We start from the raw sequence: 144,179 nt of genomic DNA, 5'->3' as shown, positions 1-144,179 counted from the left end.
AAGTGCGCAGTGTACTTCTCCTTATAAGATTATCATCATTCATCATCATAATTTCAGCCTATCGCAGTCCACTGCTGGAGATACGCCTCCATAAGTTCGTGCCAAAAATGGCGATAACTCATGTGTTTTGCCCATAGTCACCACGCCACCAAGATATCTATCTTTTAATGGACAGTAGTGTGACTTACATATTAATATATAACTGGTGGTCGAAATTCGACCATAATTAATTTAAATTATAAGTTTTAACATTATTAAGATTCTGTTGTCAGACTGTACTTCTATAAAGAAATATATACTTCTATAGAGAAAAAGAGTATACATGTGTGTGTGTCAAATACATAGTAGTGTGTGTATTTTTAATTGACTTAATGTATTTTCATGCATAATTAAAAAAAATATTAGCATTCTGCACTCGTTCTCTATATAAACTATAAGTGTACGAAATTTCATTCTTCTCCGTCCGCGCAATTTTTTTAAAAAGGCGTACAAAGTCTTTGCTTCGCATATTAATATATAGATAATGAATAAATAATGAAGAAAACATTGAATTGAAACTCGTATTTCAAAATTTGTAAAATATTTTTGCTTTCGTGTCAAACGCAGCGATATCCGGCTCCAACGAACTAGAAAGACATTATTATGATTGAAAGAATTCGAATCTGCTTTATGACATGCGAATGAACATACAATTTATTGATACATTTTGTATATTTCTGTACTTTTATTGAATATATTAATATCCTTCAATTAAATGCTTGTTATGATCAACACTTCTGAGCATTTTAAGCTGATTAAAGCGAACATGAACAAAATATCTACGATTTTATTTTTGTGTTACCCACACATTAGGAATTCTAAACATTTTTGAATATCATATCAAAAATTGACCGCTCCAGCGGGGTTCGGGTCGTCTCTTGTCAAAGATTTTCATTGTAATATGAAACTTTGAATAGTTACGGGTTTCTGTAAAGAGCTCACTATAGACGGCGCCACGGTTCGCTTAAACCGAGTATAAAAATCATCATATCAAAAATTTCGATCTAGCGGATACATCGTTCCATAGCTTAATTGGCTAGAGCGCCGACACGGTCAGTCGGAGACGCGGCTTCGAACCCCGCTGGAACGGTCAATTTTTGATATGATATTAAAATATGTTTATGAATAAAATAATTTTGTGATTTAAAGACAATTAATTAATAGTAAAAAACGAACTTTTATTTGTAATGTGGTAAAAAAATAAACTTTCCCTTAAATATTTTTTACTATCAACATAACAATTTACACAATTTATATGATATAAAAGCTTTGAAATAAAAAATTGTAGATATATCATATTGTAGGAGTGCATTAAAAGCAACCACTCCGCCATCTTGGGTGTTTCGCCATGTTAGATTTAGAATGACGTCACAAAATTAATACGCATTGTCATCCAAACTACATCATAAACATGTGTAAATAATTTCAGCTCCATCGGTTGAAGATATTGGCGTTAAAATTGATTTGCAAGATTCCACCCTACATACATATATACATACATATATGCATATTTTGCATGTTTGTTAGCTTACATACATTCATACATACTTACATAAATACGAACATTTCAAGTTAAATAATAGTTTCTATAATTACGTTTGCTCGTAAACGAAAAAAACCGACTTTCATTACAATGACAAGTAATACCTACAGCATATGTAGATGAAAAATTGTCCAGTAATACGTTATAAAACATTACTCAAAAAGTGGTCATTAGACCTAAATTAATTTAAATGGGATAACAACACGTTTCGATTCACCTTTCGATCAAAAAATATTACGATACACAAAAAAAATACAATCGAACTAAGAACCTTCCTTTTTTTGGAAATCGGGTAAAGAAAGCGAAGTTTTATCGTTATTGATATAAAGAAATCTCTGATATTATTCTCTGTTACTCTGGTAACTGCTCATAGAATATACAACAAGAGATGCAGACGAAATCGCGGGTGTTAGCTAGTTAAAATATTGCCTCAAATACAAGAGTGATCTTTGCCCACACGTTTGTCCCTATATCGGAATATAACCGATAACTATCACTGACGATAAATGAATTGAATGCGCTAATGGTTGATTTGCGTTAATCCGAGGATCGACGCGACACGCGATGTAATTGATTGATTGTCTGAACGATTTCTATTGCTATTTAGTTTCAAATCATGTATTAATATAGTCATAGAATTTCGTTTCAATGCCTAGAATCTTGAACCGGACCAGTTCAAAGATTTATATAAAATTAATGTTAAAAATAAATACCAAAGATACATAATTACTATGGGGCAAGAACATCTCGATATCTGGTTCCTAATGTATTTAATAAAATAGATTTTTTAAGACAAGATTTGGGAACTAGTATTGGCTCACTTAAGAAAAAACTTAAACAATATATTTTGGGAAGTTAAAAAACAATGTTAAAAAACCTGTTATGGTATAAAAAATTCTATTTCGTTTTTCAAATATTTTTTTTCGTTTTTTTATGTTTTAAGCATAGTTTGTAGTTGGATTAAGTTAAGAGAATGCCATATTTTGCCTATTTATAATGTCGTTATGTTATAAGAGCGTATCTCGCCATCAAACAGCAAAGTTTGAGGACAATCAAGCTGTAAGACCATTGTAATTATTTTTGAAATAAAATAATTTAAAAAAAAAGATTTCTATGTGAACAAAGACGTTTCTTTGAGAGGTCTTATCGGGATAACATATTGATTATGTACATCTGTATGTTTGGGTGGATGAATGTGTTAGTGTATCTATTTGGTTGTGTATGTGTGCGTTATGATTGTGTATGTATTAATTTATATATATGTATCTATTTATGAATGATGAAACAAGTTTGGGTAGATGTCCTCGACTAGAATTAACAATTACATAAAGAAATTTCTGAAGATATAAATCAGAATATTCTTTCTAATTAGTACTGTAAATTATCCGATATAATAAATTGATATCCGATATATACATTTCATTACTAAGAAATGGTATGCTCCCTTGAAAAAAAATAGGTTGGCACTTAATCTTTAAACAAGCGTACGGCTCATCTGATGGTAAGCGATTACCGTAGCTTATAGACATCTGCAACATCAGTACATCGCAAGCGATTTGCCGGCCCTACCGCTAAATCCCCCTCATGTGCTTTGGTTACCTTATTCACCACAAGAACAACACAGCTTGAAAGCAGTATTATTTAGCTGTGATCTTCTGTAAGATCGAGATACTTACTACCTCAGTCAGGCTGCTCCAGTTCTTGAGCAGGATATTTCTTTCTGTGCCCTACCTCAGCTGAAGTTAATTTACAATACAAATAAAATTTAATTATATGTGTCTATATTCAGAGGTATTCTGTTGTAGTTAATGATTTAATAAACGCGATATAGAGTATTGATTGGGCATGCATTGCGGTCACGGGTTGAGTTCGACCGATTCAATTAGAGGAAACCGCATTGAGATTTAATCAAACAGAATTGAACACATACGTTTATGTGACTAGATGTCTTTTGTGGTTTACTTTCTGTGGATTTAATATTATTGCCCTAAAACATATGTATGACACAATTCGAACTATCATTGAGCGGGTTACGATCTCGCTACCGCTAGCACAAGAGTCAGTTAATTTCATTTATATTATTTGCTATTTTTTCATTTATATAAGTATAAAATAAACGCCTTACACTCAACGACCTCCACTAGGATTTAATCCTGTGTCGGGGTCCGAAAACACACACAATGCACAAACACAAACGCCAAGACCACAAACATATGTATGCAAACGCCAGCGCAACAGCTATAAGTCAATACGGTCACACCGTTGCCGAAATATGTCTTCAAAATTTTACTATAATTTAACTTTTACTATATTGCGAATTGGCATTTATTATCAAAAGCACAATCATACCACATTCAACCCGTTAAGTGCACGACTCGGTTCAAATTAATAGTTTTACTCGAAACGAAGCGATTTCACAACGAGGGATGAAGTATAATTTCGTAAATTGAGAACGACGCCAAGTGGCGGAGTAGCGTTGAACGTACGCTGATACCGGCGACTATCATTCTCTGTAACTTTACAGTTTATCTTGGTTGTTTTCATCGAAATTTTGGCATGTTTTACGATTGTAAAAATGTCAAAATAATGAAATCTTTAACTTTTATTCGAAAAGTATGTAAATATTTTACGTTATAATACATATCAGATTTTTAAATTTTTGTAAATAAAATAATCTGTTATTACTTTTTCTATCTTTTGTGTTATAACACAACTTAGTTTTTCACATAAAATTTATATAAATGTAGATTAAATATAAATTCACTAAAGAAAATCGTGTTGAAATATAATTGTGTTTGCTCGCAAACGAAAAAAAAACCGACTTCAATTACATCGAAGAGTAATACAACGTAGATCGACGAAAAAATAGTAATACTTTGTTCGTATTCCATATAACGCGACATTATAAAATTGTAGGATTATATAATGTTCTACTGTTATTTCTAACATTTTGTTAGCGATTGTAGGCAGAAATTTCATAAAAGGCCCGTCGTCGATTCGCGCGAAGCGCTGACATCGCTAATTACGGCGGGTTATTTAGTTGAAGCGGATTTATATTGAATTACGGTTTATGTCTTTTTTATTAAAAATATGTAATGTTCATGTTTTCACACAGCTCCGATGCACGACTGGAGTTTACCCCTTCAGATCAACTGTCTAAATAGGCACAAAAGGCTTACTAGTCTAAGAAATATATTATTACTATATCAAATTGTAAATAAATGAATTAATCAAGCAATAACGCCATCTATCGGAACCTAATTGCGTTATTAGAAAACGTCTGAACGCCATCTCTAACAAGGTCATTCGTTCAGTAGATTTTACTGTTCAATTTTTTCATTCCGGGGCCTTAAATGAAAATCGATTCTTAAGGAGAAAACTCCAAAAACAGTCAAGTAAATACGCCATATCAGATATAGCTCAAAAAGTTCGAGTCAAATCTCAATTATATTTAAATGGGACCACATGACAAGCACCACCTATCGATTAAAAAAAGAATCATCGATATCGGTCCACCCAGTAAAATAGTAATGAGGTTAATATAACGTTGGTCGACGTAAAATAGCCAAGTAAATACCCAGTATTAGCGATAACTCAAAAATTAAAAGCTCAAATATATTTATAACGAATAAACTGCTACTCTCTACTCTAGTGGAATATTGTAATTTGATCGATAGTGAACTAAGTAATTTCATTACATTTTGATAGATGGCGTTGTGGCAAAGTATTGAACATGACCACAGTCGTCTTAACATCGTCATGTAAATACGTGTCATCAAAGATTACTCAAAAATTGCTCATTATATCTCAATCATATTTAAAACGGACGACATGACAAGTATTAGCTTTTGATTTATACAAAAAAGATCAAAATCAGTGCACCCAGTAAAAAGATATAACGTATAACACAACGTAGGGTGACGAAAAAACCGTCAAGTAAATACGCAATATTAGCTATAACTCACAAATTACGAATCAAATCTCAATTAAATTTGAATGGGACCACTTGACGAATAGTAGCTTTTAATTTATATAAGAAACGTCAAAATCGGTGCACCCAGTAAAAAGTTATGAGGTATAATACAACGCAAGGTGACGAAAATAATGTCAAGTAAATACGCGTTATCAAAGATTAATCAAAAAGTAGTTATCAGATCTCGATAAAATTTATATGTGACCACATGATAAACATCAGCTTTCGATTAAAGTAAAAATTATTAAAATCGATACACCCAGTAAAAAGTTATTGCGGATTTTCAAGAGTTTCTCTCGATTTCTCTGGGATTCCATCATCAGATCCTGGTTTCCTTATCATGGTACCAAACTAGGGATATCTCCTTTTCAACAAAAAAAGAATTATCAAAATCGGTACACCCAGTAGAAAGTTATGTGGTATAATACAACGTAGGTCGACGAAAAAAGCGTCAAGTAAAAACGCATTATTAGATATAATTCGAAAAGTAGTTGTTAGATCTCAAATAAATTTAAATGGGACCAATCGGCACACACCACCTTTCGATTAAAACAAAATTTGTCGAAATCGGTCTACCTGGTTAAAAGTTCTGATGTAACATACATAAAAAAAAAAAAAAAAAAAAAAAATACAGTCGAATTGAGAACCTCCTCCTTTTTTGGAAGTCGGTTAAAAATTTAAAACTTTTCTTTTATTAATTTAACATTTACACAACTTGATACATTACATTTTTTTTGCTTCAGCCTGTAGTATCCCACTGCTGGATATAGGCCTCTTTCACCATGTAGAAGATCAGAACTTAATCCACCACGCTGCTCCAATGCGGGTTGGCGGATTTATTCATTACTATAAGTAACGATCACTATCAGGTGTGTATGATAACAACCGGGACCGACGGCTTAACGTGCTCTCCGAGGCACGGTGGTTACACCCACAAGGACTGAACAAACATCCAGACCACGGTAAACATCTGTATTGCCAATACAAATGTTTGTCATCTGCTGGGATCGAACCCGCAACCGCAACTACATTCTATCACATAATATCGAGATATTTCAATGCCTTTAAATTATTTAATTTATGACGCCTATATTATTAATAAAAACTCGTCTGAACCAATTGAACGTCTCGCAGACAATTAATGATCCTCTAACACAAATGTCTGTGTGACTAATACAGTTATAATCATAATCGAGAAACATAACGCAATTGCTGGCACTCTGGTCAGTCGTTACATTATTCTAGTATCAAATCTCTATACACTTCGCCGTAGCAATGCGCGTAGCAGCGTAGACCATGAGTAATTCAGTATTTACTTAACAACAATATTGTTTTGTTGTCGCTAACTAAATGCATTTATAATGTATTCTGAATTTAATTAATGAAAATTTAATTGTATAATAATATTATGTGGTCTATTTAAATTATTAAATGTATAATATTATTAAATGGTTTCATTGGTAGATTTCCGATAATTATTGAGTAAAATTAGATTTATTTTAATATTTTTTTTTTGATATATTTTTACTTAATATTTCCATTAATTAAATCTATACGAATATTATAAGGCTGAAAAAATTGTTGGCTTAATATCGCTAATCTTAGGAACTACTACGAGTTTGAATTGACAAATTATTATTTATGTGTTGGGTAGACCATTTGTTTTTAAAACACACGGTCGTCTGTTCCTATGGTAAGCAACTTAATGCTTGTGTACAGTAACAGCAGACTGTTATAACTATTTTTTCTTGATAAATATACATATAAACAATACATAATATATAAATACAAATATTACACCCAGACTCAGGCGGGAATCGAACCGGCACACCGCGAAACTGAAAGCAGAGCCACTATAAACTGCACCAACAGGCTAGTCATTTACAGAGAATTTAATGCGTGTGTAGCCGAGGGGCAAATATTCTACAGTCTTAAATACGTTGACACAGCTGTCACAGAAACTGACTTAGTTGTTAGTAGTTATTGCTTTGATCCCCGTTAATGGCAAACATTTGTTAGTCAGCCGTGGTTTGAGCATTGCGTGGAGATGGTGATGTTGATAAATTGTGTATTTCTGGACCCTCAACTAGAAGTCAATTCTAGTCGGAAACTTTCATTGAACTTAGAGGTCACTGGTAAATGTATATTGATGTAATTGAGCCCCCATTGACTTATTATTGTGGCACTATTTTTATAAAACAATCACACATCTGGCAGTAACATCTCTCTTAAATAATCTTGTCAATTTATAATTCAAGTATCCCCCATAAAAGCCTATTCGAATTTTTTCATTCGATTTAATACCGTATGGATGGTTCGAGAGTGGCCATAACTTCACTCGTAATTTAGATAATACACCTATGTAAAATGTATTTTCATAATTTGTTCAATATGAAATGGCGTATGTATCGCTCCAGGCGTCCGTAATTTTTACGAGTAGGTCACGTGACATTTATGACGTCATTCATTACATTTACATTTACTGTTATTAAGTGCTTTACATTTACAGTTTTCGTTTTATATAAAATATAGGTTATTCACAGGCGAATTTCTTTGATATAATATGGTAATGAAATAGTGAGAATAACAAGAACAACCTTTTGTAATATATTTGGCTAATCCAAAAGTGCACGCCTCTGTAAAAACTTCTGTTTTTGGCGCATTATTATAAAAGATACAGGCACTTATTGAACTGTAGATGTCCCACTGTTCAATAAGTGCCTTTTTTATCTATACTAATATTAAAAAGCTGAAAAGTTTGTTTGTTTAAGCGCGCTAATCTCAGGAACTACTGGTTCGCGTCGAAAAAATATTTTTGTGATAGTAAGCCATATACTACCTTAATCCTCAAATTAACGCGAGCAAAACCGCAAAGAACAGCTAGTACACATATAATGCACCACATTAGGCTCCTAATTTCTTTACTTATTTATTTATTTATTTATTTATTTATTTACAGAAGAAAAAAAGATACAATTTATGTGATAAACAGTGCAGCAAAAACAATGAATAGTTTAACAGTGCACTGTGTTTCTAAAGTAATAATACTAAAGTACATACGATATTATATACTAACATAAAAATATGATATAAAGCTAAAAATATAGATTATTATACATGTGAATATAATTGGAAAGAAAAAAAATAACATTAAGTGGTTAAAAAAAAAAAGTAATCTATAATATATATAAACGCGAAAGGTCATTCATCACGAAATCTCCGAAACTATAACACCTACAAACTTGAAATTTGGCAGGAAGGCTCCTTATAGGGCGTAGAGATCCGCTAAGAACGGATTTTGCGAAACTCGACCCCTAAGGGGGTAAAACGGGTGGTTGGAGGTTTGTATGAAAGTCCTATGTTTTAGAAGTAAAAGACTTGAAATTTAAAATGTATGCTCTATAGATGATGAGAAGGCGTCCAAATAATGTATCTTTAGAAATCAACCCCTTTTTGGGGTTAAAACGGGGGATGGTAGGTTGACTCACTGATCACGAAATCTCCGAAACTATAACACCTACAAACTTGAAATTTGGCAGGAAGGCTCCTTATAGGGCGTAGAGATCCGCTAAGAACGGATTTTGCGAAACTCGACCCCGAAGGGGGTAAAACGGGGGGTTGGAAGTTTGTATGAAAGTCCTATGTTTTAGAAGTAAAAGACTTGAAATTTAAAATGTATGCTCTATAGATAGCGAGAAGGTGTCCAAATAATGCACCGTAATCTATATATATAAAAGAGAAAGGTCACTCATCACGAGAACTTAATAACCGCTGGATGGTCCATCCATCCAGGATGGACAAAGATGAGGCAGGGAGGTAGATTATAGTTAGTTGACGTCCACTAAGAACGGATTTTGCGATATTCCACCGCTAAGAGGGTTTAATTAGGGTTGATAGTTTGTATGAAACATATACAGCCTGAAAATAATAATAATAATAATAATAATAATAATAATAACTTTATTTGCAAAACACACTGCTCCTAACATACACAATATATGCATATACATATAACATCAGAGGCAGGCATTACAATCAAAGTCTTAGGTCTAATACATTATGTGAGTAATAAAAAAACAAAAAAAAAATAGAATAAAATAAAAAATAGACGATAAAAGAAGATAGTAGCGCGGCAACAGTGTGTCTCACAAAAAGGTGGGACCTCAGCTATTCTCAGGACTAAAAGCCCTGACACTGGTTTTCAGGACCACCATTCGTTTTCCCATTTTGGCGGCAATAGTAAAAAGGATTATTAAATAATAATAATGCGAAATTAAATTTAAACAAATATTAATTATTAATAATTATACTAATATATAATAAATACACTAAGGAAAAAATAAATTATAATATGTGACATATTAAAGACAAAATATGACCTACATGACAATACACATATACATGAACACATACACACGCACATACAATTATATAATACGATGACACACAATAGTACTGAGCACTTGTGACCAAATCAACGAATGCTGCTAAGTTGATAATGAATATATATAATTTATCACGTTTGCCATGATCAGACTATAATTTTAAATATTTTGTTGCCCTAGAAGTAAGATTCTTTTATAGACTTTTTTAAAACTTGATTTGGTTGTTAAATTACGTAGCGGTGGTGGCAAGTTATTCCAACACTTAGTTGCAGCATATTTAAAGCTACCGCGAAAAGCGGCTGTACGGTGCATGGGCAAGCTCAGGGCATACTGAGATGACCTTGTGCAGTGCGCGGTGTTAACGTTGCGTCTCCACTCAAGTTTGTCAACCAGATACGTAGGTACGCCATGCTTAATGACTCCAAATAACATTGTGGCTAAGTGTAATCGCCTACGGTTCTCCATTTTCAAAATTGACGCCTGATTCAGGTAAGAAGTGACATGATCTCGCCGCGGTATGTAGAAGCAGTAGCGTGCACAGGCGTTTTGAACCCTTTATAAATAAATACATTTTTAAAGAAAATAAAACTAAAAATGTGGTGTATAGAGAGGTTTTATAAAAATAACTATTAAATTATACTAAATTGTGCCTTTTAAAAAGTTACTCAGTTTGATAAGCATTTCAAGTGACTGAAATAAAAAAATTATTTGCGTTAAACATCTTAATAGTAATGCATATCTTCATAACCACGCGGACGTAGTCGCAGGCGACAGTTAGTGTATTATAAAACAAAGTCCCCAAAAGTATATGTGATGGATTCCTTCAAAATCTACTGAACGGATTTTCATGCGATTTCACTAATGGAGAGAGGGTTTGGAGAGAAAGGTTTACGGAACGGCTAAGCCGATTTCGATAATAGTTTCACTGGAAGTTTGCCGGGAAAACTTTGTGACGCACTGATTTCTACGCGGGCGAAGCCGCGGGCACAGCTAGTAATCATATAAAGTAATAATCATACTTCTACTGCTTCGCTACAAGTTCGCAGATGATTTCAGTGTCATGAGTAATGATCACTATCAAGTGTCTTTGATACGTCTGATGGCTATCTTTGTTCCCCAAGACATGCAAAATAGTAAGGGGTCATCCATAAATAACGTCACACAACACACGGTATGTAATAATAAATATTTTTCATAAAAAAAAATTTTTTTCACGGTAACAATAATATATTTTATATTTTGAAAGTGATGTCACAAAATTTTGGAACCCTTTGTCACATAATGTCACACTTCGTAGACCACCTACTCTAAATAAGGTGTAACATAATTTATGGATGAACTAACAACTAACAACGTGAACCATATCCCGTTTACTTAGGTCGTGTGTTGATCGATAGTCAATCGACAGAAATTTATCAACTTGATGAATGCGAGCGTAAACTCCTATTTTCTTTGTGCCACCATATAATATACAAGATCGTATCATTTATAGATCGTCACAAAAGCGATTCACGATAAGCACAATACAGCGGACAGTGTTATCAGAACATTTAACGGACCATCTCCGCTCCGAACGAGGTATCAACGATTTCGGTTTGAGTTATGATCCACGTCCTTTTTGACCGCGATAACATGTATGAAAAAACATTATATATTTCGTTATTTAACAGACTATTTTAATGGCTGTTCATTTCATTTTATTTTATTTAATATTAGAATGAAATGGCATCATTTGACTACGTGAATAAAGCTGTAGATGTCATGACTCTTCAGCAATGCTCAACTCCTGTGTACTTATCTTACTGTTGTATGAATTCTGTGCCGTGTGGCTACGGCATCAAAGAATATAGCCGCCCCCTCTCTTCCCGTGAGTGTCGCAAGAGGCAACTAAGGGATAACACAGTTCCACTACCACCTTGGAACTTAAAAAGCCGACCGATGTCGAGATAACCATCCAACTGCTGACTTTGAAATACACAGGTCAAAGACGGGCAGCATCGTCTTAAGGTGCGACAAAGCCAGCCCTGCGGTCACCAATCCGCCTGCCCAGTGTGGTAACTATGGGCAACACACATGAATTCGCGCCGTTTTTGACGCGAACTTGTGGAGGCCTATGTCCAGCAGTAGACTGCAATAGGCTGAAATGATGATGATGACGATGTATGAATCCTACTAATATTATAAAACCGAAAGTATGAGAGGATGTATGAATATATATATGTGTGTAGTTTGTTACTCTTTCACGCAAAAACTACTTGACCGATTGTAATGAAACTTGGTACGTAGATAGCTGAAGATCTAGAATAACAGATTAGCTACTTTTTATTCCGATATTCTCACGGGATCGGAATTGCGCGGGCAAAACTGCGTGGCGCAGCTAGTATTTCATATAAAAGATCCCTTCGTAAATATTATTTATAAAATTACAAACCATAAAAAGTATGTTGTGGAGTTAACGACTAAAATATAATAGCTTTAATATTTAATCACTGTTGAGGAAAAAATAAATAATGGGCTCTGTGAAAGCAACATACAAAGTCATATACAACAAATAATCCAATAAACTGAAGAAGTCAAGTAGGATCAAAGGATAAATGAATTTTTATTCCCTTAAAATACTTTGTAAGGATAATTTAATTTCGAGCGGGCACGCACTCTCTGACTTCCTGGTATTTTATGTATTACATTGAGGCTTTATTCTTTATTTTTTACCGACTTTAAAAAAGGAGGTTTCTCAATTCGATCGTATATATATTTTTATGTGTTCGCGGATAACATCGTCGTTTGTGAACCGATTTTGATGATTCTTTTTTTATTGGAAAGGAGATATCCCAACGGTACTACCATGATAACGAAACCAGGATCTGATTATTGCATCACAGAGACATCGAGGGAAGTGCTCGAAAATCGTAAGGGCGACTAGTGCGTTGGTTAATTTTGTTCGTCTACGTTGTATTACTTGTCGATGTAATAGAAGTTTTTTCGTTTGCTAGCAAACACAATTATCTCAGTATAATTTTACTTAATATCTTATTCTTGAATCTTAGAATATCATAGTTTAATTTAAGCAGTTCAGCTAAATATTAAAATAATTATTTATAATATGCATTCAATATTATATTTGGTATTCAATATTATACTTGTGCGTTAGGTAACAGCCGGCTTATATAGTCACGTTTTACGTACGTATAAAAAATTCACATATAAATAAATACGATTAAACATATTTCACCCAGAATGAAGGTGAAAATAGAATCCAAAATCCACGGGAAAACCAGGGTCACTGCATACTACGCTAGCAGGGTGTCATCGTAAGCTAGAATTCGTGACTATTGAAATAACTAATTGTGACCTCATAGTTTCTTTTATTTCTTACATAACAATAGGAAAAATTTGGCTTTATAATAATCCGTATGACTTATTTTTGTGTTACCCAGACATGAGGAAATTCTAAACAATTTTTAATATCATATCAAAAATCGACACTTCTAGCGGGGATCGAACCTACATCCGCCACGCGCCGGCCTCACGGTCGCTTAGACCGAATATAAAATCATCATATCAAAAATTTCGATCTAGCGGTTACATCGTTCCATAATAAGTTCCTTAATTGGCTAAAGCACCGACACGGTAAGTCAGAGATGCGGGTTCGATCCCCGCTGGAACAGTCGATTTTTGATATGATATTAAAAATTGTTTATAATAATCCGTTTCATTAATTTTTTTTTAAATTATTTGCTTTCAATCGTGCGAAGACAACACGAGCGACTTTATAACAATTTTAAAACGTCAAAATGGTGTTATTGTGAATTATCGAATCAAAGTTTTCTTTTCTAAAGAAAAGATCCAAAATAACAGATTAGCTACTTAAATTTTCCGTTAAATTTTCCGTATTTTATTTATTCAGAGTTTTTACCCGAACTGTAGTCGAAGTAACGTAAAAACAACATCTTAAACAGTCATTAGCAGTATTTAAGTTAGTTTAAAAGTATGATTAACTGAAAACTTCATTTAGAATATTCCAGAAGAGATTTATGGTAAGATTTTCGGTAGCAAATCATGCCCGCGGCATCATTGAACCCTTCATAATATGACGCTTATTATGTGCTAACCCATGAGTTATACGATTTATTTCCCTTAGCAAACCCTATTTATATTTAAAGTACAACGTATTGGCATATCTATTGGCTCGTCCACACTTTATTATCTGTATATTATTATTTGTATGGAAAATGTTGCTTGATCCTCAATAAAAGAAATCTGAACTCAATTTAGTTGTAGTAAGGAGTATTCAAAATAAATGATGACTAATTATTCTGCTGGCTTTGAAATACACAGGCCGGAGATGGGCAGCAGCGTCTTCGGTGCGACAAAGTCAGCCCTGCAGTCACCAACCCGCCTGCCCAGCGTAGTGACTATGGGCAACACACACGAGTTCGCGCCATTTTTGGTGATGATGATGATGATGAATTATTCTGACGAATCGTTAGCGTAGTTACTAGAACTGGCTGATGCATTAGTGTTAGCGAGTTCGAACTTTCCTTGTGACAATTATGTGAATAGGATATACATATCTGTGGTCTGGGCGTTTGTAACTTTCTTGCGTGTCATGTGTATGTCCAACACATAATTCACGTCTTACTGCGGGTTTTTGAGTGTAAACCAGTATAATGTGGATTTCTTTATTTTCATTAACCGACTTCCAAAAAAAAGAGAAGGTTTTCATGTCGATTGTATATTTTTATGTATTGTTACCTAATGTTTAGTGGGTGAACCGATTTCAATAATTCTCATTTAAATTTGTTTGAGATCTAACGAGTACTTATTGAGTTATATCTAATAACGCGTATTTACTTGACTATTTTTTCGTCTACTTAAATTGTATTACTTGTCGATGTAATTGAAGTCGGTTTCTTTTTTCGTTTACGATCAAACACACATATGTATTTACTTTTCATCGTATAGCTATAACAATTTGAACCGAATTCATGATTCGACCAAAATATATTCAAGATATCAGCTTTCATACAATCAATTATAACAATGATGAGGTTATTATTATAATTTATACGATACATATTAAAACAAAACCATACGTAGGTACAGTTAGTGTAAGATTTACGATAATCAATCAATTAGACGCAAGGAGATTAATGGCTGCGAATTAGCAACGCCCCGATCCTAATTCGTTTTGGAAGCGAAGGTCGAAGACCATTGCAAATAAATGTTCGATATATTTGCTTATTTGAAACCAAAATCAAAAATAAATTTATTCAAATATGTTTTAAAAGCACTTTCGTAACTTCATTTTAAAAATTAAAATTTTAAAAGTGATGGTTATTTTTAAAAGTAAAGCTACCACCATTTCGGAATGTAGGTTCTGCAGAGAAGAATCGGCGAAAAACTCCGCAGTAGAATCTCCGCAGTTACTCCTTTAACTGTGTTTTTTTCCCCCATTTCTTAGACATAGTGAGAATTAGGGTATGGTGGGGCTGGCATGTCTGTGTAGACAAGAGTCCCTAAAAAAATTAAAGAATTAAAAAAAAACACTGTGTTTTTGTACAAAATTGGTAATATCTTGCATGTAATATAGTGCTTTAATATTCACTTTTAAAGAGTAGCTAGCAAAATGTACACTAATAATATATGCTATTGACTTCCTGCGTGTCATATTTTGTATAGGCATAATGATAGCATATTTGTTCATTTGTAACAAAAGCATACATAATTAGTTTCTTTTTGTAGCACTGTATGGTGTTCTTCTCTCTTTCTATTTTTCATTATCTTTCGTATGCAAATCGTAGAACATCTGTCTCTGCTACTTAGACCTAATTAATAATAATATCTGCTATCATTTACTGAAATCCTTCAAAAAGTCACAAAATATTTTTGAGTAAAAAAATGAAGTATTTTTAGATAAAATTGTTCTGAAACATTTTTTTTCAGAAACTTTGTTTAATAACATCAAAATAAAATAAAATAATTAAAAATTATTGTAATAATATATGATGCCATTATGTAACAATTCACTTATTAGTAATGATAATAAAATTATTAATTGTGACCAGGGTCTTTTATAAGTTAATGGGATCAAGGGGTACTACAGAATATTGGGGGCATAGAGCACTTTAGGATAATGGGGTCTACATGACCATTATAGTAAATACTTTTCATCATTATTTTGCAAAAAGATGATTTATAAGGCCTAAGATGTTCATTGATCTTTTTATGGGCACACATTCAGTTTTTTTTTTTTGTTCATCATTTTGTAATCATCATCATCATGATGAAAAAAACCGACTTCAATTACATTGACATGTAATACAACGTAAGTGGATTAAAAAAACTAACCGAACTAATCGCCATTACGACTTTCGAAGATTCCTCTCGACTTCTCTGGGATACTATCATCAGATCCTTTGGAATATCTCCTTTCCAACAAATAAAGATTCAGCAAAATCGGATCATAAACGACGAAGTTATCTGCAAACACACGAAAAAAATTTTACGGTCGAATTGAGAAACCCCCTCCTTTTTTGAAGACGATTAAAAAGAACGTCACTTTGTGTAATTTTTTGTTTGAATCCCCTTTTGATAATACTGATGGATACTGCGGTCTTTATTTCCTAGTCTAGATTGGCTCTTTTCACAATTGGTGCAGAAATAAATAAAGATAACTGAGGTAGGACACAGCAGGAATTTCCTGCTCAAAATATGGAGCAGCCCGACTGGGGTAGTACCTCGACCTTACAGAAGACCACAGCAAAATAATACTGTTTTCAAGCAGTATTGTGTTCCTGTTGGTGAGTATGGTCACCAGAGCCCCTGGGGGGATTGGGGATTGGGTCGGCAACGCGCTTGCGATGCTTCTGGTGTTGCAGGTGTCTATAAGCTACGGTAATCGCTTACCATCAGGTGAGCCGTACGCTTGTTTGCCGACCTAGTGACATAAAAAAAAATAACGATATTACCGTGGGAAGCATCCTACGCGATAAAATTTGAACGACTCCATCGGAAGTAGAGTTGTCACTGCGTTAGAGGTGCTTCTGATATTTCAGATATTGATGAACTGTTTGCTATTCGGTGGAACGTACATTATATCCTAATGGAATAAAACAATCTAGAGATTTAATTAACTTGATTAAAATCCGTCAAACCCAACATTTTTAAACAGTTTTATTTAGCTCACCCCGTTTGTTTTATTTTTTATTTATTATTCTTGGGTAAAATTTAGTAATTCAAATTTCACCTTCTTCCTGTCAACCGATTAATCTGAAATTTTGTATACACTTTGGATTTTGGTGACAATACAATTATGTTTATTCATTATCATTATAAATTCAAGATGGCCGCCGCTACAAAATGGCGGATAATTTATGTTTTATTAATCCCATCAATATGGGTATCAAATGAAAGGGCTCAACAAGCAGAATACAATATACTATAAAAAATTGAAATCCAAGATGGCGGCCGCTACAAAATGGCGGATAACGTAGGTTTTATCAATCCCATCAATATGGGTATCAAATGAAAGGGCTCAACAAGCAGAATACAATATACTATAAAAAATTGAAATACAAGATGGTGGCCGCTACAAAATGGCGGATAACGTAGGTTTTATCAATCCCATCAATATGGGTATCAAATGAAAGTGCTCAACCAGTATAATCAATGTACTATATAAAATTAAAATCCAAGATGGCGGCCTCTACAAAATGGCGGATAACTTAGGTTTTATCAATCCCATCAACATGGGTATCAAATGAAAGGTCTCAACAAGTAGAATACAATTTACTATGCAAAATTGAAATCTAAGCTGGCCGCCGCTACCAAATGTCTGATAACAATTTTTTATCAATCCCACCAATATGGGTATCAAATAAAAGGGCTTGACAAGAAGAATACAGTGCACTATACAACCTCAATATTTAAGATGGGTCTTGCATTAATGAAGCACTAAATGAATTAAACAGAATGCGAAATAAAAACTAAAAACTAGAAAATAAAAATAGGTAAAAAAACTTTTTAAGTTAAACGGTTTTATGTTAAACATACATTGCAATGTTTAAGATAAATGTACTAAAAACCAAAAAATAATAAAATAGATACAGTCGTGGGAATTATAAACATATGCATAGACTAGACTAAAATAAAACCGTGGGGCACGTCAATTGTCTACAAATTATCGACTTAATGTGCGATAGAAGAATCGTTTAATTCGTCGTTAAAATAGGCAGTTGGCCCGCAGACGGTGAGGAAATTACTTACTATTTTCTTACTCATGGAAATTCCAATAGTTATACACTCCATGTAAATAAAAGAGATGTTTCAACTAGTTTATCGTTGGACATTCACACTGCTGGCTGGCGAGGAATCGTTTCACTGCTCGTAGTTTGTCTTTAATCGACAAAACATAATTATGATAAAAGTACTACTCGCTCACCACTATGAAACCCTAAAACTCGCTTATAATCGAGCTTGCTAGCTTGTTTCCACATTCTAGCCCTACTTATCACACGTCCATCGTTGTCGGTTGAACAACTGCCTAATTATAGTGTAACATTACAAAACAAACATTTTAATCAACGATTGTAGACAATTGACGTGCCCCACGGTTTTATTTTAGTCTAGTCTATGCATATGTTTATAATTCCCACGACTGTATCTATTTTATTATTTTTTGGTTTTTAGTACATTTATCTTAAACATTGCAATGTATGTTTAACATAAAACCGTTTAACTTAAAAAGTTTTTTTACCTATTTTTATATAATGATATATTCTTATGATAACAACCGGGACCGACAGCTTAACTTGCTCTCTGAGGCACGTTGAGGAGACCCACAAGGACTGCACAAACACTCAGACCATGGCAAACACCTGTATGGAAAATACAAATGTTTGTCATGTGCGGGGATCGAACCCGCAACCGCCAGCGCAACAGGCACAATCCATGGCACGACACCATGAGGCACGTTGGGGAGACGCATGAGGACAGACATCCAAACCAGAAAGCAATATTTCTACAAATACAAATATCCACCCCGAACGGGAAAATAACCCGCAAACCGCGTATATACCGGCGCTGACACGACACATCCATCACTACCCAGAGCGATTGTTTAACCAACTGACAACAGGCAATAACAGAGAGTTAACAAATATATTATAATACTTTATTATAATAATTTACGCGAAATTGCTTTTCGATGGCTGTCATTTAGTTACAATTTATGTTGTGGTTTTCATTTGAAATGATTTCATTGAAAATTTTGAATCGAAATTTAATAAACAGCGGTTTAAGTTTTAGAATTACTGTATCATGTGGCTTTATTAATATTTAAACATAAATATATTAAGGTTTTTTATGTGGAATGAAAAGTATATAAGTAAGTAAAGCAAAAATAAATAATTATTTTAGAAATATTATTAAATTAAAAAAAAGTATTCTATTAAACATACAACAAACAAACACAATAATTGTGTTCGCTCACAAACGAAAAAACAAACCGACTTCAGTTACATCGACAAGTAATACAAAGTAGGTGGACGAAAAAATAGTCAAATACGTATTATTAAAGATAACTCAAAAGGTACTCGCCAGATCTCGAATAATCTATATATTATTACGTGAAGCAAAAACTTTATACCCCTTTTTACGAAAATAGCGCAGACGGAGGAGTATGAAATTTTGCACACTTATAGTTTATATAGAGGAGTGCAGAATGCTAATATTTTTTTTAAATTATGCATAAAAATATATTAAATCAATAAAAAAAAACATTACACAGCTGCCTATGTGACATACACACGTATATTATACTCTTTTTTAAACCGACTTCCAAAAAAGGAGGAGGTTCTCAATTCGACTGTATTTTTTATGTATGTGACTTCAGAACTTTTGACTGGGTGGACCGATTTCGACAAAAAAATTTTTAAATCGAAAGGTGGTGTGTGTCATTTGGTCTCATTTAAATTTATTTGAGATCTAACGACTACTTTTCGAGTTATATCTAATAATGCGTTTTTACTTGATGCTTTTTTCGTCGACCTACGTTGTATTATACCGCATAACTTTCTACTGGATGTACCGATTTTGATAATTCTTTTTTTGTTAGAAAGGAGATATCCCTAGTTTGGTACCATGATAAGAAAACCAGAATTTGATGATAGGATCCTAGAACAATCGAGTGAAAAAATCTCAAAAATCCGCATAACTTTTTATTGGGTGACCCGATTTTGATAATTTTTAATTTAATCGAAAGCTGATGTTTATCATGTGATCTGATAACTACTTTTTGAGTAATCTTTGATAACGCGTAGTTACTTGAATATTTTTTCCTCGATCTACGTTGTATTACTTATCGATGTAATTTCGGTCGTGTAAGTCGGTTTTTTTTCGTTTGTCAGCAAATACAATTATTGATTGTACTAGATCGTTCAATAAGTCCCGAGACTAACCTGGAAATGGCGCCTATAGTAAAAACTCTTTTGATTTTTAAAAAGTACTGGCTATCAATACAAGAATATGTGTCAAATTTTTAAAAATGGAACAATAAAATTATTGATTTTGAAACATTTAAGTGACGCTATGGTTGTAATTTCGATACAATGGAAAAAAACGAGTTTTGCGTGTTGATAAAACATTGTTTTTTAATGGGAAAAAATACCGTTGAAGCACAGCAATGGCTTATAAAATGTTATGCAGGATCAGCTCCCTCTAAGGCAACCATTTGTCGGTGGTATGCCGACTTCAAACGCGGTCGCATGGACACCAATGATGGGGAACGCTCAGGTCGTCCAAATGAAGCAGTGACTCAACAAAATATTAACCAAGTCCTCAAAATCGTATTGGAAGATCGGAAGGTAAAAGTGCGAGAGATAGCCGAGATAGTGAAGATTTCAGCTGGTAGTGTTTTCACTATTTTACATAAAAATTTGGCCATGAAAAAGTTTTTTCTAAGTGGTAATCAAAAGGAACAACGTATCAATGATTCAGAGCGATGTTTGGCGCTGATGAATCATAATAATAATTGTGGGTAACACAAAAATAAAAATCGTACACATTAAAAATAGCATGGTGTCGTCTCCTGTCAAAGATTTTCATTGTAATATGAAACTTTGAATAGTTACGAGTCTCTGTAAAGAACTCACTATAGACGGCGCCACGGTTCGCTTAAACCGAAAGTAAAAATCATCATATCAAAAGTTTCGCTCTGGCGAGTATATCGTTCCATAGCTTAATTGGCTAGAGCGTCGACACGGTATGTCGAAGACGCGGGTTCGAATCCCGCTGGAGCGGTCAATTTTTGATATGATATTCAAAAATGTTTAGAATTCCTAATTGTGGGTAACACAAAAATAAAAATCGTACATATTAAAAATAGCATGGTGTCGTCTCCTGTCAAAGATTTTCATTGTAATATGAAACTTTGAATAGTTACGAGTCTCTGTAAAGAACTCACTATAGACGGCGCCACGGTTCGCTTAAACCGAAAGTAAAAATCATCATATCAAAAGTTTCGCTCTGGCGAGTATATCGTTCCATAGCTTAATTGGCTAGAGCGTCGACACGGTATGTCGAAGACGCGGGTTCGAATCCCGCTGGAGCGGTCAATTTTTGATATGATATTCAAAAATGTTCATAATAAAAAGGATTTTTTACGTCGGTATGTAACAATGGATGAAACCTGGATATACCATTTCACTCCGGAATCCAATCGGCAGGCAGCGGAGTGGAGAGCGGCTGGTGAAAGCCGTCCGAAGCGTCCAAAGACTCAGAAATCGGCCGGTTGTGGATAAACGGCCTCACATGAACAAAAAGAAAGTGGTGTTTCACCAGGACAACGCACCTTGTCACAATTCCGTGAGAACGATGGCCAAAATTAACGAATTGGGCTTCGAATTGCTTCCTCATCCCCCTTATTCGCCAGACTTGGCCCCCAGCGATTACTGGCTGTTTGCAGACCTCAAAAAAATGCTTCAGGGTAAGAAATTTGACTCAAATAGTGAAGTTATCGCAGCAACGGAGGCTTATTTTGAAGCCAAAGACAAATCGTTCTTCACACATGGGATAGAAAAGTTAGAAAAGCGTTGGAGGGACTGTATCGCTCTTGGAGGAGACTATGTTGATGAATAAAAATTAATTTTATAAAAAATACCTTTTTTTAGTACTTAGTCTCGGGACTTATTGAACCACGTGTTAGGTTCTCTGTTTTCATTATTCTTTGGTTTTCAAAATAATGAATAATTTTATTATTCACTTTGTGTCTTATTGTAGAAACGAGTTTATTTTATATTTTAACTACCTGCCCGGACAGCCTTCGTTCTGTCGAAAGTTAATAGTATTTTTTTTTAATTTTTCTTTTACATTTTTTTTACTATTAATACCTTCCGTGAGCTTTAAGAAACATACAAAAAAATTGCCGAATAGGTTGAGCCATTATCGAGTTATGCGCTTAGCAACATTCATTTTTATTCATATAGATTGATACCTATACATCTCCTCACCGCTTTCTTTCCTTTCACGTCCCTATTTAAAGATTGTCTAAAGATCGTTCCTTCAGCGATAAGACCGACTTTTGTTAAATTCTTACTTTGTGTTTCTTTCGTTATTTTTTTATTATAAAGAATGATTTGTTATATAACAAAAAGTACCTTACGGTCGGATTCTCACGAAGAGTGTCTAAAACTTTATCTATTTTAGCATTGTATGACTAAAAATGTGAGTTCTTATATATTTTCTAACGTATTTTTCTCTTTAGATATACAAATAAATTATTTCTTCATTATAGTATTTATTTTAGATGACGTGTTAGCGCAACGGTCACAGAAATGGCTTTAGCGCTGACTGTACGCGTTCCATCCCCGCGGTGATCTTGGCGTTTGTGGTTTTGTATTGTCTGTGTTTCTTGACACCCGATATGAGACACCGGAGAGCGTTGAGTGTGAATTGATTTATTATTTATTTTCTAGTAGTCAATTAGTAGATAGAGGGGGGAAATACCCCCAAACTTAGAAAAGTCAAACAACGAATTTGTTGAAATAATAATATTCGTTCCACCGCACTAGTCTATGGTTTTCTCTGTAGTCTCTGGAATATATCGCATAAAATTACACAATATAAATTTCTTTTGATCTGGCATTACAAATTACACCTCCTGGGGGGGGGGATTGGGAGTAACGTCAGCAATGCACTTTGACGCTTCTGGTGTTGCAGTCGTCTATAAAGTACGGTAATCGCTAACCATCAGGTTAGCCAGCAGGTGAGTACACTAACTTGTTTGTCGACCTAGTTGCATAAAAACCACAAATGAGTAATTATTAACAGAAACTAGTACATATAAACGCAACTTGAAATGTATATGTATGCAACATAAACTGAGTTTAGTTGCAAATTGCCAACTATACACCGAGCTGGCAGCTCGCCACTTCCTAACGACTTCACACTTATATACCACTTCCATATTTAAAATTAGTTGATATTTAGATAGCTGTGATTTACATCTTTTGTATACATTTTTGACGATTACATCGGAAGTGTAAATAACAATAAACCTTTTTTTGGAAATATGTTCCATTTTCAGTTTTTGAATTGCCAATCAAAATAGATGGTTCGAAATAAACTTGTATTTCTGGCTACACGAGAGTATGTATCGTACAGCCATCGGACATCGGACGTGGGGAGAAGCTTGGTGGATTATGATTTAATCCTTCTCGTACTTGGAGGGGAACAATTTGTCTAGTAGTACGTTTACACATGTTACAGTTCAGTGAAACTCGATACATATTTAAAAAATTGCTTTTATATTTAAAAGAAATTTTTAGGCGACTTCAGTTGAAATAATTTCTCAAAGCATTAGGAAAGATTATTTTGTGTCACCAAATAGATCAAAACAAATGAATAAAGCATACCATACGAGCAACATACCAGACATCAAAGAATTTGTTAAACTCCGGAAATGTGTGTTTCACAAAACATGATAATTGACAAACAATGATAATTGTGTTTGCTGGCAAACGAAAAAAACCGACTTCAGTTACATCGATAAGTATAACAACGTAAGTAGACGAAAAAATTAACAAACGCTAGCCGCTACTACGACTTTTGAAGGTTCCTCTCGATTGCTCTGGGATGCCATCATGAGATCATAGTTTCCTAATCATGTACCACCCTTGGGATATCTCCTTTCCAACAAAAAATGAATCAGCAAAATCGATTCATAAACGACGAAGTTATACGCGAAGACACATAAAAAAATTGTACGGAAGGCTCCTCCTTTTCTGAAGTCGGTTAAAAATAAGATGTTATTTAAAAAACGTGTCCAATTTCCCGCGAAGCAATCAGAGATAGCAGAGGTACGGAACTCGGTAATTGTGTCGAAACCAACAAACGCGATAAGGGACCGATGTAGCTCTTTGTGAGAAAACATCTTGAATTTTAAATTAGTATCGATTCCATTTCGATTTTAACTTCATTAAATTGAAAATATCGTTCTGGTTTTAACTAGAATTAATTTTACCAATTTTTACAATTCATAACTTAAGAACTAATTATTATGTACAGATAATTGTGGTATGAATCTTGTCCAACTCGTATTGTGCCAAGAATGCTGGCGGTATTTCTCCGTTCAATCGTAATACTGATTCTCTGGACAAAATTTCGCAATGCCTCTTGTAATAGAGACATCAGAATAGACGTCTAGACTTTGAGGGACATATTTCGAAATAGTTATGTTATAATTCAGAACATTTCATAGATTTTTTTCACATTTTAGCGGGTGAGTGGAAGCACTATCTGCTGACTATTTCTATAAAAAAAATCAGAATATATTGTCTTTATTTCAGAATTTTAACAAACCCAAAGAAACTAATAATTACTTTATAGTTTGAGACTGAATTTTTGTCTTCCACTTTTTTATTTAATATTGAATATTATGTTTATATTGTTAAGGACACACAAAGAAACTAGTGCCATCTAGCGGCAACCATTGAAACCACGCAAAGACAGAGACCGTATGAAACTCTCTACTCTATACTAGATGGCGTTAGAGGAACAACTGTGGAACTCTATAGAAGTATAGTCTCGAAAACCGGGTATATGCGCGAACTTTCCAGAATGGTCTGGGCCTCGTCTCGGCCGATATAAATAGCCGCAGCGAGGCGAGCGAGTACAGTTCAGTTTGAGCGATCTTCGAGGCGACTTCAAGAGTGAAAACTAGTGATCAAGAGTGGTACCAGCGAAACCTACGACATTGGCTACGACTGAGGACATCGTGAGTGCTTAGTGTTTGAACTTAGTGCTTAGTGTTTGAACCTAGTGCTTTGTGTTGGACCTAGTGCTAGTGAATAAAGTCTTGAAAAGAGTCAGCAGGTCTTTCTCTCCAAATCCTTCGAACCCTAACACGTAACAATATAATATTGTTATTTATTTTTAATAGTTGTGTTCCATTGCTATAATTTTTAGTCACGACTAAACAGCTAAGCATATAAGATAATAAGGAACACTACGGGAGGTTAGATTTAAAAAATGATCTTCGTACATAATCCATTTAACAATAAAATTATTCATAAATTATCATTATGTGCGCCATTCTAAATTGAATAACCCTGTAATGACAGTACGAAACCGAAGGAGCTTGAATTTAATGAATGTGATATCCCAAGTGCTCTCAAGATGAAACTGCCAGCAATATGTTGTAAGAAGACACGCCTCGAAACCCGGAGACTTTACAGTCACAGTCATAGCTCCATGAGCACAGCCATCCACTTACATTCTTATATTTTTTAAATATATTGATTTTATTTAAGAAACAAACATTACAATAATTAATAAATTCATACGGAAATATTATTGTAAACAATAAGATCTTGTTAGAAAACCTTAATAAATTAACAAAATAAGACAAACAAAAACAGTCTTGAACTGTAGTACAGATCACCAGTTCGTCATTATTATTATTAGTTTGCAAACATTTATTTATGTGTGCATGTCACAATGTGTTCGCAAGTAAATTATTTCTGCCCGCGTTAAGTTAACATAATGTTTAGAATTATCTTTCTAAACCGACTAAGTACTTAAGTGCTTTAAAGTCGAGAGGCCTCGCGATAAATTTGTGAATATGCCTAAGTTACATACTTAATGCGCTGGAATTTATATGCTGTTAAATTAGCGCTAAAGTGAACAGCGACGGTGAGCGGTGAATATGCGTTTATAAAGCGCTGTAGCGCTGCAATGGCAGGTTTTAGTATGACAGCAGCTTTAAAGCGATGACCTTTTCAGAACGATAAAATACCAGGATTGGCTCAATTGTCGCTTGTTGGAATCGGAAACGGTTTATCGTTGTTAAAATTATATTATCGGGGAGAAATTTCCTGCTGAGAGTTTTATTACTTTTATAAAACGATTTAATCGGATCGAGAAATTGTAACGGGAAATAAAGGCTTTTACGAGATGTAATATGAAACCATAGATTCTAATCAACAAGCAGAGTAGAACGGTAATAGAACATTACTTAATGAAAAGTATGGACGGAATCGATTATTCAAAAACAAAAATATGCTTCACTTCGAAATGCTGGAGAGAGTTAAATATTTTTAACTCTTCCACTAACTCGAAGTATTCGTAGACAAAATCTGACCTTGTGCTTTCAAGGACTTATCTTAATTGATCAATACTGAATTTTTTTAGAAATCAGACACTTTTTTTGAAAAATGGTATAAAAAATAAAAGTAATATCGCTCTACCAGCAACTATAAGAATTAAATTTACAAAAACGTAATTATGCTACACATTTCTCTGTAGAAATTTCTCGAACAAGACAAATATTTCATGCAATTAGCCGGAATGAGTTGAAGGCGGACTAAAATATTGCTATTTTATTCAAATACTGTTTCCGCGTTACTTTAAACACCACTTTGAGAGGAGAGCAGATTTATGTAAATCTTTGCAATTATTTACATATTACTAACATACAGGTAAAAAAACTGTTTCGTTATGGAAGAACATTATAAAAATTATCGTAAATTAACATGAAAATAAAAAAATGAAACAAATAGAGCTTATAAATTAGTAAATATTATAGAAATACATGAATTCTCTAACAAAGACACATCCGTAGTTATTAATTTAATTCGGTGACACCAGGCAGAGAGATTGAACCAGATTTATTGGTCTCCTTGCATATTCATTAATCCATTCATAGCCACTGAGGAACGCATGATACATCAGGTAACAACTGAAGTTTTTTTGTGATAAGCGTTGTGCTTTTTTGGGGTTCAGTTCACAAAAAAGTCAGTGGAAGGTCATTAGCAATACCCTGGTAGTTGTTCATCTTTCCTACGGCATGTCAAATGACTTGATCAATGAATTGTTGTATTGTGCATCTGTTCTGCTTGATATTCCATTAATATTTGCACTTTTACCTCGCACCACTATTACACTCCACAGCGGGTAGTACTCGACTGCAACAGAATATATCCACCGCTTGCGTCCAGATTATGGTACAGTCCTGACGACGCGTTGGCGCAACGGTCACAGCACTGGTTTGTGGCTGTTGCGCTGGCGGTTGCGGGTTCTATCCCCGCAAATACTAAACATTTGTACCGGCCATACCTCATGGATCTCCTCATCGTGCCTCGGAGAGCACGTTAAGACGTCTGTCCCGGTTGTTATCTTCAGCCAACTGGTTAGCTACACATATTTTTTTCGATCAACACACACATACATACAACATATATAAATAGATTATATAAGACATATATTACACCCAGACTCGGGGTGAGAATCCAACCCACAACCCCTGGAGCAGAAAACAGGGTCACTACAAACTGTGTCAACTGGATAGACAAAAAACATATAGTCAATACACTATATAAAAGTCCTAAGAGTCCTAAAAGTCCTACACTTCCATTTAGTTCAGGAAAACATGAAATGAAGGCCTTGAAACCTAAAGATAAAAGGAACAAGCACTATCTGAAAATCGTACAAAAATCACCAATCACTTTTTGCAATGTAATACAATTCCGCTTAAGTTCGTTCACGTATAGAGCGGAAAACATTGAATGAATGTTAATAAAACTCGACGCGATAATAATTCCCGCGAACAATTCTCTGAGGGCAGTGAAAAAACTATTCGCACGTCGAAAGTTGAATTTATTACAGCAATATCGGAAGCACAGCTGGCGCATTAACATGATATGACTTAATATTCACGAGGTACTCCGATTTGGGTTAAATGAATATTTTATATCCAGATGATTTAGAGTTTTGGACGCTCTTCGTCATTAACGGGCGAAGGAAATCTTTCGAATCAGGTAACTTTATACTGCAGCTAAAAGTATACGAACAAATGTTATAATTTGACGATGAATGTTTTATATATATGATTTTTTTTTTATTGACTTTTGCGCTGGCGGTCGCCGGTTCAATCCTCGCTCACGATAAACATTTGTATTGACCATATACCTAGATATTTGTCGTGGTCTGGGCGTTTGTGCGTGTGTATTATGTATGTTTCCGGACCTCCAATACAGGAGAAAATCCTACTGAGGGCCGTTGAGTGTCAGACGTTTGTTTATTTATTTTAATTTTTATTTCTTTACTGAACATAATAAATTTGGTACATATACGTAATTTTAAAGCACGTCATAAGTTTATAACAATTGTTTTTGCTCGCAAATGAAAAAAAAAAAAACCGACTTTAACTACATAGACCAGTAATACAATTTAAGTATTTAGTTTAAAAAAATAAGTAGACGAAAAAATAGTCAAACAAATACGCGATATTGGAGATAACTCAAAAAGTACTCGTCAGATTTCAATCAAATTTAACATGAACCATGTGACAAGCACTAGCTTTCGATTAACTTCAAGTTATCGTAATCGATTCATCCTATAAAAATATGAAGTATAATACAACATTGGTCGACGAAAAACTAGTCAAGCAAAGACGCATTTTTAAATATTACTCAAAAAATATTTGTCAGATCTCAATTGATGACTGGTAGTCGGTAAAAAATGTGGTAAAAAAAATTAATAGATAAAGCTTATTACTCGGTGCAGGATTACATAGTTGATAAAGATGTGTGGATTTAGTGACGCTGTTTTTCATGCAACATGTTTCTAATTTTGTTCTAAAACACAGTTTATATATTATTTTCAAAAGAGTAACTGCGGAGTTTCTTGCCGATTCTTCTCTGCAGAATCTACATTCCGAATCGGTGGTAGCTTCACTTTTACAAAAATAATAATTAATTTTTAAAGTTTTAATTTTTAAAATGACGATTCGAAAGTGCTCTTGGAGCCTATTTGAATAAAGCTATTTTTGATTTTAATTTTGGTTCTTCGGTTGTATTTTTTGTATGTATGTGTTACCTCAGAACTTTTTACTGAGTGGACCGATTTCAATAATTATTTTATTAATTTGGTGCTTGTCATGTGTATTGTTTCATTTAAACTTGATTGATATCTGATGAGGGTTTTTTGAATAAACTTATTTACCTGACTAATTTTTAATCTACCTCATCATCACCATCATCATTTCAGCCTATCGCAGTCCACTGCTAGACATAGGCCTCCACAAGCTCGCGCCAAAAATGGGCTAAACTCGCTGGGCAGGCCGATTGGCGACCGCAGGGCTGACCTTGTCGCACCGAAGAAGCTGCTGCTCAACCTCGGCCTGTGTATTTCAAAGCCAGCAGTTGGATGGTTATCCCGCCATCGGTTGGCTTTTCAAGTTCCAAAGTGGTAGTGGGACTGTGTTTTCCTATTTTTTTTTAATCCTAAATATCGATTTATCACTAATAGAGTAGAGATAAAACTAATAGAGTTATTCAGACCTAAATAATAATAATAATAATAACTTTATTTGCAAAACACACTGCTCCTAACATACACAATATATGCATATACATATAACATCAGAGGCAGGCATTACAATCAAAGTCTTAGGTCTAATACATTATGTGAGTAATAAAAAAACAAAAAAAAAATAGAATAAAATAAAAACATTATTACGATGTTTACATTATTATATTATGTTTACATTATTACGATGATAAATACGATTTTTCGAGGCGTATTAAGTTGTAATGTATGTATAATTACGCATGAACAATACACACAACTACACAACGTATATTCATGCTTGACCAAAACTTACTGTCCATCCCTTCACCCATGTGCACGGCTATTTATAAAGCTAATACATGGCCCTTGTTTGTTCTCCTTGTGTCTTTTACCCTCGTAAACATGTAAATAAACTAAATAAATTGTTATCTGTTACGACTTTAAATCTATGCCAAACATTCACGTTTGTTTAACTCAGCGTATAGAGAACGGGTTTATATTTTAAGGGAATGTTCCGTGTTTATTTTCTGTACCAAATTTCGAAATCATTATTTTTATTTGAATTATGTTATCTAAAAATAAACAAAGGTTTCACATATTAATTAATATTTACAGTAGAGGTTTTTGATAATTATTTAGTTGTCACTTAATTTTTTTTTATAAATAGGCTTTGATTATATATCATGATTTATGAAGTTAACCTGGACATATACAGAGTAGATACAACCGAAATACTTCAAAGGAGAGACGTAAATAAAATGCCTGATTGACATTTAAAATTGTGTCACACTACCAATAACCAATCTTGTGTCTAAACTCTAAATTACCGTATCTATTTCCCGTAGACCTATATAATAGTTAACATAATTATGTGGTTTAATGTTATGCCCCATCTTAAACAAATTCATAAGCTCTATTATATTAATATACATGATTCCCATTAGATTCCTTGTCCCTTTAACCTTCCTTTTGAATATTATTTTCTTGTCCCTTATCCAAGTAACAAATGACATAGATTACTCCCTAACCATCGCAAATTATACGGGCGATTTGATTTGAATAATCATCAACCGAGATCGCGGTTGGTCGAATAATTTAATCAGCATAACTTAAGCATCGAGATGGTATAGTATAAATGTATAAGAACACATGAGGTTGTAATGCAAATTTATAAATTAAAATCTAGACTAGCTCTAGTGAATTTTTAAATGTCTGTTTTTAAAGTTAGACTAGCCCAAAGTGCTAAAAGTGTGTTTTGGAAATTATAGATGGTGTTCAATGTCCCTTGAAATTTTACGACGTATGTATCTGCTACTCAAAATTAAAGTAACGGATTAAGCCTCTTTTGATGTCTTAATAGACAAGCATTAAGTCCAATAATAAAAAAATAAACATTTTTTTTAATCAACTTGGTCGGCAAACAAGCGTACGGCTCATCAGATGGTAAGTGATTAGCCTGCAACACCAGAAACATCGCAACCACGTTGCTGACCGTACTCCTACGACCATAACCCTGACCTCTCTAGGAGCTCTGGATATCTTAATCACCACCGGAACACAACGGTGCATGAGCAGTGTTATTTAGCAGTGATCTTTTGTAAGGTCGAAGTACTTCACCAGTCGGGCTACTCCAGGTTTTGGGCCAAATCTTACCTGCTGTATCCTAATCTCAGTTGTCTTTTGGCTTTGTCATAGTCGGGTAACGGGCTTGGTGGACTGCTATCTACTACCAGTGACAATCATTTTGGGTAGTTATAAAATGGACTATTAGCAACTTTACATGCTCTCCTAGATATGGTGGTAAAGACATTTACAATAGCCAGATCAAAATCAAATAGGCAGAGAGAGGAATTGAACTCGTTTACTGTTGGCGTTTACTAACTGTAACTAACCTTTGCACTACTACACAAAAATGGTCGTCGCATCTATATTGCTATGAAACATTATCTACACAAAAACGTATCAAATTAAATGTTTCTATAGTTATATTTAAAATATGTCCTAATATTTTATACTCAGTATCTGAACAATATATTTTCATATTTCTTAACGCTATCGCTGCTGTGTTTTCTATTTTAAATCTTCCATCTTAAATGCTTTGCATAACTATATTTATATCCGTCACATTTTCCTGTTATTCGCTGTCTTTTTATCTGATTCAGGATGTAAAATAACGTCGTTCTATTTTTAAATGTATTCAAGAGAATTTTCCGATATTAATTCTTAAACGGAGTGAAGTGGAATGTTGTTGCGAGTAATCTGCTACTATTGTATAAAAATAATAAAAAAAGTGTCTGTGTTGTTGGAAAATTCACCCTTGATTTGGTTAAATATGGGGTGCAAGATTTTATGAGGGTAAGTTTTTAATCCTTCATAATGATAGGAGGATGATGATACAACAATAATGGAAAAGATAGCTTCGACGTTTTACTATTTTACAGGTAAACGTGCTTTTGATTAGAATTAAAGAAACACATTTTTTACTCGAGCGTATGTGAGACATGACGAGGTCTCTTTTAGTTATTAAGTCCTAACACTAGTTATTAAGCTTGTATCTTTTATTTTTTATTTTTTTACTAACAATTGTGAATCCTTTGTCGTCCGAGTAATAAACATTTTTATTTTTTATTTTTATTTATTTATTTAAGTTTGTTGTGAACTGTTTTGTAGTGTGTTTTTGAACATTATCTACATATATACGCGTATTACGTGAGTACAGTTGGTTTTGATAATTTGTTTTGAAAAATAAAAAACATTTAAGCTTTTGAATAAAGCAACACAAATGTACATTTCAACCTTTATTTTAATTTGACATCTCAGGGGATGAAACAAAAACTCGTTTCTAACCATCAACCAAGATAGAATGTAGCATCATTGACGTATTCTAACAGTTAGAAGTAAATTAATGGTTAAACCTTAGTAACATCCGATCCCACGATAATTCCCGGATAAGTTACGAGTTAATCTGAATTTTCAGATACCTACGTAACATATCCATCGTTAACTGAACCGGTAGTAAGCATTCGATGGTATTTTAATTGTTTGTTGTAGACGAATTAAAATTTATGTGTGCACTGTTCTTGTGTGTTTGTAACGAAGGATTTAGAAAAAGTTTCACTTACATAAACAAGAACTTTTCACTAGGTGGACCAATTTCAATTTTTTTTTTTTTTTTTTGTAATGAAAAGATAATGCATGTCATGTGGTCCCGTTTAAATTTAATGGAGACTTGACAAGTACTTTTTTTTCATCGACTTGACGATAAAATTAAATTCGATTTTTTTTTCGTTTGCAAGGAAACAATAAAGTATCGATATAAATTATTCTAAAAACTATTTCTCGAGTTCTTGTAAATAAGTCACTAGATTCACTCGCTATGGCTGTTTGAAACTAGTTTGTAGAACGTCAAAAAGAATATGCATGGATACTGCAGCAAGCACTCTGTTTTCTTTGACAACATTATACATGGCGAATAGCTGTCTACTGTGTCACAGAGACTTATTTTTTATAAACATTAAAAAGCTAATAAATTTTCAAGTTAATTACGTCCGCAGCAGTCAGGAGGCCGAAAAAAAACCGAATAATTTATAATTATTTATTAATACTAAATTAATACAATTATTCTTAAGACTAACGACTACTTTATTCGGAGTGGGAATAAAAAATGATCGAAATAATTGTACAGTTAATAAAGTTAAAAATTAGAACAATGGGGCATTGAAAGGCTAATACGGAGAACTCGGCCAATATGGGAAACTCGTGAGATGATCGCATGGGAACATTCCATTTGTTTGGTACGTCAGCATATTCGTGGGATCGTGGTTCCGTAACTGGTTAGAATTCTGTTTGGTTGATGTTGTTTGTGAATTTCTTCGTTTTATTTTCGGCTTGTACTCGTATAGAAAAAAGTTATTATATTTCAACACGTTAACATTTCACTAATATTATATTATTGGTATGAAGTGAAAAGTATTACGAAAACAACTATATCAATAATTTAGAAAATATCTATATTATGTCTGCAGATAATTGACGACGCGTTAGCGCAGCGGTCACAGCACTGGCTGTTGCGTTGGCGGTCGCGGGTTCGATCCCCGCTCACGACAGACATTTGTATTGGCCATATAGATGTTCGTAGTGATCTGGGCGTTTATCATTTGTGTATTGAGTGTGTTTCCGGACCCCCGACACAGGAGAAAATCCTACTGGGGCCGTCGAGTGTGAAGCGTTTATTTGTAAAAAAAAAATCATCATGTCTAACACGTAATGTTTAAGTTAGCTTTTTTTTAATAATAACCTCCTTCAAATCACTAATTAATGACACCTACTTAAACTCGTTCTCAATAGGGATTCATTTCTCTACATTACTGATTGATTATATCAGTGTTTCCCAAAGTGAACGATAATGCCCCCTTGTGGGCGCTGCAGGACTAAAGATAAAAGGTAAGAGACCTAGAAAAAAAATGGTACCGTTGTGTAGAAGCTTGGGTGGCGATTTGTTGTGAACATAAACTAATATTCATTAAAATATTGCTCAAAGGGGGCACTATAAAATAATTTATTCTCTTAGTGGGCAGTAAACAAAATAAGTTTGGGAACCCTTGAAGTATATTATGTACAATTTTGCGTTTTTACTTTAAATATTTTACTAAAATAGAAGATATTTTGAACGATAAATGAATCGACTTCAGTGCAAGGCGCGTAGGCTTAATGTTATATTCACAAAGTACAATCACCTCAGGAAATCCTACCTGAATTATAGACTAAAACGTCTCATTAGGCTGATTTACTGCATGTAAGATTGCTGCGCTAGAATTGTTGCCCACCTCGCCTATTTACATTTAAATTACACGGTAGCTCTGCAAGTCTATTACGACGAGAGTGTTTCTAGTAAGACCGGCGTTTAGTGCTACATATATATGGTATTTTTGTTTAAGTTTTTTGTGCGTGTTGCGATTATTTTGTAAAAGTTATAATGGGGCTGGCGTGTCCTTGTAGGACAAAAGTCCCTAAAATAAATAAAAGAAAAAAATATACACTTTATGAAAGAAATAGGATGTATAAAATCTAGCAAACGACAAAATTACTAAAAATTATTAGTACAATCTGTGTTAAGGTCGATAAGGTAGCCTTCACCGTGATAAAATATATCATTTTGGCACAAGATTTACATGGAGGGGTAGACATTTTAACAACAAAAGAAAAACCGTATGAGATGCTGTATATGAATTTGATTGTATGTGAGTTTGTATGTGAGTTTGTTTGTGTGTGTGTAAGTCTATAGAAGTATGTGCAAGTGTGTATGTAGGTGTGAATGACTACGCGTAAAAGTTTAAGCTTGTAAGTGTATATGAAACAAATGAAGTTAATTAATAAATAAAAACACTGAGATATTGTTAAGCTTGATCTAAATAATGAAAAATAATAATGTATGTTGATAAAATTTGGATTCAAACCTTTCGTAATTACGTCTTTAGAGGATAATATGATTTCTCTCGGTTGGCTATTCGATTAATTAAGAATCCGTATAATTGTAGACAGAGACACATTATTAAATAAATATATTTATTTATACACTTTACAAATTAATATTCATCAGTAGATGTGAGTACATCAAAGATACTGTAGGTAATACAACTATAAGTCAAATTTTCATGAAAGCAATAGAAGACAACCCACCTTTTTCATACAACTAGATCTGCAAACAAGCATATGGCTCACTTGGTGGTAAGCGATTACCGTAGCGTATAGACGCCTGCAAGACCAGAAGCAACAAATACGTTGATGACCCTACCTTCGTTCCTCCCCAGGAGTTCTGATCACCTTACTCGCCACAGGAATACAACACTGCTTGAAAGCAGTATTATTTAGTCGTGATCTTCTGTAAGGTTGAAGAAGTATTATTTAACTGTAATCTTCTGTAAGGTCGAGGTACCCCAGTCGGCTGCTCTAGATTTTGAGCAAAATGTTTCTTGCTGTGCCTTACATCAGTTCCTTTATTTTTGAAACTTTGTATATAGATATCGTTTTGTATTCTAAATATTGTTTTGATACAAATCATCCAACAAAGGGTTTGAAACGTACTAAATAGTATATAAAGTAAATTTGAATTCGTCGTTCTCGTGGTCTAATTTACAATCAGTCAAATATTTCATCTTACACGTCGTCGACAACTGATAATATTAACATAATTGTTTTGAAATCATAATGAAATAGTGTGAGTCAGATATGTTAATAACTCAAAAGATGATTATCAAATAGAGTAAACTTTTTTGGTTTGAGATCATTTTTTCCCTGACGCAAATAAATAAAAACAAAGATACCCTAGTTCAAAATTACAAATTTCCAGCTTCAATAATTGTGGATATCCAACAATTTGACAAGTCATAATTAGGTGTGTCTGTTCGAAGTGAGTCAGTAGCTATTCTGTTGATGGAATTACATAATTTTCGATTCAGTGAATCAGGGAAGTACAATTTGAAACATTCAATTTATAACAGCGACACACGGTCCGATTTACTAGTTTGGAGTCGTTACAAACTCGCTGGCGAAATTGCAAGCGAGGACCAGGAGTTCGAACTTAACATCTGTGATGGAATTTGGTGCCAGTTTAAAGGGAGTACAAATATATATATCAAACTCTGCCTCGTGGTTTCAATTACGTAAATCCCAATTCCGCGAGAATGTAGGGATGAAAAGTAGCTTATGTGTGACTTTGTGTCTCCGTTTATTTACGAACCAAGTTTTATTAAAAGTGCGTGAAAAAGTACTAAGCCTTTTGACTAGCCCGTTGGCGCAGTTTGTAGTGACCCTGCTTTCTGTTCCGAGGGTTGTGGGTTCGATTCCCACCCCGAGTCTGGGTGTAATATAAATATTTATTTATATATGTATTATGTATAAGTATGTTTATCGAAAAAAAAAATATATAGCTATACCAGTCGGCTGTTACCTATAACACAAGCATTAAGTTGTTTACTTTAGGAACAGACGACCGTGTGTGTATTGTGTAGATGTTTATTTATTTATTTAAGCCTCCATCCATCTTTACTTTCGTATTCAAAACATTTGTAGAATCTATTGTAGATGTATTTATAAATGTAATAGCTATTAATCTGTTGACGTATTTATCCGCGTCATATATTTTCTCAAGATTGAATGAAGCATAAATATATTTAGACTTTTTTTGCAAAATGCAGATGAAACTGTATGAAAGTAGGTACTTATAAATTTGTATTCCTGTTAATATTACCCATTAATCCTTCTAGTTAAAACATTGTGTAATATTTTAGGGATAGAGGCGTTTCCTGCTTAAATTTCTTGCCATGTTTCAGGATACAATAATAGAATATTGTTATTATACTCGTATGTACAGCTTTGTCAGAAACACCTTAGAATCTTAAAATTTACAAATCAAAAATGGTCTTACCAATCATTAAATTTTCTCTGTAAACCCAAATTTACTTATACAATTCTCGAAAATATAAAAACTTTCCGTAAAAAATTCTTTACATTACAAAAGCAATACCCATCACCTCGTATAACGGCAACTTGGAGAGGGGAACGAGCAAATGTAATGCTTACAATAACATCAGATCTAGTTACACATTCAAGTTATTTTCATTTCTTTAGGATACACAATAATTTTCTGATACAAATAAAATACATTTGAATTCTCTTTCTATTCAATATTTGTAAGTAATACGAAATAGCAATAAATCGCAGACAAAGGAAAAACAAATAAAATGAATTTAATGTGTTATTCAAAAACCGTTGTTTTTTTTATCTTCAATCCTAACCGTTAAAAACTACTTTGAGCGAATAACTATTATTATAACTATTTAATATATTATATTGATATTGACAACTCTGCGTTTTCCTGAAGAGTGACCTAGGTGACACAGTGTCTTTCTGCCACTGTCTAAATCGTCTGCAATAGACGAACTAAGGCCAATGAGCCGATGATTGATATTGATTAAGATAATGTTAAGAATATGAGCTGAAAAATAGACTTTATAGTTAAACTATCCAAACTGATGTTTTAAATATTTCAAAACACATTTTTCATATCTTCAGCGATTATACCTTGCGAAGATTTTTATACAGAAAAATTGTATATTTTATATACAACGAAGTGTTCATTTGCGTATTTACAGACAATATAACACACATTATCTTTCAGCCGTAGTTACAGCCATAGCGCACGAGGTGCGCGAGTACAATGGGTCTGATTGCTCAGCGCTCAGTGTTGATTGCTCAGCGTTGATTGCTGAGTCTTCATTGCTCGTTACTGATATCGCGTCCTATCTCTATTATTATATGCTTTACATTCTAACAATAACACGCGTACATGAATTGTAGCTTGTTGGGAATTATGTTTTATGTATGTGTAGGTGAATCTCCATATATTAATATGTGATAGTATAAGTCTTTCGTATGATTTATTGTTTGTATTCCCATTTATAATGATGTTATTTATTTTTGTAACATTTTTAATTTATATTTTATTTACGTAGACGTTGTGGTTTTAGTACTGCTTCCATCTTCTACTAAGAGAAACCATTATAACCTAGTTTGACTAACTGCCTTAGGGATTACACATAGAAATGTCTTTATAATTGTCCGATATTTTTTTACCGCTGGGTACAATTAAATTTAAATTTAATAAATATTGATTTAATCATACCCAGTGGTAAATAAATTAATTAAAATAAGCAATAAAGTAAGTAAATTAATTTCTACTATTTAGCCAATGAAGTTATCTTTTAACCGACTTCCAAAAAATGAGGAGGTTCTCAATTCGATTGTATACCTATACATATTTTTAGTGTATGTTACTTCTGAGCTTTTGACTTTGTGGACCGATTTCGATAAAAACATTTTTAATCGAAAGGTGATGGATGCTATTTGGTGTTATTTGGTCCCATTTCAATTTATTTGGGATCTAACAACTACGTTTCGAGTTATATTCGACCTACGTTGTATTATACAGCATTACTTTTTACGGGGTGTACCGATTTTGATGATTTTTAATTTATTCCAAAGCTGATGTTTATAATGTGGTCACATTTAAATTTCATCGAGATCCGATTACAACTTTTGGAGTAATCTTTGATAATGCGGATTACAAAACTTGACAATTTTTTCGTCTACCTACGTTGTATCACTTGTCGATGTAATCGAAGTCGGTTTTTTTTTACGTTTGCGTGCAAATACTATTTTCGTTTGTGTTTAGATGCTGAGCCACCTGTCATTTACATGTATACATGACTTGAAAGCAATCTAGAGAACATGCGGGTTATGAGGTATGTTTGTACAAAGGCATGTTTAGATTGCAACTGAATATGGAATGGTATTAATTAAAGGTGAGTGACACAATACGATGGTACCTTAGGAGAAATACGCGCATAAGTAATACGTTGCAGCGTAATTAAGACGCTACATTTAGTAGTTGTAAAATGAAATGGAAAACTTAGAATTTCGGGTAATTCAGATGATTTGATCACGCTTGTTTTAAAACACAGAAGACCGATTACAAAATAATTTTGTGTTTGATAATTTCATTGCTTAAAAAGTTTACTATCGAATCAGTACTTAGTCTAGCTGTTGCCTACAAAACGCTTCAGCTTGTAATATCCCACTGCTGGGCATAGGCCTCTTTTCGAAAGATCAGAGCTTAAACCACCACGTTGCTCCAATGCGGGTTGGCAGATATATTCCCTACTATGAGTAACGATCGCTATCAGGTGTACATGATGAGGCCCGGTGGGGAGACCCACAAGGACTGCACACAAACCCAGACCAAGGCAAATATCTGTATGGCCAATACAAATATTTGTCATATGCGGAGATCGAAACCGCAACCGCCAGCGCTACAGCCACAAACCAGCGCTATAGTCCTTGCGCCAACGCGTCATCTACCTAAAAAATAGGTACTATTTTATATATGTTATAGAAACTAATGAACATGTGTGTATGTATGTGTGATTTAAAAAAAAATGTATGTTCCGAAAATAAGGACAAAAGATAAGGGGATTCGTTCAGTGTTTTAATTTGAAAAAAAAAATTGTCAAACTGAAAAAATGTAAAATAATAATAATATATACTAACTATTAATACAAGTAAAATAATAAAATAATAATAAGCCTCTCATAAAAATCATCGATCTGTTTATAAAAATACATTCGTTTTCGATTCAGCTCACGATTTTTCAGCTTTACAGCGTCTTAAGAAACTTGCTGACTGCAGTACTCGCCTTAATCTCGTCGAGACGTCGCTTTTTTCCGCGACAAATTTCAGTGAATCTAATATTTTATTCGAAACAACGGCAGTAAAATTTTATATTTCCTAAAAATACTATCGTATGTTATATTTTTATTCAATAAGAACTTCCTTTTGTTTAAGTTTTTACGAATAGTAACTTGATTTATTAAAAAAAATGATTTTATGTTATATCTCTATTTTCCTAAGGTTTCCTTTTCTTAAGCTGTTTCGTTTTAATGAAAAAAATGGACTTGTCAACTGGAGCAACATTTATAAATGAATTATTTAACTCAAATCTGTGATAAAAGTACGCATTTGTCATTGTCTTGCATCTATGTTTAATGTATCTAGGATATTAAGAGTTCGAAGTATTTCATTGTAATCGTATTATTTGTTTTCACGTTAGTTTTAGTCTAGTCAAATTTCTTATCGAGTTGCGTTATTTCAGATGTTTTCTTTTAGGTCATGCATTACAATGACATAGCAAATTGTATGATGACAGTTCAAAATTTCACAAATGTATTGCCATACTCAGAACTTGTAATTAACTAACTAACACTGAACTACTAAAACTTCAATCAAACTTCAGTCAAGAATTAATAAGAATTAATAATTAATAAACGCTTCACACTCAACGGATCCACCAGTAGAATTTTGTCCTGTGTTCTATTCCTTTCATAACGCCCAGACCACGACTAACATCTATATGGTCGATACATATGTCTGTCGTGAGCGGGAATTAAACCCGCGACCGCCAGCGCAACAGCCAGTGCTATTACCGTTGCGCTAACGCGTCGTCTAAACTCAAGAATTGTAAAACAGACAATGGTTCAATAAATATTATTTAACCCGAGCGTCTCTACCGAAAAAACTAGGTTAAATTTTACGTCATTATATATTTTAATTATATTATTGAACATACAACCATAACTAAAATACAACACATTTCCAGCAATCTACATCCGCAACGGAAGTTATCTTAAAGTCCGACGTCTCTACAAAGCGTGGCATTAAGAGATTGAACACTATTAAAAATAAATTCTCTTTGAATTTCAAGATTTTTCACTCGCCACAAACTCGCGGTAAAAAATGAAGTTGAATAAATTACAGTTTAAATTTATTATATACGTACCGTCTATTCTGTACATATTTTAATTAATTAACTCCTTGATTTTTATACATATCTTTGATTTAATAATTTACCAATAGTGTTTTTCGAATATCATTCATCATCATCATCATCACATCATTACAGCCTATACAGTCCACTGCTGGACATAGGCCTCCACAAGTTTACGCCAAAAATAACGTGAACTCATGTGTTTTGCCCATAGTCACCACGCTGGGCAGGCGGGTTGGTGACCGCAGTACTGGCTTTGTCGCACCGAAGACGCTGCTGCCCGTCTTCGGCCTGTGTATTTCAAAGCCAGCAGTTGGATGGTTATCCCGCCATCGGTCGGCTTCTTAAGTTCCAAGGTGGTTGTGGAACCTTGTTATCCCTTAGTCGCCTCTTACGACACCCACGGGAAGATAGGGGGTGGCTAAATTCTTTAGTGCCGTAGCCACACAGCACTATCATATCATATCTAGCGAATATCATTATCAATAAAATATTCAATCATAACTTTTTCCCATATTTTTTTTTGTCATTCTGAGATTTTTTATACATCTAGATTGGCAAACAAGCCTAAGGCTCACCTAATTGATAGTGATTACCGTAGCTTATAGACGCCTGCAACACGACAAGGATCGCAAGTGTGTTGCCGACTTGCCCTAATCTCCCCCTGAAGCTCTGGTCACCTTACTCACCACAGGAACCCAACACAGCTTGAAAGCAGTATTATTTAGCTGTGATCTTCTGTAAGGTTGAGGTACTACCCCAATCTGGCCGCTCCAGATTTTGAGCAGGAAATTTCCTGCAGTGCTTTACCTCAGTTAAAACAAAAAAAAAATACAAATACCTTCACTTACCTGCTAAGGAAAAACACTTATTATATTTTGTAAATAAATTGCATATAATTAAGAAACTTAAACGCGTGAATATTGTCTGTTGTATGTCTGGATCAACGTAAAGCTACCCAAATTAGACATCACGACTTGACATCAAAATGATTTACATTACCAAAAAACAACTAGATCAATTATTATTATTTTATGTTAGAATTACTGGAAATTTCGAATGCTAAAGTACACAAATTCATCTCATGCTTAGCGATGACGAAAAATATTGAGAAAAGAGATTCTATTATATTATTAAGTTCATTTTTAACCGACTTCAAAACAGGAAGAGGTTTCTCTGTAGTGTGTAATAAGCATAATTATGTATCTGTGTGTGTGTGTACCATTCTATATATATATATATATATATATATTAATAAAGGATTAATACTATATTATCACTCGGTTTTTTAATACTCGCATCCCTACATCTCAATTCAACCGTATCTAATATATAAAATTCTCGTGTCGCGGTGTTTGTAGTTGTAAACTCCTCCGAAGCGACTTGACAGATTCTCATGAAATTTTGTGTGCATATCTTGTAGGTCTGAGAATCGAACAACATCTATTTTTCATACCCCTAAGTTATAGGGGGGGGGGTTAAGAGGGTTAATAAAATATTATGAAATTATGTGTGCATATCGGTAGGTCTGAGAATCGGCCAACATCTATTTTTCACTCCCCTAAGTTATGCCAGGCAAAACAACGTTTGCGGGGTCAGCTAGTATATATATATATATATATATATATATATATATATATATATATATATATATATATATATATATATAAAATGAATAAATAAATTGTATTTTTTTTCCTCTACTTATGTTATATATTACTAGTCGATGTTATTGACGTCGGTTTTTTTCGTTTGTTAGCAAACACAATTATTAAACAACATTGCAGAAGTGAAATATATTAATTTTTAATTTTTTTTTTTCTTCTACTTACGTTATATAGTCATTACTTGTCGATGTTATTTGAATTAGTTTTTTTTTCGCTTGCTAGCAAACACAATTATCAAACAACATCGCAGAAGTGAAATATATTAATTTTTTAAACTTCGTTATCAAGAAGGCCTTTACTTATATTTATTTTTTATTTGAACGTTTGACCTTTGATGAGTACTCTACGATTCTTATCCCAGACACCTGATTATGGTCGATATTTTTGTGATATATGTTGCTGGACTACTTCGTGAATCCATCCTTTTTCTATATAAGAAGGTTTTGACCGGCAGTGTGAAATTTACAGGCTGTTTCAATTAATTTCATTACAATATCATAAAAATAAGAAACGACAAATATTTATACTTTTACTTTAATGGAAAAAAAGATTAAATATTTTTCGTTTGTTATTTTTGTACTAAGAAATTTTTAAAGACAAAACAACTTAAATTTTGGCTGAATTACTTGAGTAAAACGAACACGTAAAAAACAAAATTGAAATAAAACTTTGTATTCACGTAGAAACCAAACAAAGTTCTAATGGACTTCTGTTCATCTATTTTTTTATTTCAACGAAATGTAATTCATTTATCTCATGGGTCATTTACTTTTATCTAGAATAGAAAGCACTATAACTAGTTTGGGTAAGACTTTAGATTAAGAGCCGTCGAATTATCTAAGCTCAAAATTTGACCGTTTATCGGCATAATTTCGTTACAAAACTGAGGTAGTTTAACTGAGGTAGGGCACAGCAGGAATTTCCTGCTCAAAGTATGGAGCAGCCCGACTGGGATAGTACCTCGACCTTACAGAAGTTCACAGCTAAATAATACAGCTTTCAAGCAGTGTTATGCTCCTTTTGGTGAGTAAGGTGACCAGAGCTCCTGGGGGGATTGGGGATTGGGTCGGCAACGCGCTTGCAATGCTTCTGGTGTTTCAGGCGTCTATAAGCTACGGTAATATATTACCATCAAATAAGCCTAAAGAAAAAAAAAATAACCCTAACCTATCTAACTTCATATTGCCGGTTCTTAATCTAAAGACTAGCCCTATTTCGTTCACATAACTATGAAAGCTTGTGGTTAACTTTTTAAAGGATAAAAATATTAAAACTCTCTTTCCATGGGAAAATATTACTTTCTCTAGTATCTATAATTTCTGTATTTTTATCAATGTCACGTAATTCTTTTTTTTTTCTCGAAACCGTTCAACTAAACAAAAAGAATATATTGTTTTCTTATACTATTATATTGTACCGACAGGTTGGTTTGTAAAAACGTTTAAATTTACAAACTTCAACTACCACTCGTACCAGTCGTACAATTATTTGTCCCTGGGTGTTTGTACTTGTTGGTCTCCCCATCGTACCACGTAAAGCCATTAGTTACATTTAGATACAAAACGTAGCTACCGTCTTTTATTATCCTTCAATTTGTAGTGGAGCGGATTGGTAGACAAGCCCATTATATACTAACAGTTGTATTTAGGATGTTGAATTTATCTTTACTGTAGAGAATAATATATCTTGGCGAGTATTCAAAGTGAGAGCGAGTGGGAGCCAACATTCAAAGTGAACAAGTGGCTTAAACGTCCATTGTATGTAGACGTTTCATCGCGAACCCAACTAAATGAGTGTTATTTATTTATAAAATCCCGTAATCTCCTAAGATGGGTCGCTTAGCGCTGGGAGGGCCCTCGGGTCCATTAACGTTCCTCTTTGCGTCGAGAGGGCTTCGATTAAATGAGGAATTATTTTCTTGTAACAAAGTCAAATATACGTAAAACATTAATACCTCTTCAGAAATTCTACAAAACAGAATAGATCTTACATAGTACATATACAATATACAAGTAGCTTTTATCAATTAATACGAGTAATCAATAATGGTATCAGCATTCATTATTGCTAAAAACCATACGATTTTTTTTTATGTCACTAGGTCGGCAAACAAGCGTACGGCTCACCTGATGGTAAGCGATTACCGTAGCTTATAGACGTCTGCAACACCAGAAGCATCGCAAGCGCGTTGCCGGCCCAATCCCCAATCCCCCCCAGGAGCTCTGGTCACCTTACTCACCAATAGGAACACAATACTGCTTGAAAACAGTATTATTTAGCTGTGGTCTTCGGTAAGGTCGAGGTACTTCCCCAGTCGGGCTGCTCCATATTTTGAGCAGGAAATTCCTGCTGTGCCCTACCTCAGTTGAATTATCAATAGCTTTAATCAACATTTAAGTGTTCTAGTATAAACAAAAAAAATCTATTCATAATTTTAGCGAGCCTTAGTTAACAACAATCCTTGTTTTATCCATTTATACCAGAACAACTAAATCCAGACCGCAATTCAAGACAACCTAACGTAATCCTAGGTTATTTAATAGAGTGTAAGTTGCGTTAGGGATGACTGTAAGTAAGGGATTTATAATGAATATTAATGTCAAGGGATATGTCCCTGTTATAATTGAATATAGGGTATGATTACGTTTAATTAACTTCATTAGGCGGACATTTAGACCTCTAACTGATAACTCGAAATAATGATACCTTGTTATGGTACGGTACAATTGTAGGTAGCAAATAGAGGCGCGTGATACTATGCGACACCAGAAAAATTAAAAGGATAGTGGACTAGCGGTCGCGAGTTCGATTCCGCATACGGAAAATGTTTGCGTAGGCTATATGTACAGATGTTTGTCGTTTTCTAGGAGCTTCTGTTTTTCTTGTGATTTCGGAAGCCAGTATACAATGTCTTTCATGGGACATGTCATAAAAGTCCTTTTAAATTGCTAAGTTTCAATACTGACTTATTAATTTTTTCAGGCTTAATTCCGTACTTCTTTTACACTATCGCTTCAGCCTGTAATATCCCACTACTGGGCATAGGTCTCTTTCCCCGTGTAGGAGAAGGATCAGAGCTTAATCCACCACGCTGCTCCAATGCGGGTTGGCGGATATATTCCCTACTATGAGTAACGATCGCTATCAGGTGTACATGATAGCAACCGGGATCGACGGCTTAACGTCCTCTCCGAGGCACGGTGGGGAGACCCACAAGGACTGCACAAACACCCAGACCATGGCAAACACCTGTATGGCCAATACAAATGTTTGTCATGTGCGGGGATCGAACCCGCAACCGCCAGCGCAACAGTACAATCCATGGCTGTGACCGTTGCGCCAACGCGGCGTCGTTACACTATAAAACTCTTGAAATATAACACATTTTTACGAAACTTACACTTAATAAATGAAACAAAAACAACAAACGTCCATGTGCCATCCATGAGTGATGAGCTAATTTCAAGGTGTCGTTTTTTTTTGTGACGGTGTGCGCGCGCACCGTAAATATTTACTCCCATCATTTTTGCCTAACGCGCGAAAAGAAGTATAACTTCAAAAAAACTTCATTAAATAAAATTAATTTAAGTAATTCAGCAGTCTAACTATACGCATTTGAGTATATAGGTATTACATTCACCTACATAATTATGTAAATTTTAAACTGCTTAATAGGTACGTAACCTAATTTTCGGAGAATCCTCTGCGAGTATAATATTCTCGTTATATGAAGAGAATGAAGCAAGTCGAGAGAAATAATCGCTTCAATTAAAATTAAATTGTAACAAAATTGCATATACCGAGTAAATGCTTACTTAAATAATATTTTATAACTTATTAACTACGTAGAGCTTAAAATAATTCATTTGAAATTGAATAATACAACTGGAATTAGTAAAATAACTATTAAATAGTGTTTATAAAGCCTACTTAAGTAAAAGCCTTTGATTTGTTTTTATAACATCGCTGCAAATTAAAATGCTCTGAAAAAAATAACTCACAAGTTATAAAACCTTTTTGTTATGTTTTGATTTTTATTTGCATTAAAAGGTGTTTTGAATCGAGTTACGATTGTTGCAGCCGCAGATGCCAAAAAAAAGCAATTTACTTATAATAATTTATTAATCTACATTATAATTAAACTTAATACTAAAGAGGTGATTCCCTACTGATGTTAAGTAGAAGAATGATTTAATAAAACGAAGTTGAAGAAAGGTTTCCACGGTGTGGCCGTCGCTGCGGTGGTCTCTGCGGTGGTCGCTTTCCGTTGCTTGCCATCTTCGTCCGAAATGATGTTGAAATCTTGCACGTGTGCCGTACAGAGAAAATAAGGCTGTAGGCACAGCATGTGCTGTAGACCACTGAAGCTGAAGTAAAACTTCTTTACCAATAGGCCTGCACAATAGGCCTGCACAATAGGTCTGCACAATAGGCCTGCACTGTGTGTTAGTTATTGGAAACCTAACTGGCTATGAGAAAAAGAGAGAGAGAAAATGTGTACTCGCATTTCTTCTCTTGCTCCGTTCGCCTTACCTGATAACACTTTTCGTAACCTTTGACGGTTCGCAGGAAAGTGGACATAAGGTGCCAATCAAACCACTAATTGCAAATTCATTCGATCCTTTATTGGATCATCATCAGGCATCTAAAATACGTACAAACATTGAAGAAAGTTGTACAACATTAATCGATCTATACAACAACAAAACAAAGAAAATCAAACCATTAGTACCTTTACACGTAGCAGTCAATCGACATCTCTTCATTAAAGTTATTTTATTATGTAAGAGTCTTCTAAGAGACTTTTCGTAACGCTCTCGTCACGCATCTACCAGCTTACTCTCCAAGTCAAGCGTGTATAAGAAAGTTTTACTTCAAATAATAGTTAATATATGTAGCTTATAGGCTTTCGTGGTCACTATGATCACTTGGTTCCACAGGATTTGCCGCGTTTGTCATTTTCAAATTCTCGAAAATTACAATACCCAATGATTCGAAATTTAAATTCCAAGGAGAACCTGCAAAATTCTCAGTAGTTGCCTACTCTTTTAAAACCTATCAACAGATTAAAAAATGCATTAAAAATACACAACAGCACAAAATTAATTCTTTGTCTATCTAGCTGTGTCTATACCAACAATTACTGCAGTATATATCACTAGCTGCGGCACGTGTTTTTGTCCACGCACCTTACAAGTTTATTACAAGTCACGTTTCAGCCTGTAACATCCCACTGCTGGGCATAGAATTATTTCTCCGTGTAGAAGAATTGGACCTTAATCCAGCACGCTGCTGGATATATAGATATCTACTATAAGTAACGATCGCTATCAGCTATTTGTATATTATCTAATATATAAAATTCTCGTGTCGCTGTGTTTGTAGTTAAACTCCTCCGAAACGGCTTGACCGATTCTCATGAAATTTTGTGTGCATATTGGGTAGGTCTGAGAATCGAACAACATCTATTTTTCATCCCCCTAAATGTTAAGGGTAATCCACCCCAAAATATATATTTTTTAATTTTCAGATAAATTGTTTAATTTTTTTTTATAACCCTAAATTTTCACCCTCCTACCACCAACCTCTATTTTTAAATAGCGTTTAGCGGCAAGACAACGTTTACCGAGTCAGCTAGTCAATTTATAAAAATCCTATCCATTATTTAATATCTTTGAGTATTAAGTACTAAGTTTCATTGGAATATGGTATAATGGTACTAAGTAGGATAAGTCTTATCGGTATGGACACTTCTTTGAAATACTAAATGGTTTTCTGTAAATAAAACATCGAGACAGTCAACGTAGAGTTAACCTGATTCAGTTATTCCTCCAATTATTTTAAAATCGGCCGAAAGAGCACCTCCTCTCTGCAAGCGAGCACTACGTTAATGGAATAACCTGCGCTTTACCGCTGAAATGTTTAGACTATACGATTTGTAAAGGATGCGATTAATCGTATATATAACTGAGGTAGGGCACAGCAGGAATTTCTTGCTCAAAATATGGAGCAGCCCGATTGGGGAAGTTCCTCGATCTTACAGAAGATCACAGCTAAATAATACTGCTTTCAAACAGTATTGTGTTCCTGTTGGTGAGTAAGGTGACCAGAGCTCCTGGGGGGGATTGGGGATTCGGTCGGCAACGCGCTTGCGATGCTTCTGGTGTTGCAGGCGTCTATAAGCTACGGTAATCTCTTACCATCAGGTGAGCCGTACGCTTGTTTGCCAAACTAGTGAGATAATATATATATATATATATATATTAGCCGACTTCCAAAAAAGGAGGAGGTTCTCAATTCGATTGTATTTTTTTTATGTTTGTTACTTTAGAACTTTTTACTGGGTGCACCGATTTCGAATTTTTTTTTTCTTTATCGAATGATGGTGCGTATCATGTGGTCCCATTAAAATTTAATTGAGATCTGACTAGTAAATTTCGAGATTTTCTAATAATGCGTATTTCCTTAACTATTTTCGTCTAATTACGTTGTATTACTTGTCGATTTAACTTAAGTCGTTTTTTTTTTCATATGCGAGCAAACTTAGTTAAGTATATTTTTTTAAATACTTAAATCTTCTTAAGCGGGCTTTTTACGTCATAAATATTTTTATTAATAAAACCAATATACGTACAAGACAGAGATTAGCGCATTTTGCACAAATGTAAGTTACGCACATAACAGTCTAATTCATTATTAAAAGAAAAAAAAATGAAATTAACCAAACCATTGAAACAATAATTTATATAAATTTATATGATTAATCTTACCGCATAGTATAAAATTCACATTGAGTTAATAGTAAAGCGCGGTCTTTTGAAAAATGGTTTTCATGAAATACGAAATTAACATTGCGGTCAGCGACTACCAATAACGGCTTCGAGATGCATTTTAAAAACAGCTATTTATTACTCTCGCCATATATCTCGTCAAATGGCTTTAGATTTAACGTAATTAGACAGGTTTTAAGTTAATAAGACTTGTATTCGACTTTTATTTAATTATTTTATAATTCTCATTATATCAAAATAGCTTTTACGTGCGACTTTACGCTTAACGCTTAGAATTTTATTTAATACTAGCTCTGCCGCGCGGTTTTACATGCGGTAATTTGAAGAAAAAAATTACCTATACCCTGCCTCGGTAAAGAGGCTATTCAACACTAAAATAGTTTTTTAATTGAAATCAGTAATACCCGAGATTAGCGCGTTTTTTCTTTTCAGCTTTATAATAGTAGTATATGGATGATTAACTGCAATTGATTTTATACAATAACTTTATTTCTAGATAGTGTATCAATGTGGAACTTGCGTATAATTTTAGTTTAAATCATCAGAAACACAATTCCAAAAACGCATATTATTTCATGGAGCATTTTTAGTAACTGAATATATAGAAGCCTTTTTTACGCAACAATTTTTGGGATGTGTTCGTAATTAAGTTTGTCGATATTCTGTGAAATAAAATGACAGATTATTATCAAGATTTCTCAAAACGTCGTTTAAGTAAACTAAATTTTGAATTGAATTAATAGTGATAGAGACAGATTTACTGATTGCTCATGAGTGCACTACAAAGGGCTTGAAATTCTTTAATAAGCGACTTTCCTGTTACCCTGGGGACATTGTCCCTAACTCAACATTATAAGTTGAATTGTTAAACAATAAAGTACCGTAGTAATGTTAGGGCTACGAAAGGGCTTATTGACGAAACAAGACGCAAAGCTGTTAAGTGCTTCGACGGTAACTGCTGTAAGTTTAGAGCACAATGTGTGTTTGCTGTTTAAGGATTACGAGAGCTATCAACTTGTTAGCAAGTTTCAGCTTAAGGTTAGCCGTTCTCTGGATGACGTTTAAGAGCTTTGTATCGCGTTTGAATAAATTTTGATGAAAGTGAGTTTAAATTTAAATGAAACATTAGATATTCCAAGATACTTGGAGGATATTTAAGAAGTCGATGATGAGGTGGTGATTCCGGATTCGAGATTATTGTTTTAACGTATACCTACATTTTTTTTTCGACTACAAAATTGACGATATTTTTTTTCAAACACAATAAATGAAAATAAATACTCGTACATATTGAATACGCTTCAGCCTGTAATATCCCACTATTTGGCATAGGCCTCTTTCCCCATGTAGGAGAAGGATCAGAGCTTAATCCAACACCCTGCTCCAATGCGGGTTGGCGGATATATTCCCTACTACGAGTAACGATCGCTATCAGGTGTACATGATAACAACCAGGACCGACAGCTTAACGTGCTCTCCGAGGCACGGTGGGGAGACCCACAAGGACTGCACAAACACTCACAACCACCATACCACATATTGAATAATATAGTTAAAATTATTATTACGCCTAGCGAAAATTCTACATAGTACCAACAGTAACTGGTATTTTTTATACTTATGTACGCACATCTCTTAATTATTCTTATAATTCAGTTTACTCAATCATAACAATAAAACTAATTCTGACCGATTCTGCATGTTCACTAATTCAGTAAAGAATCAACCTTACAAAGGCTGTTCCCATTAGGGATGACAAAGCATTTAAATCTTGAGACGCTTCAAGTAAATGCGTTTACGACTAAAACTATTTGACTGGTTTATGTCTGCAGTTCAACCCAAGTAAAGTTCTGTTTACTAAAGTGTGAACGTAATAGGACTTAAGTATATGACGAAGACCGTCTGACTCCCGAGGAAAATGCAGCACGTCTCATTTTTATTTTATTTAAATAATAGTGTAAATTAAATTCTCACTTCTTCCATTCATTAGCATTTGTTCTTTCTTACCAATATGGCAACATAAACAACTATACAATCCACCTGATACCTGATAGTAAGACATACTCGTATTCACTCGATTCGAGATAACTCGTATTTACTCGGTGGCGGGACGTGGACGCCGATGAAGGGACTAGTCCACAGGTTCAAAGTCGCTCAACGTGCAATGGAGCGGGCTATGCTCAGGGTCTCTCTCAAAGATATGATCAGAAATGAGACTATCGGCGAGAGAACGAAAGTAACAGACATAGCCTGTAGAATTAACAAGCTGGAGTGACAGTGTGCTGGCTACCTCTGCCGCAGGAACGATAGCCGTTGGAGCAGACGTGTCATGGAGTGGAGAATGCGTGTTGGCAAGCACAGTGTGGACGCCTACGTCCAGCAGTAGACTGCGGTAGGCTGAAACGAGCGAGCGTATTATTTTATTAAGTTATTGTTCAGTAATAAATAAATAAATTTCTAAAATAAAAGTAGCCTAAGTCACTCCTTACTACACCAGCTATTTGTCAGTGAAAGTCTCGTCAAAATCGGTCTAGCCGTTTCAGAGATTAGCCGGAACAAACAGACAGTCAAACAGACAGATAGACAAAAATTAAAAAAAGAAATGTTATTTTGGTATAATTATGTACCGTGTATACATCCGTGTGCATTTAGTAAAAAGCGATAATTTTAATATTACAAAACAGACACTCCAATTTTATTTATTTGAGTAATAGATCTATAGATAAAGTTTTTAAATTTATTCTTGACTTTATGGATCAAATTTAGCTTTTAGCGCTATCCCTTGACAAGCTTACGAGACACGAACGTCTTGTTTTCCTTTATAGGTATGTTTCAAACTTTTTCAATAGATGGCGTTTACGCAAAAAATATACAGTTTGTAAAATAAAGAACGAAGTATGTATGAAAATTTTATTGAATGAGAATATTTATTATTCCATAGAATGAATTTCAATTATTTCTATGATATCAATCATTATTTTTGCGTATGAAACTGACACACGTAAATTAATTTAATAATTTTGAATTGATGACATTATTTTAATTATCATTAAATTATTACAATAAAATAATATATATATATATATATATATATATATATATATATATATATATATATATATATTTCTAAAATATGATCTGTCAAGTTTAGTTCTAAGAGTTTATAAAGTACCTCTTCGGTGCTATTAAGAAATGTTTTAACCGGTCGTGTATAAGACGGCGGGTTTTAAACGTTCTCACTTCTCTCATTATCTGTCAAAAACACATGTGAACACTTGTCAAGTTGTCAACAGTAAGTCAGTAAATAATCAACAAATCGATTTTCGTCGCTTTTTAAACAAAAACATTTAACGAGAAGTTTTTAATAAACTAAAAGTATATAAGAAGAAACAATGGGAAATCTACTAATAGTCTACTGTATCAAAAGTTCATTTATTAATTTGAAATAATGCCAAAATTATAATTCTTGTTTGTATTTCGAGTGTTTTGTGTACATAAACGTCTGTGCACAATGTCTGAAAGTACGTATAAATGCGTAAACTGCGGCGAGAGGGCCAGTGCTTTATACAGAACTTATGGTCCTTCTGTTTTAAAATTAACAAAATGTGTAAGTTTTTTTATAATTAAGTATTACAATGGTGGTATATGTTATAGTATAATAATGGGTGGATCATTATGTTTCATTTTTTTTTATTTTTTACTCTCATGTAGAGATAATGTTTGTGAACTGCAATATGTGCATTGCCAATTGGGAGGTTACTACTTTGCTTTTATGAAATCTTATTAGGGTAATTATGTACAATTGAGGAGTGTAATTTAACCCTAACTTATCCAACTTAAGAAGTACAACGATTAACGACAGTTTCGTTTAACAAAAAAAAAAAAAAAAATAACCCTAACCTATCTAACTTAAAAAGTACAACGTTTAACGACAGTTTCGTTATACAAAAAAAAAAAAAAATAACCCTAACCTCTCCATAAATTACACTCCTCGATTGTACATAATATCCCTTATTAGCATTGTTTCAAATCCTGTGCTACTTATCTATATTAGAAAGAGAAAATGGAGTTCACACTTCATTTTTGAAAAAACAAAATTGTCTCTACCTTCTACCAACATAAACACCTCAATTATATTTTGGTCCAAATTTACATTTCATGCTCTTTATATTACACATAAAAATAAAACTAAAAACACAAAATTAAATTAAAAAAAAACACAAAAGGTATAAAGGGTTTGATCCTAGTTCGAATTATAGGTACTGATGATAATGTGTATATTTAAGATGTTTATATTTTCTTTGTTTGATTCCAGGAGAGTTGTAAGGGTGTGGTGGACAAGTATATAGAGTACGACCCAGTTATAGTCATGATTGATCTAGTTCTTATGTCTAAAGAGGCTCAGAGACACATAATATACAATACTGAATTTAAGGTAAGGTCTAACTGAGGTAGGGCACAGCAGGAATTTCCTGCTCAAAATATGGAGCAGCCCGACTGGATTAGTACCTCAACCTTACAGAAGATCACAGCTAAATAATACTGTTTTCAAACAGTATTGTGTTCCTGTTGGTGAGTAAGGTGACCAGAGCTCCTGGGGGGATTGGGGATTGGGTTGGCAACGCGCTTGCGATGCTTCTGGTGTTGCAGGTGTCTATAAGTTACGGTAATCGCTTACCATCAGGTGAGCCGTACGCTTGTTTGCCGACCTAGTGACAAAAAAATGTAATAAATAATATACTTACGGATATTGTAAATACATAAGAATGATTGAATATTAATGTTGTTTAGTATAATACTTTGAATAACTAAAGTCAATCTTACATTTACATTTTTTATACTGCAAAAATGGCAAACAAACATATTGGTCCTACCAACCAAACCAAAATCTACCCCCGACCCAGGAAGGCTCTGGCGACCTGACTGCAGAAACACAACACAACCTGTGGCCACTGTTATTTAGCTGTGATTCTGTAAGGTCGAGGTACTTCCGCACTCGGGGTGCTCCATATTTTGAGCAGGATATTACGTACTCAAGCCCTACCTCAGAAAAATTATCAGTTTTGGAAATACTAACAATATTACCAATAAAGCTGGGGGGGTGATTTTGTCTTTGCATAAATGTGTCCTTTCGGATTGTACATTAATCTGTGCAAAAAATCGTCACCCGATATAAGTGAAACAATGTGAATGTTCGAGTAATAAAAAATAAAAAAACATTTTTTCAGTCATACTGGAAGCTATTTATTATACTAATCATGTTGGAAACATACGGAGTGTGGAGAAATGACAGTCTCTTCAATATCGTCATTAATACCATCTGTGACATTAGGAATAATAGTACAATTAATTCTACTCATATGTAAGTGTTTTATTGAATCTGGTTTATTTATAAATTAAATTACAAATTTTTTTGATTGTATTAAACTCAATTTCGTTTCAAAGATAAATTGATATCTTCTTCTTCTTCTTCCTCGTTCCCTCAATGATGAGGATCGTGACCACGAATGATATGTGATTGAAGGCGATCGTAAGCAGCATGTATTGTATGGTGCATGCTGCCTCCCACTGTATTCTTGATGGTATCAGACCATCTTGCTGGTGTCCTCCCTTCGGCGCGTTTCCCTTCAACTTGACCCAGTATTATAAGTTTCTCGAGACTATGTTTAGGAGACCGCATAATGTGCCCGAAGAAGGTAAGGGCCTGCTCCATGCAGATCGTTGAGATTCGTTTGGTGATATTATGCTCTTGTAAAATTGACTCGTTCGTCCTCATGGCAGTCCAAAGGATTTGGAGTAGTCTTCGCCAACACCACATTTCCAATGCATTGATCTTACTGCAATCGCGACTTCTGTGGCACCAAGTTGCTGAGCCATACAAGATATTGAGAACACAAGAGCTCAGATCAGATGTACCACGATTCCTACATATCTTGGTTAAGTTGGTCATTGTACTTTTAGCAATTCCATATTGATATATTTCAATTTATAATTAACAAGCTGCGTCACACGTTTTTGCCCGCGTTATTTCTGATCCTGAGGGATGATCGGGATAAAAAGTACTCTATTGTGTGTTATTATAGATCTTTCAAGTTTCATTAATTTTGATTAGCCCATTGGTGCAGTTAGCACTGGCCCTGTTTTCTGAGTCTGGGTGTAATATTTGAATTTATTTATATATGTATTATTTCTATGAAAAAAAAATAGCTATAAAAGTCTGGTGTTACTAATAACAATCATTAAGTTGCTTACTATAGGAACAGGCAACTACACAGTTGTGTTTGTATGTTATAAAATATTTATTTAAAATAGATCCACTATTTTTGTATGAAAGAGTATCACACATACATCCACCCTCACAAAATTTCGCATTTATAATATTTTTAACAGGATGTCTACAAAATGGCTTACTTTATATTTGAATTAAAAATATTGTCTTATTTTATTATATTTTTGTGTACTTATATTTGTTTTTTTTAATATTTATAAATTTTATTTATGTTAAAATCCTATTTCCATTTTTTTTTTCTTAAATTAAGCTTAAATAGCGAAATAATAAAAATAAAAATTAGTATACTAAAATAACTTCTGATTTGTTATAAAAATGATTTTGTTATTTAATTAAAATAGTTTTTAATAAAATTTTCAGTGCACTGCCAATAAAATTATCTGTGGCCGAACCTTGGGCCAGTGACTGTAAAGGCTGGATTCACGAGGAAAAGGAATCAATGGATCTGTTTATATGGGAAAAAGATTTTTATGTACAATTCTTATCTATATTTGCTGGTATGTGGTTATTTATATACTTCTTTTAAATATTTTTATTACTAAAAAGAAAAAAATTGAAATGTATATGTGGCAGTGTGGCATTGTTTGTTGCATTTTTTATTTATTTAAATAAGTATTTCCACATGTAAAAATTATTTGACACAAAATATTGAACAAAACTAATTTATTTGTTAATCAATAATCATATTTATTATGAATATATACATATTTGTTACAGGTATAATAGTTTTTATAACGACGATACATTTATTAATGAATATTTTCAAAAAAATAAGATTTCAAAATGCAGGTAAATAGTATTATTGTTATATTCCTTTCTTCGAAAAATTCATTTTTAATTAATAAAATAAATATAACTACTTAAAGTAATAAAGTTCTCTACTTACAGTACTAAAGTACTAAATAATGTTTTTAATCGGTTAAATTAAAATATAAAATTATAAAGCCGTAGTATAGTATTAATGTCAAATAACAAAAACCAACTAATTTCTATTAAGTATACAATTTAATTTTTTCTCTCCGTAACAAAATAAAATTACTCTGTCAAGTATGTACTTACCTAATTGTTTTAATTCATTTCCAGTGTCCTTAATAAGCGTATTGAAATCGTTTTCACTCAGTAACATGAGTTTATTGTTCACTCTGCCGATGTTAGTTTGGGGTAACAATGAAACACCACCAGAGACAAGATTGTTACATTATTTAATGGTTTTCATGTATAGTTTTGTTTTCTTCTACAATGTTTTTCAAGGTGAGATATTCAAAATACTAGTATGTGTATGAAATTAAAATGTCGTGGGTGTCGTAAGAGGCGACTAAGGGATAACAAGGTTCCACAACCACCTTGGAACTTAAGAAGCCGACCGATGGCGGGATAACCATCCAACTGCTGGCTTTGAAATACACAGGCCGAAGACGGGCAGCAGCGTCTTCGGTGCGACAAAGCCAGTACTGCGGTCACCAACCCGCCTGCCCAGCGTGGTGACTATGGGCAAAACACATGAGTTCACGTTATTTTTGGCGTAAACTTGTGGAGGCCTATGTCCAGCAGTGGACTGTATAGGCTGTAATGATGTAATGATGATGAAATTAAAATGCAGCCTTTTTGATATGGCATCCCTAAATATTTTTTCGGTGCTAAAATTTAATTTATTTTACGAAAATCTGACTTTTAAAAGTCATATGTAAATCTAAATAAGTTATGTAATTAATTGAATTAATGATTTTAGTGCTTATGTATTTTTACGACACTTGCTAAAGTGAATTCAAATAAGAAATTAATCTTACTAAAGGCGCTGTCTGAAAACTATTATAACTCCATTAAGTCATGATACAAAATAATTGTTTGCTGGCAAACGAAAAAAAATCGACTTTAATCACATTAACAAGTAATACAACGTAGGTAGACGAAAAAATAGTCAAGTAAATACGCATTATCAAAGATTACTTCAAAAGTTGTAATCAGATCTCGATGAAATTTAAATGTGACGACTACATGATAAACATCGGCTTTAGATTAAATTTAAAATCATCAAAATCGGTACACCGAGTAAAAAGTAATGCGTATTTTTGGAGGGTTTCCCTCGATTTCTCTGGGAACCCATCATGAGATCCTAGTTTCCTTATCATGGCATACCACACTTGGGATATCTCCTTTCCAATAAAAAAAGATTAATCAAAATCGGTTCATAAACAACGAAGTTATCCCCGAACATATATACGGTTGAATTGAGTAACCTCCTCCATTTTTTGAAGTCGGTTCATCATTACAGCCTATACAGTCCACGGCTGGACATAGGCCTCCGGGACATAGTCACCACGCTGGGCAGGCGGGTTGGTGACCGCAGGATTGGCTTTGTCGCACCGAAGACGCTGCTGCCCGTCTTCGGCCTGTGTATTTCAAAGCCAGCAGTTGGATGGTTATCCCGCCACCGGTCGGCTTTTTAAGTTCCAAGGTGGTAGCGAAACTGTGTTATCCCTTAGTCGCCTCTTACGACACCCACGGGAAGAGAGGGGGTGGCTATATTCTTTAGTACCGTAGCCATACAGTACAGTGAAGTCGGTTAATAAATTTTTATATTTACTTTAATTTATGGCATGTCAAAAAATTTAACTAACATATCTAACTTTTTTTATTTTTCAGTGTTGTACGAAATTCCTAAAATTATAACAGTGTTCATACTAAGTGTAAGTTACATTGTTAAATATATGACAATATTTCACATGACACCGCTAATCAGAAGAATAATATCATAGCAAGAATTATTAAGTTAAATAAAGCATTGTTATTTGAATATCTATAGATGATTAAATCTACGGAAGATATTTATAATCTACAGATGATAAATAGGAACGATAATGAAAAATATGGCGTTGTAAAACTTTTTAGAACTATTCAAAAATCATCTTTTAAAAATTGTTTTATTTATTCGATTTGTAATTTTATTTAAATATATATTTATTAAGGTTATGAATTTAATATTGACTGATCAAAATAATTATATGTTTAGTTGAAGAAGCATTGTTAAGAATTTCGACTAGTATCAGGAGTTCAGGACATAACAAATTAAATTATATTATTTAAAAAAAAAATTAATTAAAAATGAAATAAAAGCATATGCAATATCACAGAGTATTTATTTTGCAAAACATATTCAACATTTTTACAGATTGATCATCTTACACTTCGCAACAACTGTAGTTATTATAAAATTGAATATGACTATATTGAATACATAAATTACTAAATATCGAATAACTGAATCGAATTTTACAAAATTGTGCAATATTTTAATCTGGAAGACACATTAAAATAACATTTTTGAAGTTGACTCCTTAGAAACGGTGTTAACGGTGTTAGGTTCAGGCCAAGGTGTGAAAACATTGTGAGAAGGGAAATCGTTTGAAACAACTAACGATGACGTTCAGTGAGACTGAGTGACAAATTTACACCATTTTTAGCTGTTTATTATTTTAATTAGTTATTACTTGATTAAATAAAACAAAAAAAAAAAAAACATTTTAAGAAGTAAACTCCATTTGCATGTCAGAGCTGACAAACAATTTTTGTTTTAACCTTTTATTAAAATTATAAATATTTAACTACCCTTTGTGAGTTATAATTATGCAATAACCCTCAATTATGTTTCAAGGTAAAATAAAAAATTACTAAAAACTTAATTTATAATACAATTTGTCTTTTATTTATTACAATCTTAAATAGTATGACTGTTGCTTTTATTACATATTTATTTTAATTATTAAAATTAATTTTAGAACATCTTTTATCAATTTAGATTTGGCAAGTAATGTCAAAGATAAAATAAAAATACAGAATAAATTTTTGTTACACAATATTACAATGAAGATGACATAATGCATGTATATTACTGGTTTTAAATTATTTTATTAAACTAGGTTCATTTAAAATATTCGTTTATTATTTTTTTTTCTAAGTAGAATATGACTTTTTTAATATCCAAGTTCAATTTACATGTGCCAAGCATTACCTGATAAGTATTTTTTTTTTAATTTCGTTTATTTATTTCTTACATTGCTTTATCAAGCAACGTTCATGTATTATTATTTTAAGCACAATTAGATCAAAATTATAAAGTTTGTTATAAAGGACTATACATTTTTATCACCTTCTAATTGAACCATTATTTTCTCATAATAATTCTCGCTCTTTTTATAAGTATGACATATATAGCGTACATAATAAGGCAATGTAACTATAGTCTATTTGCGTTAAGAAAAAGTAACTCGATCCTCCCTATCCTTAACCAATTAATTCATGGTAATTTCAACTACTTAATTTGAATACGAAGTCCTAAACTACTACGAGCTAGTTCAGGTTCAAAAGGGCTGGCTAAGCTTTTAAGCTAACTGACAGCGATGAATTACTATTATCTTAACGTGAATAGACTATACGTGACATAATTTCTTTTATTTTAGGGGTTCGAAAGATCTTAACATTAATATTAAAATTTTTAAATATAAGTATTTAATAGCTTTTGAAAACCAGCGCTAAAAATTCTTGACAGATACAAATTTCAATGTGTCTATTGGAAAACGAAATCTTCCTCACACAAAACACGTGTTTTAAAATAGTGCATGTTCACTTCATTGCATTTTGCAAGACAAAGAAATCTATTTTTAATACTTTCAATGTCAACTGTTCAATCAAATGTCACCTTCATTATTTATTTTTGTCATCAAAATTCTTATTAATATGATATAACAAATAAATAAACTATGCAGTTACCTATTAAATTCAAACATTTTATATCCATGTTGTTGAGGAAAAAAATAGATAAGTCCATATATCGAATTAACTTTTCAAAAGTGTGATATTCATAAGAAAGCAACAATATATTTGTGACTTAACTCCTTTTTGCCATGAGACCTATTAATATTTTAAACAAATATAATGCAAAAATTTCATTTTTAAATTTTTTGACTTATCTCCTTTTTTCTTAACGCCACAGACATTACAATTTGAAAGCTTTAAAATTAAACATTAAAAAATAATAGCTGCTTCTGTTCACAACAATGAAATGTCTATTTTTTTTTTTATTAATTCAGCCTGTGACATCCTAGCATCTAGGCTTTCTCTATGTAAACGAAAATAAATTTATATAATTTATTAATTAAAATAATGAGCAAAGTATTGGGATTAGAATAGTTTATTTGTGCTTTTTATGTTAAATATTTCTTTCATATTAGATATTTTTTTAACTTAAATATTTGGAACAAAGTAGATATTTTTAATTACAACAGTCTTTGGTAAATTTGAGCTCAAGCGATACAATAAACCTAAGGCTATACATATTTTAGAGAAATTAATGATGATGAAATGAAAGAAGAAATGTTCACATGCAAGGGCCATCTATAAAATAATCACTATTTTGTTCACCGTTGATACACTTTCACAATATACTAATATAATCTATGCATTGTACAATTTATTAGTTGTTCAGCAGTTTGTAGGCTGTATGGATTATAGTCCTTTGCCTTTCCCTATTGGGGATAAATTTTAAAACAACAACAATCAGCAGTTTGTGATGACATTTTGTGCCTGTTTCACTGGTTGATAAAGCTATCTGATATATAACACTATCCAGCAGATAAAAGTTTATAGTATGTCTACTTCGTAACTTCAGCATATCTGATAGGTATATTTCTATTAGAAATGTGTGTTTTCTACAAATCTAACTTATAAGTTAAGGTTAAACAGGTTTGGTGTTTTTCAGGCTGAATTCTATCGGTAACTTATGTGCAAGATTGTCTGAAAGTTATTAACAAGCCATTGATATATATTATTTTAATGCCTTAGATATCTTGTTTTTATGGAACTTTACACTGATTCAAGAGTATGAAACAAAAAAAAAATTATTTCCAAATTTTTCAAGATGGCCCCCTTTTTTATATTGCTTCATTAATTTTAAATTGTCAATATTTCCACAGATTAAGGGAAATAAATTAAATAATTTATTACCATACCAACCATTTTTACTGAATCGTTTAAATATTTGTTATTATTTTTATAACTTGTGTGTTGGTCATTAAATATTTATACACCAAGCAAGGAATATAATCTGTAGGTATTAACATGACTAATTATAATTGCCTAGAACTTTCCGTTGAATGTATTATAGATTTTTAGTTGTTTTATTTTTTGTATCTTGTTATTGTTTTAATAGGATTATATTCAAAATGTTATCAATACATTTTGCTCAAATGTTTTTTTTTTTAATATTTTGAACCTGAATATGGAATTTGTTTCATTAGAATTTCAAAACAATAGCAGTGCATACGTTAAAATAAAAAAAGTTAACAACTTTATAGGTAATGTATAGAATTATTAATAAATTCTGATAATATTATTTAACAAGACAATATATATTGGTTCTTAACAAACAGGAAAATAGAATAAATTATATTATAAAACAGAGCTTGGTTTATAAATATTTAATCATCATAAGTAATTATCTTAGCAAATAAATTAGACCCAAACAAGTTTACAATGTAATTATGGAACTAGAGGCGGGTCGTCTTGACCAATCATCACATCCTCATACATAATATCATTATTCCGTTTCAAATTGATTTTCTGACGAATGTATTCAATTAAATTGTACTTTCTTATAACTAGTACTAAGCCGGCGACGACGAGAGCTATCGTGAATATTGATACAACAGCCGCTGTGGCGTCGTGGCTTGATCCTGCATCAGCTTCCTCCACACAATCACCTCCACTCATAACATACCTTTCAATGCAATAACATTGAAGTATTGTTTCGTTACAAACTTGATAATTCCCCGGGCAGCTAGGTATCTGGTTTATGTTGCAGGACAGGATATGATCTGTTAAAAAGAATAAAGTTCTCGAATATCACGTCCTGAATGAATTGATTCAATTAAATAATTGTTTAGGTACTCACCCGTGTATGCACAAGACACGAAATTTATTAATATAGTCACAATAATATCGATGAATTTAAACTCCATATTTCTCATGGATCTCTTGAAGTCTCACATCACAAATTGTAACGGGATAAAAGAGTTTTTGTGTGTTTCGATTTCGTTGTATCTTTATTCAAGTTTGGTCGCGCAAGCAAAACAAATGTCAATTGTCAAACTCTCTGTACGTTTGACAGAAGTCATAGACCGGTCCCTGTTCTCTTGTCAATTGTCAATACATTTTTTCGTCATTCAACGTAGTGTTTTGTTATTGGTACTATTATATTCAAATTGCGTATTACATATTTCATTAGTTCTGTGAATCTTTGTAGTTACCATTTAGTACCGATTTAGTTTGTTTAAATTTTCAATGTCATAACCAGTGTTGCCAACTTAGTGGATTTTCCACTAGATCTGGTGGTTTAGACACCCCTTTTGGCGGGAAAAAAATGGTTTTAGTGGCTAGTGGATTTTTTAGTGGTTTAGGTTTGTTCCAGTTAGTGGTAAGCTTCATAGCTTACCACTAAAGAATAATCTAGTATTTTCCTAGGATTTTTTTTACAGGCACACACAACAGGCAAAAATGGTATAGTTTTGTTGTGTAGGCAACACCGAACGAATTTAAACCTGTCGGCTGTTGGGAATTGGCCGAAAATTGTTTATGAATTTATTGAATGAACATAAACTTTATATGTTCAACTATTGGGTTAAGTTTGATTTGATTCGAAAGACCAAGTTGTTATTTATTTACTCACTTGTTAGTTAGTTCTGTTGAACAGTACAGTTCGCTATTGGTTCGCTATCGTTCTCTAATCTGTAAATGATACTTACTTCTCAATCTTGCTTTAATTTGTTTTTAAACTGTTTAGCGCTGTAAAATTATTTTTGAAATAGTTTTAAATAGTATTTGATAATGCCCAAGCCACAGTACGCCCAAAGGTTATTTGTTAGTTAAACGGCCTCGAATTTATGGGGCGAAATGGGGATGGTAGAGTAACGCTTGGCTCCGGCGCTGCGGAAAGTGCAGCCCTTCCGCCCTTGCGTGCGAAAGCACGCTCACTCATGCTCCGTTCCGCAGCGGAGGCTGCCTCAGCCGCTTCTCTACGCATTCGTTCGCGCACTTTCGCACGGCGTGCGAGAGCTGCGCTCCCTCCGCGCCTCCAGCTTAAAAAAAACACTCTAGGACCACGTGGACAGTGGGGTGCTCTGATTCAGTTTTGGGTATTTTTCGAATTTCTAAACCTATATTCTAGCACGCAATGTTACTAATTTTATTAGAATATTATGTCTGACGCGTTATTTTGTTTAAAAGTGTCTATTTGTCAGTCGTGAAAGGTCAGTTCGTATCGTATTTTGATCGTGCAGTAAAGATGGTTTTTACGTAAATTTATTCCAAAATAACGCGTGATAGTCGCAGTACGGAGCATGAGTACACTAACCGCAGCACCGGAATTAAGGTAGAGTCAGAAATAACAAAAATTTAACCTCCGATAAAAAAATCTACCTATATTGTACATGATAGCCAATAATTATTATTTTATTTTCATAATTACGTTGTTGTTGTTGCTGTATTTTCAAATTATATTTAGGTAGGTAGTCGTTGTCTTTGATTTTTTTAGTGGAATTCTGGTGGTTTGAGAGGCCAATAAGTTTTAGTGGTTTCTGGTGGTGTACACGGCTTCATTTGGTGGGTTGGTAAAAATAAAGTTGGCAACACTGGTCATAACTGCAGTCGTTGCTACAACGAATCTATGACTAAATATCTTTTATAATTAGACCAGCGCTTAGTCTTAAATAAAAATGCTTTGTTAGTTATTTTCATAGGAAGTAAATAATTAATACAATTTATATTCTATCATTTTATTACTAATTTTCTAATAATATATAAAAAATACATGATTTTACTCCGTAGTAGCGATTTGCAAAGTACTGCCTAACTCGAGTCAGTCTCGATTTCTGCTTTAGACTCATATACTTACCAATTTATTTTAACTCGAGTACATCAGACTCAAGTCCAGGATCCGAATCGATCAAAAAAAGGTCATCTAGCCTGTGCAACGACCGGTACCCTGAATGACGATCTGGGATGCAGGATAACTTTTTTTTTCGCCATTCGTTTTATTTTAAAATCGGACTCGAATCTGAGACAAAGGTCCTGGACTCGAGTCTCGTACTCAAGTCGTAACTTGAGTTTCTAACTAGGATTGGAATACTAGGTTTGAGTCGTAGCGAACATGCAGGACAAGAAACATAATTCGATTCCGTATAAACCGACTTGAGTTGACTTGGGTCCACAAAACAGCGACTCGGCACATCTCTACTCCGTAGGTATTTCTTTCATTATAAATCAATCAATATTTACTAATATTAACAACAAATTATAAAAGTCTTTGGTGGATTTAATATTGTGTTGTTAGTCTGATTTTTAAAAACTATGATGTCATTTTAATGTATGACATTTTTAAGAGTTCGTTCAGCTATCTATTTTAGAAGTTATATTCGTCGCCGGTACCGTAAGTGTACTTTTCGGGAAGAACGTAGTCAGCGGGATCGTGGCCATACGACTCTACTCCACCGTTTCCATCAGCAGCGCCCTCTCTGTTTCAAAACAAACTTTAATTAATAACAATTCATCGAGATAGATAGCGTAATTTTAAATTTAAATTTATAATCTATTTTAATATTATTTATGGTAATTATAAAGACACGCAAATTTAAAAATACGATGATTTAAATAGTACAATGTTATCAAACCTTAATTCTTCATGGTCCTTGTCTGTCTTTTCGGCTTTTCCCCTTTCTTCCTCGTCGCCTGACTCTGCCTCGCGATATCGTTCTGCGAAAATAAATAAAGTTATAATAAAAATAAAACACCAAAAAGTTCCAATACTTTATTCGAATAAAATATTACATTTTTGTTTGTAACTTATGTAAAATATTCAATGTTACTTCTCCCAATAAACTAAGTTTCTAAAAATAGTAAAAAAAAAAAACTACATCAACATCGCTTCGAATATAAGTTTACGTAAACTTAAAACTAAACAAAAAGTGGTCAAAAAAATTTCCCAAGTTATCTTATACCTACTAGCAATACCTGTGCGAATAATTCGCACTAAATAAGTATAATAATTATCACTTTACACGTGTATTTTGTTAACAAAAGCAATAAATAAATATTTTAGTTGTGGATGCCGGTAGAGCAAGCAATTATCTATCAAATGATATATATTTTATGTCTAGTAATTGTAAGGTTTTTTCCAAAAAGGGAGGCAAACATCTTAACCTTAGCGTATAAATATATATTATGATTCTCGTGGCACAATGTTAGTTACAAAACTCCTCCGAAATGGCTGGACCGAGTTTTATGAAATTTTGTGTGTATATCGGGTAGGTCTAAAAATCGGCCAACATCTATGGCAAAACAACGTTTGCTGAGTCAGCTAGTATCTGTATACATCCTTCACTTTAGCACGAGCAAAACATCTAAAATATCCATTTCAAAACCCTCCTTAATAACTTAAACGGTCTTTTAATAATGGGTCTAATTCTTAATTCACCTGTTTTCTTTTGCGGATGACTGTGAGCGCCGTCATGCCCTTCGTCATCATGTCCAAACGAGTCTTGAGTCTCGAGTTCGTAGTTGTCTCCCCCCTTCTTGTGGTAGGAATCAAAGTGCTGGTAGCCTTTCTTACCACCGCCGGTCTTCTTGCGCGAGTAACCAATTTCACCATCGCCTTCGCTTTCATACGTTTTGTGGAAGTTATCAGGCTGAAAGATTTGGAACAATACAAACGTTTGTTATAGTTAGAAAATTTAAAAATTTATACTTAAATATAAATTAAAAATGATAAGTACCGTTTGAAGAAAAGTCAATTTTTTTTTAATTCCTAGAAATATTTCCAAACTGTCTTTAATATAATAAAGTTATGAGACTTTTCTTTCAATGTTACGATTAGTTTGTATTTTAATAAAAGTTCAACAAATCGTTAATATTTTATTTATAATAGCTGTTGTAGCTAAATTTACAAAGTTCTATACAACATTAATTATCAGTCTGATGAAGAAAAGTTCAGGAAAATTAGTGATTAGTGTTGTAAACTTACGGGTGCAGCTCTAGTTTCCCGAACGATTGTTCCCACTGACATGGTGTCGTCGACCATCTCCAGATCTTGGAGAGTTATGGCAGGCATTGCTACCGCCAAATGCAGTAATCCCAAACCCATAACAATCAACTTCATTATGCTGTTAAAACAATAAAACTAGTTAATCGAACCGTTAACAACTCTTCTTATTACAACTTTTAGTTATTTACTTTAAAAAAATTGACAGAAAGCTTAACGTATTCAAAATCTATTTACTTATATAATTATTGATAAAAACTTTATTGGACACATAAAATTCTGTCACGTTTCACCTTTTATTATTTATGAATTAACAAAAAGCGTTTCGTTCGTCCGCAGCGCAGCGTTCACGAACTCCACATTATATTTCAACTCTTGTATTTTATATAACTCTTGATTGCAACCGCTAAATCTTTCACAACATTTCAGTTCTAGTACAAACCTTCTTGGCATGATTGCTTCTCGCTTATTGTTCAAAGACAATACTATTTTCATTTCCTTCCAACGTTGATTAGTTTCTAATCTAATAAAAGTGAATGAATTATAAGAATTTCATTTAAAACAATTGAACTCAAATTCAACTCACCCGGGTACTGATTCTTGGTTCACTATTTATAATTTATAGATTAAAAAAAAGTAAATACTCTAAATGCAGGTATTAAATAAAATACTCTTATTTAACTTTATGAGATTAATATTTAAAGTAAAATTTCATCACCAATTGCAGTAATTACTGGAAATTCTACAGACGTTGCCAAAATTATTTCGAGGGTGAAATTTCAATGAATTGCGGATAACGAATTACAAATTTAAGTATAAACGTGATAAAATTTTGTAAGCGAGATTTAAATAATAGATTTAATATGTTGCAAATCGCTTACAATGAAAGAAATGGTACTTTGCGGTTCTAGAGCGTGTGCTATGATCCGTGAAGTCTCATGTTTCATAGTTTATTTGTATCGTATCTATAATGTGTTCAGCAAAAACGTGTATTGCCGTGGTTACGTATTATTTCCATTGTAACTGTATTCAATCACAACAGTAATAACAACTGCTCTGGTATAGTGGTATGTTTGTATTTGTACAAATATTTCTTTCCAGTTTTGATCTCTGTCTTAGTAGGTCTCCCCAGCGTGTCTCGGTGAGCACGTTAAGCCGTCGGTCCAGGTTTTTATCATAGATACCTGATAATGATCGTTACTTATAGTAGGGAACATATCCGCCAACCCGCAGTGGAGCAGCGTGGTGTCTCCTACATTGAAATATAAAGGCTTATGCTTAGCAGTGAGATTTTACATGCTGAATCGTATTATCGTGTATTCAATTTGGTAATGTAACTTAATATCCAAGACTTCGTCTACGTTGCTTTGTGTGTTCAAAATGACTTCGTTACAATATCACTTAATCGACGATTTACAAGTGCTTTAGAATACTACTAGCCCCGGCTTCGCACGGGTGCAATGCTGATGATACTAAATATACTACAGAATATCTTTATTTATCGTGTGAAGCTAGCTTATAGCATGCTATTAACATAATAACAACAACATTCAAATATGCGTCGTTAGATTGCACGTTGTTACAGAATGCGTTGAACAAATAAAAGGTTCACTGCTCGTTCCCCGTAGGCGATAGCGCGATAATATGTTGCCCCGACTTCTTAATAATATTCGTGCAAAATTTGAAGTAAATGCAGTAACTTTTGAGTTTATCCCAGACATACATACAGACAAACAGAAAAACAAACAAACAAACAAAAATTCTAAAAATTATATTTTTGGCTTCGGTATCGATTGTAGATTACACCGGGGGTACCCGGGGGTATTCTTTAAAAAAAATATTCAGTGTACAGTTTGGACTTTCCTACCATTTTATTATATGTATAGATTTAAATAAAGAAATTTTCGATTTTGATTTGAAAATTATTTAAAAAGTCACAATCACTTTTCCAGACCGTTCATCGAGATAAAACCTACCGGAGACTAAGTTATAATTCTATAACAAAAACTGAATCCCATTTCGTACAGCAGAGACAATACATGCTTGAATGCAGTCTGTACAAACATTCGGACATACTAAAACACAAATATGAGAAATAATTGCTAAATTAACTGCAATTTTACTTTAATGCACATAGTTATTTAGTCCTTGTCTCATTTAAAACCTTTTTGTTTTAAACAATATATATTCTTTATAAAAGAATAAATAAATAAATAAAAAATGTAAATTAATAACTCTAAAATAAGGTTTATTTGCAGCCATCATCAAACCGTATGGTAATCTGTGTCTCAATTTTTTTTTAATGTGTAGGTAATTTTCGTCTGTCATGATTTCTCCGCTTGAGGGAACGCTGTGTAAACTGTTATGGATCTTCCTTTATTATCCTTTGACTCTTCGCTATTTACTTCCTCGTTTGGTACTATTTTAATGGCGTTTGGTAGTACTTCATAATTTAATTCATATTCTCTCTTCAAGCGCAGTTCGTCTAATACTTTTGCTCTAATGAAAAGAGAATCTGATTACAAAAAAAATTATTTCTAAATTATGTTATAGTTCTTATTCAATCTCTGTATACTTCATTACAGCCTATACAGTCGACTGCTGGACATAGGCCTCCATAAGTTTACGCCAAAAATAACGTGAACTCATGTGTTTTGCCCATAGTCACCACGCTGGGCAGGCGGGTTGGTGACCGCAGTACTAGCTTTGTCGCACCGAAGACGCTGCTGCCCGTCTTCGGCCTCTGTATTTCAAAGCCAGCAGTTGGATGGTTATCCCGCCATCGGTCGGCTTCTTAAGTTCCAAGGTGGTTGTGGAACCTTGTTATCCCTTAGTCGCCTCTTACGACACCCACGGGAAGAGAGGGGGTGGCTAAATTCTTTAGTGCCGTAGCCACACAGCACATACTTAATTAAACAGAAATAAATATTTAAACAAATTAATATATCCAGAGCGGAAATTAATGCCGTGACCGCCGGCATCAAAGCGATCACTCGCACCACTTCTAGGAGCGAGTTAATTTATCGAGTTTAGCGAGCGAATAGGGACTGTGCAAATATTATGAGTAAATAGTTTTAATTGTTATAAATGTACTAACACGAGGTCATCGGTCACGTCAAATCTTAGCACGAGGAAGCCAGTTTCTTTACCCCTCTGTATACAGTTCTTGGCAAGCATGTTAATGACTTCCGATGCTTTTGGTGTATTTGGCGGTACCATCAGAAGTACCTGGAGATAATTAGAGATTAACAAAAGTTTTAGAATTCATATAATTTATATCTTACTCGCTTTCGCTACAATTTACTATTTTTTTATACGGCTAGGTAGCAAACAATCATAGGTATGGTCATAGGGTGGTGAGGCAAATCTAGTTATTATCAATCGCATTTATTCCTTAGAGTTAACCTAACTTACTTGCAATATATTATGCACCCTATATTTGTCATGTAAGCCTGGTGCTCTCAAGCAGTGAGCTGTGAATAACATTAGTTTCCTTGACCGAGCGCAGCGCATGCACCGAGCCCATTTCTCCAACATCGTCGCGTCCCACGGACAAACTGAAGCGCTGATCGCAAGTCCTCGGATTTGTGACCAGCCACGCTTTGGCTCTTGCTGTTCAGCTAGCATTGTGTGACCTGGTAAATTGGTTTAGCAAAAAAAAAATGGGAAGTTTAGACATTTTGGATAGAGTAACCTGACAAAGTTGTGTAAAATGGTAGAATACTAAAAATTTCTGGTGCTACGCAATAGATTAGCTAGAAGTTTAGATAAAAACCTATTATATCGTTATTCACTTTTGGGTTTTCTCATTTGAACTTCTCCTTCAGTTTTAAAACCAAGTGGTTTTAAAACTGAAGGAGAAGTGCATTGTTATTTCAACAGAGCTTATAATATTCTTCCAAAAAAAATAGTCAATTTGAAATGTATATTTTGCTTAAAAGAATCGGAAAGAAACTTAGTAATTACTTTTTTAATAAATCAAGGACGAAGTAAATTCTTGTTAAATTATTAATTCTAATAAAAATATAAGTATACCTTGAGCCAAAGTTCTCGCAACGTAATCGGATAGGGCGACATTGTTATTTACGCCTGGTGTTTTACTAACTAGCCCAGGCCAGGCAAGCCGAGAATTTTCTCGTACAAACCGAAGAACGCGAGGTACATCTGCCGGTCGTGCACGCCTCACCCGCACTCGTGGCTCATCTTCTGTACCATGAATCTTCTGTACCTAATCGAAAATCGTATTGACGATTAATACCAAACACACCACTTGATGTTTGTAATTAGTCAATATTATATTTCTGTGTCGATAGGTATAATTCTGATAATTCAATATTACATAAACAAAAATTCTAATCGAACATACATATTCATTTTGTTAATGCATAAAGAATTTTGTTCGAGAAATTCAGATATTGATGTAACTAATAAAATACTTTGAAGAATATTTTATTGATAAACTTATCTCAAGATCTACTTCTTACTGATTTTAAACAACTAAAACGTTAGCGTTACATTTAGTAATATATAGCAAAAAGTACATAGAAAGAAGTTTGTGCAAATTGAAAATCATCCATTTAAGTTTTAAGCAAAAATTGTAAATTGTAACTAACCACGATCTGCTTTGATATAGAATCTGTTTTAGGTTTATCTGCGTAATCTCGTCGATGTTCTGACCAATTGGCTGGTATAGGTTTCCAGTGTAGTTGAATCTTCTTAAGGATGTTTCTAGTTAAAAGTATTTTCGAGTAATTTGTTGTAAACGTCATTGTGATTTATGGAGATGTTTGTTTCAGATTATTTTTGGTTGTTTAACATTTTCGGTTATTTTTATTGCTATGTTTATTTTAAATTAAGTTATGTCGACATTGCGGTTTGGTGATGGCTGATTGACGTATATTTTACTTTTTAATTTTTGTTACAACTGGTTGTTATAATATTATATTTGGGTATAGAGTTTCTATTTACTTACCAAATGAAAATTTATTACGAGTTGAAATCGTTACCGGACCTAATAGTAATTATTTTTTCAATAAAGTACCAAATGTATTAAAATTTTCTTTTCTGAAATGTTAATACGAGTCCATTATGTTTTAATTATAGTACGAATCTCTTTTAGATTCCTAAGAGTTTCGACCAACAATTTAAGAAACTCTAGTTTGACTGTTGGATCAAGGCTCAGATTTATGAAGCAGTGTTGCTTGACTGTCAGCATTTTTAGGAGGTTCCTCAGCCTGGAGCCTTAATAACCGACGACCTGGGCCTCAAACTGTCACCAAAGGTATAATATTAGTTATATTTTTTAAAATATTTTTGTTGTTTTTTTTTAATGTAATTTAAGGTATATATAATAATAAAATAAAACGCATCTTCCAGTAATAATAATAATAATTCAGAGTTATATCAATCTTTTTTTAAGTATGACATTATTTGACAATGTTATTTGACAAACAATATGGGAAAATAGAAGAAAGAACAGAAACAGAAAATGAAATAGAAAAACAGTACATAGACTGCTAATATTTTTAAAAATAATAACAAAAAATGAATACAAAATCGCCAGTCGAAAATTCGGAACGATGAATTGCATAAAAATATTCAGGAGTTCTTTGATAGCTGCGCGATCTATAAAATCCTATAACAATGTACCGAAACGATGTAGCAGGTCGTCTTCATGTGATGAATGCTTGTTCCCCGATAAAAAGCCGGTTTGATATTCTTTTCTTATTACTGCTACAAAATGATATGTTATATAATTATTATCGTATTACAATATTTTATTACACAAATCATAGAAATTAGATATTTGATGTGGAACATAAAAGTACTTGGGTGCAATCTATCTCGATAGTATTAGCAATAAGGCCGCCTTTTTTTCTCGCTGGTAAATACATTTACGCAATAGCCCCATCGCTCGCAGGCGATGGGAGTCTGGGACTACCCATTCAAACCCAGCGGTGCCCTCATCGTCATTGTGAGGCGCCACGGGATCGCTAACGCATGCAACCGTGACGCTCCAACAGTAGGCCCGGCCCGCCTGTGCAGGCCACCTTCGCTTATAGAGCGCTAACGGCACCGAGACCGCTCTATCGCCCAGGTGGAAGAAGGTAAAAATCCATCAGCTCTGTTGCGGAGGGTGAAGGAGTGCGTGGCGGCGTCTCCTTCCCGCCGGTCGCCTCCTGCGTAACGCATCAGCGTGGGCGTCTGCTAGCAATTAGGCCGCCTGTCGTAACTGATGCAACTCGTATTTTCTTATACTATTATATTTTTAACCGACTTCCAAAAAAGGAGGAGGTTCTCAATTCGACTGTAATTATTTATTTTTTTTTATGTATGTTACATCAGAACTTTTCACTGGGTGGAGCAATTTCGAGAAATTTTCTTTTAATCGAAAGGTGGTGTGTGCCAATTGGTCCCATTTAAATTTATTTGAGATTTAACAACTACTTTTCGAGCTATATCTAATAATGCGTTTTTACTTGACGCTTTTTTCGTCGACCTACGTTGTATTATACCGCATAACTTTCTACTGGATGTATCGATTTTGATAATTATTTTTTTGTTGGAAAGGAGATATCCCAAGCTTAGTACCATGACAAGGAAACCAGGATTTGATGATGGAATCCCAGAGAAATTGATAGAAATTCTTGAAAATCTGCAATAACTTTTTACTGGGTGTACCGATTTTGATAATTCTTTTTTTGTTGGAAAGAAGATGTCTTTAGTTTAGTACCATGATAAGGAAACTAGGATCTGATGATGGAATCCCAGAGAAATCGAGGGAACTTCTTGAAAATCCGCAATAACTTTTTACTGGTTGTACCGAATTTGATAATTTTTAATTTAATCGAAAGCTGATGTTTATCATGTGGTCACTTATAAATTTTATCGAGATTTGATAACTACTTTTTGAGTAATCTTTGATAACGCGTCGTTACTTGACTATTTTTTCATCGATCTACGTTGTATTACTCGTCGATGTAAATGAAGTCGGTTTTTTTTCGTTTGCGAGCAAACACAATTATCAATTGTCATATTTTAAAACTTTGTATTGGTGTGCGAAAGTGTGAATAAATCTCTGTGAAATTCGTGTCGAAATCTCGTGCCTTTTCGACGCTATTGCAATGGAATGATTTAATTGAGGTCAGGTTTCCCGAAATTCTAACTACAATTGTAGTTTTAATAAACTAATACTACTCTCTCATATATTTATTATATTTAAAAGTGGAACATCTTATTTATAAAAGTGCACATTTTTTGTTATTTTGTATAATTAATACGCTGTGTGGCTAAGACAGAATAGGATATAGCCACCCTCTCTTTCCGTTGGTGTGGTACGAGGCGACTAAAGGATAACAAAGTTCCAATACCAACTTGATAGTGTTTATTTATTTATTTATTTATTTCATTTGGACAAACAGTAGTTGCTACATTATAATTTTCACATAAAAACTATAAATACTACAATGAAGCCGATGAATGGCGGATAACCATTTAACCACTGGCTTATAAATATATAGACCGGAGGTTTGCAACAGTGCCTTTGAGGCGGCAGAGCCAGCCCTACGGTCACCAAACCACTAGCTCAGCGTGGTGACTATGGGCACGAACCCCCATGCTTTCTAAGCATGCACTTCACCCTCAGTTCCCGATAGTCCCACTATTCCCGACTACAGCAGCAGTCGGGGACTACGGGGGCTGCCAGAGTATTTAACGAAAATTATATTTTATCTTTTGTGCAGTGTTTCGACATCAACAAAGTCTCGATAAAACGTGGGAACGTTGGTCATGCAAGGCTGATCAAATCGTTTCTTTACTCCCACTACTGGCCGCGGGAGCCGAGCGTCGTTGGGCTCTGGATGTGTGTAAACTGTCCTTATCTTGAAGTCCTCTCTGAGAAGTACTCTAATTCAGGTACATTATATAACATATAACAGAATTTCTAAGTGTTATGCAGAATTTCTAAGTCTTATATCTAAAAAGTCGTATAGTACAAAAAACTATTACGACTAGCTCATTGACGCAGTTTGTAGTGACCCTGCTTTCTGTTCAGCGGGTTGTGGGTTCGATTCCCAGCTGAGTCTGGGTGTAATATTTGTATTTATATATGTCTTATATCTATGTAGATTTATCAATAAAAATAGTTACCTATAAAAGTCGGCTGTTACCTACAACAGAAACATTAAGTTGCTTACCGTAGGAGACGACTGTGTGTATGTTAGAAGACGGGCTTAAAGAAACTTTATTCTCAAAAAGAATACAATATTCACTTATATGAGAATATTATATTAAATTTACAACTAAAATCGTATAGCGATGTATGGCGAAACAAAACAAAAGTCGTAAAACATACAGAAAATAATATTTTTTAAAGAGGGTATCTGTGAATACTTTGTACTGTTGTTGATAACTAGTTTTTATAGAAAAGCAACACTAAAGAATGTAAAAAACTTTCTGGAGACATATGTTAAAAGATATTTATTTATTTGTATTCATCTAATACTGGTTAATTTTGTAAGAAAGTACAAAATATTGATATAAAGCAAGATAAAGTTTATGCAATATTAAATTTATATACATATATACCATTAACAAATCAATCCAAATTGTTTTTAATAGATTTAAGTAATGGAAAGCAATATTTACAAATACAATAAGTTGAATTCTGCATTAAATTCTGAACGTTTCTAAATCATTTTTATCATCTTCATATTTTTCTATGAAATAATATTATACCTCTTTTCAATGTATTTATCTTTTAACTTATATTACAATTATGATTAAGGGTTTTTTTTAAACTCTCGTTATTGCTCTCAGGCGATCGGTTTTTGGCATACGAGTTTATTGAACGTACGAGGGAATGGAAGCTGGTAGGTGTTAGTGTTGCCAATAAAACATATCCTTGGATGGTGGAAGAACTCGAGGAATGGGCGCACTACACTCAATCGAAACCTGAGCGGAACCGGATGTACTTCATAGCGCACTGCTTGAAAAGTCCCAATTTATTCAATAAATATAACGTTGATTATCTTTATGATGTAAGTATTGATTAATCTAAATTCATCATAATTTACTAATCCTAATGATAGCGATCCTTAATTCACAGTAGTGAACATATCCGCCAACCCGCAGAGCGTGGTCACAGAATTGGTGGGTTGCGTTAGCAGTCGCGGGCTCGATCCCTTGCTCATGGACACACTGTGTAGACAATGCAAATGTTCTCAGTGGTCCGGGTGTTTGTGGTAGTATTATGTATAATTCGGGCCCCGATATTGGAGAAAATCATAACCCCCCCCCCCCCGTTTAGATTTTTGAGAGGTTAAGTGCGAAGTGTTTATTTATTTATTAATCATAAAAATGAGGAAATCACATGACAAATGCTTTTCGGTGTTTTATTACAAAATCATTGAGTCTGAAAGGAAACTCTTTGTTGTCGAGGTTGACTCTCCACTTTGCTGGTATTATTTGATTAATCTTTGCTATAACTATAAAAAAATTATTTGTGTGGTTTTATGAAATCACGATGCCAGTGAAACTTTGCATACTTCGCTTTATCCCTACTCTGCGGCCAGCTGTAATGCGACATGCGATAGATGAACGATATTTTTTTTAAATTAACTAACGCTTAATTCTCTTGTTTATTGGAACGTAATTTCTTTCAGGTGGAAATTCTAGGAACAGCGTCTGAAGTAGCCGGTCAAGGCGTTGGCAAACTGCTACTGCAAGCGATTCTCAAAAATGCTGAGGACCTCCGACATCCTCTCGTTCATGTGATATCAGTCAGTCAATATACGTAAGTACTTGTGCCTTAACTTTAGTACAAATGCTTTTAAACACTTTGTTTATAGAGATATGCACATAATATTTACTAGCTGACACAAAGGACGTTGTCTATCTTGAAAACAGTCAAATACTTACGGTATAAATAGTTAAGTTTTCCGAAATTTTCCATTTTTCTGCGGAACAAGAATTCTCTGGAAGGAAAGAAATTAGCCCCATTGGTCTAGTTCGTTCTCAGGTTTTCGCTTAGTAAAAGATTTTACCATAAATTTTTATTTATAGATATACATAGATAACTTTATTTTTACTCGTTAATAAATAAATAAGGTTTTATAGCTAGCCCTCTTAAGTGAAACCCTGTGTAAGAAGTTCAAAAACTAGGCATTGAAAAGCAAAATTAATACCCATATCTCAAATAGAAATTAATTTTAAATTAATTTAAGTGGATATTTTTTATTCAGGTCAAAAATCTGTGAAAGCTGTGGAATGAAGATGGAGTGGTCGATGGATTTTAGTGAGTTCATCGACGACGCTGGTCAGAGGGTTTTTTTCCCTAGAAGACCTCATCACACCGTCAACGTTTACGTAAAACATTTCAATCCATCTGAAGGCGGCCGAGAACCTTGCAAGCCACCCTTTTTATAACATCGAGTACTTATAACCAGGGCCGGATTTTTTCCATACATCACCCCGGTACAGTTAATATCAAGGCGAACACAAAAAGGATCAGGAACCATGCGGCTTAAAATAAAAACATCTATATATGGACACCGCATTCTCTGCAGTATCTGTAAAGCCGCTCCTGCTTTTATCTATAATACTTATAATCATCCTTGTGACAGGGAAATAAAAGTCAAAAATAAAATAAGATCAAGTAAAATAATGGCGTTTATTTGAAAGTCTTTCGTGATTTATAAAAGCATATTCAATATGTACATTTATAACAAATAATAAAAAGTAAGAAAACCCATGTAACAATCGTTTTAATTCTATCAATTATTACAAATCTTAACCAATATAAACCTATCATTAATACATCGCTTAAACATAGATATAGTAAAGTAATTTAATGTAATTCAACATTTGCTAAGTTCGATTGAAACACAAAAATTGTACAATAGATTTAAAAAAAAATCTTAGTTGAAACTTTGATGTTGGTCATAAAATTACACAATTAGATTTAATTGGAATCGGGAATGTATTTGATTCGATAAACAACGAATAGAATGCAAACGGAACTGAAAAAATAAAAGTTGACTATCGCGACCTTGAAACATTACGACAGTGGACCGATCTGTTCCGACGATTAGTAACAACTAAAGTTTTTACACGAGTTTCTGTTGAAATTCGAAAGTAGTTTTTTTTCATACATTTTATAATTGATTAATCGTTGTGGTTTAAACGTTTAATTAAATATTTAAAAAATGACAAAAAATGGTTGTCTGTAAAGATGGTTTACGGGCGATAGTTCAACGTGACAAAATCATAACAAAACATTTCCTCGGAGACATAGGTAACGGAACAATGAGCGTAACGCTGCAATGAGCGTAAAGCTATGAGTCATCCTTTTTCGTGCATGCAGCCAGCATTCATCGATTTATTAGACGTTGAAATATATTTAGATTATATTTAGAAAGTGGTAGTCAGCAAATAATGAGCAATACTGACAGTTGCAACTAAATTACAGCTATTATGTTAAATATAATGATGGAAGCCAATTAACTACATATAGAAATTGTAAAAGAAACTTTTCAATTTGTTAATAAAACATTATGTAATAAAATAACTCTTACTAAATATGTAACGGTAATTAAAACACATTAAACATACATCAAATCTAATAAGTCCGTGTCAAATGAAATAATTTCTTTCGTTTTGCTATAATAATTATGACAGCAAAATCCTCACCGCTTAACGAACAGTTCAATAATCTATTAATTTCTTTTTTAATCACTAGAGATACTATATTCAAAAATTTGTATGAAAATTTTATCTCTAGTAAGAATAATCAGAAATACATATCTCATACATTTCTTCGGTTGTAAACGTAGATAGACTACAACTAAAATTATAACAAATCAGCACTAATCAATAATTTTTATAACAACCTCGAAACGCTATACATCATCTATGGCCCTTATGTTTTCTTTTCCTAAGGCTTAATTTTTGGCGTATCCCCAATGTGAACCACCTTCCTTGCCCCCTTTCTTTCCATGTTGGGAGTGGTTCTCTTTGTGTTCTTCATGACCAGATTTGCCCTTGTAGCCCTTGTGATCAGCGTCTAAGTGGCCCTTGTTGCTGAAAAGTTACATTGTTAATTTTAATAAAGGTAAAACTAGAACAATATAAATATTTACAGACTCAAAATTTTTAGGCGAAAAAATTAAATGAATTGTTCAAAAATTTATCAAATGACAAAATAGTTTTTGAATATAACTGGTCATTGCAGTTGCGACAAATTTGACGCAGTCGAACAGCATACCAATTTTAACAATATATAGTTTCTTGAGCTATAAATTATAATGAATAAAGAAAAATAAAAGATAACGATACAAAATTTAAAAATGCTACTGATTCGTTAGGACGATTTTGTTGTGTTGATAAAATTGATACTTTGAAGTGTTCTTTTGCGTTCTCGTTAACATAAACATTAGAAGAAAATAAAGAGAAATGACTTAATAAACAATATAAAAAAAATCCTATCTGATTAGCTATATAGCTAGATGAATAGATATTTATTATCTACATTTATGGCTCAGCAAATTCGATTAAGACGCTAAAGTGTAGTTAAATGACATAAAAATGTGGTTTGTTTATTTATTAAACAATTGAAAAAAAAAGGAACATGTTTTTGCCTGTCTTTATTGAATGTATGATTTTTATATTTTCAAGCTTTTTGAAGTAAAAATTCTTTACGCACGCTTGACATGGGGGTAATCTGGTGATGCGTGACGGAGGTGTGTTCATGTTAATGAAGATAGAAAGAGATAGAGAGTTACTTAGATCTCTAGTAGGCTATTAATACTATGTTGGGATTATGAAACACACACAATACACTCACTAAGGCCAAAACAACGAAAAAGACTTCTATGGTCGTGTATATTTGTCAGTCATCATCATATTTTCGTCGGGGATCGATCTAGTCCGTCCTAGTGTCAGTCATTTATTATGACCTCCTCATCAACGTCATCATCATCAAAACAGACAGTATATCCATATATGTACCTGTATCCCTTCTTGCCGTGCTCCGTGAAATCATGTCCCGCGTTGACGTGGTGGACCTTCTTCTTCCCGCTCTCGTTGCTCGCGTGCTTGGCGTTGAACTTGCCGTATCTGTGATGCTCACCGCCCTTGTGGTAGTCATCGTAGAACTTGTGCTCTTTGTGGAATTCGTCCTTGTGGTATTTGTTGTGGAAACCTAAAATGTAAACAATAATTATAAGTTGATATTATAAAAATATATAATGGGCACCAACCCGAATTGGAGCAACGTTGTGGATTAAGCTCTGATCCTTCTCCTATATGGAGAAAGAGGCCTATGCCCAATAGTGGGATATTACAGGCTAAAGCAGGATATAATGGGTAGTGTAATGCAAGGTACATATACTGGTAAACAGATTCCTCTTCAGAATGTGAAGTTTACTGTTTGTTACTATAATATACAAGCCCCTAAGGCGTACAATAGTGTAGTAAAAATGCATTTCTTAATTATATTTATTAATTTTAGATTATTTTTCTAAATGGGTAAAACTATGTAGTACTAAATAGAACAGCCAAAATCCGCACCTGTTTTTATTTCTTAGCAGTTTTTAATCATACATGCCGATATAAGTTTAAAAAGTGACTGCAATAGGCTGAAATGATGAACCGTAATAGTTGCAATAATTTACAATAAAGCAGCGTAGTAAATGAACCCTGACCCTTCTCCTACATAAAGAGACTTATGCCTAGTCGTGCGATGTTACAGGCTGAATTAATCCATCAAATTTACATTTTTAAAAGTCATTCCGTAAAACTATCAGATCTATTTTCGAATGGATTGTCATTTGCTCAAGGCACGGTGATAGACTACGACGTAGCGTGTTACTTACATCTGTTTATGTAACTTTATACCTAAGCCAAACATTTTTTTTCTTTCAGTCTTTCACTAGCCAATCTCATATCTACGTAATAAAATGATGATTACTTGTTTTGGTCCATTTTTAATGAGTATGCTATTTGTTATCCGTTATGAATAATTTTTTTTACAAGATCTTATATAGTTGATATAAATACCTAAGTCCTTATTCCGTAACTTGTTGTCTTTTTAAGTACCTTATTTGCTTTTTATGATTTTACCTAAAATCCTTTACAAAAATCATAATTTTTCGAGGGTTTTAATTGATATGGAACCATGCGTGGGAGTTTGACTAGTACTTTACTAGCTTCTACAATTTCACGGAAATTATCATTGAGCAAATGAGATCAACCAAACAAACGATTCAACTTAAATAATAAGTATAACCTTTAATCAACGAACCAGACCGTTAAAACTCACTGCTCTATTTAACAGAGAAGCTTAAAAGGAAAAGTAGTAATAGCAGTAAGGTATAAGAATTTGTTATATCAAATGTAAATATTGATTTCTTCAATATTATATAGAGGCTTGCTTAGACAAGCAAATATCAGGATTAGTTGATCCTAATCTGAAAATATTTTTCAGTAAAAAAAAACCTGTTTATCAAGAAAGGCTAATATGTAAATATTGTTTTCTTCAATATTATATAGAGGCTTGCTTAGAAAAGCAAACATCAGGATTAGCTGATCCTAATCTGAAAATATTTTTCAGTAAAAAAAACCTGTTTATCAAGAAAGGCTAAGGCTGGTCCATTATAAATAGTCGGGCGAGCCTGACTCCCAACGCCGTGTAGCCGGGCGTTGGACGTCAGGCCTGCCTAGCTTGGAGAAGGGAAGGTTCTGGACATGTGTCCCCATTCTGCAGACGGTAGACTGGTCCGGTTGAGCGTCCCTTAAGTGGGGTGGCCGGCTCGGGGTCGGGGACCTTCGGCTGGTTTAAGACCCCACACGTCGTCGAGAGGGGTGGTCTTGTGGGTGCCGCCCCTCTCTGGGTGCCGGGGCCATATGTTTTTATTCGGGCCGGACACCGGGGCGATGTGCTGCATGCTAGCATGACACGACCCCATCTTCCCCACTTAGGCGGAGGTCTGCTCACACGTGGTCCAATATATATAATAGTAGCTAAAATATTATAAACACAACTCAAATTTCACTAGTATATACTGAAAACAGTTGCAAAACATGATGTTACCAGTCAACCGAAGATCCACATTTTTATAGTCGGTCAAACAACAAAACCAGAATAACTAAATTTAATACTCGTCAAAGGTAAGTTACATGAAATGATGTAACCGCTAACAGCGTCTAGAACTCATTGTGCTTCAATACGTCCCGCTTGGCATTGTTCGAGAAAAAATAAAAATTATGCGGTCAGGTGAAAGCGTGGCTCGTTAGTTTCATTACATAATGTCATCTGGTCGCTATCGATCATTTGACCTCATCGTAATTTAAATAATACGTTCCGCTATGCAATTTATTAATCTATAGTTTTCTATTTTCTATTACGCATTTCGTAAATCGTAATGGAATGCTTTTATCACATTGTTATGTGGTCGGTAAAACTGTAACAGTTCTTTTTTGTAATATGAGGAACTGTTCTCTTTTTAAATTTCAAAATATAGCATTCCAATATAATTTGAAATAGTCTATAAATATCTTAGTGAAACAGCCCTTGCTCCGCTGCGGGCTGATAGATTCCGAAACTGTCTGCCAAGAGTAGTGATTGATATTAAGTCGAATTGGCCGTGTGGCTTTTCGCGTTCTCCGAGGTATTGTAGGGAAATTCGTAAAAATAAACACTTAAGAATAGAGGAACAAATACTCGCTCCGATCAGATATTACCATTTAACCTAATTTTGACTAAATTTTCGTCCATTATCGTCATCATCAGAATTCAAATTTTCTGTGAACCTTATCAATAATTTTTTTAAACAGTGCTTAATTAAAGACACCACGAAACGCTATTGTTTGGTGCAGACTTACTTTCTTATATATGAAAATATTTATTTTAGGTTCGCGCAAATGTTTCCATTAATTAATTAAGACTTACAGAAACTCAAAATTCACCACTATAAAAGTAATTTTTTCTAGTTATTATCACAAACAAGTTTATTTAGCAATCTGTCTCATATATTATGATTTATTGGTTATTTTTTGTACAATGCAAATGTATCTTTTCTTACTATGCTTATTATTTATAACCGAAAAAGTGAAGATGACAAAGCTACTTTGAGGCGAAGATTGAGTCAAGAAATTGTAACAAAAACTTTATTAAAAGCAAAAAAAGTTGATGTTCTTAAAATAAGTTAGTTAATGTTCTAATTTATTTATATATGTTTTAATATATTTTTTCTTCTTAATGTTCTAATTTTGCTATTTAATGATAATAAGTCCTCCCGTGACCATGGTTGCTGTAAAGTAATCAAAGCATCTAGCATCTAAAAACTTGTTTCATTATAATCATAATAGCTAATTTTTGATAACATTCATGTTATCGTATGCTAAAATCATGTCTCCAGTAAGCAAAAACTGTGATAAACGAATTGTTGAGCCAAGAATGCACACAGTATAGTAAATAAAAAACGTTTTCCCACTAAAAATATTTATCTAATACAAAAACGAATACGACTGTACGTGTAAGCTGATTTTAGGCAGCCAACCAATTCCGATTTTTAAGCAACATAATCAGTCTGACACTATTAATTACGATCAATAGCTCACGATCAGTGCAGCGCCGAGCAATCATTACATTGTAACACTAGCCTATCACTCACTGCTAACAATACATTTCAAAAGCGTTTCTTACGCAACCGCACTTTATCATGATTTATCTGTCAAATGTAATTGCAAGACACCTTTCCTCATAGGTCTTTATAAGATAAAAATCTTCACTACCAATTTGGTACACTAATACACACACATTGAACTACATCATCCTGTTAGCATTTTACGGATGAAAGCCTGTCTATGGAGAATAATCCCACTGCTGGACATTAGTCTCGTTCTCCATGTAGATGAAAAGTTAGAGCTTATTCTACTAATGTTCTACAATGTGGGATAATATCCCATGAGTAATATTCGCAATTTGCTTAAAAAAATTCGGGATTTGCAATTTAAGTAGACTTCATGGTATCATATCATGACATCATGACATATCGATACATTTCTAAGACGTGTAATTATTTAAAGACATGTCATTACAAACAATTTGGAAATTCTATTCTTTTACACAATTTGGATAGTACACAATTTTACCTGCAATGCAAGCAGCATCATGAGCGGCGTAACGATTTTTAAATTTATCATCCTAACGTATGTTTTTTTTTAGTTTTTAATAAATAAATAGAAAATAGTATTCTTTATCTAATATAGAATACCTTTTGTCTTGTGGCCTTTCTTGTGTCCCTTCTTTTCACCGAAGTGTGATCCTCTGGAACCGTACGCCTCTTCTTCGTGTTCACCTCTGTGATCAGCATTGTCGTGATGTTTTTTCTTTTGGCCACCAGCTTCTTCATACTCCTTGCGGTGTTGCTCATCTGTCTTGAAGCCCTTAGCGCCCTTGTCTAGATGATGGTTTGACTTCGACCCCTTAGTGGTCTGAAATTGTTTACAGTTCTCATTTAATAAATACGTCAAATAAATAAAAGTTATACCGGTTATACCTACATATATTTTTATCTTTAACTATGAAACTCCACTTTATCTACTCTAATATAAGACAAGCTTATGTATTAGCAATGTTTTATCAAGAACAGACCCTAAATGTTAAATTTAATGAATCAATCACAGTCAAATTCCTCTGCCAACGCTTGAAGCGAGCATAAAAATCTGTCAACAGTCATCAATAGATATATACAACATTCGTTGGAACAAAAAAAGTGACGCAAAGTTTTCACTCAGTTCAGTCGCGCCTCTTGACTAATTAAATTTATGGAAGTTTGAAATGAGAGTTCACATTGACTAGTTGAACTACAAACAGTAAACAGTCTTTTCTAAATTTAAAAAATGAATATCTATTATTTAAAAAGAAAAGAAAAGCAACAGTTCATAGAAGGACTACAAATTAAAGAAACACGATGACCATGTTGTTAGTAAAGAACACGAGGAGGTACTTAAATAACATTATAGAACTCGCGTAGCTAAATTCTCTTGTTGTCAATATTGACGAAAATTCTGACAATTCTGGTTAAATGTTAAATAATCACTTAAGATAATTTATTTGAACATACTGTTTAGGAAAATAGTTTCAATAATTATTTGGTTTAATTTTCACCTAAGTGTGAGTATGCGTGTTAGCAATGACGAGTCACTATTTTCTTTACGTTTACATAGACGACATTGTCGACGCGTTGGCGCAGCGGTCACAGCACTGACTGTTACGCTGGAGAGATATTTGTATTGGTCATATAGATGTTTGTCGTGTTTTGGGCGTTTGTGCTTGTGTATTGTGTGTGTTTCCGGACCCCCGACACAGGACAAAATCCTACTGGGGGCCGTCGAGTGTGAACCGTTTATTTATATTTATTTATAGAATATATTGCAATATCGTGATGGCTATTTCTTTGCTTATCATTTAATCGTAAGTGTTACGAAGTGATTAATACTAATCGTATGCCATTGTTTCATTATTATAAATAATAAGCTAATTATGATAAAGAATTTTATTATCGGATTTTAGGTAATTTTTAGAGTTGTTTAAATAAATAGCTTATGTTAAAAGTTATGTATGTGTATTAAAACTGTACTGTTAAACATTGTAACTAAATATAGTTTGTCTGTACATAGGGGAGACTCGAGGAAATAAATATACACATAAAGGATCTTCATATGGTCAATAGGATCCAATATTATTATTTTAAGAAATTTCCGTCTGTCTGTCTGTATGCACCACGTATCACGCAAAAACTAGATACTGAAATTTGATTCGCTTTTCACAGTTGTATTGCTGATGGTCTCATTAAAAAAAATGTTATTAATTTAATCTTAACAAGCAGCTATGAAAGAAATAAACTGAGGTAGGGCACAGCAGGAAATTGCCCGCTCAAAATATGGAGCAGCCCGATCGGGCAAGTACCTCGACCTTACAGAAGATCACAGCTAAATAATACTTCTTTCAAGCAATGTTGTGTGCTTGTTGGTGAGTAAGGTGACCAGAGCTCTTGGGGGAATTGGGGACAGGGTCGGAAATGCGCTTGCGATGCTTCTGGTGTTGCAGGCGTCTATAAGCTACGGTAATCGCTTACCATCAGGTGAGCCGTACGCTTGTTTGTCGACGTACATTTATAATAAAAAAAAAAAACATATTTCATGTTCAAACAACGAAAGAAAAAATATGTCTACATTCTTCAAAATAGCGATGATGTGATCTAGTTATTACTTTCATAAGTTAACTACATAAAATCTTTGTTCAGATTCCTAAGCCGTATGCAATCCGAATCTATTATATTTCTTATTGTAAATGTGTGATATTATCAAGTATTGCAATCTTTGTAAGAATTATTTTACAATTTCAGTTAAAATTGTAACTCTTGTCTAGACAAAACCCATTTTTAAGGTTTTGTATTCTCAATTTAAAGTGTTTATTAAAAAGCAATTAATAGATGATGCTTATTATTATTCTATGCAGAAATACCTACATAGATGATAAAGATGTGTGGACTTAGCGACGCTGTATTTCATGCAAGATGTTACTAATTTTGTACTAAAACACAGTTTATATATTATTTTAAAAGAGTAACTGCGGAGCCTACTACCTTCTCGATTTTTCTCTGTAGAATCTACATTCTAAATTAGTGGTAGCTCATTTTAAATCATAATAGTCAGTTTTAAAATTTTTAATTGAATAATGACAATTCGAAAGTGCCTTTGAATCCTATTTTAAATAAAGTTATTTTTGATTTTGATTTGATAATTTCAAATCTCAATTCAAATATTGTTTACTTGAAAACCTGCTTGGTTAGTTATTATTAAATTATTATTACACTCATTAATATCTGTACTGACCTTCAAATTTATCCCTATCTGTGTAACTCTGTCCTTTTACTACGAGTATAGTGCATGCACACGAGCAATGAAGACTGCGTTCCTAAACCGTACGCCACAGTTAAGCGATAATATCTGCTAAATTTTCAAAAATAAAATATCTTAATACTACTACTGATTTTAATAAATAAAACGATCGATCACGGTCAAAAATCCCGAGAGACTTTAAAAAAATAGGTATTGAAAAAAAATGTAATGTATTAAATAAAATGTTAAAATGTTCCTGTCTCGCTGTATGCCGCTGCGCCTCGAGCCAAAAAAGGGACAGCTGCAGCTCAGACCGTTTTAGGTAGATAATATTATTGACCGAAACAGCAGCTCGTAGTCGACTATTTTCTCCCCAAAAAATTCCATTTTTTTTTAATTTTTTTATGTAACTAAAAAAAGCCTTCAGCTATAATTTCCCCTATCTAATCAGCCCTATATTCTCGTTTTTTTTTTTTTTTGTAAATTTTCATATATTTTTTAATTAGAATCTGAAAATGTATAAAAAATTAGAAAATATTTCTAGTTTTTGAAGACTCCTACTTCCTATGATAATAAGAATATGACAAAACCCAAGACATAAGAGCATGGTCAAGGCAGTTAAAAGTTTTATGTTACAACAATATTCGATTTAGTGTCACTATCTAGGGACGAAGTGGTCGACTACGTTTATATGGAGAAAAAGCTGGTATTCTTTCCTCTTCGGAACAACGAGATTAAAAAAAAAAAACAAAAAAGCTTAAATCCGCATTTCATTGTTAAATCCGCCCTTGAACTTGACCCAAACTAACTTCTTGTTTAAGAAAATATAATATTATGTACGTGAGAGCATTGTTCATCATATATTCACATATTTTTGAATAATACAATGAATATATAAATAAAATTTTAATATATGATTTTAAGACGTAAAACGTGAAGTATTGGTAAAAATATTTATTTAAATACAATTATTTTGGGAAACGAAAAATAAAATAGGTACTTAAATATTATTTCTTGACAGATAAGCTTCCTAATTAGAATTTTAAATTGGAACGAAGTTCTTTATAGGGTGATGCGGCGGGGTACCCTAGTCGGCAAAAAACGTCCGTAACGTTAAAAAAAGCGTAAGATTTTTATGTATAGTCTATGTATGATGGCTATACAGTGTCTAATGTACAGTCTACGTGATGACTGTTATTATTATTGCAGTTTGCTATTATTATTATTGTATCATTCGTTTCGTTTTTTGATTTTTATCGATAAAAATCATAATAAAAAATGTATTTCCGAATAATTATTTTCTTCATACCTCGAATAGAACTTGAAATTAATATTTTATAACTAGGAGCTTCGCTCCTATCTGGTGTCTCACGACACCACACGGTTTAAAACGTATAAGAATAGAATTTAAGCAGACGAGACCTTGCTAGATAAATCTATATATACATCTATATCTATACGAATAAATAAAATTGGAGTGTCTGTTTGTAATATAAAAATAACCGCTTTTTACTAAATACATACGGATGTATACATGGTACATAACATTTTTTTATAATTTTTGTCTGTCTGTCTGTTTGTTCCGGCTAATCTTTGAAACGGCTGGACCGATTTTGACGGGACTTTCACTGGCAGATAGGCGATGTAATAAGGAGTAACTTAGGCTGTTTTTATTTTAAAAATTTATTTATTTTGTAACTTTGCAAACTGAACATGACATTTTTTGTTAAACTCCACGCGGGCACAGCTAGTAAAAAAATAAAGGTTTGAGGAAATTTTTACTCTTCTTGTTTCCTTTCTGCTTCTATTTTCTCTATCGTGATGTTTTATGACGCGGATTCACACGCGTTTATTGAAGGAAAAAGGCTTTTCTCAGTAAATGGAATATGAAACACAAATTTTTTTTTTTTCAATTAGAACCAGTGCTACCTGCGATTAGCATTTAAACAAATAAATTTTTCAGCTTTATTATATTAGTATAGATAAAACAGCCTTACAACACAAACGCATTGTTATATATTTGTTCCATATATCATTATACTATATGATAACAAATAAAAAATTTAAATTTTATATTACTATAGATAATAAAATACACAGATGAGCCAGCGACTTTCGTACTTCATACAAAATACTTTAGGAGATTAGACTTTGAAATAATCTTAAAACTATCAAATTAGGCTATATCGTCTACTAGAAGTATTATGTTTAAAAATGGACGGTTATCAAGTTAAAAGTTGTATTATTTTTTAACCTTCTTACAGACCAAATCAATAAAAAAAATAGTTTTTATATATTATAAATACTTCCTACATGGTGAAAGAGGCCTATGTCCAGCCGTGGGATGATGCCGGCTTCATCGATTCGAATCGATATAATATACTATGTAATAATTACGATAATTGCGTGGTTACAATAGTATAATTATTGCAGCTTAAGAACTCGCTCCATATTAAACTTTCTTCCGTTAGCAATATTCTTTAAAATTAATGAAAGGTTTTTTTTACTCCTGTTAAATGAGATATATTAGTATGAAAACTAAGTCAAACTCCGTTAGCATAAATCATATTTAAATTTCATTAAAACAGTTTATGACAAAATTACCTTTCCACCGTGTTGTGCGAAGTGTTTTCCTTGATGTTGACGACCACCACCCTGAGCATGCACTTGAACTTTGGGATGATGCTTGACCTGTACGTGACCAGCTGCCGGCGACAAATCATCTGCTACCTTGAATGGAGCTGCTGACAACGGCACAAAAGCGAAAGGCTCCCCGTTTGGATCAGGAACGGGAGCCAAGTTGATCGGTTTGTTAGGAATGGCAATGTTAGACACAGGCAAGGACCCAAGGGAAGGAGCAGCGACAACTCTGACAGGATCAGACGCCACAGGGACACCAAAGGTAAGTGGACCGGCACTCACTTCTCTGTTCAAACTACGGGCTTGGGGAGCTGGAGTGTATATTCTGTGGTAATGCTCAGCGCTTGCAGCTAGCATTTGCTCGTAAGGAAGCGAAGGTAATGAAGCTTCATCGTTGAACTCGTGTACTTCATACTGATGCACTTGTCGAGGAACTCTCACGCGGTCTGAACGCCGGTCTCTGTGCTTTGGCTCATCGTGACAATTCCTCTTAACCCTTATGTGTTCCTCGTAAGGACCTTCGACGTACGCCTCTCGTTCCGTCCTTTCATGGTCTTCTTCCTGAAAATCCGTGTACTGTTCTTCCAAATCCTCCTCCTCCACCCAGGGTACGTCCACCAGCTCGGCGGCCGCGATCGCCGCGAGGGTCAACACCCAGATGGCCGTTCGCATCTCGGACTGAACTACTATTCACAGTTTTTTGTTATATAGTTCTAGAGCCTTTCACTGTTGGGAAACGGTAGCTAAGATGTTGCCCGTGAACAGACGCGGCACGACTTTATACCGTGGGGTGTGCAAACATTTTGCTCGCAATGTTTGTTGTTACGTTCGTACGGGATAAGCGCGGTTGAGGAACTGCGCGCGATCACCGGTACAGAAAGCGTACATAACCCGGCACAAATCGCTTCCCCTCTTGATTATTTTCGCGATTTTTCGATCGAAAAAAAAACTTTGACCATGAATTATGCGAATTTTACTTGCTTGTGTAGTACGAGTACATGATGTAACATCGATCTATTGTCGATCGGTTAACACAGCGCTTTAAGAGTAAATTTCCTAATTCGTCACAATTCTAAAACTACCTTCATGGACGATTAATAAAATACAATGATAATTATGAATATGACCGATTTGAAATATAATTTCGATTGTTAGATTATTTAAATCTAATTAACTTTACTATTTCTTATTGACCTGTTTTACGAATTTACGAAACAATGGGTATAATAATATCTAATGTTATTTGAATGCATTATGACGCACGAAGGGTACAAAGTACATAGACTTAAGAATAATCTGTATTGCCAACAAACTCGAGATTACTTCTGTTTGTTTCAACCAAATGAACCGAGACTGTGACTCATTATACTATAATTATAACTGTATTTTTTTTTTTAAATTATATTAGGATTTTCCGCTGTAGCAGTTAATAAAAACCCTAATTTCTACGATGGGAATTTGTTTTCTATCACCGCGCCGCGTCTAGGTATAATAAAATATTTAGGTATATATGTATAGTAAATATATGATCATTTATTAAAAATTTTGTTCGTTGATACTGTGAAAACTACTGAACGGATCGGAATAATACATTTCATTAGGTATATCATAAGATGAAGCGTGTGTCGGAGAAGGTTTTAGTACCTATATGATATTATGTTAGTGATTACTGATCATGTAAAATAAAATATCGACGAATATGTATCGTGTGTGTTGTGTGTGTTTGTGTAGATACACAAATAAATAAAATTGGAGTGGTCTGTTTGTAATATTAAAATAACCGCTTTTTACTAAATGCATATGGATCTATACACAGTCCATATACCGATATAACATTTTTTACAATTTTTTTCTGTCTGTCTGTCAGTTTGTTCCGGCTAATTTCTGAAACGGCTGGGCCGATTTTGACCGGACTTTAACTGACAAATAGCTGATGTAATAAGGAGTAACAAAGGCTACTTTCATTTCTAAAAAATATTTCCTTTATAACTCTGTGAACTGAAAAATAACCTTTTCGTTAAATTTCACGCGGACGAAGTCGCGGGCACAGCTAGTCGTATATTTGTTTAATTTTACATTTAAAACAAATGCAAACGGTTCAATTAGTAGATCAAAATTATAATCATAAAAGTGACTGGAACCGCTCGGGTTGTATTGTTTTTTACCCGCCTGCCAAGGAAGGGTTATGTTTTTCGCGCGTATCTTGTATGTATGTATGTATGTATGTTTGTATGTAATATTCTTTACTACCTCATATTTCCAGAACCACTGAACGGATTTACATAATTGAGGTATCGTTAGGTTCGTCTTAGCTGCCCAAGTGTTCTTAGATAGGTGACATTAAAAAAAATCAAACATGGCGGCTGCGCGAAGCCATTGTATTTAATGAAAATAATTTTTTTTCTCGAATACTACAATATGGGTATCAAATTGAAGGGCACAATGCAAGGATTTTAAAAAGGTATATCATGATTATTATTACAGTAATACTAATAAAGAAATACAATATTAAAGTTTAAAAAATTCATTACTTTGTTTGGACGTTTATTTAGATATCATAGCTAAGAAAATATAACAAAACTAGCTGTTATAACTTAAATAGTAACTTTGCGATAAATATTATTAAAAAAGTTAAATAATAAACGTTACATTTTATCACGACATTTTTGTAAAGATTTGCCAATTATTTGGCGCGATATTCATAATCAATGGCTTTTATTATTGTGCGTGCAACAAATTTGTTGTTTATGTAGTCCGGTCAAATTAGACCAAAAAATAAGAGTAAAGTTACCTAAACTCCCACCAAGCTGAAAATCGGTAAGATTGTTTGAAATATCATTAAAAACAAAATTTGAAAGTTCCCCATCTTTCCCCTGTAAGGAAATTTTTTTATTCAAGGTCAAAGGTAATTATAACACTAAGGTAATTTACAACTATAGAGCTGTATATATACGTGGCGTACTCATGCATATTATGACGATTACAACTTTTACAACTTTTTGAATCGTTATATCTCAAAAACGGTGGCTCGTAGAAAAAAAAGTATTAATTAATTTTTTGTAGATAATTTTATGATCTACAATTTTTGTTTGAAATGTTTTTATGATAAAACTTACTGTTTTGCTGAAAATCGCGAAAAACTCATTTTTTTACCTTTGACCTTGAATAAAAAAAATTCCTTACAGGGGAAAGATGGGGAACTTTCAAATTTTGTTTTCAATGATATTTCAAACAATCTTACCGATTTTCAGCTTGGTGGGAATTTAGGTAACTTCGAATGTCTAAATTGACCGGACCAATGTTATAATTATGTGTATATAGGTGCCGCATTCTCTTTCCGTGTGTGTCGTAAGAGGCGACTAAGGGATAACAAGGTTCCACTACCACCTTAGAACTTAAGAAGCCGACCGATGGCGGGATAACCATCTAACCGCTGGCTTTGAAAGACACAGGCTGAAGACAGGCAGCAGAGTCTTAGGTGCGACAAAGCCAGCCCTGCGGTCACCAACCCGCCTGCCCAGCGTGGTACTATGGGCAACACACATGAGTTCACACATTTTTGGTGCGAACTTGTGGAGGCCTATGTCCAGTAGTGGACTGCAATAGACTGACGTGATGATGATGATGATGAGGTGCCGGGTTCTGAATGTTTTAATTTTTTCCTTATGGAGCGTTTATTAATATTTCTATTAAAATCTGTACATAATTATGTATGCTAATTTTATGTGTGTAATTTGAAAAGGAATAAAAATAAAATCAATTATAAAGGCTTTTAAAATCTCAAGATATTAAGAGTCCACAGACATAAAAATATGACTTCAAGCAAATGATAATAAACAACTTATATTTTAATTTGGATTATTCTCAGCTATGTTTTATAAATAGAACTAAGAGTGGAAGCATTTAGAAGCGTACATGCAGATTGTAAAATGACATTTCTCCTTGGTCCGTTCTTCTGCTTAGTCCACATTTTCATATAAAATCCACGTTAATGTGTTATTTCTCAGACTATCGAGACATGTTTGAAAATTTTGTGATATGTTTAAAATTGAATTAAAAAAAAAACGAGTGTGCGTTAGACCACTCGACTGAAGTAAAACTTCTGCACAATAGGCCTGCACTGTATTTTATATATACGAAACGAAAGTGGCTATAAGAGAAAGAGAGAAAGAAAACCTGTGCTCGCACCTCTCTCTTGCTCCGTTCGCCTCGCCCGATCAAACTTTTCGTAACGCTCTCGTCACGCATTCCCCGGCTTACTCCACGAGTCAAGCGTGCGTAAAGAGGTTTTACTTAAGAAAAAAAAAGATAAACGTTACCTTTTAAGGATTATTTCTCGGCGTGGAATGTTTTCAATTAATACGTTGCAAATAAATTAAGCTACGAGACGAAATCGCAAGTATAAACATGTGTTAATATAAAGTTTAAATGGTTAGCAATTTATGATTTCGAAGCACTTTTATAAGTCAGTAAAATATTGTATATTTTAATTTTCGACTATTGCTTAATTTATTTTGATTGACTAGCCCGTTGGCGCAGTTTGTAGTGACCCTGCTTTCTGCTCCGAGGTTTTGTGGGTTCGTTTATTTATTATATTTATTATTTGTAAGTATGTTTATTGAAAAAAATATGTAGCTATATACCAGTCGGCTGTTACCTATAACACAAGCATTGAGTTGCTTAATTTAGGAACAGACGACCGTGTGTGTATTGTGTAGATATTTATTTATTTATTATTATTTTGATAAGTTCATCTTAAATCACACCTGTCTTGCATAAATGCATCAGGCGTTAAATTTCGAAATCTCTGTATTCGGAAGTGATAATATCTAGCCGTACATCTCAAATATGATTATAAAATGAATGAAACTTTTTTTTTTTAATTTTACTAATTTTGTATAATGTGAAATTAATGCATATTTTTTACTTCATTTCTATATTTATGAATTTTTTATTAGTAAAAATCTTTATTTCAAAAACAAACCATTAAAATCTGATTCTATAGTTTACTCTCCACTAGATTCCTGAATCTTGAAGTTCAAGGTTTTAAATCTAAACCAGGAACGTTGTTTAAGTTATATATTTGTTTATTTGTAATATGTGCACATCTTTAGAACAGTTTAGGGAAATTTAAATTTCACCTAAAATCCTATAAAATTTCCTAAATTAATAAATAGGACTACTCAGCCTTAGAATATTAGCTCGAAATATGAGACACTTACAGGCTTATATGTTATAATACAGAATTAATTGAATATGAAAATAATAAATGTAAAATTAAAAGAAGACCAATTTATACAAGTAACAATTATCTTTTAATGTATCAATCGATTCCCACATTTTTTCAAAAGACTCGATTGAAATGGATTTGGCATCGACATCAACGACGAGCTTGTCAATCACGGTCGGTTTGTTGACGAAATAATCCTACTGACAGATTGGCTCCCGAGAACATACGGTCCAAAAACTCAGGTCAATTACCTTTACAGAATTAGTCAACTGATGATGATGAAGATGGATTTAAAATAAACACGAGCAAAATAGATTTCTCCATTCGTTAATGACACTGTTCTTATTTCTTGATATTTTTGAATGTGTTAATTTAAATGTTTTTGAGTGTTCTAAAAAGAGTTATAGACATAAGTCCAACTTTGCCATCAACCATTTATGTAATATTAGTGAATATTTTTATTGCAATAAAATTTATAATGACTATCGTTCAATAAGAAACGTAGCGGTTGTAAGCTTGAATAACATACGAATTTCTTTTTTTAATCGTGAATCGTGCGATTAAATCGTGGTGAAAAAAATCATAAAACATGGATAAATGCAGACTTGATTCTCATTCCGAGTTATGAAACGCTATGAGCTCTATAAGAGTTTGGTCTTGTCTATGTTTTTTAAGGCTTATGAGATTTTTTTCCATACGAACGATCTTTCCCGCCTTTCTAAAAATTAATGAGTAGCTTAATAGAAAATATTTCTCGATATATTTACAGATTACACTTAAAAAACATGAAGAACTTAAAACAAAAATGGAAAGAAAAATTAATATTGTCTATTGTTAAACGACAGTAGGTATTGCAAATTAAAAAATTAATTAAAGCATTTGAAATCGTCTCGATATAATTAAAAAATAAGTTTTTAGGGCTTTTTATCGGTAATGACGAGAAATTGATTAAAAAACTTAATCGATATTCCGTAATAATCCTTGACCACAATAATAATAACGTAATGAGGTTTTGTATATAAATAAATTGTATTATGTAGGGTCACGGACTTAGAAATCGTTTTAAATGTGATGCTGTCCTACTTTCTCTTAACTTAATCGAGATGAGAACGAAAAGGACGGACATAATTGATGAGTTAAAAGGAATTCGATCCGCTTACGTCAATTTAAACGTAGTGTCAATGAAAATAAGAAAAATATATAACGTTGATAAAAATATTAAAAATATGTTTAAATTTAACCGTATATTTATTTTTCTTTATTATGTATAAAAAAATAATCAGGATAGAAATTTTACAATGATTTTGGAACGCACCACATCATAAGTTAAGCACCAGAGGTAGAAAAATTGATTTGATTATTACGTTTTTAGACGAGATGTAATCTATATTAGGGATCGCGGACACTTTCAGTCCACGATTCTAAAACAATACGAGATTTAATGTAATTCCATGCAATCTAATTATAACCGGATAGCTTGGTCATAATAAAGCAAACAGCCAATAAAAATAATTAGTGTATTAAAAAAATAAAACTATATAAAAATTACCTTGTTATATTTTTAAACGAAAAAAATTTCATCAATTCAGAACCGATGCAATCAAGATAAACCATAACACCGTCTAGCTACATAAATTTGAAAAAAAAGCCTGTTTTCGTATCCTAGCTCCATAATACCATAGTTATAGTGATGTTCATCAAAGCTACGAAAGCTAAAATTTTAACTTTAATTAAATTTATTTAAAAAAATTACTAAATAATGATTTATTTTTTAATGTATTGTAATGTATTTGTATAACTTTTTGTACGTATATTGAGTTATTTGAATTTAATTTACTTTATTCACGACTAATGTTATACAATGTGTAGTTTAAATAATTAATTTTCATACTTTTTTGTTTTATTTTATCAATATTTTCTGTATATTTGGAGGTGTAAGATATCACTAATAGTACAAGGCTGCCTTAGCACTTTTTTTACGAGTAAGTTACGATATTGTTATTTTCCTTATGTAATTTCAAATGTGTAGTAAAGAAATGTATGAAATAATGATAAGATTAGAAAAATTATTAAAATGATGAGTTTGTTTAAATACAAAAATTATGAAGAATAGTCCATCTTCAAAATTTATATTTGCACTAAATACACTGTTTATTTTTTATACTAGCGACCCGCCCCGGCTTCGCACGGGTGCAATGCTGATACTAAATACTACAGAATGTCTTTATTTATAGTGTGAAGCTAGCTTATAGCATGGTTATTAACGTAATAACAACAACATTCAAATATGCGTCGTTAGATTACACGTTGTTACAGACAGAAAAGCGTTAAGGAAATAAAGGATCACTGCTCGTTCCCGTTAGGTGATAGCGTGATAATATGTAGCCTATATGTTGACCCGACTTCTTAATAATATTCGTGCCAAATTTGAAGTAAATCCATGCAGTACTTTTTGAGTTATTTCCAGGACATACATACAGACAAAGAGACAAAAATTCTAAAAACTATATTTTTGGCTTCGGTATCGATTGTAGATCATACCGCAACTATTCTTTTAAAAAAAAAAAATATTCAATGTCCAGTTTTGACTTTCCTACAATTTTATTATATGTATATAGATTTAAATTTATATTTGTTCTGGTGCATACCACGTTCATTGTATATTTGGGGTCCCTATATTTCGGAAATATTTCAATCGCCGATCACGGGGAGACTCTGTCTGTGTGTGTCTGTTTATTTTTGTATTATTTTGTATTATTTGTATATTTGGTGTAGATTCTCTAAACTAAATAAGAATTTAACAATTTTCCATACCTAGTTCTAACCTCAAAAGTGGCAAAACAATATAACAAAGCAGCCATATAAAAAAATTTCATTTTACCATTGTAAAACTGAATATATAATAAGCTTGAATATTTTAACGAAACGCCTAATAACGTGAATTACCTTTTTCAATAGTTGCTATTAGATATTTCAAAGATCTTCATTGGACGTTTCTTTTCATGGATTTAAATAAATACTGAGTATTGTCAATAAAACCGCATGTTACAATTATTTAATATTCAATATTTACTTACTATAATATACATATTACATTGTCAATATAAATCAAATCATTGGCCTTTAGTTCGTCTGTTGCAGACGATTTAGACAGTGTCAGACAGATACTGTGTCGCCTAGGACACTCTTCAGGAAAACGCAGAGTTGCCTAAGCTATGCGCCACCCTCTCGACCTCACTGGCTAGGCCCACAGGAAAGATGAGTCGATACGTGTGGAGCCAGTTCGGCTGCAGGAATCTTTCGCATTTTAGAGCTATGCCACGAATGCTTGACGGAGACCTCATTCCGGGTTTCGAATGAAGTTTTCCTTCTCCAGGACCCTGATGGTTTCGAGCCAGGTTTATCCCCCGGTCGCCTTTTACGACCCCCGACCCGGGAAGAAATGGGGTGGTGTTATTCTACTCGGCCGACACCACACGGCATAAATCTAATACGCAAAATACAAATATGCCAAAACTTTTCCAATCTTTACGCGAATTTAACTCATCATAATGAAACTAATTTTTCGCATTTTATCGCAACCGTGGTAGCTGTAAAGTATCCGAAACGTCGGGCATTTAAATAACTTAAACCGCGATAAAATCCGAAAAAGTTATTTCATTATAACGTGCAATAACTGTTTTGGTCAATATTTGAAATTGAATTAGAAAGCTTCACCAGTCTCCAAGGAACTGTCAAGATGTTGACGTTCTGGCAACTTTCGAAGGCCTTTTTTCTTTTTACGTGACCGCAGAAAGAATTTTCAATAAATTTAATTCGGTTCGACGTTTCGTGAAATATTTAACGCTTACTTATTTATAACAAATGAATTTCACAAGATAAATCAAATAATAAAATCAATCATGAAAACTTTGGAATAGCCACACTTCAATGATTTTTGTGGATTATTTCTCGATGGTACTGTGTGGCTATGGTACTAAAGAATATAGCCACCCCCTCTCTTCCCGTGGGTGTCGTAAGAGGCGACTAAGGGATAACATAGTTCCGCTACCACCTTGGAACTTAAGAAGCCGACCGGTGGCGGGATAGCCATCCAACTGCTGGCTTTGAAATAGACAGGCCGAAGACGGGCAGCAGAGTCTTCGGTGCGACAAAGCCAGTACTGCGGTCACCAACCCGCCTGCCCAGCGTGGTGACTATGGGCAAAACACATGAGTTCACGTTATTTTTGGCGTAAACTTGTGGAGGCCTATGTCCAGCAGTGGACTGTATAGGCTGTAATGATTTCTCGATGTTTTTTTTTCATTCCTATGTTGAAGTTGCACTTTCAACGTCTATTGTATTTGAAATGAAAAGAAAAACTGCTTGAAGATTTTATTTAAAGAGCTAATGATAGCAATTTATTATTCCCCGTGTAATTAAAAAAATATTGTTTAGTTCGCAGAGTTACATAATAAATAAATTTCTAAAATAAAAGTAGCCTAAGTTACTCCTTATTACATCAGCTATCTGCCAGTGAAGGTCCCGTCGAAATCGGTCCAGCCGTTTCAAAAATTAGCTGGAATAAACAGACAGACAGACAGACAGACAGACAAAAATTATAAAAAAATACACGTACCGTGTATACATCCATATGCATTTAGTAAATAACGGTTATTTTAATATTACAAACAGACACTCCAATTTTATTGATTTGTATAGATTAATTAAAATCCGTTTAACCCACACATGTCTTAAAATTAAGTGTAAGTATAGTTTATTATTAGGATTTACGTTTTACGCATTTTTACAAACTTTTCAAGTATCACCAGTCACCAGTTATTATTATCTTTTACAACAGCACTAAATTATTGAAGTGTAGTAGCACTCAATGCTATTTATCAATACATATTATAATAAAAATTTAACGAGTCGCTGTCTGCACATTTAAGGTATATGAGAAAAAAAATATTAGCACCATTATCAGCGCTGATAGCACCCAAAACAATTATTTTTATTTTATTTATTTTATTTTATTTTATTATGATAGCTTACAGCTTATTATAACTAATACAGAATATGAATTTAAAAAAAGGCTAATAACAAGCTACCACATATAGAAACTATAAAAATCTATATAATGCTAAATAAGAATAGTTAGTTACCAGTGTGCACAGATTCCATCATAGATTTAACAATCGCCATTTTTATGGTACTGATACTCCCGTGGAATAAGTCGATATAAACATTAATGTTATTACATGCCCGACAAGCTCTAATAAGTACACTATTCTGTCGGTAGTTCGTACCTGAGGATGGCATAATAAACGGCTTATAATATATAAACATTTTATGGTCTATTGTCAGAATTTTTGTCTGTTTGTCTGTGCGTTTGTGCACGCTAATCTCAGAGATGGCTTATTCGATTTAGATATGGTTTTTACTAATATATTATGGCAATATGGCAAGTCTAGCTAAACATTTATTTTTGGTTTTATGTCAATCGATTCATAAATAAAAAAGTTATGCCAATTTAAAGAATCACTTTGAACTTGTAAAGTCACAATTCCAAGCGGACAAAGCTAGTCCATACTAATATTATAATGATTAAGATTTTGTTTGTTTGTTTGAACGCGGTAATTTCAGAAAATACCAACTAGTTTAAATAAAAAAATATATTTTTATGTTGGATAGTCCATATACCGAGGAAGGCTTATAGGCTATTTATTATTTTAGTAAGTTTTCTAATCAAATTAATGCGGATGAAGCCGCGGGGCATAGTTGATAGAATAATGAGTTAGTGGAATAATAAAAGTCATATTGTTTTTAAACACCTGTTTATTTCACGTAATTAAACAACATTTGAAGCAATCAGTGCTAATTTGATATAATACAGTTGGAACGCCAACCCACAGAAACAGTGATGGCCCAAGCACATATCAGTACTCTTGGCTATTTCACAGTTTAACGGTTCAACCTGTATCATCCTGCATCATGCAGCTGGGCATAGGGCTCAAGGATCGAAGTTTAATCCACCACATTGCTACACTGTGGGAGGCATGGTGGGGAGATCCACAAGGACACATTTAGAGCGGTAAGAAAGATTTGTACAAATACTAATATCCAAATATCAATTCTGAGCGGGAATCACACTCACAAACTACCGATGTTTAGGCGGTGTACATGGCACGCGCATCATTACACCAGAGCGCTTGTCCACAGCTTAACTTGATTTGTAATTTTTACGATTTTATTTTTGTGTTACCCACACATTAGGAAATTCTAAACATTTTTTAATATCATATCAAAAATTTCGATCTAGGGGTATATCTTCGGGTATATCGTTCCATAGCTTAATTGGCTAGAGCACCGACACGGTCAGTCGGAGATGCAGGTTCGACCCCGATGGAACGGTCGATTTTTGATATGATAATTAAAAAAAATGTTTTGATTTATAATTTTTTGTATTCATCACATTGACGACTTGAATTACATAAATTAATGTGTATAATAAAATGGCACTGCAGTTTTAAGTAGTTTTATTCTGAGAACAAGTTAATGATCTTATCAATACCATTCGGTACATATTTGTGTCTTAACCATCACGTCAAAACTATATTGTTTATTTGAATGAAACTTGTCATGTTTGGATACATGTCTTAGAAAGGCGTCACAGATAGTTTTGAAGTGAAACTTATTTAGTACAGTTGTGATTTGTAACTCGAGGAAACGAAACAAAAATACATAAATGTACAGAAGAGAGTGAGACCGCTTATAATGAATAAGCGACGAGTTTTGCATCGCGCTTACGACCTTTATCACGAGATAAAAACTATTCTCGATAGAAACTTCCTACGACATTTCAGAAGTTTCACTTCTTCCATGTGTGAATAGCACTTACACTTTTTATATCCCAAAAAATTGTCAATCTCTTCAAATACGAGAATATTAGTACAACATGGCCACCTGTATTACATTAACTAGTATTTAGTTTAATTTACAATCATTATGATACTGTAGCAATACTAAAGTCACATGTATATTTTTTTTTCTCCGATTTGACATTATCAGTAAAAACACCTAAATGAAAGAATAACATCTTCAATGGAAGTACAGCATCAGGGCTTACTTACAATGATAGTTTTACTTAAACACTAATTTTATCAATTACATTTTGATGCTTACAGTGAATTTTTTCTACAATATTTACAATAGTCATATTATGGTATTTTTTATATTTTTAAATTAAATAATCATTAATTTGGCTTTTTTGTTTAAGATACATATTTGATTTGTTTTCGTTGCACACAGAAATATCATAATAATTATATGTTGTATTGTAGTTAGTGAAAAATTCACCTACTTTAGTCAATGCTCACACTTAAACCTTATAATATCTGTAATATCCCACTGCTGGGCATAGGCCTCTTTCCCCATGTAGGAGAAGGATCAGAGCCTGTTACACTACGCTGCTCCAATGCGAGTTGGTGGATATATTCCCTAATATGACGCGAACGATCGCTATCAGCTGTACACGATAACAACCGGGAACAACAGCTTAACGTGCTCTCCGAGTCAAGCGATACCCACAAGGACTAACAACCACACCGGAAATAAATATGTGCATAAGCACAAATATCCGATCCGAGCGAGAATCAAATCCTCGACCGTTGGTGCTTAGGCACCGCCGACATGGCACACACCTTTACAACAGAGTGGTCTTGAAAAGAAGGGTAGACATAAATCGTCTGGAAAGAGCTCTGACTATCGAGCGCCAACACAACAGCCACATTCTGACTTAAAAATAAGTCCACATGGATACAGTCTTATATAAATGTATAAATTTGCATAAAATTAACGGAATAGAAACTTCTCAAGTCACACGGGTCTCTGTTATTTAATTTTTGTTGGCTCAGATGTGATTTTGTAGCTATTTAATTTCGAAAATTGGCTTCATAAACGATTTAATATACTTTCTATAGTGAGCGTAGGTCTATTTTCTATCGTCGCAAGACCGACAGCGGTTGGAGCAGACGTGTCCTGGAGTGGACACCGCGTATTGGCAAACGCAGTGGGACGTCCTCCCGTCCGTTGGACCAACAATCTACGTAAGATAGCCAGTGGTGGCTGGATGAGAGTTACGGAAAACTGGGATGTTTTGCGAATATGGGCAGGCATATGTCCAGCAGTTAACTGCGATACGCTGAAGTGAAAGATGAATGATACTAAATGAACGAAAATATTCGCGCGTTTTAGTTTTTCTTCAATAACTTTATATTAGAAAGTTGATTTTTCATTAACTTATAGTCAGTAAAATATATTAATTTAATTTGGATATAAATATATTTTAATTTGTAATATACATATCATATTTTATACAATTCCTGAGTGGCACGCAGTTGATTTTTTTTATTAACAATCTTAAAACGGAATGCGCTAACTATGGAAGCAAAGGAAATCTATTCGTTATACGATTTAAAACATTTAAAAAATCTTCCAAACTGGTTAAATAATGGTAATAATTTTCCAAAAAGAATGCATTTTAGACCTTTTGGGTATTACAATATTCTTCTTTGTAATAGTTATTAAATATATAAAAGTATCATTTTGTTAAGTTGGAATCAATCGACTATTAAAATTTTAGTATTATCCGTACATTCTTTCGAATTATCTTTTACACTAGCATTTTTATAATTTGCAGTATCCTCGAAAACTGAATTAACTTATTTTTCATATTGCTTAAAAATAAATACAAGTCTTAAATATTAATAAGTCTTTATCAAATGATCTGACACATACGGTAACGCGTTTTGTTCTTTTCTTTCGTTCTTCTTATGTAAGGGACAACTCTTCTGTTTGACACCAGTCTCAGATTTATTATGGATAGGCTTATACTGAGCTGATATCGATACACTTTTTTTATTATACGTATTTCTTTGGCAACTTGCTTTAATTTTATCATCTAGGTTAGGAACTGTTCGAGAATGTTCGTTCACTGTTTTTACGTTTGGTTCATTGATTTCCAACTGGCTGTGGTGAAGGCAGGTCGATGTTATCTGTAAACATTCAATAAATTTTAACACTTCTGATTTTTTTGGACTTAACGCAATTGTCATTTTGATATACCTAAAATTTCGGCGATAGTACAGATTTCATGGTTACGAGTGACTCCCGTTACCATGGAGTCTGCAACGTGATTGTGAATACTTATAAACTTATCTTAAATATTTATTTTGTGGGTTTTAATAATATTGTGGAGTAATTTCGAATCATTATGGAAACTAAGATTTTAGAGTTAATTAATTCTAGTCTAAAATTCCTTAACACTAAATTTCATAGAAATATTATATTTATTCGTTTTTTTTTTTTATTTCATAGAAAAAAAACCGACTGCAATATTACATAGACAAGTAATAAGACGAAAAATTAGTCAAGTAAATGCGCGCTATCAAAGATTATTCAAAAAGTAGTTATGAGATCTCGATCAAATTTAAATGCAACCACAAAATATTACACATTAAAAAAAATCGGTTTATTCGGTAAAAACTTGCGAAGTAACATACATAAAATAAAATTAGGTAGAGAAGAGGGGTCTACCTACCGCTGCCGTATGCGAGAGAGAAAGGGAAGGCGACAGATTGGTGCCATAACGCGTTACATAACGAAGTGGTTAACCCTTTCATAAGAAGTTGTAATTTCAAAAAAAATAATAATACTCTTTATTGTACACCATTAAAAAAAACAACAGAGAAAAAAAAACATAAAACGAAAGATGTACAAAGGCGGTCTTATCGCTGAAAGAGCGATCTCTTCCAGACAACCTTTGGGTATAGGACACGAAATAGAAACTGCAGTTAGGAAGTAAACAAACGATTGGTGTGCAATTAGAATACTCGAACAAAGTACTAATAGACAATATATAATAATAATAAACATACATAACACTTACATATATAAAATACACATATTATATATATATACACATAGTAAATATATATTATATCATACAAAGACGATATAGGCGATCATGACGTGCTTAGTGACAAATAATGTAGTAAATAGAAAAATACAGTTGAATGTAGGTTCTCCTCCTTGTTTGCAAGTCTGTCAGTGAGAGCAGTCGGGAGGGTCATACCAGCGGCGCCCGAGCGTATCTGGCGGCGCGCCCCTGCAGCTCGGAGCGCAGGCGCCACGCGGCCGCCGCCCGCGCCCCGCCACCTGTCAGTGAGAGCAGTCGGGAGGGTCATACCAGCGGCGCCCGAGCGTATCTGGCGGCGCGCCCCTGCAGCTCGGAGCGCAGGCGCCACGCGGCCGCCGCCGCCCGCCGGCGCTGCGCCGCCGCCGCGCCTCCGCCTGCCCCCTGCCATCTGACAACACCGACGTAACAATTAGCAGCATTCACCCAGTAACATCCCATTGGCCATAGGCCTCTTTCTCCATATAGGAGAAGGATTGGAGCTTAATCCACCACGCTATTCTTCTGCGGATTGACGGATATCAAAAATAGCTTTATTCAAATAGGCTACAAGAGCACTTTCGAATCGTCATTTTACAAATTAAAACTTTATTCTATTACGTTGCCTATTATGAGTGACGATCGCTATCAGGTATCTATGATAACAACCGGGACCGACGGCTTAATGTGTTCTCCGACGCGCGTTGGGGAAACCCACAAGGACAAACATCAACCCGGAAAAAATATTTGTACAGATACGTATTGGAGTGGATATCGAACCCACAAACCGTCGGTGTCTTAGCTAACTAGACGCACCACTACACCAGAGCGAATGTTGATTACACATTAACGTAAATATTAGTTTTTATAAACCTAGATAATATTGATAAATACTAAATAAGAAAATTTAAATATTGATTAAGAACTGTTTTAAAATACTTTTAGAACCAATAGTAGTATTATTGGGACATGATTTATATATAAAGCAGAGTGTGAGTATAAGTATCCGAATTCCGTGTCTACTTATTTATTTATTTATTTATTTATTCGAAAACCAACAGCGTTACAATTCGTATATATATGACATTTAACACAATACTAACAATAATAAGGCCAGTAATAGGTTTTCCTCTCTATACATCTTAGTACTGTTACAAAAGGGCAGTATTAAGAGCTGATATTAAAACGACTTAAAAAATAAAACAAAATTAAGTTAATAAGATAGCCACGTAAATGATAGTAACATAAAAGATACATGACCCATCACACTAAGCATCAAAGACTAACAACAAGACGTAGAATAAGTACAGTGAGTCCAAACGTATACAAATAGCCAATGTAACATAATTTTTATATATACTTAACAACAGACATTGCAATTCCATTCATCTGTATAGATAACAAAACTTTGTAGTATATAACAAACACAACAACATCTACATGCAGACTTATAACTTGTATGTAGCTATTACATTTATTTCGTTTATAATGATTGCATATGAGATTCCTAATTTACTCTTTTAAAATTTTTATTAAACTTTTTTTTAATTGAGATTTCGAGTTTACGAAAATATCCATATCCTTACACATCTCATTAAACAGACGCGGCAGTCTAGACAGAACAGAGTTGGCTGAGTAATTGGTACTACATTTGGTCACATATAGGAGTGGTGTATGTCGGGTACGACGCTTGGGTGCACAATATGATATTGCTCCTACAGGCTCGGGACAATCCACGCGGCCGTGGACAATGTCATACAATAAAGAAAGACTAAGCATTTTGCGACGTTCCTCCAGTGTTAGAAGATTATTTAGGTGACAATTCTCAGAATAAGATAGGGACGGTTGTCGACTTCGGTACAGAATGTGTTTGATAAATTTTTTTTGGACCCTTTCAAGACGATCAATATAAATTTTATATTGTGGGGACCAGATAGGACACGCATACTCGAGAACACTTCGTACATACGAGATATAAACAGTTATAATCGCATTCATGTCATCAAAAGGCCTACATGCGCGCAGAACGAATCCTAGATTTTTTAAAGCTTTTTGCGTGATTATTGAGTTGTGAAGCGAGTATGTCATTTTACTATCAAAATACACACCAAGGTCCCTTATTTATTATATTATATTATTTATATTTACACAATACACACACACGGTCGTCTGTTCCTAAAGTAAGCAACTTAATGCTTGTGTTATAGGTAACAGCCGACTGGTATATAGCTACATATTTTTTTTTTTTTTCGGTAAACATACTTATAAATAATACATATATAAATATATAAATAAATATTTATATTACACCCAGACTCGGGGTGGGAATCGAACCCACAACCCTCGGAGCAGAAAGCAGGGTCACTACAAACTGCGCCATCGGGCTAGTCAAATGTATGTGGTATAGTATGTGGTTAGTACGATCAATTATTTTACCATCAAAATGATAAAAGAAATTTATAGGATTCAATTTACGCGTGAACGTTATGCACTGGCATTTTTCAATGTTGACATTTATCTTATTATGTGCGTAGTACGCATAAAGTGAATTCAAATCCGATTGCAAACGATAGCAATCTTCCAGGCTTTTTATTTTTATGTATACTTTTTTATCATCGGCATACATCAGATTTTTGGAATGCTTTAAGCAGGCCGATATGTCAAATAGGTAGGAGTTATACAATAGAGGTCCCAAGTGCGATCCCTGAGGGACACCTGTAGGTATTTTAATGAAATTAAATTTGAAACCACCTACTACGACTGCCTGTGAACGATTAGTAAGATAGGATTTTATCACCTTAGCAAATCCCCATGTATTCCCAACCTCTGTAGTTTGTATAGAAGTATCTCGTGATCCACACGGTCGAAAGCCTTCTCGAAATCGGTGTAGATAACATCCACTTGACCGCCCTTCTCCATATTAGATAGTACAAATTCCGAAAAACATGTAAGATTGGTGATCGTCGAACGTCTTTTGAGAAATCCATGTTGGTTATTAGGTATGCTTTTAACGATGACGGGATATATAGCATCATATACACATTTTTCGAATATTTTACCTATTGTATTTAGTATAGATATACCTCTGTAATTCTTGATTTCTACCTTAGAGCCTTTTTTGTGAATAGGAACTATATGTGCTTTTTTCCAAACACTGGGAAATACGCCTTCTTTTAGAGATTTATTAAATACTAGCTGTGCCCGCGGCTTCGCCCGCGTTGAAATCAGTGTGTCACAAAGTTTTCCCGGCAAACTTCCAGTGAAACTCTCATCGAAATCGGCTTAGCCGATCCGTAAACCTTCCCCTTGAAGCCATCTCCCCATTGGTGAAACCGCATAAAAATCCGTTCAGTAGATTTTGAGGGAATCGATCACATACACTTTTGGGGACTTGGTTTTATAATACACTAACTGTTGCCCGCGACTACGTCCGCTTGGTTATGAAGACATGCATTACTATTAAGATGTTTAACGCAAATTATTTTTTCATTTCAGTCACTTGAAATGCTTATCACACTGAGTAACTTTTTGCAAGGCACAATTTAGTATAATTTAATAGTCATTTTTATAAAACCTCTCTATACACCACATTTTTAGTTTTATTTTCAGGCTTCAGTATAAATAACCTATCAGGCGAACTTATAGCTGCTGTATATGTTTCATACAAACTATCAACCCCAATTAAACCCCCTTAGCGGTGGAATATCGCAAAATCCGTCCTTAGCGGACGTCTACTAACTATAATCTACCTCCCTGCCAAATTTCATCTTTGTTCATCCTAGATAAATGGACCATCCAGCGGTTTTTGAGTTCTCGTGATGAGTGAGTTAGTGACCTTTCTCTTATATATATATATATATAGATTACGATGCATTATTTGGACACCTCCTCACCATCTATAGAACATACATTTTAAATTTCGAGTCTCTTACTTCAAAAACATAGGACTTTCATACAAACTTCCAACCCCCGTTTTATCCCCTTAGGGGTCGAGTTTCGTAAAATCTGTTCTTAGCGGATGTCTACGTCCTATAAGAAACCTACTTGCCAAATTTCAAGTTTGTAGCTGTTATAGTTTCGGAGATTTCGTGATGAGTGAGTCAACCTCCCATCCCCTGTTTACACCCCAAAAGCAAGTTGATTTCTAAAGATACATTATGTGGACACCTTTTCACCATATAAAGAGCATACATTTTAAATTTTTAGTCTCTTACTTTAAAAACATCGGACTTTCATACAAACTTCCAACCCCCGTTTTATGTCCTTAGGGGTCGAGTTTCATAAAATCCGTTCTTAGCGAATGTCTATGCCTATAACGAACCTACTTGCCAAATTTCAACTTTGTAGCTGTTATAGTTCGGAGATTTCGTAATGAGTGAGTCAACCTACCATCCCCCGTTATAACCCCAAAAGGGAGTTGATTTCTAAAGTTACATTATTTGGACATCTTCTCACCATCTATAAAGTATAGATTTTAAATTTCAAGTCTCTTACTTTAAAAACATAGGACTTTCATACAAACTTGCAACCCCCGTTTTACCCCCTTAGGGGTCGAGTTTCGTAAAATCCGTTTTTAGCGGATGTCTACGTCCTATAAGGAGCCTATCTGCCAAATTTCAAGTTTTTAGGTGTTATAGTTTCGGAGATTTCGTGATGAGTGAGTGACCTTTCGCTTTTATATATATTATAGATATAGATAAAAGTAATTGGGGCTGATAGTTGTTTAGCACACTCACGCCAAAACAGTGAAGGTATACCATCGCTGCCTGCTCCTTTGTTAATATCTAATTGTAATAAAGACTTTTCTACTGTGTTTTTATCAATGTGCAGCTTTGAAATCGAGTCCAACGCAGGCGTATGTCCTTCATCGCTTAAAGCAAAATTTGTGACTGAACCAGTGCCAAAAACACCCCGGAAGAATACACTGAAAGCCTCACAAATAGATTGTCCATCCACATATTTCCTATTATTGTAAGTCATTATTTTTGGATAATTAGAGCTACCACGAATAGATTTTATGTATGACCAAAATGCTTTTGAATTTTCTTTTATAGAGTTTTGTATGTTATTAATATATCTATCATAACATAAACGTTGTACTTCCTTTTGTCTATGACGCAGTATACAGAACTCATTGTAATCACGATAGTTATTAAATTTTTTCCATAGCTTATGTGCCTTTGATTTTTCCTTAATTATATTTATCAACGCTGAGCTATACCAGACAGGATATTTACGTTTAGTGCCGTTTCGCTTTGAAAATGGTATATATTTAGAAATAGATTCGTTTATACAGAAGTAAGAGTTATCGAGCATACCGTCTATTGTGTTTGAATTCAGTATAGTTTCCCAATGCAATTCGCTAAGATATTTGTTTAAGCTATCATAGTTGCCTTTTCTATAATTAAGTCTAGGTTCCGTGGATTCAACGAGTGGAGTTATATTCAGGTCCAAAATATCAATCGTAAAGGGTGGGTGAGCTTTATCCATATTTGAAAGGGGATGTGTACATTCCGTCACTTTCAAAGGCCGATTAGAAAAGGCTAGGTCCAAAGTATTTCCCGCATAGTTCCTTAATAAGTTGTATTGTTTCATGCCCAAAAACGTTAGATTTTCAATTAGATCAATACTCGAATTTTGCACTTCAGTAGTAGAAAGTTTTAAGTACCTGGGACCGCAATAATTCCATGCTACGCACGGAAGATTAAAATCTCCAATTAATAAATAATTATTAGAGTTATTTAACTTGTATAAACTTTCCATCATTTTTACCAAAATATTTATGTTAGAGGGTAAGCGAGCGGGATCGGGCGGTAAGTAGACAGTGATTATTTGTAAATCAGCGGTGGCCGAAAGGACACGCGCAGGTATGGTTATTATTATAACTTCCATGCCAGAATAGTCATCCACTACCACACCATCTACATCCAGAATATTGTCATTTTTTCATACTAAATGGCCCCCAGTAGAATTTTCTTCTATGGAACAGGCACAAACGTCTAGACAACGACAAATATCTATATGATCAGCAATAGTTTCTTTTTTTGAGTGGATATGGAACCGTAAGCTCAATAGCCAGTGCTGTGACAATTGTGTCAACTTGTCGTCATTGGTTAGTTTAGTTCAATACCTAGTAAGAAGCTGCAGTAGTCTAGCCCTTTGTCCTGCACTCCTTAATATGAGACACGCAGCTCGTAGCGACGGCAACGCTCCTCGTTCACCATCTTTGTCCAAGGACAGTCGTATCGCTGATGTGTGGTACGCTAGTGACAGCGGCCAGAGACCTGGAAGGAAAGTTAAAATTTGCATCTATCTAAAACATACATTTTTTTTAAAGTAAGAGAACATTATACTAAATCCACTTTTGTATTTATTCTGTATGAAGCATTTATTTGTTTCTCGATATATTAAAAAAAGGGGATTGAAATGTAGGTAATTGTGTAACACATAGTTATTTGGACTTTAACTGTTTACTGAAAATATTTATAGCTTATTTTAATGATTTATCCATATCATATTGCATCACATATCATTGCACTTCAAATAATTAAAAAGAAAAAGTAAATATATTTTTACTATATATTATAGAAGTCCTTAATCTTATATATAAAATTCTCGTATCACAATGTTAGTTAAAATACTCCTCTGAAACGGGTGGACCGATTTTTCTGAATTTTTTTGTGCATATTGGGTAGGTCTGAGAAACGGCCAACATCTATTTTTCATACCCCTAAGTTATAAGGGTGGGGAGGATTAAGCAGCTATTATCATATATAGAAATCTGTAAAGAGTCTTTTACCTCTTCCTTTCAACCAATTTCCGTAAAGATGATAATGCTCCCAATTCTTGGGCTCTAATTCCAAGAGCCTGTCTAAAGTAGGCCTTTTTTCATCCTCGGGAATGATGTGCAGCAATTCTAAATGTGCTTGTACAAAACGAGGCTCCAGAGATATGCACCTTTCCAGCATTTTCAATGATTCCGCTATTCGGTTCTTTTTCCTGAAACAAGAAGATTTTAGATAAATGCCTTTTTACGAGCGAATTCATTAATTACGTTGATCCTGTTATAAATAATTTAAGATCCAACATAAAAATTGGGTATTAAATTATCGAAATTTTCTGGTCGTAAATTACACACGCTAAACCACTGGAAGACAAACATTTCTTCTGATATTATCTCTGAGCGCATATATTTGCAGCACGAGTTTATTAGATAGGTCTAGACAGTGAAATTGTAAAATAGCACAGCTTCGTAGGTACAGTAAGAAGATAAAAAATAGAAAAATCAGTCAACATTATGTATATATTTTCAGATAGTATTTTCTTTTATTAAAAATTATATATTTCTTTAATTATAACTAAAAGTTTATTGAATCAATAAAGATTTAGATTACGCTTATTAATTACTCTTGCAATTATAACATTCATAACTTTTAGTTAAATTTAAAACACCCTTCTACTTTGTATATCGACGGGTGCAAAGTAAAAAAAGTTAACTACAATTTTGAGAATTTTTTTTTATTGCAGCAACTAACTAAAAACTTTATATTTTACAACATGGCAAAATAAAAAATACAAATATCACCTCATTTCTTGTACTTTTGTCAAGTAAAAGAAGACAACTACTGCTGTTTTGTAAAATAACACGACGTACATGCGTTCAACTACCACCTGGCCGCTTTTACGCAGTCCGCACGGGGGGCGCACGTTCATTCCTATTGTGTCATCAGTCAGATGTCATGTGCTTCGCCGGCCGGCAACAATGTTTGTTTGTTTTGGTTTTTTACGTATTAAGGTTTGTGTGAAAGTGTTATCATAATAATAAACCATTTGAATAGATCACAATAGACATGGAAAGACGTTTTTGGAAATTTTTGGAATTGGAAAAGTCATACTTATAAATATATGAAACATCTTTATTGAACCCAGATTTATTAATTCCTATGCAGAAACGACCAAGTGGTAGTTAACTCAGTTGTCATATTTTTAACCCTTAATTAGGCGCATGGGGTCACGGCCATTTCAAATTGAAAAATATATATTTTTGAGAGATTTGAGCGCGCCCACGCTCACTCTAGCTTCGTAACTTCCCTCAGGGTACGCAAATCAGTCGCTTCCAGAACATCTAAGCATATGCACTGGTCGCTTTTCTCTAGAGCGCTGACCCCATGCGACCACTTACGTGATTTTTTTTTTGCGGAGGTAAGTTTTTATTTTTATGTTTTTACTTCGTTTATATTCGTAAATTGGTAATTTTTTATATTAGTATATATGTATTTATATACCGGCTATTTAATTTACCTATTTTTGTGTTTATCTGCACAGAATTTTTCTTTTATTTTCAGTTTATTGATTTTTGAAGTGACTAATGATAAGCAGTTATTGGAATGGCTGGAGGTTTCCAACGATGAGCAAGATGTTGCTAGTTCTGCTTCGGAAGACAAATTAGTAAACGGCAACGCTGTGAATAGTTCCCATGATTCTGGTAGTAAAATTGAAGAGTTTGCAGATAGTCAAGTAATATCATCTGAATCATCGGTGGCAAAAGTGATGTCGATTGCAATGAACAACTTTGCACTAGTTATAATTTTGAAAGAGAAGTAGAAATCTGGCTATATTTTGTCATCTTCTGAAGTTATCTGGCATCAACGCAATTGTCATACTCAGATCGAATGCTAATAAGAATATTACACATACAAGACAGATTTTTTTTTTAATTGGCAGCAGCACTTTTAGAAAGTCACTAAAAGCATCGTATTAGCAGCTTTCTGTCCCTGCGTCAACAAAAAAAATGGCTCCGTGAAGCACATAATATAAAAAAGACGGTGCATCAGTCAATATCTAAGCGCGGACGTTGCTCATTGTGTCCTAGGAAGAACGACAAAAAAGTACCAACCAAATGTCATATGTGTTGTAAATTTGTTTCTCAACAACACTTTAGAGTATACTGCGTCGATTGCAGATAAAAATAATCGGCTAATGAGACTGATTATTTTTTTTTAAATAAGCGAATCGGCTAAGCCAAAAATTATGTAGTTTTAGGAGTAGTTAGAAGTTTGTCATTTTTTGTTTAAATTGTAAGTCAGAGCTATATTTGTGTTTATGAAAGTTAAAGATAATAAAGAACACTAATATTTTATATAATCCAATCTTTGTTTTATTTATTTCATACACTCCCTTTTCAACCTTGTTTTTGGGGTCACTCGAGACCCCATGCGACTAATTGTGTGATTTTCTTAATGCGCCTAATTAAGGGTTAAGCACAATGTAGAGGCAGACAACTGCAATATATCGTAAATTAAACATAATTAGATGAAATGAAATATACAATTGTTTTTCTTTCTAAAAAATATAGCAGTGATGAAAATTTCAACAAATTTGGTTTGAAATTGACAAAATGGGAGCACTTATTCCTATTTTGCGCTCTCCTGAAAAGTTGCTGTTTTGTATATAACTCTTTTTACTTTGCACCCGTCGATATTACATGTTTGCATTTGTCATGGGCATATCTGAGTTTGTGTATAATATTAGTCCTTTGTATTGTTGTATTAAATATCTCTTATCGGTCGTGTCCTGCAACCTGTGCAAACACTGTACATCCATTGACGTCAATCTAGTGTACATATACGATCCTTTGTTATCATCACACAGTAAAAGTTATTTGAAATAAAGTAGAACTGTAAGTATTTTAAGGGAGCTAGCGGTCGCTCATTTGATTATCGTATATGTCGAATGTTTGTATAAGATCTTGAGCGTTGACACGATCTACACTGAACTGTATAGGTTATATATCAATGGTGATCTAGGTGTTTGTGATGATGTTGTATATGTAGGATTATAATAAATCTGTAGTTAAATAATCTGTAGGATTATGATAAAAATCTGCTTTGTGAATTTGTGATCAACTTAACTAACGCATTGGATTCCATGTTAAATATATTTGTGGTTAATGTTAGATATAAGTTCTTTATGCATTTAATAAATAAAAACAAATAAATAAATAAAATGTTTCCGGACCCACGACAGAAGTTTACATTCTACTAGGTCCTATTAAATTAAAGCATATATTGGTATTAAATCATTTAGCGAGCTATTTATTATTAAAAATGATTTTAAACCGTTATTTTTTTAAAATTAATCTTTTGTGACCGTAATCATGACAAAAATGTGATTATGCCAAAACATTAAATCTCAAAAATGTTGTCAAAGACGTAATGTAATAACAATACACCTACCTATACAGTTTAGCTAAATTGTAATGTGCATTGACGTGATCACGATTATATTTCAGCGCTTGAAGGAAGTGATGCTCTGCTCGACCAGATGCTAACACCAGAGTTCCCAGATTATTGTGAGCGCTGGCGTAGCTCGGCCATAATCTGTAAATATCACAATATCACAAATCATTACACACTAGCTGTGACCCGCAATTTTACACGTGTTAATTCAAGAAAAAAAAACCTTTCTCTGTAAATGGGCTATCCAACACAAAAATATTTTTTCAATTTTTTTGTGTTATTTTTTTTTCTTTTTTGTATAATACCCACACAAGGGAATTATAAAGTTTTAAGTTAAGAACCAGTAGGTACTTAGTGAGATTAGCGCGTTTATACAAATAAACAAACAAAATTTGCAGGTTTATAATATTAGTATAGATTTGGAAAACAAATAAGTACTAATAATAACTGTAAATGAAATATGAAATTGCTACGTCATTCATTACGTTGTAATACACGTCGAAAACATCAAAACGAAAGTTCGAATAATAAATTATACAGCGCCTTATTTATTTGTTGAGCAATAACTTCGTTCATAGAGAAGTGATATAATTACATAGTATGAGGCAAACTCGCTTTCCACTGTCTGTATGCTTAAATCTTTAAAACTACGCAACGGATTTTGATGCGGTTTTCTTAAGTAATAGTGATTTTAGAAGAAGGTTTATATTTCTAATACATGCATAATATAATAGCGGAACACTGATAGTTTTTGTACCAGTGCGAAGCCAGTGCAAGTCGCTAGTTAATTATAAATAAAATGAAAAGTCAGTTAAATTGTTTCTAATATTTGTGTAAACAAAAAAAAATATGCTTTTTTACATTTTTATTACAGTAAATCTCAGAAGATATTTGCGATAGTATCAAATAAAAACATAAAAAATCAACGTTCAATACACATCTAAATAATATTGTAGATTATATTAAATGCTTCACTTACTTCAGAGCTTCCTTGTAATGTTTGATGGCGTTTTCCTGTTGTTCCATGTCTTTTAAAAAATTGGCGAAATTGTAGTGCAGTTTCGCGTTATGTGGTAGGACTGCGAGGTCAGCTCTGCAAATCGATATAAACAATTTCGTTTGAGAATTGAATTAAGACAAAAATATGACCGCTTGTGGAGCTAGTGTAGTTTTAAATCATACTGTAAAAATATATACCTTAAATCGTATAGCTACAATGTTAAAGTTTGTATTATATACAAATTCTATTACTTTCAAATTCCATTCCACTTAAATAGTTTTTTATAAACCATCATCAGAATCTAGTACCTAGTAACTAGTAATAGTATTAGTTGAATGAATGAGTGTGAGGCGGTTGTTTATTTATTTACTTGAGAATGTTCTACTGCTAGGGTTAGTCTATTTGGGTCTATTCTACTGCTATTCTAGGTCAAAGAATCTTCTCTTTTGAGACGAACAATTAAAATGTAATGAGAGGTTGCTATTTTACTTTAATTTCGCAGTTAATGTTTATGTGAATGTTTAAAACGTATAGGGTTTTCAACATAATATCGTCAGCAAGCATAAGCTGAATTTACGGACAAAGTTTGGATATCAACCATTAACTGATAGCAGTTTATGTGCTTGAACTATATACTTTAAAAAAATTGCACCTGAAATATCAGTGGTGCCAGTCTAAATTTGAACCTGCGGTAGGCAGCAATTCACGTGTTCACTTGAACACTTTACTTCATTAACAAGACTCTATAAACCTAGATCTCACCTAAGCAAAGTTTCCCTAGTCCTCCAATCCCGGTTCCTCATATACGTCCTTGCAGCTCCAGCAGCGACAAGTACTGCCACACTCAACACCAGTAACCTTCGACCTCCTGTACCCCTCTGCCAGATCAGCTGCACCCCATATGCCGTGATTACAACCGAGCCGAAACTGTAATAGCAAAATCATGGTGTTACATTGATCACGCGTTGATAAGAGCAGTTTGCGATCCCCCGTCCGCTGAACCGACGATCTACGTAAGATCGCCAGGGAGGCTGGATGAGGATTGCGGAGAACAGAGATGTTTGGTATGAATTTGGAGAGTCCTATATTCAGCAGTGGACTGTAATATGTTGAAGAGACGTTACAATATATTTTGCCTATTATTTCTGTGTAAGCGCACGCTTTTAATTTTATTATGCAATTGTCACTGTCGATTTTGTAACGTGACCATGACGTCTGCAACGTCACTGTAATATTGGGATATAATAAGGATCTTAATTTCGCAAAGTATATTTGATAGTTAATGTATTAAATATGATATGTATATTAATGATAGTTATATTATTAAAGGAATAGTTAATGTATTTAATACTCTTTACATATTGATATCTCAAAAGATGCACGATATATGATTTCCATTGCTCATAATTTCGCTCATAGTACGACATAATAAAAAAAAAATAAATAAATATCAAAAGTCTTAAACTTAACAATGTTAATATATTTTCAAGTAATAAATATCAGAGCATAAAAGTATTCCCCTAATTACTATCGAGGGATAAAAGCAAAAACTTGTTCGCTGAGAGCTATTCGTCTTCATAAAATATCATTATTTTATTCAAGTTGGCGGCGAACACTTTTTAAGAAGGGTTTACAATGTTAGCATTGGGAATCTTAGAAAAGTTTTACGGCTTCATTTGACTCGCTTCAGCCTGTAATATCCCACTGTTGGGCATAGGCCTCTTTTCCCATGCAGGAGAAAGATCAGAGCTTAATTCACCACGCTGCTCCAATGCGAATTGGTGGATATATTCCCTACTATGAGTACCTAACGATCGCTATCAGGTGTACATGATAACAACTGGGATCGACGGCTTAGCGTGCTCACCGAGTCGCGGTTGGAAAACCCACAAGGACTGTACAAACACCTAGACCACGACAAACATCTGTATGGCCAATACAAATGTTTGTCATGTCCGGGTAAAGAACTCACAACCGCCAGCGCAACAGCCACAAAATAGTGCTATGACTTTTGCGCCAACGCGTCATCTTTTTTGCGATGAATAGATATAAATAATGCTTGTATGAAAATAAATACATATATCACACCCAGACTCGAGGCGAGAATCAAACCCACAACACCCAGAGCGGAAAGCAGGGACACTACAAACTACGACAAAGAGCTAGTCAAATATTTTCATATCCATTATATTGTATTCTATTGTATCGTAATCACAAAATAATAATTTACACATAACTTATATGTCTAACGATTTAAAGATAAACTCAAGAATTTTTCCGTACACACAAAATTTTATTTGCAATAGCTCTACTATTAAACAGTTAATAATACGATTTTTTATATAATTGAAAATAAATAATACCTTGGTATATAAAGTACTCGTTCAGCGACCACGAAGCCGACGGTGACCAGCAAATTGGAAGCAGGAAGGTAAGGAATCACCAGAAGCAACAGACCGAAGACCAGAGGTGTGTGTCGTTGAAGCTATAACAAGATTTTTCAAAATTTTTAAAATAATCCAAGTGGAAGAAAAAATGATTCCCGATTCAAAGAGTTAATTGGTACAAGTAATTATTCTTGGTGAATGTATTTTTATGAATTTCTTACCATCGTAGTATGGGTTTCTCGCCATATAAACAATATTAATATAATTGAAGATAATTTAATATTTCTCGAGTCTAAATAAACATTCTAAGCATTTTTGAATATCATATCAAAAATTGACCGTTCCAACGGGGATCGAACCTGCGTCTCCGACTGACCGTGTTGTGACCGTTGTGTCCGAATTCCTAATGTGTAGGTAACACAAAATTAAAATCGTTCTAAATAAACATTTCAAAAAAAAAAAAAAAAATTTTCTACTAACGCTGAATGTATACGCTAATATTTGATAAATCTTTATCATATTATTATGATTGTTAAAGACAGAGAAAATGCTAACTTAATAATGATATATAATATACGTACTATATTATTTTCTACTATAACATAACCTTTAATACACAAAAAAAAAATTAATATGTAATATTTAACGTTAATTTTTTCCCATATTTCATGTTTCATTGCATTATATTGTACATTACGATAAACGGTAAAAGTATTAGCAATAAACATTCTTATTTCATCTGCAAAATACTGTACCAACTATAACATTTTATGCATTACCTCCAGATCCATCAAGCATCTATACGACAGCGCGAGCAGTGCTATTAAAGCAGCGCATGTCATCAAATTCCTGGGATCCCACCCACTGGTAATTAGTGGTATAGAACCCATCTGCCAGTCGTGGCTGAGAGTCCACGGACAGAGGAGCAACCACCAGTTGAATGCTGCTAAATAGCAGAAGGTCATCAGCCTGAAACAGAATGTGTATTTATTTATTAACTAGCTGTGCCCGCGACTTTGTCTGCGTGGAATTCAATAAAATAATTATTATTCAGTACGCAGATATAAAAGTAGCCTAAGTTACTCCTTATTACATCAGCTATCTGCCAGTGAAAGTCCCGTCAAAATCGGTCTAGTCGTTTCAGAGATTAGCCGGAACAAACAGACAGTCAGACAGACAGACAGACAGACAGACAAAAATTGTAAAAAATGTTATTTTGGTATATGTATCGTATATCGTGTATACATCCATATGAAATTAGTAAAAAGCGGTTATTTTAATATTACAAACAGACACTCCAATTTTATTATTTGTATAGATGCACTGTTTTATTGTTAAGTGACAATAAATGGGTTAAAATTGTTTTGAAATTCTATAACAAATTATCGGAGATAAATCTTGATTAAGTGAAAAAAGTAATTACTAGGCCATTACATAATTTTGCAAACATCAAGGTAAACCTTTAAGGATAAATTCATTTCTTTCTTTCTTATCTTTTAAAGAATATTAAAATATTTTAGAAGAAGTCGATTGCTAAGCATTTGTATAATAATGAATCTAACTAGTAATTACCTGATCGTGAACGAAGGATGAAATGCAGGAGGATTGTCTTGTGCGGAGAAAGCTGGTAGGGATCCCTGCAGTAGGGCTAATCTGGCTGCAGCTAAGAGCACGAGGACCAGTAAACCCTTGCCTACTCTACTCCACATATTGTCACTTTTCCAGCGACATTTTGCTGGTGACCTGGATGAATAAAGAATATGTGTGAATATCTTAGATGTTTTAACTTCTTTCCAAAAAATGTAGAATTTTAATGATATGATTGTAGATCCGTAGCTATTCAATCATAGTTTATTAGTTGTTTTTTTAGAAAGGAATGGTCATTCCAATCATATAATCTTTAACTAAGGACGAAATGTTTTAGCAGTGGTACAGACACCATTTTTTTTAAACATAATAATGCAATACACACACGGTCGTTCCTAAGGTAAGCAACTTAATGCTTGTAAATAATACATATATAAATTTGTATATTACACCCAGACTCGGGGTGGGAATCGAACCCACAACCCCCAGAGCAGAAAGCAGGGTCACTACAAAGTGCGCCAACGTGTACTCAGACAACAGTTTACCTTGTTCTTGAATTCCAACTACGATATATATCAAAAATCAAGTTGAATAGAAGTGCAGTGAGCCCAGTTTCCTTCGCCAGCATGCTTAGAGCAGCTAGAACCACGCTTGACCACACTCGCCTCCTACTCGAGGACCTAAAATAAAAGATAAATAATATTATCGCTCAAATCGACGTAAACAAGATTCCGTGACATAATATTCTACTTTGTAATACAATTACTGGGAATTCACAACGATTTGCGAGGCGTGATATCGTGCGTCAGCAAAGTTTCTGAATCGTCGTCCCTAACATTCTTTCAAAAGTTTCTGAAACAGGGACAAAGTCGCTAACGATATTATGGAAGTAATCGCAAGTGCGAGAACTATTTGCACGACATCAAAAACCTATTTGCATGCTTCGGTTAGACAAGTCCAGGGAATTATTTGAAAATAGATATTATATTGCCTAGCATTTCTCTTGTTAAAGTTAGTTACTATCTATACTAATACATAAAATTGTAGTGTCTGTTTGTAGTATTAAAATAACCGCTTTTTAGTAAATACATATGAATGTATATACATACACCAGAATATACCCGAGTACATATACCAGAAGAATATTTTTAAAATTTTTGTCTGTCTGTCTGTTTGTTTCGGCTAATCTCTGAAACAGCTGGACTGATTTTGACCGGACTGACTGGCATATAGCTGATGTAATAAGGAGTAACTTAGGCTACTTTTATTTTAGAAACGTATTTATTATATAACTCTGTGAACTGAATAATAATAATAACGTTTTTGTTAAATTTCATGCAGACGAAGTCGCGGGCACAGCTAGTAATATTATAAAATTGAAGAGCTTGTTAGTTTGAACAGAAACTACTGTTTCAAATTGAAAAATTGTTTTTGTGTTAGGTATTCCATTTACAGAGGAAGGCTATATAATATTTTATTATATTTTTCAAATAAAGGCGAGATAAATAACAATATTATTAACGAGAAAGTAACTAACTAGTTGACATCGTGATTGCTATTTAAGTAATAGTCGATAAAAGCAAACTCCTCGGTTAATGAGAACAACCCAAACGTGCACAAGCATTTTGGATATCCATCAAATCAATTTTAGAGAAAAATCTTAATGACCCAGCGGCAAGATACTTACAAATTCTATAGGAAGTAGTTTTGTCTGTCTGTCGTCAGTCAATGTATCATATGATCATATGATCGTGTCATCAATGTCATCATATGATCGTATGAGAGCTACGGCTTTGGACTACGGCGGATGGAGATTGCTAAAATAGTATATAGTGAAAAGTCAAGAGTGGTACTTCTATATTATATTCTTAAAGATTTTACTTACAGAGAGATCTTCGAAACAAAACTCTTCAATTAAATTATACCGAATATATGCATGGATAGTTTAATTATACCGAATATATGTATAGAAAGGTTTTTTAAAACTAATACCATCACACACACACAGACATACACACACACACACACACAGACAGACACTCACACACACACACACACACACACACACACACACACAAGCGCGCGGGCGCCACACACACACAGACGCCCACACACACGCACACGCCCACGCACACACACGTCAGCCTATCACAGCCTACTGCTGATTTGAATTTATCAATTACTTTGTGCAATATAAGAGAGTTTGAAAATTATTTAATTAAAAAAGTGTAATATGCGTTTCGAAGAATCGTGAATAGAAAAGATAAAAGATCGCGCTTTTAATCAAAGAAAAACATTCAAAATCTATTTTCCGTGCGCCGTTTTTGTAGTTCGTCCGGTCTTTCGAGTTTTATGCTATAGTGATCATTTATCATCAGATGACCCACTTCTTTGTTTAGTGGCTATTTCAATAGAAGCGCAATTTTCTTTCTCCTTCACATCTGAACTCCAATGCAGTATTACAAGTAACTTTGTCAAAAAATAACCAAATCGTTCTCAAAATTTACGCTTTGCAGCACATTGTTCCATTTATTCAAAACCACTTACCCATGATACAGTAACAGTGATAGAAGGAAGAACACGCACGCTAACACATCCGCGCGACCAACCACACCGGCAACCTAAAACAAAAAAAAAAAAACAAAGTAGTATTAAGACTATCTTAGCTTCAACTTTTAACATCCCACTACTGGGCATAGAATCTTTCTCCGTGTAGGAGAAGGATTGGAGCTTAATCCACCATGCTGCTCCACTGCGGGTTGGCGGATTAAGACTGTATTTAAGTTTAACGTTTAAGAACCAACGCCTTAAACCCGATGACACAAAATACATAAATTTACGCCAGCATTTAAAGTAATTCAAAAATAGATAATATTACTGTGGACTTAATAGTAAAAAGTTCTAAGTTCAAATCTTTTATCTATAGATAATAAATGTTTAGAAGTCCTGAACAAATCGAAGCCAAATATCATTAAATTAGGTACACCTCTTTGCATAAACATATAATATAAGACTTACGTAAACCTCAGATTACAAAATAATTATTTTTAAATAAAGTAACATTATTTTTTTCATAAATCAAATGTATTATTTTGGATCTTCTTTATGATACTCTTAACAACAATTTAATTTCAGAAACATGAACCATTTTGTTGAACTGTCTAAGGGCGAGTTTCACCAAATGTGGACAAAGTTTATCCTGCGAATAAGTTAGGATTAGACATTAACAGCAGGAGGTAGAATAGACCATTAGATCTTGTTTTGCCTCAATAAACAAACTACAAGTGTTCGATTCATATTTGCGGATAAAAATATCTCATAAATACAGTGGAATTCGATGGTGTTAATAAATAATGTGTAAATACGCTGTGTAGTTACGGCATTAAGAATAAAGCCACCCCCTCTCTTCCTGTTGGTGTCGTAAGAGGCGACTAAGGGATAACACAGTTCCACTACCACTTTGGAACTTAAAAAGCCGACCGATGGCGGGATAACCATCCAACTGCTGGGTTTAAAATACACAGACCGAAGACGGGCAGCAGCGTCTTCAGTGTGACAAAGCCAGCCCTGCGAAACACATGAGTTCACGTTATTTTTGGCGTAAACTTGTGGAGGCCTATGTCCAGCAGTGGATTGTATAGGCTGTAATGATGATGATGATGATTGTGCTTGTCGTGCGAATCTATCTAAATTTGATTGAATCTGGCAAATCTTTTTTGAGTTACCCTAATAATTCGTATTTAATTGTTTGATTTAGAGCTAAAGACGGTTTTTTCGATTTCAAGCAAACACAATTACTTAATCTGTATAGATAAAAATGAATGTTGCTAAGCGAACTCGAGAATGGCTCGACCAATTCGCCTAATTTATTTTTCTGTATGTTCCTTAAGGTCCATGGAAGGTTTTAATACTAAAAACAAAAATTGCGTGGACAAATTTAATTTTTACTATTAACCATTGACAGAACGAAGTCTGTCCGGGCAGCTAGTATCTTAATATATACAAAATAGCGCGTAGTGTTGTTTGTCTGCGATGGACTCCTTAACTAAACATATTTGAATATCATATCAAAAATTGACCGCTCCAGCGGGATTCGAACCCGCGTCTCCGACTGACCGTGTCGGCGCTCTAGCCAATTAAGCTATGGAACGATGTACCCGCTAGAGCGAAATTTTCGATATGATGATTTTTACTTTCGGTTTAAGTGAACCGTGGCGCCGTCTATAGTGAGTTCTTTACAGAGACCCGTAACTATTCAAAGTTTCATATTACAATGAAAATCTTTGACAGGAGACGACACCATGCTATTTTTTTTTTTTTATATGTACGATTTTATTTTTGTGTTACCCACACATTAGGAATTCTAAACATATTTGAATATCATATCAAAAATTGACCGCTCCAGCGGGATTCGAACCCTTAACTACTCCTTAACTACTTTTAATCAAATTTGCACACCGTGTGCAGTTTTATCAACTTGAAAGATAGGCTATATTTTATTTTGATATATTATGCTATTAATATATTTAATAAGAAAAAAATTATTGGTACGAGGTTCGCTAGGTCAGCTAGTAAATAATAAATACATAATAGTCAATAATAATTAAGACCAATTCAATAAATTTACGTATAAACCGTTCACATCCGTCGACACACCAAACTTGCAGCTTCTAAACATTTAATTTAAGCCTCTTAACGCCAATAGCTCAATTACGGAGGCCCTAACTGCATTAGGATTTCGTTTATCCGCTCCAAACGGGACAGTTTATCTACGAGAGGCCATTAGGAATATAATCAAATTCGTTTTAATATAACAGGAAATACGGAATACTGTGTACAATAAAAGTTTATTTGCTTTATTGTTAAGAATTACCGTTGTTAATGTTTGAAAAAACATTTTTAGCCGATTTAAAAAAAATAACAGTTGGATCTTTAACCATTAAATTTTACTAGGCGTACCGATTTTGATGACTCTTTTATTTGAAAGCTAGTGTTTGTGTGTGATCTGACGAGTAGTTTTTGAGATATCTCTAATATTATAGATATCTCCAAAACTAACTTAATTACCTATTTTTTCAACTACCTACTCTAATGATGTTCTTATTTTGTTACTTGTAAATCGAACTCAGTTTTTTTTTTTGTTTTATATCAAACACAATTTTATTTGTATAATATTACCTTACAGGTGCGTATAAAAGAATATAGTTCAATCTGTCTGTTTGATCACGTTTTTATTGTAGCTATTAACATTACGATGTTTCGTAACGATTTTTTGTTATTGGCGACATAAAAGTACGAATCGTAGGCATCATTACAGAGCTGTGTAATACCTTTAATATCCAGTAGTTTGTGCCCACACAAATATCCTTTCCGAGCCGGAATCGAACGTGCAAGCCGTCGATCATTTAGGCGACTACACGCAGTACTACACCAGAGCGGTTGTATATTTTTATACATAAAATACAACATTTACATTTTTATGCATAAAATATAATGCAATCTATACAAAAAAATAAAATTAGAGTGTCTGTTTGTAATATTAAAATAACCGCTTTTTGATCAAGGCATATTGATACAACCGTAATGCAAATGCATTAGGGTTGTATATACCGTAAATATACCAAAATTACATTTTTTACAATTGTTGTGTCTGTCTGTCTGTTTGTTCTTGCTAATCTCTGAAATTGCTGGACCGATTTTGACGGGAGTTTCACTGGCAAATAGCTGATAGAGTAAGGAGTAATTTAAGCTGCTTTTAGAAATTTATTTATTTCGTAACTCTGCGAAATGTACAATCATTTTTTATTAAATTCCACGCGGACGAAGTCGCGGGCACAGCTAGTATAGTAGCTAAGTGTTTTGGCGACAGTGTTGAAAAAGGCGGCTTTTTATAATCGTGCCCATCCGTGAACATATATTTTTCTTTGTATGGAAATGTGTTTTCCATTTAATTATTTTTTTTGTATCACATTCCTATAAAAGACTCATAAATTAGGAAATAATAACAATTATGATGATGAATAATGACATTTTAAATACTAATTTCGTAACAATAATCTAAATATATTCCATGAAGCGATACTTATATTTTGTCAAGTCCCTCAATTTAAAAGAGTAAAAACGACAGGGTAAATCTCTTCGAACCACTGAAGATTGACGCAAGTAATGAATTTAAAAGCCAGAAACTCGAAAAACTCTGAATTTTAAACGTTAAAGCGAGTTAAACTTCGTGTTTACTGTAATTGCCTTTGGACGTCCCAAAGGCTAGTTTACCTTTGGAAAACTGGCCTCGAAGCTTAACCAGGAGACTGTTCACCGCTAAAAAAAGTTAGATGAGCGTAAGTGATTATTTAATAAATGTAAAAAATATATATAAATTAATTTTGGAAGTTAGTCACTTAATGAGTAAAATTACATTAATTACTTTTAAAAATAGAATAAGATTTTTTATTAAATTTCAAGCTCATTTTTTTAAGATTTCGTACTATAAAAGGTAACCTTAATTTATACCAATTAAAATCGCTTTTAGCTATCATTTACTATTCTTTAACTATCTTGACTCAATACTTTCCCGCCATATTTGATTTAATCCTCAAAAATTACATAAAAATTGGAATCGTTAATTTTTGTATAGCCATAAATCCGATCCCTTTAATTACGCACAGGCTGACAGGCTGTAGGCGTGAGAATTATTTCGGCGACGATAATGTACAGTCGTCGACGTCAATTAGTACAATAAGGCGAATTAATTGCGCGCCGGGATCACTCGTTACCCAGCTCTTTGTTGCAGATCAATTATTTTGTTTTACTTTTGTTATTGTTTGTCTATTATTTATTTATTTATACTTTATTGTACACCACAACAACATTTTAAACAATAAACACATTAAAAAAAACATTTACAGACTGTGAAGTACAATGGGCGGAGTTATGGCTATTTGGCCATTTTTCCAGACAACCCAATAATATTAATATAAATTCATTACAATACAATGCATTACAATACGATTCAATACTTATTACAAGTAAATATAAATTAGTATTTTTTTTTTTTTTATGTCACTAGGTCTGCAAACAAGCGTACGGCTCACCTGATGGTAAGCGATTACCGTAGCTTATAGACGCCTGCAACACCAGAAGCATCGCAAGCGCGTTGCCGACCCAATCCCCAATCCCCCCAGGAGCTCTGGTCACCTTACTCACCAACAGGAACACAATACTGCTTTAAAACAGTATTATTTTGCTGTGATCTTCTGTAAGGTCGAGGTACTACCCCAGTCGGGCTGCTCCATATTTTGAGCATACTACCCCTTTTCTTTTGATCCTACAAAGATGCAAAGTAACGTATACTCCACCTGTTCGTAACCGGTTCCATAGCACCTGTAGTATACCTTTAATACCAGTGGTCAAGTAACCCAGGAGCTATGGCCACCTTACTCACCAAAGAAACACAACTTTGAAAGTAATATTATTAAGCTGCAATCTTGTGCAAGACTTAAGCAACTCCCCAGTATAGCTTTTCCAAATTTTTAACTTTGTAAAAAAAAAAACAAAAATAATTGTAATTATTAGACTTATTCATTTTGTTATTTTTTTTTTTTTCCAATATCAACTTAGTATAAAATCTTTAAAGCTTGGGCGCTTTATATAAAGCGTGTCCTTGGAAAGATTTTCTGGATTACGTCTGAGACCTACGTGATTGAATTGATACTTTCATTATAATAGGTTTTAGATTCTTAAAATTGTTCTGAAATAACGTTGTAGACTTACTTAATATTGCAAAATAATAAAATTTTTTAGATAGTATTCCATACCAAGTATTTTCATTAAAATAAGTTAGGTAAATATAAATAGTCTATAAATATCATACTGTAGACTTGTAGAGCAATCTTGCAATGCTACTCTACTGCGGATCGTCTATAATACTTGTTCCTCCAAGATTTGTTTCGTTGACCTACGCGATATACCTCATAACTTTTTACTGGGTATACCGATTTTGATGATTATTGATTTAAATTAAAGGCTGATGTTTGTTTTTTGGTCCTAATTAAATTTAATCAAGAACTGATTACGTGAGATGATTATTGATTTAAATTAAAATCTGATGTTTGTTTTTTAGTCCTTATTAAATTAGATCAAGAATTGATGACGCGACAAACGAGTCTTTACTTCGTCTACCAACGTTTACTCGTCGATGTAATCGAAGTTAGTTTTGTTTCATTTATGAGCAAACACAATTATTGTAGGACAATTTACAATTATATAATCTACCTATTCCTAGATTGGAACAATAGCATGTTTAAGCAACCTTGTAACTGCTCATAAATCATAAAACCTTCTCATGATAGACCATTATAGTTATAGCAGTGAACAATGAAATCCAATGAAAAATGAAGAATACCTCGAGTTCCAATATAAATTGCATAGCGGTAGCAACTTTTCAAATTAAACCCAGCTAGACAAGTCCTGCAATCAGCCGACTAATAGGAAAACTTTAAGAATATTGCCTTCCAATAGTCCACATTAAGATTGTTTGTTCGTTTCGTCTATTTGTCTTTCTCTCGCTCTTCGAAAGTCATTTAAAAATGAAAGAGAAAGATGTTCTTTGTAGAATATTAAAGTTTTTTTAATTGTATAGCTGATATGAAATAAAAGTTCTTTAAAGGAAATGTCACTGAAATCGAGGCCGTGTCTTTCATGGATAAAAACTTTAATGACGAATACAGTAAAATAACAGCCATAGAAATTTTTCCGTAATATAGATAATAAATATGTTGATTCCATTAAATTTTGCAAAGTAAAAAGTTTTTTGGTTTGAAAGTGGTCATTTCTGGATAAGATTTTGTTATGTGTATTTATATATTAGAAAGTTACAAAATATCAAAGAAAACAAAGGAACGAAACAGTACCCCTTAAATATCTACCGATGTTTTGTACAATTTAACGATTTGGTTAGTGTTTCGATAATTAGTATGTAATAATTGCAGCACACCATCAGAAAATCTTTATGAGGCAACTATGAAGCGTTTAAATATGTAAAATCTTTCAAATGCAATAATTAGAAATACTTAATTTATCATTATAATAAATAGTTGGAGGGTAATAATGACTTTTGTTATCTGATACTGGAATTGAACTGAAATATCTCATAAGCATCCTAACGTCGGAAGAAAGGCCTCTTCTCTATTGAGTGTCTTCTCTGTAAAGTGTGTGTGTGTGTGTGTGTGTGTGTGTGTGTGTGTGTGTGTGTGTAATTCACGACGTCGCATATAAATTACTGTGTAATGAATTTTATCGTATTCTCTCCTATACATTTTTGTGTTTTTAACTCTATCGTGACGTATTCTCGTTTCATCGAGTTTCAAATCACAACGATTTTAAAGAAGTTTCACGTCATCAATATTCATACTCATCAGATGATGAGTAAGTATATTTTTGACGTGTAATATGTCATATAATATGATGAGTACGACCATCAGCAATCAAAAATGATGACGATGATTCATATATATAAAAAAAAAAATAATGTGATGAGTTTCATATGATACTAATTTTAAGCCAAACTTAACATATGTAAAAATCAGTCAGTGATTGTTGAAAACATTCGGGATCAAGGATCTGTCTCGTTCTAGTAATAAAGCCTATGCGACATACTTAAACAGGAAAACAGGTCTTAAGAGGCCGTAATTTTAAACATGTGACTTTATATACATTTAAATTAAGTGTAAGTAAACATCTCTTTCGTTATTGATATCGTAATTTGAGGTCAACCTATAAAAACAGCAACAAAAACAAACTCAAACCAAATAAAGCCTCCATTCATTAGCTCGATTCTATACGACATGTTGCAAGAGGAAAATTAAATAAAAACAAACAAAACCGTCGAACAGCGAACACAAATAGAAATCCGAACCGCATATTTGATTTTAATCTTCAGAAACCCGTAAATGCCGCTTTCATCCTTTCGTAACGCTAGAAACAATAAACGTTCAGACACAGTTAATTAACTGAGTTTTGGAGCGACGATGAAGTCGCTAATCTTGTTTACTATAATTTCGCACTGAATAAACTTTGTTCAGCTGCTGAATATTTTAAATTTAATACATTGTCAACAGAAAATATGTTAAAGCCAGTAAATGTCACTAAATATAAAATTGACAACAATAACATACAAGAGAAAATTTATGATCTGATCCTAGAAAAAAAACCGGTCATTGGTATGGGCGCGAAGCTAGAACTATAAGGTCTTTCTTTCTCCAATCTGTATAATTATAAGGATGCTGTTTTCCAAGAAAGCTCATCTAATAAAATACAACAGAGAATGTCTATTATTTGCGAAATAATTACAATATAATAAGGAACACAGAAGTCAATTAACTCCACATCATTCCAGGAAAATATAAACCAATTATAACATTCAAACGATGAATACTTCATCATAAAATGTACTTCAGTTTCAAGGCTTGTAATAAAATATCTAAATGTAATATAATTGAAATTATTTTATGTATCATCAAATATTAATTGGATAAATACACCGTTATAAAAACTGGGAGGTATCGTTTAAATTTTCCAAAGAAATCTACACAAAGAAAAGTGAAATATTGCAAGGTTAATCTGTTACCGACATTTATTGAGCTCGGCATGGTTTGAGTGTTTCTTTTTTATTTTACTCTTTTGTGTTTTTTCAATGAACTTGAAGCCTTGTTACTTGTTGTGCACTGAGGAATTGAGAATATAATTATATAAATGTAATTATATAATTGGGACGAAGTTCCTTACGGCAGGCTTGGAGGAGATAGATATTTGCCTGGGCGACCGAACTGAAAAAAAATGTGAGACTAATACCGTAAAAAAAATATTAACGGAAGTGACGTAATATCAGTCACACGACTGTATAATATGACTTATGTAAAACAGAGCTCATTCAACGTTAACAGCTATAAATGTTTGGCATTTTTTGTAGTGTCATTGCATTGTAGTGTCTATTTGTATAGTCCATTTTTTTAATTGTTTTAGTACACCTATTATATTAAATTGACCTTCAAAGGTCTATACGAGATTTAAATGACCAACTACTAATTGTTGAACTAGCCACTGATTGACCAATTAGTAAATTTGTGTGTACAAAAAAACAAATAATCCATCTTTATAGAACTTACGTCAATCATATTGCAATTTTCAACATAAAACGAAACAGCCAAAAAGGTTGGTCTCAAACAATGATAAGAAGCATTAAGACGTTTTATGAAATCTCGAAGCGAAATGGTTCTGAGCCAACTAATCCCACCTTAACAATATATAAAGGGAGGTTGTAAAATAGTTACGGTTTGTATCGAGGCTTTATTTTAAGAGGACTGCGTCGTAAAATTTTGATGACGGACATTATGAAATATCGCCAATGACCTAGAAGCAATCGAGATAATGCTTCCAGAGCAATATTATGTGACGTAATAAAATAATCCATTACGGCGGATTGAGACGTTGTTTTGTTATTGATTACATATTACTTGTCAACATCTAGACTTGTCTGCAACTTCGTTTGCAAATGCTGATCCCAATCATGATGGCTGACTATTTGAAATAAATCGCGCTGTTCAAGATTTCTGGACATTCCGGGATTCAGCTTATTTGCAAATAACATCGAGAATTATGACGTCAGCTTCTGTTATTTTTGAAATAACAATTCAAAGAACAAAATTTATTCAATATTTTACAACATGAAAAAGAAGGAAATCAGACAACCAGTTAGTGAAATGGAAATAGGTTAATTCTGCTTTTTATTTAAAGGAAAAATATCCGTATCTCGGTGATTTGAATTGTGGGCCACATTTTAAACCACAGATGGCTTTGTTTTTCTTGAATTTGAGTTGTTAACCCGTTTCATAAAACAACATTTCCCGATAGAAATAAAAATCAAAAGAGAACAAAAAATAAAGTTTTTAGAAATTAATGTTTGTACATTTTTCGGTAAGAATTGTTTTCTATGGTTGATTTTTTTTTTACTGTTGTTGTCTTTGTTTGTTCAATTATAAAGCTGACGTTGTTTCATTAAAAAAAATTAATGGACATTTCAGTAGCAATCGTTTTTGAATAAAACGATTTTTGAAAAATAATTAAAGAAATAAATATTGCCAATAACCAATGATTACGTAATCACTAAACGCAACACCTGTATCTTTCTTTCTCACTAACAGTTATATCGGGACGAAAACGCCACTACTAGTCCCATTACTACTAGTCCCATGAAAAATGGCGTAAAATACCTACTACTAAGTGTAAAAATATAATTTAAGACATTAAATTTCTTGAAAAACATAAATATGAATATGTCCCTGTACTCGCAACTTCTAGAATTATACAATTTAATCACATTTTGCTGATCAAATCTGCTCCTTGACTAACTGCATACAGCATGGGCCGTCCATTCCAGAATTAATCGAATTCTTTAATGTAACCACAGCTTTATTTTTAAAAGTTAATGCGACGACCTAGTTAAAAAGCTTTCATAGTTTTAGTCGATTTTTAAATAATCCAGCTTCAAATTCAATTTCCAAATCGCTGATTCGTTGAATGTTTGCGTTTAACGGAAGAATAAATAATTATTGTTCGTCGATATTTTTTGTGTTCATTGAAGCCTTAAAGAAAATTGTGCCTAACTTGGTTTCCACGAGAATTGTTTCAGGAATTGTTTCATACATTTCGGTGATTAGTTTGGTAATCTTTAAATTTGAGAAATATTTTTTAAGTATGCTGCTTTTTTAAGTACGCTGCCACTGCGGTTACATGACTGGATGGTTGTGATAGCAGTTATATGTTCGATTCCCGTTCATAGCTAATATTTGTACCGGCCATATACATCGGGAAACATCCCGTAGTGAGGCGTTTGTTCTTGATTGCTGTGCGAGTTTCCGGACTCTAGCCAAAAAAGTAAATTAACGTTTGTTATTATAAAAAATATATTTCAGGCTTGTTTTGTCTTGCCTGAGGGGCAAAAGTGTACACTAAGTGGAATAGCTAATCATAAAAACGACAAGTTGAAATCCGAGCTAGCATCGCTAAATTTTCGAAAACTTACCCATATCAGAAATATTTCAGCATCAGGTTCCATAGGCCTTTGTCAAGAATTTTATTTCATATATGTATATATACATTTTTATTTGCGTAAGTCTTCCTTTTTCACATTAGGTATAGTATCTTAAAAAAGACAAATATAGTTCTACCATCCTTAACAGTATCATAGCGAGATGCTTTTGAGCATATCACCTTTTTTCTGTTTCATGTCTTCTAAAGATTTTCTGGCAGAGATCGCGCTTTTAGCGATGAGGCCGGCTATTGTACTACGTTTTTTTGTCTCCTTTTGCGTAAAATTCATTTTTGGTGTACAAAACGGTATGCCTATACTGTGTGTATCTTCTTCAGTAAACAGGATTCTAATACATAACAAAAACCGCGAACTAGTAAGAAATTTTTATAATCATAATTTTTTATCTACAATGATTTCTAATATTACCATAAATAATATTTAATAGAATTTTTCTCTATCACAGTAAGTTATCTCGCAGCGTAAGAATTTTATCTAATAATAATGTAAAATACCTGAGAGGCTTATTAGTTGCATGCATAATTTATTCTGGGCAGTCATATAAATCCACTACCACCTTGGAACCTAAAAAGCCGACCGATGGCGGGATAACTATCTAACCGCTGGCTTTAAAAGACACAGGCCGAAGCCGGGCAGTAGCGTCTTCGGTGCGACAAAGCCAGCCCTGCGGTCACCAACCTGCCCGCTCAGCGTGGTGACTATGGGCAACACACATGAGTTCACGCATATTTGGCGCGAACTTGTGGAGGGATATGTCCAACAGTGGACTGCAATAGGCTGAAATGATGATGATGAATGATGAAAAAAAAAGTTTATCGAAAACGGAAATAATCTCGTAAACATTCATATTAACGCCTTCAACTAAATTTTCGCTACGTCACCTCCCTTCGTTTATTTCAACAAAAAACTAACAAACGATAATTTCGATTGCTACACTATAGACGTTTAACTGAGGAAATAGCGTGAAACTCATCAGCGCGCCCTATTCTTTTCTGCGTCCTATTTGCGCCGGAATGATTGATGGGCGACGCTTTGTTACTTTTTACGTGAAATTTCATTAATTTTGTTGTACCTCGTCTTATCTCTTTTACATGTGTAAGATACGGTTCAAGAGTTTGCTGTGATCTTGTTTGTTATTTTTACATACGTTTTTTATACTTTTTGAACTCATGTTAAAAAAAATACTTTAAGCTTTTTTACATTACTTAGATAATTTAGCCGTTCTCTGCAGAATATACATTCCAAATCGGCGGTAGCTACACTTTTGCCAATAATTAAAATTTTAATTTGCAAGGTGACGATTCGAAGGTGCTTTTTAAACCTATTTTAATAAAGCTATTTTGATTTTTATTTCTTGATTTACTGAAAAATTACACAAACGACCTTTTTTAATAAAACTATAACCTTAGTTTCTAAAACAACTGAAATACCTAATTAGCAAATATTAAAAGTAGCTACACAAACACAACCTACTCAAATTTAATCAAAACTCGATAACAACATAACAAGTAATGACAATATCAAAAACTTCAAAATCAGAAATCAAATTTACCAATTGGGTGTTTTTGATTGATCTAAAATTACTTGCAAACTATTAACTAATTAATCAAAAGATGAAATATATTTCAACACAAATAGCCTATAGAAGATTTGAATTAGATAAAGTCTAACTTTAGATAATTGTCAATAATTCCATTGTGATTGGTCATAACGGTACGATAAATTGTGTTTGCTCGCAAAAGAAAAAAAAACCGACTACAATTACATCTACATGTAATACAACGTAGGTAGACGAAAAAATAGTCAAGTAAATACGCGTTATCAATAATTAGTCCAAAAGTTGTAATCAGATCTCAATGAAATTTAAAAGTGACCACATAATAAACATCAGCTTTCGATTAAATTAAAAATAATCAAATTCGGTACACCCAGTAAAAAGTTATGCGGTATAATACAACGTAGGTCGACGAAAAAATAGTCAAGTAAAAACGCGTTATTAGATCGAAAAATTGTTGTCACATCTCAAACAAATTTAAATGGGACCAAATGACACTCACCTTTCGATTATTATTTTTTTATCGAATTCGGTGCACCCAGTCAAAAGTTCTGAAGTAACATACATAAAAAAAAAATACAATCGAATTGAGAACCTCCCCTTTTTTCGGAAGTCGGTTAAAAAACCATAGTAGGTGATGTTGTTACTACAGCTTTTTGCGATTACATGAGAGTCGGTAATATGTTCTTTGCCCTTCCGTATTACACTTATACAGCCCCACTGATCTCAAATCTCGATTAGAGAGAATATGTTATAATGGTGATGATTATATCCCTTTTTTTTATTGTAAACTAATAAATCCTAGGTTCCAAAAAAATTCTATTCTAAATCCTTTTAATCCTGTAAATTTCCTGTTCATATCAGATGTCTATTATTATTTAAAATATCTAATTTTTGTCTGAAGTAAAAATATCCTTAATTATGTTTGTGCTTTCAACATGAAAATATATTGGTCAAACAAAATCACAATAAAAAATTACTGTATCAGTAGGCTTCAAAGAACTTTAAGATCGTCATTTGAAAAATTAAAATTATACTTGTTTTAAGGCAAGGTAATCTGCAGCTACTCTTTTGATATATATTTCGGTACTAGCACAGTCGTACGCAATTAGCAAGGAATTAATAAACAACTTGCACATCGTTAGATAGTCAACTACCCTCACTCATATTACTAGTAATAGTAGATAGTCACCTACCCTCACCCATTTAATTACTAGTAATGTAATGAGTGAGGGTAGTTGACTATCGAACGATGTGCATCTGTTGTTTATAAATTCTTTGCTAATTGTGGACGACTGTGATAGTACCGACATATATATTACTCAGTATTAAAGTACAAAATATAAACAAAAGCGATTTTTATTTACATTGTTCCAATAGTACAGGATTATACTTTACTTTCAACGAAATACGGCAAGAGCGCCTTTCGCTATAAAGTTGCATAATGTATCGGAATAAAATTTTTAATCTAAATCAGTTCAGCTCAATAGGTAAAGTGCACGATTGTTGAGCCAACAATGGCTTAGTCTTAACTGCTATGAAATACTTTTAGTATTTAACTTGTTTCGTTCAACGATTACTGTGCAGTAAATGTAATTGTTTCAGCTATCTTTTATTGCACGGATCTTTATTTTATTAAATTTTATCTGCACTAATAATAAAAACTTCAATTTAAGTGATATAATAAAACGGATTTCGTATGGCGTCTCAGTAGAAAATCCGAGCTAGAGACGAACTTCACCCATCTGCTTAATGGATGAAAAGGTTGACTGAAAATTCCTGCAGAGGTTATATTGAATTCCTACTATTACAACTACCCCAGCCGGTGTTGTACCTTGATCTTACAGAAGATCACAACTAAGTAACACTGTTTTCAAGCAATATTGCGTTCCTGTGATTTGTAAGATAACCAGAACTCGTGGGAGAGGTGACGGCAACTTACTTGTGATGTTTCTAGTGTTGCAGACGTCTATAGGCAACGGTAGTCGCTTATCATCAGGTAAGCTGTACGCTTCTTTGTCACCCACTTGTATACAAAAAGAAAAAGTGAAACAATAACCATTGTATAGTAGTTTGGGCAATAGTTTATATTTAATAATTATAATTTCAGGAACATCTTTACGAGTTTATTATCCCGTTCAAATCGACCTAAGCATTTGTATAGTTCGCTTACTAAAACTGCATTAAAGTTTTGTTGGTATAAATTAAAATAGGATCAGACTCGCTACTATCCAAGAACTTGAAAATGGTCGGTGAGTACCATTGCTCCACTGCGCCACTTAGCCGCAGTGACAGTCCACTGCGGCGCATTCTACTTGCATTTTTTATAAGTACTTCGTTGTTTATTATTACGAGAGTGCTCCTGCCTGGACTCTAGAGTTTAACGATAGTTCGAAGTCATTTTGATACGAATATTATATTTAACTCATCAATCGTTATAGTTAGTAATATAAAAACCTGTAAAGTGTGTAACAGCTAGATCAAAACTTTGCTGAGAATCGTTAAAACCTAATCCATCACACTGCTCCACTGCGCACTAGCGGATAAATGTGTATTATGTAACAAATTTTCTCCCGCAATATGCAATTTATTTCATCAATAATAACATTTTTTTATTTAGTACTCGAAAATTTAGCTGTGTTAGTTTAAATTTGGAATTTGAAACTTTCGATTTAAAAACAGTTTCTATTTACCAGGTCATCTTGTTTCTATTGTCATTCACAATTCAGCCAGTAACATCTCATTGCTGGGCATAGGCCTTTCTCTCCATGTAAGTCTATGATTTTAATTTTATGTTAGCAGATTATATTTTAATTTAATATAAAGCTATTTATACGTAAATTCAAAAGACAAAGGTTAAAGTATCATACGCTATATCAGATATAAACTTAGATTAAGGTCGTTAGTGATATCAAGTTAAATTGGAGCAGATCGTACTTAGACGACTTCATACATCTGATAACGAAACTTATCAACCAATGATGCTGTTTATTTTCATTAATATTAAATAACAACAATTAACAATTAGGTATGGTAATTTTTAACATTTGTAATTTAAACACATTTTCGGCAAAACTTTTAATTTTCAAAACAGTGGGATATCGACAAAAAAGCTATTGATTTCTCAAGGACTTGGTTTTTTATAATTGAAATCATTTATATTCATTTACCAAATCACCCCAAATGAAACTGAGTCGAGCACTATGGCAAATTATATAGTTTAAGAAGTGTAAAATCTTAGAAGAAATAAAGTGTACCTACTAAATGCAGGTAAGTAATACTGTTACACTATTCACGTATCGTAATAATTAATTAATTTAGGACATATGTTCCGGAAGGCTATAAAGCCCACAAAGGCCTCAAGAAACATAGATCGTGAGTTATTTTCGTTTAAAATTGCGTGATCAAAGTATGAAAAAAAAAATGTCCCACGCCTAATATAATATCGTTCACATAAATCCTTAGGCATCGTATATTTTCCTTGTTTGACCTCTCATCAAAAGAGGTGGTCTTCAGATTCAGAAATTTAATAGGCTATTACGTTTCTTTAGCGAAACGTAATGGTTCTAAATCGAAGTGAAATTGAGGAAAATCATTATTTAAGGGAACCCACGTCCCTTTATCATAATACAAGCGGGATAAATACGGTCTTAAAAATAAGGCTGGTCCAGATTTTATGGGCGTATCGGAAACAGCTCAATGTATAAACAATGTTGAACCAATCCTGAGTTCAGATCAGGTTGTAAATAATAACCTTTTTTATACTTTTTTTTTTTACAATGCACCTGATGGTAAGCGATTACCGTAGATTATAAACGCCTATACGCTTATAACGCCCAGAGGCATCGCAAGCGCGTTCCCAACCCTACCCCTGACCATCCCCAGGATCTCTGGTCACGTTACTCACCACAGTAACACAACATACCTGAAAGCAGAATTATTTAACTGTTATCTTCCGTGAGGTCGAGGTACTTCCTCGGTCGGACTGCTCCATATTATGAGCGGATATTTCCTGCTGTGAGGTACCTCAGTTAGCCAGGTAACTGGCTTGACCTTGCTTTTTTCTCCAGGTTTGGGGTTCGATTCCCATCACTGCAGACTGATATACATTAATATTGACATGTTAATGATATTTTATTGTGTATGTATGTAAAACGTATTTTTTTTGTTCACGATTTTATTTATCTCTAACAGTTCAGCCATAGGCCGTTTCTAACTACAAGCACTATGAGAAACGATCGCTTTCACGTGAACATGAAAACAATCGGGACCGACAGTTTCACGTTAAACCGGAAAGAAATATTTGTGCGATTATTTATCTCTATCATTATATTCAAGTTATTTTGACTATTCACTTAGTTTGTTAATGAATTTCAAAAGGTAATTATGCTAAAAGTTTCTAGCAAAGCAAAACTGCAAAATATAGCTTGTACTTATTTTAAATTTCTTTTTATTATAATATTTAACGTATATTGAGATAGTTACAGACTGTGAAGTACAATGGGCAGAAATTCCTCCCAGACAACCATCAAATTATCGCTCTGTTTAAATAAGTCATATTCAAATTTTCGTACATACACAAAACCCAACCTTTATTATACATATTTATGTATTTACTTCTCCAGCGAGTTTCTAGTGCTGTAAACGATGACAACTGAACATCAAGTGACTGCCAGATCGTTTTTATTTTTTATAATAAGATAACCTTTTTGTGTGAAATCAGCGACCCGCGCAACTTCGCACTTGTACAAATTACATTATAGAGGGGTCGAGTCGTCGAGAACCCAACTGTTTCGCTGCGAAAATAAAATTTTGATTACATAATTATAATTTTTTTAACTTTTATATTTTTTTCAATTATGAATTTGAACGATGTATGTTTTCAGTTTGACTAGCCTATTGGCGCAGTTTATAATGGTTCTGCTCTCTGCTCCGCGGGTTGTGGGTTCGATTCCCGTCTGAGTCTGGGTGTGACATATATATTTATTTATATAAAAGTATTATTTATATATGTATTTATCGAAAGTGCAACTACAACAGTCGGCTATTACCTATAATACAAGCATTAAATTGCTTACCGCAGGAACAGGCGACCGTGTGTGTATCTATATATATATACATATACATATATGTATAGGTTAAAAAATAACATAAAAGGAATATATTTACAACAGATAAGAACTTAAAAAAATAACCCTCAATCATCTGTATCAATCATCACTCAAAAAAAATATTTATGTTAATTTAAAGCAATTACAAATCGTCATTTTATAAATTAAAATCATGTTCAGTAAATCAATTGTGGTTAAAGTGAAGCTACAACCAACACTAATTGTAGATTTTGTAGATAAGAATCGAAAAAAAAATTGCAACCATTATAAGTTTGCAGACGAGTAAGAAAGGAGGTAGTCCGGTATGATACTGCTAAAGCCGTCAAAATCTACCCGCAAATTTCAGTCTCGTGACCAAGACATTTGCAGTTAATGTCGAAATATCGAGATCCGCAAAATGAAAATAGAAAACATTTTTGAATATCATATTAAAAATTGACCTGATTGACCGTTTCCTGTCAAAGATTTTCATTGTAATATGAAACTTTGAATAGTTACGGGTTTCTGTAAAGAGCTCACTATAGACGGCGCCACGGTTCGCTTAAACCGAAAATAAAAATCATCATATCAAAAATTTCGATCTAGCGGATACATCGTTCCATAGCTTAATTGGCTAGAGCGCTGACACGGTCAGTCGGAGACGCGGGTTCGAACCCCGCTGGAGCGGTCAATTTTTGATATGATTTTCAAAAATGTTTAGAATTCCTAATGTGTGGGTAGCACAAAAATAAAATCGTACATAATAGAAAACATGGTAAATATCCCGTTATGAACAGTTTCATTATAAGTTTATCTATATATTAATACGTGAAACAAAAACTTTGTACCCCTTTTAACGAAAATTGCGCGGACGGAGGATTACAAAATATCGTACACTTATAGTTTAAATAGAGGAGGAGTACAGAATGCCCATATATTTTTTTAACTATGCATAAAAATACATTAAATTAATAAAAAAAAAACATTACACACACTACCATGTATTTGCCACACACACACACAAGCATATATACTCTTTACATTTATTATTATAGAAGTATATATAGTCTTTGACAACAGAACCTTAATAGTGTTCAAACTTATAATTTAAGTTAATTGTGGTTATAAGCTTATGATATTTACTATATTTATATACAGCGTCACTAACGGTGAATAGATGTCATATATGAAACACAATGTAGCTAATAGCGTCAGTGTGAGTGACAGATACAAGCGCAATCTGTCAGAGATGTCACCGCGTTAGCGTATCTCACTGAGTAATATAAGTTAACCTGTCAACAAATCAACTTCAGCCAAACAAATCGACACCTCCGACGCATAAGGTCTTAACGCCCTTTTTATTAAAAACCCATATTTTACATTATCGTAATTACGTATATGAGTTTTATAAATTCCTGAAATCAGAATCTTAATATTACTTTTAATTAACGAGTTTTAGAAAATTTAAATTTCCTTCTCGTTTTCGAGTAGTGACAAAAGTAAACTTTAAATGGCCATACTGTAAACTTGCCATATTCTGTATACGACCTTATGCGCCGGAGGTGTCGAAATGTGCGAATAATATGAATAATCTATATATACAAAAAAAAAATCTAAGCGCATAACTTAAAAAAAAATAAATAAAAACGTATGCATAGAAAAAAATTACCTTCATCCATCTATTAAATGGATAAAAATTATTTCATATTTATTTGAAGTTGGCTGAAAAATTAAAAAGCCATCATTATGAAGCTACCAACACAGACACTCTCAATCAACAATCAACAATGTTTCTCAGTTAATCTACACGTGTATTGTAATATTCAACGCTCTAATAAATAACTCAATGCGAGAAAGCAAATGTACTGTAATTTCGCGTAACATTACATGTCCCGACCGAGTTGCGGTGAATGTTGAACAAAGTTGTAATTTCCGCTAAAAATGACAGTGGCGAAATAGGAACAGTAATGGTGCATTAGCAAGTGTCGAGCGTCGGCTCGCGTTATCAAAGCAATTTATCTGCTTAATACTCGTAAATTAACCGCCTGATAGGAGATAGGCTAAGAGCTATTTCCAGTCCGTTCTGTATCCAGTAAGTAAGTAGCTCTTCGGTGAGCTCTACTGAATTTTTTGTTGGTAGCGATGGTTATCATAAATACTTGATAGCAATCGTTACTCTGAGAGCAGGGAATATACTTGACAACTAAGTTTCAATCCTCCCTATTATATATTCCTATGCTAAGGTCATTGCTGTTGGCGAAATCATCAATACTTTTATAGCGATCGTTACTCCTAGTAGAGAATATGTCCAACTCGCAGTGGAGCATGATAGTGGATTAAGCGATCATTCTCCTACGCAGAGAAAGAGACCTATCCTCACCAGTGGGATGTTATAGGCTAAATCGTGTGTAAAATTTTAAAACAAATAGAAATTAAACTCTTTAGTAACTTTTACGGTCACTATGAACACTTTAAATTAACGAGAGTCATCTGTGAACTTGACGGCTGGAAGGTCACTCAGAGACGTCGGGAATTTTAAACTTTTAATGGTGGTAAGTTGTAAATAACAAGTACACGGTCGTCTCTTCCTATGGCAAGCAATTTAATTTTTGTATTATAGGTAACAGCCGACAGTATAAATACATAATTACACAATATATAAATGTATACATACATAGTAATATATACACACGTAGATACATATAATATGATACTTATACATACACGCATACAAATATACGATAGATGATATGTATAATGCATACGATAATATACTCCAATACGCATAAAGACCATTAAATTGATTTTAGGCGAGATTGATTCAGAATTACTTTAAATGTAGTTTTAATGTCTTTAAGTTATAAATGAAAACTATTAATAACCTAGCGGTAAGTCGCCATTGTCGCGTAGGATACAAAATATTCGAAGAAGATTGATCGGCGCGGCTGAGATAATAATCTCGATTAGATTATGTTGAGATATATAGGCGAAATTTTGATGTCAGACCTTACCCTAAAACAACAGTGATGTAAAGTGATAGATTGTAATCTACACACCCTACAAGTATCTGAAAATCAACGTAAATTCTGTAACATGTATAGTTCGCGTCATGTAAAAAGAACGCTGGCCTTGAAGCTGCGCAGAAGCGATTTATCGGTCTATTTGGTGGTACGGGTAGGGGGACGGGAGTGTTTATCACGTGTCGCATGCTTGCCGGTGTGCTATTGGTTGACAGCGGTTGACAGTTCGACGTCGACTCAAATTATTATCGCGCACAAAAGTTTTAAATTACGAAATAGTTTTACATAGAGAAGTGAGAAAAATGATTTATAATATATAATTCGCGTCATGTAAAAAGAACGTTGGTTATCAAAATGCGCAAAAGGCGATTTACAGTGCTGCCAACTCTTGAAAAAACTTTTTCGTACTGTCCATTTTTTGAAACAATCTTATTTGGTAAACAAACCACTGTCAATCGTAATTCAAGTTTTTTCCGCATTTATCACTTACTTTCACAACACATTAGCATACGGACACTTGTAAAGCTCCATTTACTATTTATATAACTAAAAAAAAATATCAATTTATCATTTTAAATACATAAAAACTATTAAGATACGAATATCGAGAGTACAGATAATTAATATTTTTGAATACGACATTTCAATAACTAAAAAATTTGTTAATACTTTTGTTTGAAAAAAAATGTAATTTTGTAAAGTGATAATTATTATACTTATTTAGTCCGAAGTTTCGCACAGGTATTTTTATTATTTTTAATGTATCTACCAATAACCATTATAGGAAGCCGCGAGTGAAAGCCTAATTAAAAAATAAAATAAAAATAGGTAAAAAAACTTTTTAAGTTAAACGGTTTTATGTTAAACATACATTGCAATGTTTAAGATAAATGTACTAAAAACCAAAAAATAATAAAATAGATACAGTCGTGGGAATTATAAACATATGCATAGACTAGACTAAAATAAAACCGTGGGGCACGTCAATTGTCTACAATCGTTGATTAAAATGTTTGTTTTGTAATGTTACACTATAATTAGGCAGTTGTTCAACCGACAAAGATGGACGTGTGATAAGTAGGGCTAGAATGTGGAAACAAGCTAGCAAGCTCGATTATAAGCGAGTTTTAGGGTTTCATAGTGGTGAGCGAGTAGTACTTTTATCATATGTTTTGTCGATTAAAGACAAACTACGAGCAGTGAAACGATTCCTCGCCAGCCAGCAGTGTGAATGTCCAACGATAAACTAGTTGAAACATCTCTTTTATTTACATGGAGTGTATAACTATTGGAATTTCCATGAGCAAGAAAATAATAAGTAATTTCCTCACCGTCTGCGGGCCAACTGCCTATTTTAACGACGAATTAAACGATTCTTCTATCGCACATTAAGTCTATAATTTGTAGACAATTGACGTGCCCCACGGTTTTATTTTAGTCTAGTCTATGCATATGTTTATAATTCCCACGAATGTATCTATTTTATT

General features: G+C 33.5%; 6 protein-coding genes and 1 long non-coding RNA gene across 7 annotated transcripts; 2 read left to right on the top strand and 5 right to left on the bottom strand.

Moving 5' to 3' along the window:
- Positions 1-53,121: 53,121 nt before the first annotated feature.
- LOC123670361 (protein ARV1) lies at positions 53,122-59,040 on the top strand. Its single transcript, XM_045603862.1, has 7 exons — positions 53,122-53,233; positions 53,942-54,061; positions 54,855-54,988; positions 56,276-56,412; positions 56,633-56,704; positions 56,999-57,166; positions 58,559-59,040. Exons 1-7 carry the CDS (start codon positions 53,138-53,140, stop codon positions 58,669-58,671), a joined length of 840 nt encoding a protein of 279 aa, XP_045459818.1. The 5' UTR covers positions 53,122-53,137; the 3' UTR covers positions 58,672-59,040.
- A 3,576-nt stretch (positions 59,041-62,616) lies between these two features.
- On the bottom strand, positions 62,617-63,167 carry LOC123670362. The gene is made up of 2 exons (XR_006745910.1): positions 62,862-63,167; positions 62,617-62,784 (listed from the first exon to the last, which is right to left on the bottom strand). It is a non-coding gene; the product is annotated as an uncharacterized LOC123670362 (long non-coding RNA).
- Positions 63,168-65,366: 2,199 nt separating this feature from the next.
- On the bottom strand, positions 65,367-67,118 carry LOC123669978. The gene is made up of 4 exons (XM_045603485.1): positions 66,984-67,118; positions 66,438-66,648; positions 65,635-65,716; positions 65,367-65,478 (listed from the first exon to the last, which is right to left on the bottom strand). The coding sequence occupies exons 1-4, from the start codon at positions 67,116-67,118 to the stop codon at positions 65,367-65,369; spliced, it is 540 nt and encodes a 179-aa protein (XP_045459441.1).
- Positions 67,119-69,325: 2,207 nt separating this feature from the next.
- LOC123670472 lies at positions 69,326-71,770 on the bottom strand. Its single transcript, XM_045603966.1, has 5 exons — positions 71,615-71,770; positions 71,037-71,220; positions 70,416-70,636; positions 70,099-70,229; positions 69,326-69,500 (listed from the first exon to the last, which is right to left on the bottom strand). The coding sequence occupies exons 1-5, from the start codon at positions 71,768-71,770 to the stop codon at positions 69,326-69,328; spliced, it is 867 nt and encodes a 288-aa protein (XP_045459922.1).
- An 810-nt stretch (positions 71,771-72,580) lies between these two features.
- Positions 72,581-77,756, top strand: LOC123670471. Its single transcript, XM_045603965.1, has 5 exons — positions 72,581-72,709; positions 74,744-74,915; positions 75,819-76,039; positions 76,664-76,794; positions 77,243-77,756. The coding sequence occupies exons 1-5, from the start codon at positions 72,581-72,583 to the stop codon at positions 77,424-77,426; spliced, it is 837 nt and encodes a 278-aa protein (XP_045459921.1). The 3' UTR covers positions 77,427-77,756.
- A 1,184-nt stretch (positions 77,757-78,940) lies between these two features.
- LOC123670470 lies at positions 78,941-90,218 on the bottom strand. The gene is made up of 4 exons (XM_045603964.1): positions 89,511-90,218; positions 84,275-84,494; positions 80,007-80,199; positions 78,941-79,079 (listed from the first exon to the last, which is right to left on the bottom strand). Exons 1-4 carry the CDS (start codon positions 90,216-90,218, stop codon positions 78,941-78,943), a joined length of 1,260 nt encoding a protein of 419 aa, XP_045459920.1.
- A 13,295-nt stretch (positions 90,219-103,513) lies between these two features.
- Positions 103,514-123,070, bottom strand: LOC123670469 (protein O-mannosyl-transferase TMTC1-like). The gene is made up of 14 exons (XM_045603963.1): positions 123,035-123,070; positions 122,470-122,543; positions 120,481-120,602; positions 119,908-120,097; positions 119,115-119,304; positions 118,312-118,433; positions 116,711-116,875; positions 115,928-116,041; positions 114,946-115,089; positions 111,510-111,709; positions 110,841-110,994; positions 109,447-109,673; positions 104,891-104,973; positions 103,514-103,811 (listed from the first exon to the last, which is right to left on the bottom strand). Exons 1-14 carry the CDS (start codon positions 123,068-123,070, stop codon positions 103,521-103,523), a joined length of 2,112 nt encoding a protein of 703 aa, XP_045459919.1. The 3' UTR covers positions 103,514-103,520.
- Positions 123,071-144,179: the final 21,109 nt, after the last annotated feature.

This window comes from Melitaea cinxia, chromosome 4 (genome assembly GCF_905220565.1).
Source record: "Melitaea cinxia chromosome 4, ilMelCinx1.1, whole genome shotgun sequence".
In the NCBI taxonomy this organism is placed as follows: Eukaryota; Metazoa; Arthropoda; class Insecta; order Lepidoptera; family Nymphalidae; genus Melitaea; species Melitaea cinxia.
The sequence above is the reverse complement of the archived record's forward strand: the minus strand, read 5'-3'. Positions and strand labels throughout refer to the sequence as shown.

Coding starts and splice junctions, on each gene's coding strand:
- LOC123670361 (XM_045603862.1), top strand. CDS start 53,138: ATGTCTGAAAGTACGTATAAATGCGTAAACTGCGGCGAGAGGGCCAGT. Junction 53,234..53,941: donor TTTTAAAATTAACAAAATGT/GTAAGTTTTTTT, acceptor GTTTGATTCCAG/GAGAGTTGTAAGGGTGTGGT. Junction 54,989..56,275: donor ACAATTAATTCTACTCATAT/GTAAGTGTTTTA, acceptor TAAAATTTTCAG/TGCACTGCCAATAAAATTAT.
- LOC123669978 (XM_045603485.1), bottom strand. CDS start 67,118: ATGAAGTTGATTGTTATGGGTTTGGGATTACTGCATTTGGCGGTAGCA. Junction 66,649..66,983: donor GGGAAACTAGAGCTGCACCC/GTAAGTTTACAA, acceptor CAAATCTTTCAG/CCTGATAACTTCCACAAAAC. Junction 65,717..66,437: donor TCATCCGCAAAAGAAAACAG/GTGAATTAAGAA, acceptor TTATTTTCGCAG/AACGATATCGCGAGGCAGAG.
- LOC123670472 (XM_045603966.1), bottom strand. CDS start 71,770: ATGACGTTTACAACAAATTACTCGAAAATACTTTTAACTAGAAACATC. Junction 71,221..71,614: donor CTATATCAAAGCAGATCGTG/GTTAGTTACAAT, acceptor TAGGTACAGAAG/ATTCATGGTACAGAAGATGA. Junction 70,637..71,036: donor TGCGAGAACTTTGGCTCAAG/GTATACTTATAT, acceptor CCAATTTACCAG/GTCACACAATGCTAGCTGAA.
- LOC123670471 (XM_045603965.1), top strand. CDS start 72,581: ATGAATTGCATAAAAATATTCAGGAGTTCTTTGATAGCTGCGCGATCT. Junction 72,710..74,743: donor TGTTCCCCGATAAAAAGCCG/GTTTGATATTCT, acceptor TCTTTTGTGCAG/TGTTTCGACATCAACAAAGT. Junction 74,916..75,818: donor TGAGAAGTACTCTAATTCAG/GTACATTATATA, acceptor TATTGCTCTCAG/GCGATCGGTTTTTGGCATAC.
- LOC123670470 (XM_045603964.1), bottom strand. CDS start 90,218: ATGCGAACGGCCATCTGGGTGTTGACCCTCGCGGCGATCGCGGCCGCC. Junction 80,200..84,274: donor GAAAGGCCACAAGACAAAAG/GTATTCTATATT, acceptor TTTACATTTTAG/GTTTCCACAACAAATACCAC. Junction 79,080..80,006: donor CACGGCAAGAAGGGATACAG/GTACATATATGG, acceptor GTAACTTTTCAG/CAACAAGGGCCACTTAGACG.
- LOC123670469 (XM_045603963.1), bottom strand. CDS start 123,070: ATGGTTCATGTTTCTGAAATTAAATTGTTGTTAAGA. Junction 110,995..111,509: donor AAATTGGTTGAAAGGAAGAG/GTAAAAGACTCT, acceptor CTTTCCTTCCAG/GTCTCTGGCCGCTGTCACTA. Junction 104,974..109,446: donor TATACCTTCACTGTTTTGGC/GTGAGTGTGCTA, acceptor TCTCACTGACAG/GTGGCGGGGCGCGGGCGGCG.